Source organism: Notamacropus eugenii, chromosome 5 (assembly GCF_028372415.1).
Source record: "Notamacropus eugenii isolate mMacEug1 chromosome 5, mMacEug1.pri_v2, whole genome shotgun sequence".
Taxonomy (NCBI): Eukaryota; Metazoa; Chordata; class Mammalia; order Diprotodontia; family Macropodidae; genus Notamacropus; species Notamacropus eugenii.
The window spans coordinates 337,409,095-337,545,742 of record NC_092876.1 but is presented as its reverse complement, the minus strand read 5'-3'; the positions used below and the strand labels follow the sequence as shown (position 1 = coordinate 337,545,742).

Below are 136,648 nucleotides of genomic sequence, written 5' to 3'. Positions count from 1 at the left end.
CCCAGAGCTGTAGGTAGGAATTGTTGTGCTGGGACCACAGCAAATCACAAGGAAAGCGACAGGATAAATAGCCTCCATTAGTCGTGGGGAAGAGAGGAGGAGAAGAGAGAGGAAGCTCACAGTCTCATGAAAGGGGAGAGGATGGAGGGCCATACAGTCACCTCAAGATGCTGGCTTCAGGCCACTGTAGAGGAGGCCTTGGGAGGAGATGGAGCTCTTGCCCAGGATAACATCTGGTAGTTCCTATTTTAAATAATCATTCTTCCTAACTAGCTGATGAGCTCTCTTGTCTCCACATTTCTGGAAGTGCTGCAAATGCTATCAATGGCCTCTAAATTTGGCAATCCCGTTATGGCTCAAGTGTAACTCACATCTGAATTGCATAAAGACAAACTGGGATGGTTGTCAAATATTTTAACCATATACAATGTCTAGGCAGTGTCATGCCCCAACCCTGCCACCCAATTTTCAGTCCCTTTTGCAATCTCAGCTGGTCTTTGATGAGGAAATAGCGCATCAGAGCTGCCCAATAGTCTAGCTATCCTTAATCAGCTGGTGCCACTGAATGACCTTGTTCAACTATAAATCAACCAGGCAAACAATGTCAAAGCTGGAAAAGCCCTTAGGGGTCATCCAGTCTAACACTCTCATTTCATATATGAAGACCCTGAGACCCAGAGAGGAGAGATGATTTGTTCAAGATAATAAGTGTAAGTATTAAAATAACTGCATTGTGCTCCAACCAAAGGGTTAATAACATTCACTCAGTTGGGTCCTTTTCAGGATACCTTGTGCTGATCCACTGACCATGAACTATGAAAATACTGCCCTCTCCAAACCTCATTTTCAAGTAAGACAGACTTACATACCTGGATCCCAATGCTATTTTCCCTTAGACTCTAGGCATTACCACTAATTTAATGCTATCCTATACATAGAGATGTTTTTTTCTCCTTAAAATGGAAAGGAGAGGTGAATAATTGCTCCTTTCCATATAAATTCCTACATTTGTTGCCAGATGCCTTTCCAAATGAGTGCTTTCTTAAGTGAGGAATTAATTAGCAATTTTTGTGGTAAATTAGCATCCACTCTGGGAAAGAAAAGGGAGAGAGCTCACACACCAGTCATATGTGTCCAAAAGAGATTTATTGTAGGACATTTTTACTGTAGATCCAAGTTTCAGTGTTGCTGAAGACAGAGGATACTATAGTTCTTCAGGTCAGCATCCTGACTATGCTATCTCCATTAGCTGTCTGGGCAGCTGTCCATGGTGTCAGATCAGCTGATTGGGGGGAGAGAGAAAGGAGCTAGTAAAGATGAAATCCCAGCATTCATTCATTCTCTCTCTCTCTCTCTCTCTCTCTCTCTCTCTCTCTCTCTCTCTCTCTCTCTCTCTCTCTCTCTCTCTCTCTCTCTATCTCTATCTCTGTCTCCCTCTGTCTCTCTCTGTCTCTCTCTCAAATATGGAAAGGTCCCATCTTTGATATGTTTGAGTGGTGTTTCACCCATTTTCCTCGCTGTTCAAGAAACTCAAGATGAGGAAGCAAGATGTTATGTCACCTCTACTTCTACATCTATATTTCAGGTTCTTAGAGTATTATATTGTTGGTTAAAGGGGTCAAGAAGTGAGGAAAGGTAGTGAAGAGTCTGACTCATGTTGATGACTAACTATTGGCTCTGTTCTCATAGATAGGGGCCTGTTCTTACAGTTTGGGCTGGATATCAGGAAACTTTCCAAGAGCTCTGGGCCCCACTCCTTTGAACAGGTGCTCAGGAGCTCCTAAGAGTCTGGATAACAAAACAGAAAACAAAGGTGGCAAAGGTTGTTCATGGCCTGAATTTCTGATTTAACTCTTAACTATTCTGAAGTAGTTTCCAAATGTTAAACCATCCATTTCAAATGGACCTTTGACCTCTTCATTTGAAATATTTCCCCCACAATGCCTGTCATGACCATCTACATCTTCCTATGCAATTCTTGTGGATCTTGTACTATAAGTTAATTACACAGAGAGAGTTCATCCAATATTTGGGAGTAGAAAAGTGTTGCTCAATTTTTTATGATTTTATGAGGACATTAGTGGAGTGCCCAGGCTATCCACATGTTTGTGGCACCTAGCTCTTATCATATAACATGCCCGTCTCCTTTTCCAATCCTACATATCCCTGATTACATCCTTGCTCCAGTTCTCCTTCATAGTTTCTCATTGGTTATAAGTATCAGTTCATCCATTATATATACCTCCATTGTCCTCTGTTTGGGTCTCATCTTTATTAGTGGTAGAATAGAATAGCCATAGTGTTCCAAGTAGCCTTGCAACTATATGATAATATTGATAGAACTCTAGTATTAAAAAGGTACAGTAAACTGGTTAGCATTTGCTCGGTCTTTTTTTCCAGTAATTTCTACATTGGGGCATCTTGCATTTATGAGATGGGCCAGCAGGTAAATGTGTTCCTGCATCAATATATTAAAAAACAACTATCAAGCAATATCCTTTCATTTACATTCACAAAGGAAGGATAGCACTTGCAGTTACAAAAATCCTAAATAGCAAATATAGCCCTATATACACAATGGGAAAATTCGTAACAGACATAGATCAGTTATTATGAAGCAAATTGTCACATAGCTTAGCAGGCTCTGCTCTTTCAACCTTCATCTGAAAATCTCCATGTTATAGTCTTTGGGTGCTGCTCTTTCTCCTGCCTCAACCCAGGCTCTCTAGTCTACCTAAAACAGATTGCACTAGTCATCTTTTCCTGGCTAGTTCCTATCATGAGAGGGAACTGCCTCTTTCACCTAAATGCTAATGTAAGGGGCATGTCTGTGCATGGACCCCTGTGCTCCTACAGTACTTGAAGATTAGTCATTTGAGGAAATTCTCCTTGAACTACACCTCAGCATTGGTTCATAGTATGGCAAATCTATTGGGTGGATGTAATGCTAGGGTTTGCAATTTTTAAGTCGAGGGAGTATTGTGAGGTAATGCTAGAGAAGATGGAGATGAGGTAGACAAGGGAAAATAGCAATCATATCTAGATCATGCCAAAGCTAGCAGAGCCAACAAAAGGGACTGCAGTGCTGGGAGAAGGCAGTGCACCCCAGAGCACAGGTCTGAGAAAAGGCAGAATACCTCAGATGATTTCTGTGCCCAGAGAAGTCAACAAAGATCTCTGCAATGCTGTCTGGTTGCCATGCTGGAAGGCTAGTGCTCTCAAGACTGCCAATACAGCAAGTTTCCCTAGCATCTTTCTGTGAGTAAATGGATAAGACCTTCTTAAATGTTGGGGAGAAAGAATTAAGTGGTGTTCCCAGGAGATATGCAGAAATTTGTGTCAGATTTTCTGTCTTCTTATTACACTACCATCTTGTTCTAATTAAATGTCTTTTATTGTGAATTCATGTTTCATCTGAGTTGGGCTACCCTCATCTAGGCAAGCAACCCCTGTGAGGAAAGAGCCAGTCATTCCCAACTGCAACCCAGAGGACATGCATGGCAACCTAGCATCCCAAGAGCAGCCAGGTATCTGGAGGAAAAGAAAGGAGGCAGTACATTTTAGGAGAGTCAAATTGCCTTGACTACCCCAATCCCTGACAAAGATAGCCTAGGACCTTGAGATTCATAGCCATGGAATAGCACTTAACCCTTCCACCCTTACCATCCTTCCACCCCTAACTACCACTGGCCCTGCTTCCATCCCAACCCCACAACCATCATCCAGAGATACAAGCCTTGTGGAGAAAGGGCCTAGCATCTACTTCTGAGTGGCCACAGCTACTGAAGACCCAAAAAAGAAAATCCTCAGCATCAGAGTTCTTGGCACTGTCAAGCGTTCAACATCAGAGATGGATATGGATTTATCAGTGGAAATGACATTAAAAAGGAAGTATTACCATCTGTTTTGCTGCTATGCCCTAAGGACCATGAGACCTGTCCATCTGACTGTAGGCTGAAACCACTGATATGCATTGTTTCTCCTGTTAAAAGTGAATTCCCAAAAACAAGAATTGCTTCCAGTTTCTCTTTGTATCTGCAGCAGATCACATAGTATTCAGAATACAGTAAGTGCTTAATAAAGACTTTTTCATTCATTGATTAATATAAATACATTAGTGAAGGCTTTGAGCTATAAAATTGAGTACAGGACTATCCCAACCATACCATGAACCTAAGTGTACCTTACTGTAGCAGGCAGGGAGAACATACTCTAAGACAGGCATCAGATCCCGTGGCCCAAGTTATCAGACTCCCCCTGGGCTTTGGTCATTACACTCTTCAGAGCATGGCCTCCTTCCATTTCTGATCTTACACCCCTTAGTACTCCTCATTGCCCCACTTAATGGCAGAGGTCAGATGACAGACACGTCTTGGGACCAATATATGCTAACTACCTTTCTTATTCTCAGCTAGGGATCAATCACTTCCCCCTCAGAGTCACTGGCTCATACTTGAGGCCCTCCCCCAGGGATGAATCACAAAGAATACACACTTTTATAATCTACAAATATAGTAGGTACAAGACAATATCTACAACGGTGTATACAATACGTATATTATCCCACTTGATCCTCATAAAAATCCTTGAAGGAAATACAATAATTATTAGCCACATTTTACAGATGAGGAAACTGAGAGTCAGAGAGGTCAAGGGGTTTGCCCAGGGTCAGAAAACAGGGAAATGTCAGAAAGATTCTTATGAGGATCAAATGAGATAATATATGTAATATGCTTTGCCAATATTAATGCTATTAAAATGTCAGCTGTCATTAAAGCTATAAAAATGTCAGTTCTGCCAGAGCTTTGCCTCACTGACATAACCTTTGAAAATCCAGGGTCACCTCCCCACCACCACCACAATGAGGCATCAAGGGAGGCCTTTAGGGAAGGTACTATTTAGAGAAACATGAATAATATTATAAGACTACAAATAACCACAGCGCCCACAGGGATCCTGTAAATCAAAGGCTCCGGGGTCACACAGGTGCGGCACCACATGGCATGTCAGCAGACTCTGGATCAGGTGTTGCTTCTGAAACGACAAAAGAATGTTTTGCTCTCTTGGAGAGGGAGGTTCATCCTGTGGCTTCTATGAATAAGGGGTGGGATTCCACATCATTTAAACTGATCTATAAGCCCATCTGCCTTTGGTCTCATTCCTACATTAGAACATGGAAAGTTCTTCAATATCAAGAGGCAGCCTTTGATTTGCAACACATTCTGAATCTCTTCAGAACATAATTTTTAAAAGGCTCCATTTCTAAATGGAATGCCTGACCATTAACTGTAAAAGGACCCCTTTCTTTGTAGGATATTGTTACTTCAAACTGCAGCCAAGATTATGGTATATGAATGTATGAGGAACCTAGGTGGGACAGTGGATATAATACTGGACCTGGAGTCAGAAAGACCTGAGTTCTAATCTGGCCTTAGATACTTACTAGCTATGTGACCTTGGGCAAGTCACTTAACCTTAGTTTCCTCAACTATTAAATGTGAAAAATAATAGCACCTACCTCCCTGGGTTACTATGTAGATCCAAGGAGATAATACTATAAAGTGCTTAGCACTCCTGACACATGGTAGGTGCTTTATAAATGCTAGTTATTGTTTTTATGTCGTGGAATATCATTGCTACATAAGAAATAATGATTGTTGAAACAATGAAGAATTCAGAATTCAAAGAAACCTGGGGAGAATAGTATGAACTAATACTGAGAGAAGTAAGCAGAGCCAGGAGAAAAATTTACAAGTGACTGCAGTGGTGTAATGGAAAACACCAAAGGACATTAGCATTCTGGCCAATGCAGTGACCAGTTTCTCTGAGAGAAACTGAATAAAACAGAGAGGAAAGAAAGCAATAAAAGAGAAAGAGACAAAGGGAAAGATTTAAAGAAGTAATCATGAAAAGATAAAAAGAAAGAGTAAAAATGAAACAAAGAGAAAAGGCTAAAATGGAAAGAGAAATAATTAGAGAAACAGAAAAAGGAAGTGAGAGAACCTCTCTGTGCCTTTGTCTCTCTGAGTCTGTCTCTCTCTCAGTTCTTTCTTTCCTATAAGAAACAAGACTGTGGGAGGAGGGCGTCTACAGTAGGCCTTTGGTCAGCTGACAGCAAGTTGGCAAATGAACTCATCGGGAGAGTTCTGAAATACTGAGGGAGGGGATGTTAACAGTCTTTAGAGGATGCTGTCTGATCCATGTTTTCCAATGGGTTCTGTTTTTGTCTAGATTTGTCTAGATTTGAATTCAGGTCTTCCTGACTCCAGGCCCAGAGCTCTATCCACGGTACCATTGAGTTACCCATATATTTCTGGCTATATATGTAGCAATATATCTCTTGCTATTTTCAGCCATTTCCATTTTTACAATGAAGTCACTGTTTCAAAATACATGTTGATTTATCTTGGAAGGTCTTATGAGGTTCTTCTTACAATCTCTTTACTTATTTATCATCTGAAACAGATATCAGTATATAAACAACAATTATTTTCATGATGATCTTTTTGCAATTATTTACTGGGAACATTTCCATATAGGGTGGCCAAATTTCCCAGGAAATGATGTCTCTTACTGCCTTTGAGAGCAAAATAAAACCAGTTCTTCCACCTCCTTATTTTCAAGGAAAACCTGTGTCTCCCCTATCAGTTTTTCTTCTTGTTTCACATATAGCAAGAATGTTAAGACTGACACGGTTACTCAGTTCTATGTCTATTAATCAGACCGTGGACAAGGATTTCAACTCTGTAACTTTTCACTGGAATGTTCTCCCTCTTCACTCCCTCCTCCTGGCTAGTTCCTTCAAGACTCAGCAAAAGGCCTTTCCTCACCTGTTCTCTCTTCCTCTTCCCCTCCCCCCACTGTGAGTGCCTACCCTCCAAGATTATAGGATGTTCAGGAGAACTAGCACCTCAGGTATGAGGTCTGCCAATCCCTTTTGAAGGTTGCCCGTCTCTTGGCACGTACCTGATTACTCAACTCTCACTTGTGGCTCCAAGAAGCTGTAGCATGGGCAGCAGCCACACTCCAGTAAGTCACCTTGGCAGACATGCTAACCCAAGCTGAGGGCAATTGACAGTCCTCAGACCTGTCAGTGATTTAGGGGACTGTCTATCCCAAGTATATGAAGACTTCCCTGGGCAGAATGGGATGATGAGAACAATTTTCCCCAATGGCCATGAAGAAGGCTAAAGCAGGTGCTGTGGGATGCTTAGATCTTGTTCAGACAGGGAAGATGTCACAGTCATCCACTGCATCCCATCCACTGTCAGTGGTCCTGACTCTTGTCATGCCATTTGACTTTGATGCTCTGCAAGAGTTGTTGCATTTGTCCTTCATTCTTGAAGAAGACCATGACATTAAGATGATGACATGACTTGCCATTGACTTTGATTTGAGTGAAGGAAAGTTGTGCAAGGTCACCAATCTCACCATCTTCTCCTGAGCCACCTGGGTCCAGTGGCCAGATATTTATCAGGATTACTGGAGATGATCCAAGATGCCTGGGTCATTTTAGGCTAAGGTCTTATCAGATTCTCACTTTGAGTGAGATACCCACATTCAATGAATAGGCCTCTTTAAGTAATGATTCAAGGAATGGCCCCTTTAATAATAAAAAAAAAATCAAACAGGGAGGGGAAGACCCTAACAATTCCTGGGTAAAAGAGAAGCAGTTACTATTTGGTATTTATATTCACTCTGTGCCAGGTGGGTGGGGATCTGATGTCCAGTCTATGAGCTCTAGAGTGAATTGGGTTTAAGGCTTGGTCTTTGAGAAGAAATTTAGGCAGTAAACCCAAAGGAAAAAAGGCAGCTTTTGGTCATCCAAATGTAGGGCAGACCACTCCAGGCAAAGAGGAAGAGAAGAGAGGAGAGGAGAGGAGAAAAGAGGGAAGGGGAGGGGAAGGGAGGAGAGCGACTTTGTGCAGTTCTGCCTCACAAATACAATTTATGTGCAAATTAAGATGTCACCCCATAATGTCACTGGTCCTCTTTGAAAACAAAGAACCAAACAGCATCTTCCATTTCCACTCTACATCTTGTATGAGCTGCTTGAAGGCAGAAATCATGCTTTTGCTTGATATCCCCAACACTTAGCACAGTGCCTCACAAATAATCAGCACTTGATAAATGCTTGTTGGCTCTTGGATGACTGTTTGACTCACACTTAGAAAATGAGCAGCCCCATTAAAGTTTATAGACAGTCTCAAGACAGAGCGATTCTTTGCATCCTCTGCTCCACCTTTTCTATCACTGGGTCATCAACATGACTGAAATAGAAAAGAAGCATGCAGAACTGAGAATCATTTCATAGTTTCCTTTGTTTCATAGGTTGGGATGGCCAGAGTTCATCAGCAAATAAACATATTACTGGTGATGAGTCTTTCCATACTTAGCTAGGTTGGTGCTCAGAATGTAACATCATTTTGCTGCCAGGGCCATCCTGAAGCCTCCCTGGCATGTCTACATTCTCCAGAGCTTGCGCTGCACTCACATGGCCTTTGAGAAGCCAGCGTCACCTACACACTATGAAGAGGCATTAGAAGACTTAATGGAGGAAAGGACAGTGATATAAAAGAAAAAAGCCCCAATAATTTATTTTTCAATTGCAGTCAATAATATCAAGAGGTCTTTTTCTCAGTCCTACTCATTCTCTTGGACTACCCTGCATGAGATTTCTTTTATGAGACAGTTGTCTATCCATTCTCCTAATTCAGAAGATGGGAGATGGTATGGGATAAGTCCCTTACAATCAACTTCAGAACATTGTTTTCATGACCTCCCCTGTAAAGTAAGGTCCCTCAATTATAATCCAGTTCCTGGAAAGGGAGTGGGGAAGAAGTTGAACAGATTTGCTTGCCCGCATCCTGTACCTAAATAAAAATTATCTAAACCAAATCTTGACTACAGGACATTTTATGGAAAATCTTCCACTTAGCCTGGTGGATAACAATAACATATATAAGAACAGCAATAATGACAAAAACATCAATAAGAATTACTGACATTCATATAGCATATATAAGTGAGGAAGTATGGAACAATGAATAGAGGACTGGCCATAAAATCGGGAAGACTAGGGTTCAGATTCTGTCTCTGACATTCTGACACTCCCTAGCTGTGACAACGGGCAAATCACTTGAATTTGATGTGCCTTGGCCAACTCTGGAGGATTTATCTACTAAGTTATAGAAGGATCATAGGTTCAGAGATAGAAGGGACCTTAGAGGTCATGGAGTTCAACTGTCTCATTCAACAGATGATAAAGAAAGAAGTTCAGTGACTTGCTCTGGATTATGTAGCTAGCAAGAGTCTGAGATACCCGAGGCCAAGCCAAGTGCTCTATTCACTGCACCACCTATGTACTTAAGGTTCTGATCTCCATTGGTAGAAGGAGTTTCCACACCAGGATGGTCCTTCATGTATTCATAGATATAGGTTCTCTGACTTTAGCTAGTTCCCTTTCCACTGCATTGCCATGGTGTGCAGGAATTCCCTCCGTTGCATTGCGGAGAGAGAGAATGGAGCTATATGACTTTCAGGGACATTTTGGACAAATTATACCATCTGAGTTTGTTTTACAGTAATAGAAACAGGTTTAGAATTTGAAGAGACTTTAGTCCCTACATGGATCATCTAGTCCAAACCTGCTATTTTACTAACTGAGACACTGAGGCCTAAAGACATGAAAAGAATTACCTAAGGTCACATAGGTAGGTATATACATATACATATATATATGTACATATATACATACATATATACACATATGTGTATCTATTTATCAGTATCTATATCTATATATAGTAGAGCTGAAATTTCAATTTACCTCCACTGACTCTAAATCCAGAATTCCTTTTTTATATAATTATACTTTATTTATTTTGATATTCATTTAAAAAATGTTTTAGTTCCAAACTCTCTCTCTCCCTCCAGTCCCTCCCCCACCCATTGAGAAAATAATACGATACCCATTATACATGTGAAGTCATGCTAAACATATTTAACCATGTTGCAAAAAAAAAGCAAGAAAAATAAAGTAAGTTTTAAAAGTATGTTTTATCAGAGTTCATCAGTTCTCTCTCTGGCAATAGACAGCATTTGTCATCATGGGTCCTTCGGGGTTGTCTTAGATCATTGCCTTGATCAGAAGAGTTGTCTTTCACAGCTGATCGTTATAGTTTTTTCCAGTTACAGCTCCAGTGTTCTCCTGGTTCTGCTCACTTCACTTTGCATCAGTTCATAAGTCTTCCCAGATGTTTTTTGCAAGCATTCCTTTTGTTATTCATTTAGAACAATAACATGACTTTATCATCATATACCACAACTTTTTCAGTCATTTCTCAGTTGATGGGTATCTCCCCAGTTTCCATTTCCTTGTCATTATTTTAAAAAGCTGCTATAAATTCAATTCAGCATTCTCTCTTCCATACAACATTGCCTCACAACTCAGAGATGTTGCCAAGGGTGTTGCCTAGCAAGTTTAATTGCAGTCTGCGTGTGATGGTTCTGATGGGCCTCAGGGAATGATAACAGTATAACTGGTAATTTTTTATTGAATTGAGCAGCATGGATTGAATATTCTATTTTTATGTTTTCCACCTTTCTATTCCATAGAGGCTGAACTCTCAAACCCCCACACTGAATAGAATCATGTGTAGCCCTCTCTGGAAAGGCCCATCTGTAATCTCTGAAATCTGGTGTAACATAAAGCTCCCATAAGCTCTTAGAGGTAACCAGATGGAGTAGTAGGTAGAAGAGGAAGACCTGAGTTCAAATCCAGCCTGAGACTCTTACTAACTTTGTGACTCTGGGCAAGTTACTTAACCACTTTGCCTCAGTTTCCTTGACTGTAAAAATAGGGATAATAACAGCACCTACTTTGCAGGATTGTTGTGAGGATCGAGTGATGAAATATTTCTAAAATTAAATTTAGCACAGTGCCTGATACATAGTAGGCTATATATAAATGCTTCTCCATAATATACTAATGATCCAACATACAAGTGATTTCTTTTCCATCTCTACAAATGAGGTCACCAAATAAATATTTTCTTTCCCGCAGCAGAACATTTTGAACCAGAATTCACACAGCACAATTGAAAACAATGCATTTAATCAGTTCTGGGTTGAACAAAATTAGTCCTGAAAGAAATGCAAATAGATTTAAAGCCTATAAGGCAAAGTCAAACATGGTAGATCTTGTAAAACTGGATGATAGTAACATGACTATTTCCCAATCAGAAGCATAGTCCAAATATCACCTAATTCATATAATGTTAGAGCTGAAAAGAGTTTTATGAATCATCAAGTACAAACCCAGAATTCCTGTAAAGAAAGGAACTGAGGCCCCTGGAAAAAGTGAGACTTGCCTCAAATCACCCAGCTAGCTTTGGACAGAGCAAGACCTGGAATTCAGGCCCTCCAGAGCAACAAGTCCAACTTAACTCTTTTTTTATGGGAAGAGTGAGTCTATCACTTGACATCAGTATTTGTATGGAGCAGAAAGCACTAGCTTGGTCATCAGACATCCTCTGAATCCTTCAGGCTCACAAACTAGGAGTCATCTTGACCCTTCCCTCCGTCTCATCCCTCATATCCAGACTGTTGGCAAGGTCTGTCAGTTTCACCTCTGTAAAATCTCTTGAATATGGCGCCTTCTGTCCTCTAACACTAACACCACCTTGGTGCAGATCCTTACCTCCTTATGCCTGGACTATTGCAATAGCCTTCTGTTTGCTCTCTCTGCCTCAGATCCCTCATCACTTGAGTCCATTCTTTGCTCAGGCATCAAAATTATTTTCCTAAAGTGCAAGTCTGATCATGCTATCACCCTACTCTAATAAAATCCAGTGGCTTCCTATCATTTGCAGGATCCCACATGAAATTCTTGTTTTGGCGTTGAAAGTCCTTCATAACCTGCCCACCTCTACCCCGCCCCTCGCCTTTCCAGTCTTTTTACACCTTACATCTTCTCACACACAGCACTCCTCCACTCCCCACCCCAAACACACAAATACTATGTACCCTCTTCAATCCAGTGCCACTGGTCTCCTTGCTGCTTCTCAAAAAAGACTCCATCTCCTGACTCTAAGCATTTTCACTGCCTCTCCCTATGCCTGGAATGCTCTCCCTTTTCACCTCTGCCTCCTTAGTCCTTGTTTCTTTCAAATCTTAGCTAAAATCTCACCTTCAGGCAGGTTTTCTCAGTGCCCCTTAATTCTAGTACCTTCTCTCTGTTGAGTATTTCTAATTTATCCTGTATATAGTTAATTTGTACAGATTTGCTTGCATGTTGTCTCCTCCACTGTTCTATAAACTCCTTGAGCTCATAGACTATATTTTGCCTTTCCCATTTCCCAGCACAGGGCCTGTCATAAATTAACTAAAATTTATTGACTGACTCAATAAATGAACACAGAAACTTGATGTTCAATAAGCCCAGAGATTCCCATCTAGTAGTATTTAACAAAAACTTCTGGGAAAGCTAAAAAGCAGTCTGACAAAACTGAGGTAAGGACCAGGGGTGGGGAACCTATGGCCTCAAGGCCACATGTAGCCCTCTAGGCCCTCAAGTGTAGCCCTTTGACTGAATCTGAACTTCACAAAACAAATCCCCTTAGTAAAAGGATTTGTTCTGTAAAACAAAATGCCACACCAAGTCTCTGGAAGGCCACATGTGACCTCGAGGCCACAGGCTCCCCATCCCTCATGTAGACCAACACCTCACATGTATGCCAAATAAGCTCCAGATTAATACCATATAAAAGGTCATATGTAATGCTAATGAGATACCCATAGCAGCTGCTATGAATATGCAGATGTATTCCCAGGGTTTGTAAGCAAAATATAATAAACTCTCCTCCAAGACAAAACCAAATATTTATTTGGAACATTGCTATTAGGATACAAGAAGGCAAGATTTAGTAAACTACCCATTACCAATCCAGGGAGTGCCAACATGGCAAGCAAGTTCCCTTAAGGCAAGTTCTTCCCTCTGCCTGTTTCTCCCTCCTCCCAGGCCTTTCTGTCCAAGTGATACAGTGTATACTATTTCCAATCAAAGTCTTAGCACTTGATTGGCTTAGTTCGGAGAAGCTTAGAAATCAGCATTCAATTGGGAAGTTGTAGGAATCACTGTAGACCAGATCCTACTTGGCTCTGTGCCAAGGTTCCATGTGAGACCCATTAAGGGGCAGGGAAGCTCTTATATCCCATTAACATTACATCACATCATAACCAAATTAGAGGAGCTAAAAAAAATTATCTTTGAGATCCGTGAATAGGGAAAAAGATAATTACCAAAGAAGGGATAGAGAAGATCAGAAAGATAAATTAAACAACTTTGATCAACTTCAAAAGTTTTTGCACAAACAAAACCAACATAGTTAAAATCAAAAGGGAAATAGGTAACTAGGGGAAAACATTTGCAGCAAGTTTGCTGATGAAGGTCTTATATCTAAAATATATAAGGAATTAATTTGAATTTTTAAGAGAAAGAAGGATTTCCCAATATAGAAATAGTCAAAAGATATGAATATAGTTCTCAAAGAAAGAAATCTAAGCTATCAATATCCATAATGAAAAAATATTTCAAATAACTAATAATTGGAGAAATTAAAATTAAAGCAATTCTGAAATTTCACTTCACACCTATCGAATTAGCAAAGGTGACAGGAAAGGAAAATCATAAATGCTTGAGGGGTTAAGGGGAAACAATCACTTTGATGTACTATTGAGAGAGCTGTGAATTGATCCAGTTATTCTGAAAAGCAGTTTAGAACTATACCCCGACCCATTACTAAATTGTGCATTAGTGATTTCACTACTATGTTTATACCCTACAAAAGATCAAGGAAAGAGGAAAAGGAATCATATGTACAAGAATATTTGTATCAGTGGGTTTTGCTGCAGTAGAGTCAGAGGACGGGGGAATACCCATCTATTGGGTGATGAATTAAGAATACAAATGTAATAAACTATTATTAAGCCATAAAAAATGACAAAATGGATGGCTTCACAGAAGCCTGAGAAGACTTGTATGAATCAAAGTAGAACAAGTTGATCAGAATCATCAATTTATTCTAACAACATAAAAAAAGCCTCTTTGAATATCTTGAGAATTCTGATCAATGCAATGATCAGCTACAATTCCAGAGGGCTGATAATGAAGCACATTATTCATTTCTAGACAAAGAGGAAATGAACTCAAGATTGAAGATAAGATATTTTGGGACACGGCCAATGTGGAAATTTACTTTACTCAGCTGTGCATATTTTTTTTTCTTTTTAAAAAAAATTTTAATCTTTTTTTTCTTCTAGTAAAAGGTGAATAAGTGTGAGAGAGATAGAGAAAAAGCTAAGGATAGGAGGGAAGAGGGGAAGAGAGGAGAGGAGGGTAAAGGAAAGGAAAGAAAAGAAAAAAAGATAAAGAAAGGAATGCAAAGGAACAGAAAGGAAAGGAAAGGGAAGGAATGGAAAGGAAAGGAAAGGAAAAGAGAAGGAAATAAAGTGAAGTGAAGGAAAGGAAAGTTAAGTAAAGTAGAGGAGAGGACAGGGGAGGAGAGGAGAGAAAAGGAGAGGAGTGGAGTGAGGAAGAGAGAAAAAGAAAAGAAAGGAAAGGTAAGGAAGGGAAAGGAAAGGAAAGAAGAAGGAAATGAAGTGAAGTGAGAGAAAGGAAAGTTAAGTAAAGTAGAGGAGAGGACAGAAGAGGAGAGGAGAGAAAGTGAGAGGAGTGGAGTGAAGAAGAGAGAAAAAGAGAGGACAGGAAAGGAAAGGAAGGGGAAAGGAAAGGAAAGGAAAGGAAAGGAAAGGAAAGGAAAGGAAAGGAAAGGAAAGGAAAGGAAAGGAAAGGAAAGGAAAGGAAAGGAAAGGAAAGGAAAGGAAAGGAAAGGAAAGGAAAGGCAAGGCAAGGCAAGGCAAGGCAAGGCAAGGAAAGGAAGGGAAAGGAAAGGAAAGGAAAGGAAAGGAAAGGAAAGGAAAGGAAAGGAAAGGAAAGGAAAGGAAAGGAAAGGAAAGGAAAGGAAAGGAAAGGAAAGGGGAAGGGGAAGGGGAAGGGGAATAGGTATCTTTTCTTTTTTTAATGCACAAAAGAGACTAGAAGGAAGATAAAAAAAGAAACACAGACAAGTAGGATAGTTATGAAAACTCTAATCAATGCAATAATAAACCACAATTCCAGAGAAGTGAGCATATCATCTACCTCCTGACAGAGAAGTGATGGATTCAAAGTGTAGAATAATTGATTTTTAAACAGTGAAAATAGGAATTTGTTTTCCTTGACTATGCATATTTATTATAAGGTTTTTGCTTTTTTAAAGAAGGGGTACCACATAAAAGGGTGAAGGTGGATAGTGATAGAGGAACAAAGCAAAAATAAAAAGAAATAGCAGGTGTCTTTTTTAAATGCAGAGAATAGAACATAAGGAAGGACAGAGAGAAGCAGACCCCAAGACAGAATAGCTATGAAACCTAAATGATGATTTGATGTTATAATTGTTTAGTTGTATCCAACTCTTCATGACCCCATTTGGGGTTTTCTTGGCAATGATACTGGAGTGGTTTGCCATTTCCTTCTTCAGCTCATTTTACAGATGAGGAAACTGAGGCAAACAGGGCTAAGTGACTTGCCCAGAGTCACACAGCTGATAAGTGTCTGAAGCTAGACCTGGCCCTCCATCCACTGCACCACTTTGTTGAACTTATCATATTTAAAAGAAAATCAAGCTGTTCATAATAGAGACCTGCCATTTTATTTATAGTCTTCCTCTTCTTTGCTAATATATATGTATATATATATGCATATATATGTATGTATATATGCAAATGCCCATTCTATTTAGTGTTAATTTCAAAATGAAAATTAATACTCCTTCCTTCCCAAAAAACTTCTGATCCTTCTTGACTTTGTTACAGTATTCAACACTATTGAACCCTTTTTCTCCTGTATACTCTCAACTCTGAGATGTTGTTGACACTGCTTTACTATTGACAAGACGATATACAAGATATATACAAGACGATTCCAAAGGACTCATGATGAAAAATAAGAAAGAAGAGAAAAAAATCCAGTCCCATCAGCACATTGAAAAAAATCTAACATTTTATGTTCCACACCTTTTTTTTTCTCAATTTTTTTTATTATTTTTTTATTTATTATTTATTTTTTTATTTTTTAATGTTTAACAATCACTGCCATACAATTGTGATTTTATCCCCCCCACCTACCCCCCACTCCCCCCTTCCCTCCCCACGACTGCATACAATTCTGTATAGATTCTACATATACTTTCCTATTGAGTATATTTTCACTATAGTCATGCTATGTAGTCAGACTAAGATAAATGAAAGAAATCGTATAACAAATCAGAACATGATACACAAACACATACACATACACAAACATGATCTGTTACATTATGTGAGTGACTTCCATATTTCTCTCTCTGAGTGTGTTCCACACCTCTTAACTCTGACCTCTGCAAAGGAGCAGGGATCAAACTAGTTCTTTATAATTTCACAATATTTTGGTTTTTTATATTGCAGTTCTTATTCTTTCCATTTCCAGTTTTGTAATCATTATGTGTATTGCTTTCCCGTCTCTGATTATTTCACTTTTCATCTCTTCCTATAAAACTTTCCACACTTCTCTTCATGTATCATGATCATTATTTCTTACCTCACAATAATATTTTATTCCATTCATATACCACAACTTGTTTAGCTATTCCCCAATTGATGGGCATCCACTTTGTTACCACTTCTTTGCTATCACAAAAACACTTTTATAAATATTTTATTGTATATGAGACCTTTATTTTTGTAATGATTTCCTTGGAGTATATTCCTACTAGTGGAATTTCTGATTCAAAGGGTACGAACATTTTTATCACTTTATTTGCGTAATTTGAAATTGCTTTCTGAAATGGTTGTTCCAATTCACAGCTGCAACAACAATGCATTACTGTGCTTATCTATCCATAACCTATCCAACTTTTAATCTACCCATCTCTTCTTATCTTTGCCAATTTTGTCAGTCAATAAACATTTATTAAGCCAAGCAGTATGTTAAGTGCTGGGGAAACAAAAAGATGCAAAAGACAGTTACTGCCCTCATGGAGCTTATGATCTAATGATGGAGATGTGCAAACAAGGTATAAGCAGGAAAAATAGTAAATATTTAGAAGAGGGAAGACACTAGAATTAAGATAGTCTTCCTGTAGAAGATAAGCTTTTAGTTGACACTTGAAGGAACACAGGCAAGTCAATAGGAAGAGATTAGGAGAGAGAGCATTCGAGGCATAGGAGACAGCTAGAGAAAATGCCTGGAGCTAAGAGATGGAGTATCTTGTTCATGGAGGCCAGGACCACTGGATTGAAGTGTATGTGTAGGAGAGGAAGGTGTAAGTAGACTGGAAAAGTTGGAGGGTGGGGTATTAGGTTAAGAAGGGCTTTGAACATCAAATAGATGATTTTGTATTTGATTCTGGAGATAACAGGGAACTACTAGAGTTTATTGAGTCAAGGAGTAACATGGTCAGAGTTGAGCTTTAGGAAAATCAAATGGAGGATTTATTAGAGTGGGGAGAAACTTGAGACAAGAAGACCTGCCATCAACCTATTGCACTAATCCAGGAGTGAGTTGATAAGGGCCTATACCGGGGTGGTACAGTGTCATAGGACAGAAGGAAGCATTCTTGGGAGATGTTTCAAAGGTGAAATCAATAGGCCTGGACCACAGATTAGTTATGGAGGAGAGGGGAGAGGTAGTGAGGAGTTGAGATATGAGAACTTGGTTGGGAGCCTAAAGGACTGGGGCAATGGTGATGCTCTCAATAGTGATAGGAAAGTTGGGACTATGGGGAGGGTTTTCAGTCTATAAGATGAAACCTTGTATTTGTTTTGAGGTACATTTCTCTTCTTGTTACTGATTTGGAGAATTCTTTCATATGTTTGTCGATTGTTCTCAATTCTTCTTTTTAGAACTCATGTCCTTTGACTACTTCTCTTCCGGCGAATGACTTCCAGTCATATATTTCTGTTAGTTGTTTATATGTCTTGGACATCAAATCCTTACTTGAAATACAGAAATATATGATATAAATATTTTCCCAGTTCACCTCTTCCCTTCTCATCCTAGCTGCATTAGTTTTATTTGTGCAAAAACTTCTCAATTTCATTTAATCAAAATTATTCAGAATTATCCATACAACAAAGACAAAGTAAATGTTTAAAACCAAGGCAGGAAAATGGTCTTTCCCTGAGGACAGAGTAAAAGATTTCCATGTTGGAACCAAAGAGGAAAGAGGAGTTATAGAATTACTGCAGTTATAGAATCTGTAGTCTGGGGTATGTGGGTAGAGCAACTAACAACATAACATTTGCCTCAACTCTCTTCATGCCTGATTAGCCCACTCAGTCTTGCTCCTGGCATCCTTCCCCTGCTACTTATGGCTGCTGCCTCCACCCATACTTCTCTTCTACCAAATCTATGCAGGATCTTTCTGCCTCCCCTTTTCCAGGTCCATACGTCTTCTACACATCTGATTGGAAGGTAGGTTCCTCCTTGAGTCTGACTTCTTCCTAGACTCAGTCAAAATGACTGACTCTAGAAATTCCCAACTGTCTTTGAAAGGTCAACCAAAGTGTATGGCCAATCACAAATGTCCAATGGCATAATTTTCTTTTTGATTTACTCAAGAGACTTATTTCCACTTTGTAAACAAATCTTGACTACATTTCTACAATTAGTTGAACACTTTCTTACCAACATTTTTTTTTAAAATAATTAAATCCTGGGCTTTTAATAACCAGCTCCCTCATACTAAAATAATAGATTTAGAACTGCAAGGTACTTCACAGGCCGTCTAGCCAACAATCCATTTTACAGGTAAAGTTGGGGAAGTCAAAGGACTTGCTGAAGTTCATACAGGCAGGGCTTGAACCCAGGCCCTATGACTCCAGGCCCTTTGCACTGTGCCACAAGGTACCTCCTATTTAGGTAGTCAATTTAAAATCCAAGTGTAGAAGTTTATATTTATCGTCTCACTTATCATGGTTTTCAATTCTTGATAAATTAAGTTTTGTTTTATTTTCCTTGTTTGAAGATTATGCTACTTAGTAAAGAAAACATAAGCACCATCCATTGTCATCATCACATTCACTTTGAGTAGCAGTATTCTAGCCCCTTGGATTTTCCCCATCCCAAATATAGATGACATCATTATTGTTGTGTTCATCCTTCATTTTTGAAGAGGACCAGTGACATCAGGTTGAAGTCTTGACTTGCCTGTGAATTGGATGCCTCTGGGAGGCAGAGTTGCCCAAAGTCATGAGCCTCACTCTCTTCTCCTAAGTCATCGAAGTCCAGTGGCAGGGCAAAGGTCAACATGATTGTCAATGGCCCAGGATGCAGCAGATGACCTTAGCATCATCAATGTCTGATCGAGCTCTAAGCGCTCAACAGTGTCTGTTTCAGCCACATCATGGCTTTTGGAACAAATTATTCTCCTCTTTCCATTCCACCCAGGGAGGTCTTCACATGCTTGGGGTAGATGTCCCCCTATGTCACCGATGGTTTGAGGCCTATCCGCTACCTTCAACTCGGTTTAGCCTGTCTACTTGGATGTTGTATGGGGTATTTCTAACAATTCTGGAATGAAGGATTGCCAAGCCCTTTTTAGAGCTTCTCATCCCCTTTGGCATCCACCTGTCACCCAACTCTCACCTCTGGCTCCAAGAGCAGCCACTGCCAGGTAAAAAGCTGATATGACAGGAGCATATAAAATATGCCAGGAGGCAAAGGACTACATTTCCAATTAGGTTCCAGTCTTAACAGGGGAGAAGATTTGTGTTCTCAAGACTTAGATTCTTTGGAGACTCTACAGGGAGACTTCTGAGGAGAAAGATGAAATGAGACAGGTATGATGGAACTCCATGTTGAAAGGTAACAGAAGTAGTGGAGTCCGCTTACCAGTTACCAAGAACAAGCTGAGGGCAGTAGAAAGAGGCTCATCTTACAAAAGAGTCAATGAAAAGTACCAAACACTCTAAACTCTAAATCCAGATCCTTCAAGAATGTATCTTCCTAACCTTTAGTTTCGCCGGACAGGAGAAATCTGGTGCTCCTGCTGCATATTAGGCCATAGGTCTTAGAGGAAATTGTTTTCTCTACTATTTGTACAATGATCAACCTTAATTCCTGGGATATGTGTGTTTTCCTATTCCTTTAATAAAATTGTTTCAGTCCTGATTAAGTGTTTTACTTTAGAAATGAAGGTTCCATGGAAATGGAAAAGGGAGGGGAAATGAAACACTGTATAACTATAATGAACAAGCTTGGCCTTGGAGAAGTAAAGGATAAAAATAATTATGGCTAACAGAAAAATAATGGCTAAGGATTTGCTAAACACTATACAAGGTTGTTACAAGGGGATAGGACACATATTCCCCAATGCAGGTTGGTGGCTCAGTGGCTAGAGCGCTGGGCCTGGAGTCAGGAAGACCTAAGCTCAAATGTGATCTCAGACACTTATTAACTGTGGGGTTCTTTGACCTCCTTCACTCTAGGTATCCAATCAGTTGCCAAGTCTTGTTGTTTCTACATATTCCACATCTTTTACATATGACCTGTCTTTTTATTTACACAGCTACCACCTTAGTTGAGGCTCTTATCACTTCCTCCCCACATTATTCCAGCTGCTTCCTAATTGGTATCCCTGCCTCAAGTCTCCAGTCTGTTTTTTTACACATGATTACAAAAATGATTTAAATTTTTAAAAAAATTTTTCCCCAATTACATGTAAAAACAATTTTTAATGTTAGGTTTTTTTTTTCATTTTTGAGTTCCAAATTCTCTCCCTCTCTCCTCTCCAATCTTATTCAGAAGGCAAGCAATTTGATGTGGGTCATACAGGTACAGTCATGCAACACATATTTCTGTGTTAGTCCTATTGTGAAAGAAAATACAGACAAAAACAAACAAGAAAAAGAAAGTGAAGAAAAAGTATGCTTGGATCTGCATTCAGATTCTATCAGTTCTTTCTATGAAGATGGATAGCATTTTTCATCATGAGTCCATCAGAATTGTCTGGGATCACCACATTGTTGCTGAAAATAGCAAAGTCATTCACAGTTGACTACCAGACAATTACTGTTACTTTGTACGATGTTCTCCTGGTTCTGCTCATTTCTCTTTGCATCACTTCATGTAAGTCTTTCCAGGTTTTTCTGAGACAATCCTGCTTGTCATAAGATGGTTTTTCCTTTCTTTTCTTTTTAAAATTTTCTCTATTTTTAGTTTCCAACATTTACTTTTATATGATTTTGCATCTCAAATTTTCTCCCCATCTCTCTCCTCCCCCTACCCCAAGATAGTGTGTAATTTTTATATAGGTTCTACATATACATTCATATTAAACCCATTTTCACATTAGTCGTGTTGTAAAATGATTTCTCTTAACTGCAGACCTCACCAATGTCACTTTTCTGATCTATAACTCAAGTGGCTTCATGTCCTATGTCAGAAATAAATTCCTGTTTGGCTTTTGAAGATTTTCACAACCTGGCTCTGAACTATCTTTCCAGCCGGGTTATACATGATATACAGCCCCTAAATTCGCTGGCCTCTCCTCCATCCCTCAGACAAATAGTATTCCATCCTCCCTCTAACTTTTTCATTGGCCATCTAGGATGTATTTTCTCCTCACCTCCATCTCACAGGATCCCTCTCTTCCTTCAATAAATAGCTCAAGCACCACCTGTACCCACAGCCTTTCCTGATGTCCTCCAATTGCTAGCATGCTGCTTCCCTGATTACTCCCATTTACCTACTTTGTATTCATTTGCATTCATTCTGGACATAGTTGTATTGATATTTATGGTGTTCCTTTCCCCCTCACCTTCATTAGAATTAATGCTCTTTGAGAGTAGAGACCTAATAATAATATAATTAAATAATTAAAAATAATTACTATAAATAATAGTATTCGCATCTGTATGTTGTTGTGCAGTCATTTCAATGGTGTCTGACTCTCTGTGATCCCATATGGGGTTTTCTTGACACAGATACTGAAGTGGTCTGCCATTTCCTTCTCCAGCTCATTTTGCAGATGAGGAAACTGAGGTAAAGAGGATTAAGTGACTTGCCCAGGTCACATAGTTAGTAAGTGTCTGAGGCCAGATTTGAGTTCCAGTCTTCCTCACTCTAGGCCCAGCACTCTACCCACTGAGCCACCCAGCTGTTCTTGCATTTGTAGCCCCAGTGCATGGCACTGTAGATGCTTAATAAATATTGGATTTGTTCTAAGTAAAAAACTAAACTTTTTATTATAGATGGATGAAGCAGATACTGAAAATGAAAACAGCTGAGAGCTGCCACCATTTTCTTCCTTTAAAAAATATTTTTCAATTAAAAAGCATTTATTTTTTCTCCCTTCCATTTCTTCTCCCCCTCCCTGAGACAGAGAGAGAGAGGAGAGAGAGAGAAAGAGAGAGAGAGAGAGAGAGAGAGAGAGAGAGAGAGAGAGAGAGAGAGAGAGAGAAGTCTAACTCTCATAATAAATATGCATGATCTACATTGGTCATGCCCCTAAAACCTCATTCTACTTCTTCAGTCCAACACTTCTCTGGTGGGCAGCTTTCACAATGTTTGGTCCTTTGGAATTGTGGTTTGTTACTATGTTGATTATAGGTTTCATGGCTGTCCTTATCTGTTCTTTTTGACCCTCTGTTTTCTTCTGTATATTAAAAAAAAAGATGCCTCAATGACCCTCTTTTCCATTTATGTCCCTATCCCCCCTCCCCATATTTCCACAGCAATTCCCCCTTGGGAAAAAAATATCAAAGAAAAATAAAACACTTGTAACAAACACACAGTCAAGCAAAACAAATGACCACATTGAATGTACGTCATATTCTGTATTGTAAATCCCTTCACCTCCCTTCCTGGAGGTGAGTTACAAGCTTCATCATCAAAGGGCTCTTTGGAATTATATTTTGTCATGTCATTGATCAGAGTTCTAGAGTAATCCAAAGTTGTTTTTCTTCATAATGGTGATGCTGTACTAAGAGTTTTCCTGGCTCTCCTCATTTCATTCCACATCACTTCATACACGTCTTTCTGGTTTTCTCCAAATCTGTCCATTTTTTCCTTTCTTATGGTACAGTAACAGTCCATTACATTCATATGCCAGTCAGTCCCCAACAGGTGGACACTTCACCATTTCTTTTCTACAACAAAAAAGAACTGTTATAACTATTTTTGTACATATGGGTCTTTTCCTTTATATGATGTTTATGGTAGTAATATTGCTAGTGTATGCACGGTTTAGTGATTTTTATTTCCACAGTGCCACCAACAGTGCATTGACACTCCCGTTTTCCTGTAGTTCCTCTGAAATGCCATCTTCCTTTTTCTGTCCACTTTCCCAGTCTGATGGGTGTTAGAGAGATAGCACCATTTTCTCACATCCCCAAGGTGTGATGTCACAGACTTTTCCATCACTGATAAGTATGATGAAACTGTCATGTCTCGTACTGTGATGACCTACGTAACAGATTCTTCCACTCCTTCACTGTTGTAGTAGAAAGAGTTGGATACAGACTCAGGGAGGCCTGCATTACACCCTTTTTTCTAATTGTTACTAGCTCTGTGACCCTAAGTAGAGTCACTTATGTACTGAAGTCTCCATTCCCTCATCTGTAAAATGGGAATAATACAAATTTGTAGGATCCTGCCTCACAGGATTGTTATGAGGAACAAATAAGATGATGGTATATAAAGAACTTTGCAAGGTTTCTAAATGTCACTTATTAACTATAATTAATATGCTATATATTATATATTACGAATAATTACATAATATCTATCACATTATGTATTATAATTAATAATAACAATGAATAATGAAGGCATTTTTTTTCCTGATTTGATGGCATTGCATCCTTCACAACTTTAGGGATCTGTGATTTTGTTGGTGCAAGTATATCCCCCACTGATAAACAGAGAGCAAACCTTCAATGTTTGAGTAGATCAGTCAATTAATCAACAAGCTTTGATTAAGCACTTGCTATATGCATCAGGCTCTGTGTTAAGTGCTGAGGACACAAGAGCAAAGACTGAAATAGATCCTGATCTCAGTAGTTATTACTATGGCTGAAAAAGTTCACCTGCTGGCTAACTTTCTGGTGAGGAATCTTTCTGAACACAGAAAGGTCCTCGGGCCACACACACAACATCCACACCTTTGTTCATACTACAAGTCCTTCCAGCTTTGTAAATTAAAAAAAAAAATCCTATGCAAATGGAATGCAAATTATTTATATTAATAAATGGGACCCATCAACAGTGTTTACCTCTAATTCTTCATGATGGGTTTTAGATTTTATTTATTTTTAAAATATTTTCTAAATGATGTGGTACACTTTGGTGACCTTTAACTTTTCTAACTCATTGCCTGCTATCCGGATGACCTGAAAATGAGGCAATATATGTAAAATACTTTGTAAACTTTAATACATTATTGCTATCTCGGAGTCAGTAAGGTTAGCTAACAACTCCACACATAAGCATTCAGGTTCACAAACACTTAAAATAGGATTGTATTATAACATAGACACACAGAAAGGGCTTAACATTCAAACCTATAAAGAGTTGAGACACCATTCACAGGGGCAATGCAGCCACTAGAGAGAGACCTGAATCTTTGACTTACTGTACTGCCATGGGTGAGGCTCAATCCAGAGAGGGAGTTGGGGTTTGCTCCTCCACGTTAATTCATCACTCTGAGGCCCATCTGGTGCCATGTGACTTTCTCCTCAGCAGATCTCAGTTCAGACACTGCTCATCATCCTCTGTAGCTCCACTGTCTGAGACTTCGCTCCCAGAACCAGACTTCTGCAACTTTATTTCCTGTTATAGCTCAGGTTCTTCACAATCTTCTGATGTTTTGACATGTTCCAGAAGATCTTCTATAATCACCTTTCCCAGGAGACTCTCAATGACTTGGCCCATGTGGAATAAGCTGGATGTTTATAACTCAAGGCACCTCCACATCAGAGAGTGCCTCTTTCCACACTTTTGAAATTGAAAGTCTTTCGCATATTTGAGTCCTGTAATCCCTGCCCACTTTGCCAAAGGGCTCTCAGGGACTAGACTTCATGCTTGCATTCAGATAAACCCCCACATTCCACTCTTTGCCAGCTCAGAGTGAATCAGCACTCTATGCCCCTTCTCCTCTATTGCCCAGGTGGTATATATCCTGCTTGTGTCAGCTTGTCCTAAGCTGGCACTTGTAAAAGCTTCTAGCTCCCTCTGTCTTCCTAAGCATAAAACAAGGCCAGCCCCAACTATCTTGGGCCATTTGGGGAGCAGAAATGGTTTTTCCTGAATTGTTCCTATCATCCTTCCTAGAAACAGAACCAGCCAAATGGGATCTAGAGTGGTGGGAGATGGCTTAGGCACATCTCCTCAGAATCCTGACACCCAAAAGGGAAGTATATCATGGCTTAACTGGAGACCTTTGGAGTAGGAGGCAGGGACAAGGGTCCCAGGCTGTGTATAGATCCCACTCTTTATATTGAAGCCAAGATTGAAGCAAACTGATGCAATCCATCAGTACTTTCATGGTAGAAATGATTAGTCCAAGCAGGGGTAACTGATCAACCTTCTTCACATTGAGAGCTGAAACTATTCATCAATGAACATTTATTAGGCATTTATATGTTGGGCCCTCTGTGCTAGGTGCTATAGATACAAAAATAAAAGCAAAACAGTTGATACACTCAAGGAACCTCCTTTCTACTACGGGCATACTGTAACATGTAACAAATAAACAAAGACAAAATAAGGGAGGGAAGAGAATAAGCATTTATTAAGTATCTACTTTGTGTCAGGTACTGTGCTAAGCACTTTATGAATATAATTTCATTTAATAGAGAAAAAAATAAACTCAAGGAAATGGGGGAGAGGGAGTAGGTGCAGGTTCTTGCACCTAGGGAGTCAAGAAAAGTTTCAAACAGGCTTTTGAGCTGATGTTTGAAGGAAACTAGGGATTTTAAGAGGCAAAAGTCAGGAGGGAGCGTATTCCAGGTATTGGGGACATCTTTTGCTAACACGAGATGGAGTGTTGTGTAAGGAAATGCAAGAAGACCAGCTTGAATCTGGTCTTCTGGAGAGTGTATGAAAGGAAATAATGTATGATAATTCTTTTTCTTACACGTCCAATCATGTTAAACATTTTCACATTAGTCATGCTGTGGAAGAAGAACCAAAACAAAAGGGAAAAACCACAAGAAAGAAAAAAACAAGAAAAAGTGAAAATAGTCTGCTTCAATCTGCATTCAGACTCTATAACTCTGTCTCTGGATGTGCATAGCATTTTCTGTCACAAGTCTTCTGGAATTGTCTTGGACCATTGAGAAGAGTTACGTCTATCATTGTTGATCATCACAATGTTGCTGTTACCATGCACAATGTTCTCCTGATTCTGTTCATTCTGCATCAGTTCATGTAAGTGCAAATCTTTTCACGTTTTTCTGAAATCTGCCCACTCATCATTTCTTATAGCATAATTGTATTCCATTACATTATATACCACAATGTGTTCAGCCATTTCCCAATTGATGAGCATCCCCTCAATAGCCAATTTTTTGCCACCACAAAAAGAGCTGCTCTAAATATTTTTGTACATGAGTCCTTTCCCTTTTCTTATGATCTCTTTGGGATACATACCTATTAGTTATATTGCTGGATCAAAGGGCATACAGTTTTATAGTCCTTTGGGATGACAATTGATTTATTTATATATTAATTTTAATTTTTAACATTCACTTCCACAAGATTGAGTTCCAAATTTTTTCCCCATCTCTCCCTTCCTCCACCCCAAGACATTCTGCATTCTAATTACCCCTTCCCCCAATCTGCCCTCCCTTCTATCACACACCCCCTTTTCTTATTGCCTTCACTTCTCTTTTCTTGTGGGGGCAAGGTAGATTTTTATACCCCATTGCCTGCATGTCTTATTTCCCAGACGCATGCAAAAACAATTTTTAACATTCGTTCTTAAAACTTTGATTTCCAACTTCTCTCCCTTCCTCTCCACTCACCCCCATTGAGAAGGCAACTGATTCAATATGAGTTACACATGTATAGTCACACAAAACACTTCCACAACAGCATGGAAGACTAACTGTATTTCCCTCCATCCTATCCTGCTCCCCATTTATTCTACTCTCTCTCCTGACCCTGTCCCTCCTCAAAAGTGTTTATTTCCTATTTACCCTCTCCTCCCATTTTGAGATTAATTCTCAAATGTTATGTTGAAGCCAGGTGGTGAAGGTTTTTAACTGACAGAGAAGTTTGTATTTCATCTTAAAGCAGGGATTTTAACCCTTGGTTATGTATATACTTTTAAAAATGTTTTTACAACTATATTTCAATAAAATGGTTTCTTTGTAATCTTATTTTATTTCATCCATTATCCTGAGAAGAGATCCATAGACTTCACCAGAAAGCCAAAGGAGTCCATGACACAAAATAATTTAAGAACCCCTTACCTAGAGATTAAGGGGAGTCACTGGGGTTTACTGAAAAGGAAAATGACACAGTCAGATCTTTGTTTAGGAATACTGTTTTGGCAGTTATATGGAGGACAAACTGGAGAGGTGAGAGACTAGAGGCAGGGAGATTGAGGGTATTCCAAAAGTTCAGATGTGAGGTGATGAGGTCTAGGTACAGAGAAGAGACTAGATGGGACAGATTTTGTGGAACTAGGTAACAGATTGGATATGTTAGGTGAAGAAGAGGGAGGAGTCAAAGATGAAAGAGGTTTCTGAACATTAGTGCCTAAAAGGACCTGTTGACAAAAATAGGGAAGGATGGAAAGGGAGTGAGACTGGGGGCAAAAATATGGAGTTGTTAATGTGAAACTAGAGCTCAGGAGAGAGGATAGGCCTGGATATATACAACTGGAAATCAAACGTATAAAAATGATCATTGAATCCATGAGTACCAATGAGAGGGAGAGGGGGACCAGAAAAGTTACATGGTAGAATACAGACAACTCAGCAAAAAAGACAGAAATGATTGCACAGCAAGAAGGGGCACCAAGACAACAGTATCATGAAAGCTCATAGAGAGAACAACCAGAGGTTGGTTGACAGTGTAAAAGGCTACAGAGGTCAAGAAGGATGAGGACTGAGAAAAGGCCATCTGACTTGACAATTAGAGATCACTGGAGACAATATTATTACCCTAGAAAGACCACTGACTCTGGAGTCAAAGGACCTGGATTCACTTCCTACCTCTCATCTTATGACCTGTATGACACTGGGTAAGGCACCCAATCTTTCCAGGCTTCAATTTCCCTAACTATAAAATGAGAGTTGGACTAGGTCCCTTCTAGCTTATGAATCTAGTCAAAGAAGCAAGCCAGTGCAGTGTCACAGAAGTCAAGGTTGGGAAAGCATTTCAAGAATGGCAATTATCAATAGTGCCAAATGCTGCAGAGAATTCAAAGCTAATCACTGGGGATTTGGCAGTTAGGAGTGAATGGTGATGCCAACTAACGACGCTAAGGAGAGCAGAAAGAGAACAAAACAAAACTAGCAGTGAAAAGGAGAGATATCGCAGTAGCTTGGGTAGGCAAGGGAATGACTTATAGGACAGGGAAAATCTGAACATATTTGGAAGTAGAAGAGGCAGGAGGATGGGAGAGATTAGCTATGCAAGAGATGAGGAGATAAGGAATAGAACAAGGTAAAGTCAGTGAGTCAATAAACATTTCATTAAGCACCTACTATGCACCAGACCATACGCTAAGCATGTGGGGATATAAAGAAAGGCAAAAGATGAAAGATAGTTCCTGTTATCAAGGAGCTCACAGTTTAATGCAGGAGACTATATGTGAAGAACCACATATAAACAAGCTATATACAGGATAAACTGGAAATAATCAATGAGGGAAAATACTATAATTAAGAGGGATTGGGACATGCTCCATGTAGGAAGATGGAATTTTAGCTGGGATTACAGGAAAGCAAGCAAACGAAGGAAAGGGAAAGCCTTCCAGGCATGGAGGTATAGCCAATGAAAATTCCTGGATTCAGAAGTGTTCTTGTCTGAGGAACAATAAGGTGGTCAGTGGGGACAGGGGTGAAAGGGATGTGAAGAATGGAAAGGTAGGGAGGGGGCTAACTGAGGTTGAGAAGAAATTGTGGGGGGGGGGAGGTCAGAGGTATAGCATAAGTGTGGAGGAGGGATGTTTTTTCCTATGAGACAGAGAAAAAAAGATACATTTTGAAGCAGAGAGGTTATAGATTAAGAGTCTATGAAGGATGGCCTTGATCTTAGTAAAATAAAAAGTCATGGGTATCTGCTGACAGTGAAAGGGTCTAGCATGATGCTGAGAGCTTTAAGAGCGGAAAACATCTGAGTAACAAGTAATGTGATGGAATAAAAAGATGAAGGAAACACTGTGCAGTTTAAATTAGATAGCATGAATTTATAGTTGGCCTGTAACTCCTCCTTTTGTAGGTCCTTCACTGGCTTCCTAATGTGGGAAGAAAGAAAGAAAGAAAAGAAAGAAAGGAAGGAAGGAAGAAAAGAAGGAAGGAAGGAAGGAAGGAAGGAAGGAAGGAAGGAAGGAAGGAAGGAAGAAAGAAAGAAAAAGAGAGAAAGAGAGAGGAAGAGAGAAAGAGAAAAAGAGAGAGAGAAAGAAAGAGAGAGAAACGAGAAAGAAAAAGAAAGAAAGGAAGAAAGAAAGGAAACCTGTCCCTATTTTTCTGTTCTCACTACTGTCAACACAGTAAGATCCTCATCTCTACCCAATTACTTAATGCAATATCTTCCCCTAAGAGATTTGTCCCATCTCCACTCTCTAATACTTCTTTCACACCACTCTAGAGGGTTTTTTTTTTTGAGTTTTCTTAATAAACACGTCTAGTCATGTTGCTCTGATCAAAATTTTCTAGTAGTTCCCTAATGCTTACTGAATAAAATTCCAGTGTGTTTCAACAAACATTTATCAAACAAACACTTGCTGTATGCAAAGTAGCACATGCTACAAGCTGGCATTCAATGACATTCACACTTTGGCAACATCCTTCCTGCCCAGCTTTATATCACATTACTTGACTTTGGGTACGTCATTCCCTCTTTATGCCCTGTGTATTGAATTCCCTATCCCCGGCCTATGGAATTTCTAACCTTCCTTTAAAACCCAACCCAAATCTAGTCAAAGTGCTTCCCTGGCTTTTGCCTCTTTGTTGGCAATGATCTCATCCCCTTTAGACCTCACAAAGTACTTTTCCTCCACATCTTTTACATGCTTACGTGTTACAGTTATTTGAGTATATCATATACTCCACCTAGTCCCCACAAGTTCTACAAAGGTTTATCTTATGGCTTCTTATCTTTGTATCTCAACCAGTTGTAGTATCCTGCTCTGTACACAGTGGGTGCTTGATAAGTGTTTCAGTTTGAAACAAACTGAAATGTACAACCAAGGATTCAGTCTGGCAGATACAACTGATGCCAAGAGGAAGTTGACAGCCGGCAGAACAAAGATTGAAGAAAGGGAGGTCTGGATGAGAGAGCAAAGAGCAAGGTCAGCATGACTGATGAGAAGTAGGACAGGAGGGAGTAGCCAGAGAGAGGAATTTCAGAAGATGAAAGGGGGTGGTACTTTATTTGAAGTGTGATGATGCCAGTGTATTGTTGAAATGGAGCAGAGATGAGGTTCACTAACTGAGGTCAAAAAACTCAAGCTAGGCAGTTAAAAGCGTCAGCAAACAATGTTGATCTTGAGATTGACAAAGATGAGCCAGTAAACAGAAAGAGGTGAAGCCTGAGTTAGATTCTGCTAAGGATATTAGATTGCTAAGAGAATGTTTTGGAGGTACTAAAGAGGGGAAGAGGGTGTTTTAAGCATCAGCCTCAAAAGAGGGAAAGGAAGAAGCCTTTATTGAGCACCTAAATATGTGCCACACACCATGCTAAGTGCTTGATCACAACAACCCTGTGAGATAGGTGCTATTATTATTGCCATTTTATCTTCCAGCTGAGGAAACTGAGGCAGAGGTTCAGTAACTTGCCCAGGGTAACACAGCTAGTAAGTGTCTGAGGCAGGATTTGAACTCTGGTCTTCCTGGCTCTAGACCTTGTGCTTTATCTATTGCACCACCAGTTGCCTGGTGAAGAGGTCAACGCTCACAGTGGCCTGGAATCAGTAGAGGTTAAGCAGGAAACAGGGTGAACTCTTCAATTTTCATGGAAATGGGAGGAACAGCTTCAATAGAAGGAAATGGTATCTCAAGGGAAAGGCAAATTTTCATTAATGCAAGGATACAGAAGCACTTACAGGAAAGGGGAGTTTGCTTGTGATAGGAATTTCATGAGAAAACAGAGGGATGAACATAGGAATAAAAAGGGCAGAGCATGTCTAGGGTAGGATAGGGCTGGGCTGGGGAGGGCGGGTGGATCAGGTTTACGTCTAGCTAGAGTGAGAACTGTGTTTCAAAGGGATTAAGGAAGCAGGTGGACAGTTATTAGGCAGCAACAATACATTATAGGAAAGAATTTAGTTATCTGGGTTTATAGAATTAAGCAGTTACTAGGCTCCACTTTGGATAGATCTATGATTGGAAGCCTTAGGAAATTTATTCTGTGGGTACTAGACTTTGTGATGCTTGGTGACTTGTAGCTTTTGGAGATGATGGGGTAGAGAAGCATGATGGGAGACAGGACTCTTACAATTAATTCCCCAGATACTGGACTCTGCCTTTATATCTATCCCCATTCTCTACCCCTTTACATACCAACACACTACATGATGTTAGGACCATATAAAATGAAAATGACTCCTCAGAAAAATGGTCAGTACTAACAAATCCAACACTCACAAGGAATCCTGCTTCAAAGTCTGATAAAAAGCTATGATTTTTCCATATACTCTGCAGAACACTTCAAATCCAACACAACCCTGCCAGATGACTTGCCATAAGTCATCTGCTTTCATCACACCACTTCCCAGGCTCCAATTCTTACCATGGCTCCATCATTCAAGGCCATTTCAATGTCTTACAGAGTAGCTAGGTCGGATTTGGAGTCAGGAAGAACTAGGCTCAAATCTCATCTGGGATATTACTAGCTGTGTGTAAGCAAAGACAGCTGAGTATCTTCCTGATCCTCTTGGGTCTACACTAAGAAACTCAGAAATGAGGAAGACAGTCAAGGGAGGGTGAGCCACATGAAGAGAAATTGTGGTGGGATAAGGAATGGATGGAATAGTTTGGGTGGAGCATAGAGTAGTTGGACTATAGAGGCTGACATTTACATAGTGCCTTAATGTTTCTCCAAAGCTCATTAGATTTTCACAATGCAGGTGTTGTTCTTATCCTTTGTCAGACAAAGAAATTGAACCAGTAAGAAGTCGGACTTTCTCCTGGTCAAACAGGTAGTAAGTATTAAATTGGAATTTAAACCCAGGTCTTCCCACTGCCTCTCATAGCACTTTGTTCTGTCAACCTTCCAATGCATTTATATAATACTATGTATTCCACTTATGTTTCTTAGCACCCTTATCCTTGCCCTTCCCTTATATATGAATTTTAATAAATATCTTATTTAATAAATGTTTACTGACCATTAAGACTATGCGCAAAGTACTGTGCAAAGAGAAATGTTGTTGCTCAGTTGTTTCAGTTGTGTCCAATCTTTCATGATCCCAGTTTTTTGGAAGGGGCATTTCTTGGCAAAGATACTGGAGTGGTATTTCCTGGAAAAAACCAACTGGAGTGGTTTTCCATTTCGTTTTATAGTGGATCCATTTTGTCAGGCAATCAGAGGTTGAGTGACTTGCCCAGGGTCACATAGTTAGGAGGGGTTCCTGACTCTAGACCCACCTCTATCCACTAGGCTATCAGTTGCCTCTAATATAGAGTATACATACTGTGTATTCACACACACAGAACAGTCTACCCTCAAGGTGCTTACAATTTAAGGGAATGTTTTCTTTAATAAATATTTAATTCTTTTAATTTAAACAGCCAATAAATGTAGTGTTGAATTACTGTCTCTAAAAATAATTTTGTAATTGTTTGTCATAGTTTGTGGATCAGGTAGATCAGTCATCCTTTGATAAGAAAAAGGTACTCTTAAAAGTCATGACTAAGAGTTGCAAAAGTACAGTTAACATTAGTACATTTTTCAGGAGTGTTGCAAAAGATTTTTCCAGCAATGAAGCAAATATATATAAGTTATATAAAAAGTCTTAGGGAAGTTTTAAGCTTAAGTGTAGCTTAAAAGTACACTGATTTTGGGATATCCTGTAAAATTAGAGTATATTAATAACTCCTTTTCAATGTCATTCTAATATGGGACTGGGAAGTTGAAATGCCATGTGTTACAGAGATTTCAGATTTAATTGTGAATTCTATATAGCAAAATCCTGACTTTTTTGTTACATACTTTTAAAAAATGGTTGTTTGGTCATTTCAGTTGTGCCCAACTCTCCATGACCCCATTTGGGGTTTTCTTGACAAAGATATTGGAGTGGTTTGTCTTTTCCTTCTTTAACTCATTTTGGAGGTGAGGGAACTGAGGCAAGCAGGGTTAAGTGACTTGCCCAGGGTCATACAGCTAGGAAGTGTTAGAAAGATGAATCTTCCTGACTCCAGGCCCACCACTGTGCCACGAGTTGCCCCCAAATAAGTTTCAGTCAGTCAAGGAAAAAAAAACATTAAGCACCCACTATGTGCCAAGCACTGTGCTAAGCACTAGGTATACAAAAGCAAAAGATAGTCCCTGTCCTCAAGAATCTAATGGGGGTAACAACATATAAACAACTATGTACTAAAGAAGCTGTAAACAGAAACTAATCAACAGAGAGAAACCACTAGAATTAAGATTGGGAAAGGGTTCCTGTAAAAGGTGGAATTTAAGCTGAAACCACAAGGAAGTCAGGGAAGTCAGAAGGCAGAATGAGGAAGGAGACGTAAATATGCCCAGAGCCAAAAGATGGAGGCCAGTGTCTCTGGCCTGAAGAGTACATGGAGGGAATGGAGGTGGTGAGGTTTAAGAGATATAAGACTGGAAAGGCACCTTTGTGGGAGGGTAGTTACCAAGGGCTTTGAACACTTGAAGATTTTCTATTTGTTCCTACAAGTGATAGGGACCCACTTGAGTTTACTGAGTAGGGGGTGGGAGGTGACATGATTCAACCTGCACTTAAAAAAAAAATCACTGTGTCAACTGAATGGAAGTCACTGTAGAAGTCCACATATGAGGAAAGGAAGGTTTGCGCTAGAGTGTGGCAGTTTCAGAGGAGAGAAAAGAGCTTATTCAAGAGAAGCTGTAAGGGTGAAATCAACAGGCATTATCCACTATTTGGATAGAGAGGTTAAGGGATAGCAAAGAGTCAAGGATGACAAGCCATGCTGCCAGCCTGGAGGACTGAGAGGATGATACGCTTTCAGCTGGATCTTGTCCTTTCATACAAAACCAAATGTGTGTCTTTTCCTAAAAACACATGTATTTTAAAAGTTCCTGTTTTGGTGTGTGTTGTGTTGCAATCATTAGTGACTCATACAAACTCACACTGAGACGCAGTGCTGTCTTTGCATTTATTTTTAAAATGAGTTTAAAAGACCTTTAAAATCATTTATTGTTTATATCTGGTTCTTATTTTTAATTCTGAGAATTAAACAAAAAAATTTTAAAAACTAAAGCCTAAAATGAATACTTTTTTTAAAAAATGGAACTTGAAAGAAAGAATTCTGCCTAGTCCATTTATATATTTTTTATCTCTTTTCTGTAATCATGTCAAAATGCTTTCTATCAAAAAATGCTTCTGAAGAGATTTTTAAGGTTAGGAAAAATTTAGCTATTGAATTGCACAATTTTAAAAAGTAAACCAGTCCCCTAAAACATAAAGGGTAACTACTCCATAGCATCTTTTGGTGACAAGCTAAAAAAAGTAAGCAAAAAAGGTCCTAATCAAGACATTCTACTAGATAGGTATATATTTATTTGTAGAAAATTTGAAAAATATTTAAGAATTTTTTATTTTGCTTATTTGGAATGAAGCTAAAAAGAACAGCTTTGTTCTTTTTTTTCAAATGAAAGAAAACCAGACGGGAGTGAGAAAGGTACACTATACATTTGGCCACTGTCAGTTTTTAGTTAGTGTCTATTTGGTTTTTTTAATGTTAAATGGAAAGGTTGTCTTATCTCAGATAAAGATGTTCATTTGTGTTTCTTTTAACAGATGAGCTTTTCTTGCACCAGTTTTACCTTTCATAAAACCCAAGAAAATAATAAACAAGAACATTAAATTACATTTCAGTATAACTCCTCATTTTTTAAAACAAACATTTTGTTTCAAAAAAATTACACACAATGAAATATTGAAACAAACAAAAAAACCATTAGCTGGGGAGGAGGGGGAGAAGAGACCACAAGGTGGAGAATGAAATCTAAGGAACATATTCCAAGATATAGGAAATGAGGCATTAATAGTTATGAATCATGTTGTTAAATTAATGCATCTCATATGAAAATTAGCACAATGCTTCTTTCTTTTATTAAGTCTGGCAATTTCCACAATAATTTGCAACATTTTCAACACGTATAAAAGTCAAATGCTAACTAGTAGTGGATTATTGTTATTTTACATAATTAGAAAGAGCAAGTTCACATTTAAGATTCTGCAAAGCTAGCAAAAAATAAAGATGCCTGGCTTTTGAACAAACTGTATCATGAAAACCAAACAAAAAAAAAATCAATATAATTTATTCATTTTTCTTTACAAAATTACAGCCAAGCAGTATAAAAGAAGGATGCTAATAATGAAGATACCACATACATTGTTCACATATAGATCTTATACACTGAAATGTTACATCTCGTACCCTGAAACACCACATGTCAAGAGATAAGCCAGATTAATTTAGGCTCATCACTCAGATTTGAAAAAATGATTTGGAAACTTTCTTATTATATTTAACATATTCAATTAAAAAGCTTTCTACTAATTCATGACAATGGCTTCCACTACTCATTTAAAGAGTTGTCTTCTTTGTGGCAGTATAAAATTTTTGTCCAATATCAAAATTCTGGTGAAGCACAAAGTTGAAGGCATTTTCTAGTGTATGCATACATTACTCACAGGGGTGCTGAGGAGGTATGGGTGGAATAGCTTAGATTTCACACTAAGTTTCTGCTGAGCTTTAGTCAAAGCAAATAGCTCAGCTATAAGGCAAGTAAAAATCATCCCCACAGCATTCTAGTGAGTTTCCACTTGGCCATCTTTTCTGAGTGAACCTCAAGAATATAATCTTAAGTAAAAACTCTAAATAATTTTATACATTTATAGAGAGAACATGGGCTGAAAGGACATATAAACATGACCTAAAAATGGGACTTTTACATGTTCAGAATCCTCTCAAACAATACCAAATGATTTTGGGGGATCACCATAAATTCTTAATTTCTATGTTAATCTTCATTAAAACATCTCCTTTTTGTGCTATTCTAACAACTACAATCAGCATAAAGAACACTGTATTTACTCAAATGATTAAATTGTAAATGTCTGTGTATACCAGGTAGCAACTTAAATCTCCATTGTGTACTTGTGCTTCTGTTCTGGGGCACTTGATTGAAGAGGAATTCATTTCTATAGGATTACATTTTGCTGAAACATTCTTTAGCATTGGTCCACACTTGAATGCCCTAAAAAAAAAAAATTGAAACATAAATAGATGACTCACAAAGGGTTATGAAAAACTAAGTACTTGATTTTTGGTACATTAGATTTTGCGTTAAGAGCCAAGAGATTATCAAAAAGCAATTCAAATAAACTAGGTAATGTCTAAAGTTTCGCAAAGTCTAACTTCCATACTGTGCGTACTCTACTACATAACATACTCTGTCCATAAGCCAGGAACAAGTGATTAGAAGTATAGTTGTTTTTTTTTAAAGACTCATCATAAAAGTGATGTAACAGACACTATTAAAGACAAGGAGGATTGGAAAATGAGGTAAGTCACTAATTTAGTGAGCATGAGACATAAGTGATGTACAGTCCAAATGCTGTATAAGTATTCAAGAAATGATAAAAGAACCAGAGAAATGTATCAAGGTCAATGAATGAATCCTTTATGGGGGATTTATGGAAAAGAAAATCAATTGTACAGGATGAAAAGGCATGCAAGATAGGAAAGAACTTCCTATTTGAAAAGAATTCCTGGGGAAAGAAGAAAGTTCTCTGGGAAATAGGGGATTTAGAGCAACATCTTACACTATATACTACAATAAATTCAAAATGGATATTTGAATTGAATAAATTAAAGATCATACCACAAAAATTAGAAGATACTTTTCACAGCTACAGCTAAGAAGTCAATTTCCAGTCAAACAAGAATATTAAGTGATTATGTAAGATAAAACAGATCATTTAAAATACATCAAATTAAAAAGGTTTTACATGAACAAAATGAATGCAACTAGGAAAAGAGCTGACTGGGGGAAAAAAGTCTTTGTATTTATCTCTGGATAATGGTCTGATGGTCAAGAATACCAACAATTAACAGAAACACAGACCAAAAGCTATTTCGTAATAGAAAAGTTGTCTAAGGGACTTGAACAGTTCTCACAAGAAGAAATGCAAACTATTAACAATCCTGAGGTTTCTCCTTACACTCAGTACATTGGCAAAAAATGATAAAAATAGCTGAGCTATGAATTTGTCTTCTCTCTCTGAAAAGCAAATTTATATTATTCAAAGAGAATGACAAAATTTCTCTACACTCTGACCAAGAGAGTCCACTGCTAGGCATATACCCCAAAGATCAATGACAAAAAGAAAAGTTCCATATACACCAAAATATTTACAGCAGTACTTTTTTGTAGTAGCAAACAACTGGAAACAAAGTCTATTGATTGGGTAATTACTAAACAAACTGTGGCATGTGAATGCAACATAATATTACTGTGCCATGAGAAACAATGAATGACAAATACAGAAAAGTTGGGGTAGGCATATGAACTGTGATAAAGTAACTAGAAATAGTAAAATTAGATACACAAGGACTATTACAATAGAAATGGAAATAAGAGCAATAATAAAACAACTGAAACTGAATGCTGGGAAATGGTCAAGTTTGGCCCCAAAGAAGGTACCTCAACCTGAATCCATGAAGAATTTCCACATAATTCCCTATAATGATAAAATTACAGGTCAGAAGGGGAGGGTGGAGGCTGTTCTTGTAGATTAAGTTCAATGGATTAATTGCCAAATTCCACCTCACTTAGCACTGATTAGAAAAATGCTAAAGACTTAAGTTCAAATTCAGCTTCAGACACTTGATATTTACTAACTGTGTGACCTTGGGCACTTAACCCCAACTGCGTCACTTCCCCCCTCCAAAAAGAGAAAAGAAAACAAAATGCTAAAGAACAGCTTTGAAAACTGAAACACTTCATGTAAGTTATCATTAAGAAAAAATAATGCAGTGAGTTCAAGATTTTGATCATCCTATTAGTGAAAAAAATTCTTAAATATCTAAAACATACATTTAGAGGTTAATAGTATTATTTGTGAGTACAAGTTTTCAGACAAATTCTCTGCATAAATTTACAAACTCAAAACATTAAAAAAACACCATATATTAGTCTATGAAATTTGATAAATGAGATGAAATTTTAAAAACTTAAAGACTCTGGCACTATGGTCTTTGAAAAGCAAAGAAATTAAATCTTCTGGCATCACAACAGCATTTAGATATAATGGAATTCTAAAATTCTCCCTAAATGTACAGTTACAATTCAGCAGCTTCAGTCTATTGTGGACCTACCTTTTTGCACATACTAATCTGCATAACTGCATAGCTTATGAGAGCCTCCTTTAAATCATGGTTCTTTTGCTCTTTGAAGCGTTCAATATCTGCCCAAGCAGCTTTCACAAACTCTCTGTAATGAAATTAAGGCAGAGTCATCACTGTGCTTACTTACGTGAATTGGACTACTTATGTCAGTTACATTATTCTGGTTTGAACTTCATGAATGTGTATGTATTTCATTCTGTGAAGACACACCTTTTTCTTTAATAACATGGTTTTCCACAGTTCAATTCAACAAATATTCACTGAAGTAACTACAGTATGTGAAGAAAGTCTGTCTGAGGTAGTCTTGGTATGCAAAGCAATGTCAACCTGCACTTTTCAAGAAAGCAAGAGGAAGCTGCTTAAATTGGTTCTCCCAAACTTGATAGATATATTTGCATAAACTTCTTCCCGTGGCCATATGTCAAGGTACAGCTTTTCTGTGAAAAGGAGTATGGCTCACCTTTGTATTCCTACAGCACCAAGCAATTGTATACAAAGAAAACGCTTAAACATTTAATGAGGTGAGCTCATCATGTGCTGTTTGTTTTCATGAATAACTACGGTTTTAAAAATTTTGTGTGAACTGCGTCATTTTTATTCTAACAGTAAAAGCATCTCTAAATTGACTCTGATTTCTTAGGAACTAGTTTTTGAAGAAATGAAAAATGCAAACAGAATTACTGCTGTCAAGGTCTGTTAGTTCATTACCTGATGGAAGCAAAATAAAAAAAGCCAGTCAAATGGCAATGAAACGTCACAAACTGCAAAAATGATCACTTCATGTATGGTTCATGGTCAAATTTAATCTAAACTTATCCTTGAAGACATCAAAATATAAAGCATGGAAGTTGGTACATAAATTCAGGTACATAAATTACACTAAACTTTTAGGAGACCCTCAACTATTATACCTTCTAATTCCCACTGCTATAAGGATTCCCCTTTGAATAAGGTATCTCAGTAGAAAGCTAATTACCTCCATGGTGAGTAATATTTCATGCCTTCTAAAATGAAGTTCTGTTAAGTTTCTTTGCACTTTTACCTGCCTTCCAGATTTTTAGACTTCAGTTGTTCTTCTCCTTCATTTATTTGTTCCTCTAGCACCTTTATTCTGGCTTCTCTTTGCTCTGGAGTTTCTTGACCGAACAGCTTACTAGTCATTCCTTTCAGGGAGAATGTCCTCACAGTCTAAGAGTAATTAAGTCGGTAAATAAATAAAAAGCTACTTTCTTCCCTAACTCTCCGTCCCCCAAAGAAGTAAAAATCTTGTACCAGGGTATACTCTCAAAATGTTTCTTTTTGATTTACAGTTACCAAAGAAGATTTTTGTAACATAAAAGCAGATATAATTTAAAAGCCAACTATGAAAACAAACTAAAAAGGTAAAAACTTGTTAAAATTTGCTTACCTCAGGCTGAAAAATGTCATCTACTCACAAGCCAAGAAAATTAAGCTTTTGCAACAGGTGCATAAGGAGAGAATCCTAAATTCATACTTCATTACTCTCCTTTTCCCCATTCTTTGGAGATTAGTGAGGGAATAACCTCTCCTTTTACATAGTAGAAGGATGAATAAACCTACTCAAAAATGGCCTGAAATTTTTCCAAAGTTTAAAGAAAAAATCAAACCAAACTACCTATTTCACACATATCACTACAAACTACTCTCTTAACTACAGTTAACTATGTCACACACTTATCACAAGAAAAAGTAGATAAGAATATACCTAGGGCTCACTGTATCCCATCACCACTACAGGTAAAAACTGAGTGCCTGGCCCATTCACACGGGTTGTTACCTCCTTTAATGAAGGGCAGCATGGCCTGGTGGAAAGAACAACAGTCCAGTAGGTAGAAGAAATGGGTTCTAATCGTAGCTTTCTAGGTAAATACATTCTAGGTAATACTCTAAGCTGAGTAGTGGGGTATGGCAGAAAGAGAACTCCAGTTCTCTGTCACTTTCACCTGTCTGGGACTTGGTGGGGGTTGGACTGGATGACAAAGTCTCATCTTGCTTTGACATTCTTGGATTCTGAATAATGTTAAACACAAAATTGTATAATGTGATATAGACCAAAATATAATGGGGCTACAGATAATACTACTTGCCCTGCTCACGTCTGACAAAGCTAATGCAAAAATCAAATTAAAGCACTCTGTAAACTTTAAAAATAATTTACCAACATAAAGCACTATTACAGAACTCCATTATTATGAAGTTGTATAAAGCATAGCAAAGATTCTTCTCACAATGTCTACTTTAATCCCATGAATTAGTTTAATAACAATTCAATTAATTAACAATTCAAGTAATACTATCTACAGAATATTGGTTAACCCTAGGGTAATATAAATAGGATATGGTCACTGCCTTCATGAAGTTTAAAAGAATTTTCATCACAAATACTCACAGAAAAAAATTTTAAAATATGCAGAAAACTCCTCTTTTAAAGTAATTAACTGAATCCTTTCAAGATGAACTAAAAATGAATTCCTATAAAATTGGCACAGGCGACTAAGACTATAAATTGCAAAACAACTGCCAATCTGCTTCAAAGAGGGAGTTTCTTCACCAGAAGCATTTCCTACACTGTTAAAATGACAGGTCTGGCTCAGTGTCTTCCTGCCACCCCCCCTAAATACATAAACAAACCTGATATCAGTTACCACTGTAATATACAAAAACAACATCTAGAGAGTTCTCTTCAATATCACATTAAGCAACAGTACCAATTGTTTAGGTTTTTTTAAATAAAAAAGTCACAAATTATATACAAGTGAAGATGTCTTTTTGAACCAGAACCTCTTATAATTAGATGCAATGCAGTTGTATATTGATAACTATATATAATGCTTTAAAAAAAAAAAACCCATAAAGCTTAGTGCCTAAACTTAAGTCTTATAAAGCATAAATTAAATGAAATACACTTACCCCTGTTGCAAGTTCCTCACACTGTTGCTTTTTGGATGCCAGATCCTGAGCAGCCATCTCCAAGTCATACTGCATTAGTTCATGTTTCCGACAAACTGCTCTGAGAGGTAAAAGAAACGGTGTCATTTAATTTTCTAATCATTCTTATACAGAGAAGAAGAAAATGGAATACTTATATAGTGCCAACAGTGTGCCAAGCACTGTACTAAGCACTTTACAGATATTATCTCATTTGATCCTCACAACAACCTTTTGAGGTGTTTTTATTGTTCCCATTTACAGCTGAGGAAACTGAAACAGAGGTTCAGTGACTTGCCCAAGGTCACATATCTAAGGGTCATATCTGAACACAGGTCTTTCTGATCCCAGGCCCAGGGTTCTATCCACTGTGCCACCAGCTACCTATATGTATAATATTAAAAAAAAAAATTTAACAGTCCAATATTAACAAATACAACTAACTTCATAATTTAATCAACAGCAGAACACAGGACAGTAACATACCAAAAAGTTTGGCTTTGTCCTTGAATATATGTAGATATAAACACATCTTAATAATTTTTAAGTGTATGTGTAATTTTACATACAAGAAGGGGCATGTATGGAAAGAGACCTTTGATTCCATTGTTAGAGGGAACTCCAAGAAGCTTCTTCTAGCAATGCAGGTCAGCACCTTCTCTGCAACTCATAGTCTCAGACAGCTGCCTAGAGCACTGAGAGGTTTAGTCACTTGTCCAGAGTCAGGCAGCCAGTGTGGGTCAAAGGGTAGGATTTAAACCTTGGTCAGCTTCCAGATCCATTCTCAATCTGCTACACCAAGAAATGGATTAAAACTACAACAGAAATAACTGTGGAAATGTTATGTTTAAGACCTTTTAAAAAAAATACAGGTTTTGTTTAATTTTTAAAAATTTTATTGAAGAGTTATGATGAATATTTCATATGTGCTTAGGTGAGAATACTACTTAAACACAAAACAGTCTGTTATAAAACACTTCACAATTATACAGTCCCTAAAACATAACCCCTCTTAATTAAAAATGCAATATGCCATAGTGAGAATGTGAGACGAGTGCTGTTTGTTTTCTCTGACACTACTGGGGTTCTATTCCATTAAAATAAAACCTCACAGGGCTAAATTTTATAATGTGATACATTAACGACCTATATGAGTTCAATGATATCTAAGATCTCATCCACCATAATTAGTGTAGAGACCAACACAGACCATCACCTCCGTATGATTTAGTAAATGGTCTCAGAGTTTCTTCGGCTCAAAAACTCATCACCTGTAGCCAGCTCAATTAGAATGTATTTCTGGTTACAGAAGTATGGTCTATCACAAAGCTCATATTCAAAGCCTTTACTACAGAGGTTCTTAACATGGAATCCATGAAGTTGGTTTTTAAATTCTTGGATCAATACTCCAATATCACTGGACATCTTTATAATCACATGCATTTCATTTATTTTATGTATTTAAAAATATTATGCTAAGAATATTATTCTAAAAATAGTATCCATAGCCTTCACCAGACCCAAAGTCCATAATACAAAAACGGTTAAGAATCTTTCAAGGTTAGTAACTTACGAGCTGCCAGACCTGTGCTCCACTGGCACAGCATTTAAGAACTCAAGACACTGGAGCAAGGCTTTTTTTTTTAAAAAAATACATGGTAGAATTTTTTTAAAATAAGTGGTAGAATTGAATTAAGATACCTAAAAACAATGCCATCATTTTATGTTCATGCTTAATATGTACTTTACCATTAATTTTAAAAAATGTTAAGCTGCAAATCTTTTCTTTATACTGAACACAGCATTTATCAGTGCCTTATACATAACAAGTGTTCAGTTGGGTGCAGAATGGCTGTCTCTTAAAATTTCTACATGTAAATGAAGTGAACATGAAACTGGTAAGTCATAAGATGAATATTACAGGATGTTTAAAATGAAACTGGTATCTTTTCTTCTAGCTTTACTATTTTTGTTGAGGAACGACTAAGTTAAGTCACCCAGAATCAAGAGCCTCAAATATCCTCAACTCTTCTTCTTCCCTCATTCCTTCCATATCCAAATATCTGCCAGGAATTTTGACTCCATCTCCTATATATCTCTTCCACCCCTCCCCGTCTTTCTGCTCACACACTTGCCATTCTAGTTTAGGCCCTCGTCACCTCTCACCAGGACTATGGCAATAGCCTCTTTTTTTAAAAAGTTAAAAAAATAAAATAAAATCTGTCTTTTCCTATCAGTCTGGAATTTAGTCTGGTACATTTATTACAAGTGTTTACAAAAGTATGCGGGTGAAGGAGGTAGCTCACTATAATTCTTCCGGCTATTCTGCCATCTTGGATTTGCCCACAATAACCTTTAAATTGGGCTTCTTCCCTCAAGTTTCCCTCCTTTTCAATTCATCCACCACACAGCTGCCAGAATTATCTTCCTAAAGCACAGTTCTAGACATGTCATTAACCAACTCAACAAACCTCAATGACTCTCTATTTCCGCTAGGAGAAAATGCAAACTCTTGTAACATAAAAAGCCCTTTACAATCTGGCTCCAGCCCATCTTTTCAGACTTATTTTACATTATTCCCCCTGACATATTTTATAGTCCACCAAAACCAGTTGCCACATATAGTGTGCTATTCCCTGGTGTACAGTCTCTCCAGAGAATCTGTGACTACGTTCAAAGCTCAGCCCAGGTCTCTAACATGAGGCTTTTCAGGATTCTTTTAATTGTTAGCACGTTTTCCTCAGTTATTTGTATTTACACAGGAGGCAGTGTGGCAGAATGGATAAAATGGCAGACTTTAAGGAGACCTAGATTCAAATTCCACCTGTAATACACTTATTAACTATGTGATTATGGGCAAATCTGCACAGTTTACTCACCTACTGCATAGATAACTTAAGGACACTATGGGAATGAAATAATCTACAGAAAATATGTTTCAAAGCTTCAAATACATTATAAATGACAGCTACCATGACTGTTTCTTTTCACTGTCACTACAAGTACCTTTTATTTTTCCTTTCCTTTTTTCAAGGCTCACCCATCCACCCTTGTGTCTTCCCTAGTCCCTAAAATTATTTCTGTTTTCAACAGTGGAGCCCTCCCCTCTATCACCAAACATATACAGGTCTATTCATCTTGCAAAAAGTTACTTGACTCTGTTGTCTCAGTTATAGATCTATTTCTCTCCCTTATTTCACTTTCAAAGTTCTTGGATGAGTGACTTGTAACTGGTTTCACTTCCTCATCACTTATTCTTCCTTGTTTTTTTTGAAGTCTTCACAATAGTGATTTTATTAAATGTTGTTTTATAAAAGCAGATGTCACAATTGTTAATTTAATAATTTACCAAACTGCAGAAACTGCTGTAGTCTGCTAAGCATGTTTTGTAAGAGAAAGGAAATGCCAAAACCCAATGAAAGTTATCTTAATACAATCTAGGAGAACAAAGGAAGTTTTGTTTCTCAGATATTTAAAATCGAGTATATAAAACAGGTTAAGAATTCCTCCTTCCTCCCTTACAAGCCACATCAATAGAAATACTCTGGTAAATATGAATTAGACTATTTATACATTTGGAATACCACAAGTTGGGTTTTTCAAATACCATGATGGAGACATTGTTTCTTCAAATGGCTTCAAGGTTGGTGGGTTTTGGCCATTTAAATTTTTTGTCAAACTGGTAACCATTTCAGGCACTGTATCCTTAAATAAGTAATCTTCTTTGCAATATATTTTTAAAATCCTTAGGCTATACCTTAAGACAAAGCAATTTTAATACTAAATGCAGCTCACATGCCCTTGTTGCACACTGCTTTTGTTGACAAGATATGAAACGGTTCAAGCAGATATGGTTAAGGCTGGCTTACTGAATGCTGCTGGTAATACTGCAGAATATTTTTGGGTTTTTTGTCTTGCTGCACCTAGTGTGTCCAATTTAGTGACTCTACTGCCCTGCAACCAGAGAGCAACAATGACATTACTAGGATTTCTTTTACAATGATTCAACAGCAACCAAGTTTCCTGAAATTTAACCTTTTGTCAGCAAAAACCAAGTTCCTTATTGCATTAGCACCTAAGTGGCAAGGGATTGTTAATCAACACAAAAAAGATTTTGTGCTGGTTATTTTTTCACTGTAGCTTTTGGCAGAACTGAAAGGAAAAGGAAGTTGTGCTGCATGCAGAATGGGTAACAGAAGACAATGGAGAGAAGATGAAATGTCACACCAAGTCTTCAAAGTCTTACAAATGTCCTCCATGGCAACCAACACATTGCAAGATCATCTTAATCCCCACTCCGGGAAGCACAACATTCTTTTTGGCTTTGCTATTATTGTTTGTTTTTCACTGCATAATGAGCTGGTCATCCTTTTCAAGCCATCAACTCCCAATGTAATATAAACATATCAAACTAATGCTTCCAAGAGACTGACATGATATAGAGATGGTTCATATTGTGTAATTTTCATCTTTTAGTAACCTTCCAAACTCTGTGAAATCATCTCTTGAAAATGAATACGTTTAACACCTCACACTGTTCTATGTCTGTTTGTTCATAAATTATTCATTTATCCTTCAAGTTTGATAGTTCATATATTCCATGTTCTTCAAATTTTCTTGTAATATCTCTTCTGGTATCTAGGTCATGTATCCATTTTGATCTTATTTTGGTAAATAGTGTAAGATATTGGTCTTAAAAAAAGATAAACTTGCATGAAATAATGAAAAGTGAAATGAGCAGAAGTAAGAGAACATTGTATACAGCAGCAACAACGTTGTTTTAAGAAGAATTTTGAGCTAATAAATCATTTTGACTATTATAAATACCCAAACTAATTACAAAGGACATATGAAGGAAGACCCATGGACATCCAAAGAAAAAACTGATAAACAGAATACTTTTATACATAGATACGTATTTGTGCCTAATGGTAGCCATGGTGGAGGGGGGTTGAGGGAGTAGTCAGAAAGAGAAAAGGGAGAAAAAGGAAAGTTACATGATAACTCTATCATAAATTTAAAAGGAATAATAGTAAGTTGTACTATTTAATAGATTTGCAGTATATTTGCATGTACAATCACCTTTTTTTCCCATTTTATGTTATGAAATGCTTGTTTTATTTCTTAAGTGCAGAATAAAATAAAATTTTAAAAAAGAAAATGGATTCATAGCTTCTATACCATATATGGGTTATTAACAGCAAAGATTTCTTGGGTTAATTCAGGTCTGCTTCTTCCTGTAATTTCTAAGACATCATTTATCTGCTAGTTTTTCTTCTGGTTTAAGTTCTTCAGGCTTTTCAAACCTTTTCTTAATTTTTTCCTTTTCTTTCATTGCTATTCTTTCTCTTTGATTTTTTTTGTTTTTTTTCATTTCTGAAACTTGTTTGTTACCTTCTTTCCTCTTTGTTTTCTTCACCATCATCATACTGCTTGTCCTTGATTATCCTCACCCTTGCCTTCTTAATGGGCCCCACTGGCTGCTCCTCTCTCCTGCCTCTTTCTTCTGCCCCAGCCTCTCCATTAGAATATTTCCTGAATTCCCATCTCAAGAGGGAAGAGTGAGGAAGCCTCTCTGTGAAGCCTCCGAAGCCCTCCCAAATTCCTCTCCAAGCAACTAGAAAACCACCTCAGAAATGGTCTAGGAGCAAGGAAGCAGCTTGCAAGCATGGTAGGAAAGGTCTGTCTCACCGGGGTGGGAGGGGAGTGATGCCTAGAATAGCAGCAGCCAGCCTCTTAGCAGGGGCCTACAGCAAGGCTCCAGGCCCTGGGAAATCTCCCAGCCAAGCCCCTCTAGGAACCCCCTAGACAAAGGGGAGCAGTCTCTGCAGGTCAGCAAGGTCCCATCCCAGCAACCTCACCCCAACACAAGTCACCAACCAGGTCTTGACCTTACTGCTGACCAGGAGTAAAGCCCTGACACAGGGCAGGCCAAATGCAAGACCCTGCCCCTGGGGCCTGCCAGCATTAAGACCCTGTTTCTACAGTACCACAGCCACAGGGTCCAACTCCTGGGACAGACTAGCAACAAGATTACTCCTCCAGGGTCTACTAGCAAAGAGGTCCTGTTTCCATAACAACCAAGCAGAAGGGCCCCACCCCCAGCCAACCAACAACAAGATCCCTCCTCTAGGGTCAGTCACCAAAAAGGCTATTAACATGAACCAACTACCCAGCAAAACAGAATATAACCTTTGAACTATTGCTAATTAAAAGACAAGAGCTCAATAAAAAATATGACTTCCAAATACAAGACTCAAGGGAAACATAAAAAGGTAAAGAAGAAACAAGCAAGAGAAAACAAGAAATTCAATAAGGTTAAACTTTTTATATTTCTATATGGCAAAATAATATTTCTAACTCTTAAGAACTTTATTACTCTAAGAGCAATTAGAAGGTATATATGTACACAGAGGGTGTGAATAAAATGTGACTTTGATGGGATGATACCCCAAAAAATAAAATAAAAGAGTGAGAAAGAAAACTGTACTGGAAGAAGAGGGAGGGAGACTGAATGGGGAAAATTATCGCACATAAAAGAGTCATGAAAAAACTACAATAATAGAAGGGAAGATGGGGGGAGTGGCGAGTAAAGCTTAAACCTTTCTCTCATCAAAATTGGCTCAAAGAGAGAATAACATATACCTATACTCAGCTGAATATAGAAATCTATCCTACCCTATAGGGAAATAAAAAAGAGATGGGATAATAGAAGGGGCAGGGGGAAATGATAAAAGGGAGGGTAGATTGAGGAAGGCAGTGACCAGAAGTAAAACACTTATGAGAAAAGAAAGGGTAGGAGGTAAAGAGGGGGTAATAAACAAGGGAAAAATAGCATGGAGGGAAATACAGTTATCATAACCATAAATGTAAATGAGATGAACTCACACATAAAATAGAAATGGGTAGCAGAATGGATTAAAAAACAGAATCCTACAATATGCTGTTTATAAGAAGCACATTTGAAGCAAAGGGATACACACAGGGTAAAGGGGCTGGAGTAGAATCTATTATGCTTCAGCTAAAGCAAACAAAGCAGGGATAGGAATCATGATCTCTAAGAAAGCAAAAGCAAACAGATCTAATTAAAAGAGTTAAGGGAGGAAACTACATCTTGCTGTCATAGATAATGAGGTCATATTAATACTAAACATATATGCACCAAAAGGTACAGCACTTAAATTTTTGAAGAAGTTAAATGAGTTACAGAAGGAAATGGATAAAAAACTATACTAGTAGGAGAACTCAACTTTCCCCTCTCAGAACTAGATAAATCTAACCAAAAAAATAAACAAGAAAGAAGTTAAGGAGATGAATGAAATTCTGGAAAAGCAAAATATGATAGATCTCTGGAGAAAACTGAATGGGAATAGAAAGGAATATAACTTTTTCTCAGTGGTACATGGCATCTACACAAAAAATGACTGTATTAGGACATAAAAACCTCACAAACAAATGTAGAAGAGCAGAAATAGTAAATGTATCCTTTTCGGATCACAATGCAATAAAAATTACATTCAATAATGGACAATGAAAAAAGATTAAAATTTAACTGGAAATTAGTCTAATCCTAAAAAATAAATGGGTCAAAGTACAAGTCATAGAAACAATTGATAATTTCATTAAAGAAAATGACACAATGAGACAACAAACCAAAATTTATGGAATGCAGTCAAAGTGGTACTTAGGGGGAAATTTATACCTCTAATTGCTTACATCAATAAAACAGAGAAAAAACAAATCAATGAATTGGGCATGCAACTAAAAAACCTAGAAGAATGAATTAAAAATCCCCAAATAATTATCTGTCCTACAAGAAAATAGAGGAGAAGAGGATAAGAGAAGGGGGTATGTGTGACCGAATGAAGGGCAGATTAGGGGAAGGGGTAATCAGAATGCACACTGTCTTGGGTTGGGGGGAAGAGACGGGGAGAAAATTTGGAACTCAAAAATCTTGTGGAAGTGAATGTTGAAAACTAAAAATTAATTAGAAAAAAAAATTTCAAATGAAGAACCAAATGGAAGTCCTGAAAATTAGAGGAGACTAATAAAAGTGAAAGTAAGAAAACCACTGAATTACTAATAAATAAAATTAGCAGCTGGTTTTATGAAAAAAGCCAATAAAATAGATAAACCACTGGTTAATTTGATTTAAAAAAGGAAAGAAGAAAGCCAAATTACTAGTATAAAAAATGAAAGATGTGAATTCATCATCAGTGAAGAGGAATTAAAACAACTGTTAGGAGCTATTTTGCCCAATTATAAGCCAATAAATTTGACAATCTAAATTAAATGGATAAATATCTACAAAAATATAAATTACCCAGATTAACAGAAGAAATAAAATACCTAACCCAATATTAGAAAAAGAATTTAAACAACTCATCAATGAACCTCCTAAGAAAAAAATCTCCAGGACCAGATAGATTCACAAGCAAATTCTACCAAGTATTTAAAGAACAATTAATCAAAATACAATATAAACTATTTGGAAAAATAGGCAAAGGAGTCCTACCCAAATTTCTTCTATGACACAAATATGGTGCTGATACCTAAATTAGGAAGAGTCAAACAGAGAAGGAAAATTATAAACTGATTTCCCTAACAAATATTGATAGAAAAGCTTTAAGTAAAAAATCTGCCAGATTTACAGATAAGGGAAGAATTTAGGACACAAGAAGATAAAGAGAGCATTACAAAATGTAAAATAGATAATTCAGATTATATAAAATTAAAAAGGTTTTGCACAAACAAAACCAATGCAATCAATAAAAGGAATGCAGAAAATGGGAAATTTTGCAACAAGTATCTCTGATAAAGACCTCATTTCTCAACTATATAGAGAACTGAGGCTAATTTATAAAAATATAAGTCATTCTTCAGTTGATAAATGGTCAAAGGATATGAACAGGCAGTTTTCAAAGAAGTCAAATCTATCTATAGTCATGAAAAAATGCTCTTCAATACTGATTAGAGAAATGCAAATTAAAACAACTCTTAGGTACCACCTCATACCTATCAGACTGACTAATGTGACAAAAAAGGAAAATGTTGGATTTTGGAGGGGATGTGGGAAAACTGGGACAGTATTGCACTGTTGGTAGAGTTATGAACTGATTCAACCATTCTGGGGAGCAAGTTGGAACTATGTCCAAAAGTTATAAAACTGTCCATTTGACTCAGCGATACCATTTCTGGGTCTATATCCCAAAGACATCCAAAAAAAGGGAAAAGAACCTACTTGTACAAAAATATTTACAGCAGCTCTTTTTGTAGTAACTAAGAACTGGAAGCTGAAGGGATGCCGTTCAACTGGGGAATGGCTAAACAAAATGTGGTATGGCTGAAATAGAATATTATTGTGCTATAAGAAATAACAAGCAGGATGATTTCAGAAAAACCTAGAAAAATTTATATGAACTGATATAGTGAAGTAAGAAGAATCAGGAGAGCATTGTATACAGTAACAGCAATACTGTTCAATGAAGAACTGTAATTTAGTTGTTCTCAGCAATACAATGATCCAAGAAAATCCCAAAGGACTAAAGATGAAGCATACTATCTACTTCCAGAGAAAGAATGGATATTATTTTAATACAGACTGAAGCAGGCTATTTTTCCTTTTCTTTCATTTTTTTCTTTTATTCAAGTCTTCTTGTTCAAGATGACTAATATAGCAATGTTTTGCATAATTGCACGTGTAAGCTATATCTGATTGCTCACCGTCTCAGGGACAGGAGTGCAGAGAGGACAGAATCTGGAACTCAAAACTTTAAATAAAAATGTTAAAAACAAAAACGTGTCCTCGTGCGAATCTCGCACTGCTGCCACCTTGGGTCGTGTATGTGTGAGCATTACACGGAGGGAGAAAGAGCTACTATTTTTCTCCAGCGACAAATGTAGTTTTCACTCTCTAGTGAAAGTACATTTTCAAAGGTCAAGAATGATTTACCAAATTCAGCAATGCTTTTCTAAGCCCTTATTGTCCTTAAACTGCAGCACTGAATACCGTTGAAGACAGCCTCCCCTTGAAAATCTTTCCCTTGGCTTCCATGGATCATATGCTATCTGGATTTTCTTCCCACTTCTCTATTTCTCTGACTCTTTCATTAGACCCTGACATATGAATATCCCTCAAGTTTCCATCTTTAGCCTTTTGTTTTTCTCTATATACCTTCCTCCTCAAATATTTCACTGACTCTTCTGACTTCAATTTATCACTTCTCAAATGGGATCTCAAAAACTGCAAACTCTCTTTCAAGTTCAAGTCCTATTTCCAATGTTTATTAGATATTCCCACTTGGATATTTTTCTAGTCTAAAATTTAGATTAAATATGCCAGATTCGTTTTCTTCCCAACACCAGTTCCTTCATTAGTCTTCCCTATTTTGACAATAAAACAAACATTTATTGAGCACCTACTATAAGCCAAGCATTGGGCTGTGCTGCTTTCTCCACAAGCTTGTAAACTCCTTGAGGGCTAGGACTGTTTTTTTCTTTCTTTTGTATACTTAGCACAAGGCCTGGCACATAATAGGTACTTAATGAATGTTTAATGGTTGATTAATTGCTGCAGATACAAAGACAAAAATGACATAATAATGGTACCAAAACTCTCTTAAACATCAAGCTCCAAAACCTGGGAGTTTTCTAATCATGAATAAGAGAGGTATAAATTAGAACACCAATTATACTGATAAAGATAACAGAAGATGAAAATGGTGAATGGCAAAAGGATTTGGGAAGATAGGTATTTTACTGCATTAAGTACTGAAGACACAAAAAGAATCAAAAGACAGACCCTGACCTCAAGGACCTTACAATCTAGTGGGAGAAACAACATACAATCAAATACATACAAATCAAGCTACATACAGGATAAAGAGGAAATAATTTACAGAGGGGAAGCACTGGAATTAAAAGGGATTGGAGAAATCTTCCTGCAGAACATGAGATTTTAGTTGGGACTTAAAGGAAGCCAGGGAGTTCAACAGTTGGAGTGGAGAAGGCAAAGTGTTCCAGGCACAGAGAATAGACAGAGAGAATGCCTGGAGCTGAGAGATGGGAGTTATTCGTGGAACAGTCAGCAAACCAGTATCACTGGATCAGAGTATGTGTCAGGGAGTAAGGTGTAATAAAACTTGAAATGTAGGAGGGGGTTAGATTATGAAGGGCTTTGAAAGCCAAACGGAACATTTTTTATTTGATCCTGGAAGCAAAAGGGAGTCACTGTAATGTACTGAGTAGCAGGATGAGATAAGACATGTTTTAAGAAAATCATTTTAGTGGCTGAATGAAGAATGGATTGGAGTGAGGAAAGACTTGAGGCAAGCAGAACCACCAGGAAGTTATCATCATAGTCCAGATGTAGGTAACGAGGATTTATATTAGAGTGGGACTGGTATTAAAAAGAAGAAGGCATATTTGAGAGATGTTGCAAAGGTGAAATCCATCAGATTGGATATTAGGGGTGAGAGATTTCAAAGAAACTAGGATGACTACTAAGTTCTGAGTCTGAGGATCAGGAGGATGGTGTTGCCCTTGACAGTAAAAGGGAAGGGAGGAGGTGGGAGAAAGTTCAAGAAGAAAGATAAAGAGTTCTGTTTTGGGCATAATGAGTTTAAGATGTCTACTGGACATCCAATTTGAGATGTCTGAAAGAAGGTTGGACATGTGAGATTGGAGGCTGATAGAAAAGTTGGGGCAGGATAAGTAGGTTTGAGAATCATCAGTATAAAGATGGGAATTAAAGAGATCACCAAATGAAGTAGAACAGAGGGGGAACAGAAGAGGTTTCAGGCCAAAATCCTGAGGGACACCTATGGTTAGAGGGTATGATTTGGAAAGAGATCCAGTAAAGGAGACAGAGAAAAAGTGGTCAGACTGGTAGAAGAAGAAGGAGGAGAAAGTGGTGTCCTGAAAACCTAGAGAGAAGAGAGTATCAAGAAAGAGAAAGTGATCAACAGTGTCAAAGGTTATAGAGAGGTCAAGGAAAATAAGGCTTGAGAAAAGGTCACTGGATATGGCAAATATGAGATGATTAGTGACTTTGGAGAGAGTAGTTTTGGTGGAATGATAAGGCTGGAAGCCAGACTATAAAGTGGTTAAGAAAACAGTGAAAGAAAGTAGAGGCACCAATTATAGATAGCCTTTTTCAGAAGGTTAGCTACAAAAGGCAGAAGAGAAATAGGATGATAGTTAGCAGAGATAGAAGGATCAAATGAGGGGTTTTTTTCAGGATTGGGGAGATAGGAGTATGATTGTAGGTAGTAGGAAATGAACTAATAGAAACGAAGAGACTGAAAATAAGTGAAAAAGTGGGAGTGGCCAAGGAGGCAATCTAATGGAGGTGGTGGGATGGAGCGGGATCACTTGAACAGGTAAATGTGTTAGCTTTGGTAAGGAGTTGGGCCACTTCATCATGTGAGATAGGGGAGCAGGAGATCTGAGTGATGTGAGATGAGGAAAATGGGAGAAGGAACTCATGGCAAAAGGCCTCAATTTTTTCTGTAAAATATGAGGCAAGGTTCTCAGGGAGAGAGTGAGGGAGAGTCACAAGAAGTCCGAGGAGGGATGAAAAGGTTTTGAAGAGCCACCATAGAGAGAGTGATAGTGAGTGGATATGGAATTGCCTGTAGCAATGAGGGCTCAGTTGAGGTTGTGTAACATAAATCTGTAGAGGACCTAGTCAGAAAAGCTGCATGATTTTCTTCACCTTCATTCAGGAGCAACTGGGTAAAAGTGAAGGCAGTGAATGGTAGAAGTGATCCAGGGCTAAGGCTAGGCTGGGCAGAACTGGCAATATATGTTAAGGGGGCTGAAAATTCAAGAGAAGAGAATAGTGTAATTGAATTGGTTCACCTAAGGGGCAAGACAAGGAGAAGAGAGAGTAGCTAGTGCAAGGGAGATGACCTAGGAGAGAAACGAGGGGATCAAGGAATCTGAAGTCAAAGTGTAGATTCACTCTTTGGAGTGGGATACTTCACTCTTTGGAGAACAAAAGTTATGTAAGAGAAGGCAAAGGGAGAAGTGAAAAGTCAAGAGATCGGATAAGGGGATTTTCAGATTTCTTGAACATTTGTGGGTGATGGTAAGGTCTAGGGTATGGTTAAGGTAGCTCACGGAAGTGAATTCATTGAGATATTGAATAGTTAGGGTATTTGAGGGAAAGCCAATATGTAAAATGAACAAACTGTGAAGTATGAATGTAATAGAATACTATTATTGACCATGAGGATTGATAAATAAAAAATAAATTCAGGTAAATTTGAATATAAATATACATGTATAATGTTTAAAATGTATATGTACAATGTATAAATGATATAGAGTTAAATGAACAGAATCAAGAAAACAATTTACACAAATATCACAAAAAGGAAAACAACAGTGAAAAATATCAGACCTAAGCAATCCAGCGACTAGTTGTGACTTCACTGAACTGTGAGTGAAACATAATTACCCTTTCTTGGCAGTGAACATGGATACTGAATGAAGCGTGAATTGCCAGACATCACTAATATGTTGATTTATTTAGTTGTATTTATTTGTGGTGAAGATTGTACTAGGGAAGGAGTCAATTGGAAGTGATAGCAATATAAAAGGAAAATTAATAAAGTATCTTTTTAAGATTTGGAGTTATCTGATACTCTCTTCTTCTTGATCCCCATATCCAGTGAGTCACCAAATCACGTCAACTGAAAGACTGATAATGTTTTTTACAAGTAACTCTTCCTTTTCACTCCCACTACCATCACCCTAGTTCAAATCCCTGTTATTTCAAACCCTTTTCATTCAAACAGCCTAAGTGAATTCAATGTCTTCAGATTCCTTCAATATATCTTGCAACACTGTTGCCGGATTATCTTAAAACATTGTTTTCATTATTTTATCCATCAGCTCATTCAACGGTATCCACTAGTTCACAGAACAAAGTACAATCCATACTATTCACCTTTACTTATCTTACATGTTTTCTCCTTTTTAGGGGAATAAAAAGTGTTTCAATTCATCAAGGTGAGTGAAGGTCTTGATACAACACTGCCCCCACAAGGAACTAAAAGGTTTAAATTAGTCTGCAACCTTCTAATAATGTTTAACAAAAAGATACATAACATCTCCAAATATTTACTAATGAAATGAATGAAAAATCATAGTATCTATACTCTGTTGAAGCATATGGACTCAATTCTGAATAATCAAGAGGCAAGAAACTTGGAATTTTAACTATACTTACCTTAATGCTTCTGCATAGAAAAGATATTCCTTTAGTTGATCTGCATAATGCTCCTCTTCTTCTAAAATATCATCAATAGAAGCAGCATATCTGTTTTTTAAAACATAAAAATGTATATATGTACGTACACATACAAATTCTTCTCTAGGCTAGATATCCAGCTGGATTTATTGTTGATGCTGAGATGGTTCAGGAAAAGATAGTGAGGCTGGTGACCTGCACAACCCTCCCTCACTCAAATCAAAGCCAACTGCAAGTCATGTCATCATCTTGACATCATGGTCTTCTTCGAGACTGAGGGACAAACACATCAGCAACAACAATGTACAAATTAAACAACTTTCTTAGAGTACAAATTATTAATGTTCTTATGCCTGAATCAAGCATCCAAATTATTTTTCTAAATTTAGTAAGGAAAAGCAATGAAACCTATGGAAAATAATGCATTTCAGCAATATTGGGAAATGCCTATCCCTCTTAACAAAGTGCTTATATGTGTGTGTGTGTGTGTATACATCACATGTATAATATATTACATATGTAACATATATAATATAAAATAAGTAGAGTCAAAATATGAAAACATGTAGTGCTGTTTTCCAGCACTTAGCACACAGCCTGGCACATTATAATAAGTGCTTAACAACTGCTTCCTGACTACTATCCTCTCCTGTGATCAAGTCATTCTCATTATCACGCTATGATTTGTCTCTTTGTTCAGGCTGTTTCTCTTCTCTAGAATGAGCTCCCCACTGTTTATCCAAATCTTACCCCTCTTGAATGCTCTCTCAAGGACCTCCATCTCAAGTCTTATCTCCTTCATGAAGTTTTCTCTGACTGCTCTGTAACTTCACTGATTTCCCTACTTATAGTTTTCACCCTACAACTTAGCACAATGGTCTTATAATCGAGTGGTTGTAATTTCATATGTATTAAGTCTTATCTCCTAGATTTGAATTAACATTTCAAAGACAGAGACCATGTTTTGCATTTCTTTGTGTCCCCTGGAATGCTTTGCACAGAACTGAGGGCAGTAGGCACCAAATAAACACTTTCTGAAATGACTAAAAAAATAGAAAAAAAAATCAGAATTTATCTATTATTTATTCCCTATTCTGCTAAAAGGAATAGGGCAACAAAAATTACTGAAAAAGACAATTTGCAAATATAAAATTTATGTGTCATTTTAAATACAGAGTGTCCCAGAAGTCTGGGTGCAGTCTTAAACTTAAGTGAAAATAAGTAAAAGAGTGGGGTTGACAGTAGGGGGCAATCTATTGGAGGAAATGGGATGGAATGGGACTGCGTGAACAGGTAATGAGGCTAGCTGTCATAAGGAGTTAGGCACCCCCAAAAATTGGTACAGTCCGAAACTTAAAGTTGCACCAAGACTTTTGGGAACTTTTGAGACATCCTATAAAATGTGTACAATAGGAAGACACAAAAATATATACTGAAATTACAGGTTAGGAAACTGCAATGTTTGTTTGGAGGAACTTTTTTCTACATACAGATCAAATTCTTAGAAGTCACTGTTGAGAATAATAAAAGCTCCTCCTAGCTTTAAAAAAATTATGACTGTGGACAATAAGTTAATGTCAACAAAAAGGTTTCTGAACAACAACCAGATTGATAGCAGTGGATAGGACACAGAGACAGGGAAAAGGGGAGGGATAAACAAACAGTTTTTAGGATAAAGATGTATAAACAATTGCTAAGGTTGATGTTATTTAATACTTTAATAAATTATCTGGAAGATTCCACACTATAAAATTTCTAAGTATGCAAATTACATCAATTCTTCCAAGTGAAATACCAAACTGAGATGAATATCTTTTGATTCTTTGTGGGTTACCTAAAAAACTTTAGTTTTAGTACAGGCAATTCCAAGATAATGAACACATTTAGGGAAAAAAATAAAAATTTCCCACATAGGCTTTTGAGGTATCAGTTATGTCCCAGGAAAAGGACCTTAGAGTTACTGTAGACTGTACTATGATGACAGAGTCCCAAAGTACTGGAAACAAAAAAGGTTTTATACTTCTGTATGGTCATGGTGTGTCCATTTCCAGAGTACTGTGTTTAAATATGGCAACTCCACCAGAAGAAAGAGAAAGCAGAGTTAGAGAACATTAGGAAAAGCATTAATGATATGATCAAGGGGATGGATGGGCTACTACATCAGACAAGATTAACATTTAAGTAGCTCAATTTAGAGAAAAAAAAACTGAGAGATAATTATATCAAAATGTATAAAATCCACTAAGAATAATAGGGCAAAAACATTGTTTATCGAAATGCAATTTGGAGGCAAAATGATATGATGGAAAGTACTAGATCTGAAATGAGGACTGCATTTGGATCCCAGCTCTACAACCATGGACAAGTCACTCTGTGCCTTGGATTCCTCATCTATAAAATGAAGGGACTAGACCCCTAAGATCCTTCCACTTAAAAATTCACTTTTGTATGAACTTGTTTAATGATTCTTAACTGTTTCCAATCAGTATTTAAATATCTAACACTATTTTTTTTCTCCCTCAGGCTTAAATGAAACACTTTCCCCTACTAATTCCCCCTGAATTTCTTGGTGTTTCTCAGTTCCGGATGGTTTGCAATTTTATCAGGTGTCAAAACTTCAATATATGAGCTTTATTTTTCTTCTTCTGCTTACAGTAACCTGAGTTCTGGGGCAAAGAACCAATTTCTGCCAGAATGAGAAAGCAGAGGAAGAAGAGGGATGTTTTTTCCTTTCCTATCCCATCTGCTCCCAACCCCCAATGAGTTTTCCCAAGTTGTTCCTTTTCATAGCTTTTTCATTTTTTCCTTTATTCCTAACCTTGTTTCTCTAAAAATTTCCTGGTAACACTGTCTTCTCTGGGTATGTCTTCAATACAATTATATTTCAAGTTCCCCTGGGCCCAGGCTGACACAGAAGTTCCTGATCTAAAATAACTGTAGGGCAGAGGACATTATTATAAGTCTAAAAAACCTTAGATTAGAAAAAAATAAATGAAGACATGGCAGACCACATATGAAAGACTGCTTAACTATTAAGAAGATGGTCCTTTATCTCTACTATTTCCTATCCTCAATGGAACAAAGCAGGACTACGTTGATAAGGACACTTTAATCAATCTATTCTTTGCATCCATATTTAATGATTCAACAAAGAACTCCAAAACTGGGGTTAGAATTTCTTCGCAGATATTTGGAAATTCTTCCAATTAACCAGGCTCAAAAGCTCCATCAGAAGTTACAGCTATTCAGGAATTGTTTTATACAGACAAATTTGCATTTGAAGAACACTTTTAAAAGATGCAAAATTATCACGGACTACTTCACAGAACCAGTATAGAAGTATGTGTACTGTCAAATACCAGCCAACACCATGGAAACCTTACACATTACCTAATATTTTCAAAGAAAATAGGTTGCTGGAAGCTTTCAATAAATTCTTCTATTATTTACAAATGTCATGAAAGCAATGAACATGAGTTTGGACAGACTCCAGAAGATAGCGAAAGACAGAAGAGACTGGTATGGTCATAAAGAGTCATATGGGACTTGAACAACTGAACAACATTATTTTAAAATGCAGGTTAAAAAAACAACCATAAAACAAACTCAAGGTCAGAAAAATACTTGGGAGGCTAAGTGTTAGGTTAAAATTAAAAAGTGCTCAAGCAACCTTGAGAGAAGGGGTGGAGCCAAGATGGTGGATTACAGCCAACCCAGCCGAACTCTTTCAACATTCCTCTCCAAATAACTTTAAAATAACATATTCTATCAAGTTTGGAGTGGCAGAGTCAATATGAGGGCAAGTAAGATATTTTTCTACTAGGAAAACTTGGAAAGTTGATAGGAGAAAGTTCTGACTGGGGTGGGAGTCCACACACACTGCAGGGATAAGAGCAGCTGAGAAAAGCTTTGAGAGTGGAGAAGAAAGGGAGAGAAGAGGGTAGGTGAGTGAACTTTACTCTCATCAGAACTGGCTCAGAGGGAATAACATACATACTCAACTGGACATAGAAATCTATTTTACCCTACAGGAAGGAAAATAGGAGGGGCAGGGGTAATAGAAAGGAAGGCAGATTGGGGGAGGGATGGTCAGAAGCTAAACACTTTTGAGGAGGGACAGGGTAAAAAGAGAGAAAGAACAGAATAAATGGGGGTGAGGAATAGGGTAAAGAGAAATGCAGTTAGCAATAGCAACTGTGACAAAAATTTTGAAGCAAGTTTCTCTGATAAAGGCCTCATTTCTCACACATATAGAGAACTGGGTCAAATTTTAAAAAATAAGAGCTATTCCCCAATTGATAAATGATCTAAAGATATAATCAGTTTTTAGATGAAGGAATCAAAGCTATCTATAGCCATATGAAAAAATACTCTAACTCACTAATGATTGGAGAAATGCAAATTAAAACAATTCTGAGGTATTACCTCATACCTATCTGATTGGCTAATAGAACAGAAAAGGCATATGACAAATATTGGAGGAGATATAGGAAAAATGAGACTTTAATGCACTGGTGGTGGAGTTGTGAACTGATTCAAGCACTCTGTAGAACTATTTGGAAGTATGCCCAAAGGGCTATAAAACCATGCACACCCTTTGACCTAGCAATACCACTACTAGGTCTGTATCCCAAAAGATATTTAAAAAAAAGGAAAAGGACCTATAGCAGCTCTTTTCTGGAGGTAAAGAATTAGAAGTTGAAGGGATGCCCATCAATTGAGGAATGGCAATTGAGGAATGGTTTGTGATAATGATGCAATACTATTGCACTATAAGAAATTATGAAAAACCTGGAAAGACTTGCATGGGCTGATGCAAAGTGAAATGTACTGTGTACAAAGTAACAGGAATACTATATGTAAGATGATCAGCTGTGAATGACTTAGATATTCTCAGTAATATAATGATTCAAGACAAATCTGAAGGACTTATGTTGAAAAATGCTATCCATTCCAGAGAAAGAACTGCTGATTTCTGAACAGATTGAAGCATACTTTTTTTTAGCCTTCTTTATTTTTCTTGAGTTTTTTTCCTTGTCTATGTTTTCTTTCACAACATGACTATTACGAATATGTACTGCATGACTACATATGGCTAACCTATATCAAATTGCTTGCCTTCTCAATAGAGGGGGAGGAGTGAGGAAGGGAGAGAATTTAGGGCAAAGTTTTAAAAACGAATGTTAAAAATTGTTTTCACATGTAACTGGGAAAAAATAAAACACTAAATGAAAGCTTAAAAAAAGGCAGCTGAGGCTGCAGTTCAGAGATGATCAGGGGATCAGACAAGTAGACAGAAAGTGATTACGAAGGACTCTTGCTGGCACTGGGAGCTGCTGGCACTGTCTGGTAACTCTCTTGCCCATCCACAGTTTTGGGTTGCAATTTCATGGAAGAAAGGAGTGCTGAAGGTCAGTCACAGGAGAACAGAGGCCCTGGTCACAGTTCCAAGGCAAGAGAGCACTTCCATTTGTGGTTGCAGAGGAGCAAGGAATCATTTTGGGTAAAGACCAGAGTACAGATCAAGAGAGCAATAACCACTGCACTCCCAAGATCACGCTACCATGGGAGCACCAAAAACTTGCAGAAGCCCTGAAAATAGCAGCACAAAAAGGCCTGAAGCTTGGGAGATTGCCTTCCCACCCCCCAGAGAGCAGAATCCAATTTTAACATAAAGTTCAAAGTCAAGAAATAGGCAGGGGAAGTGAGTACACAACAAAAAAGAATTTGACTATAAAAAGCTACTGTGGTAGTAGGGAAGATACAAACCAAGAAGACAATGCTGTCAAAGCAGCTATAAACAAAACCTCAAAGAAAAGTGCTAACTGGACCCAAGGCCAGCAAGAATTGATGGAAGAAATAAAGGAAAAGAAGAGTAGTAGAGGAAAACCTGGGAAAAGAAATAGTGATACAAGAAAATTATGAAAAGAGAACTTAGTAAAAAAGACACAAAAAATACTAAAGAAAATAACAATTTAATAAAACACAATTGGTCTAATGGTAACAGAGGCACAAAAATTCACTGAGGAAAAGAATTCCTTAAAAAACAAAACTGATCAAATGGAAAAAGTTATAAAATCTCACTGAAGAAAATAATTCCTTAAAAATTAGAATTGGGCAAGTAGAAACTAATAAGTCCATGACATACTAACAGTAAAACAAAGTAAAAAGAATGACACAAATAAAAGAAAATATGAAAAAATCTCATTGGAAAAACAAATTGAGGAGAGGTAATCTAAGAAATACTGGATTATGTGAAAGTTATGATCAAAGGAAGATCCTAGACATTACATTTCAAGAAATTATCAAGGAAAACAATCCCAGAATCTTAGATTCAGAGGGTAAAATAGAAATCAAAAGAATCCATCATTCAATTTCTAAAAGAGATCCTAAAATGAAAATTCCCAGGCATATTATAGCCAAATTCCAGAGCTCCCAGGTCTAAGAAAAAATAGTTCAAACATTGTGGGGCCACAGTCAGGATCACTAAAGATTTAGCAGCTTCCAGAAAATAAAGGAAAAAAGGATCTGGAATATGATATTCTAAAAGGCAAATGAGTTCAGATTACAACAGAGAATAATTTACCCAGCAAAAATGAATACAATCCTTCCAGAAAAGAAAAATGTATATTTAATGAAATAGAGGACTTTCAAGCATTCCTAATGAAAAGACCAGAGTTGATTCTCAGAAGTACGATGATCCAGGACAACTCTGAAGGACTTATGATGAAATATGCTCTGCATCCCAGAGAAAGAAGTGATAGTGTCTGAATACAGATTGAAGCATACTTTTCTTAATTTATTTTTCCTGAGGTTTTTTTTGACTATATTTTTTTTGTCTATATAATATGACTATTATGAAAATGTTTTGCATGGCTACACATGTATAACCTATATCGAACTGCTTGCCTTCTCAATGAGGGGCAGGTAGAGAAGAAGGGAGAGAATTTGTAACTCAAAAGTTCTAAAAAAGGGATGTTAAAAATTATTTTTATATTCAAAATATTCATTCAAACACAAGATTCAAGAGAACCACAAAAAAGTACACATGAAAGAATAATTACAAAGGTCTTCAAAAATTAAACTGTTTACATTTCTTCATGTGAAGATGATACATATAATTCCTAAGAACTTTATCATTATTAGGCAGTTAAAAGGAGTTTATATACAGACAGAGGGTATGGATGAAAGTAGATAATGTTGGAATGATCTAAAAAAATGACCCCAGTTTCTGGGATAAGAACTCACTGTCTGACAAAAATTGCTGGAAAAATTGGTAACAGTGTGGCAGAAACTGGGCATAGACCAATGCCTGACACTGTACACAAGAATAAAGTCCAAATGGATACATGATCTAAGTATAAAGACTGAGACTATAAACAATGCAGGGGAGCAAGGAATAGTATATTTGTCAGATTTATGGAGAATGGAGAAATTTTTGACCAAGCAAGATATAGAGAACATTATGAAGTGAAAAATGGGGTAATTTTGATTACATTAAATTGAAAAGTTTTTGCACAAACAAAGCCAATGCAACCAAGATTAGGAGGGAAGTAGAAAACTGGGAAAGCATTTTTGCAACTAATGTCTGTGATACAGGCCTCATTTTGAAAATATGTAGAGAACTGAGTGAGTCAAATGTACAAGAATACAAATTGTTCCCCAATTGATAAATGGTCAAAGGATATGAACAGGAAGCTTTCAGAGGAAGAAATTAAAGCTACCTATATAGTCACATGAAAAAATGCTCTAAATCACTATTGATTAGAGAGACACAAATCAAAACAACTCTGAGGTACCACATCACATCTAGTAGACTGGTTAACATGACAAAACAGGAAGATGATAAATGTTGGAGAAGATGTGGGAGAGGTGGAACACCAATTCATTGTTGGTGAATTGGTGAACCTGTGACCTGATTCAACCATTCTGGAGAGCAATTTGGAACTATGGCCAAAAGGCTACAAAAATGTGCATACCCTTTGATCCAGCAATATCGCTTCTAGGACTGTATCCCCAAGAGATCATAAAAATGAGAAAGGATCCCACACGTACAAAAATATTTATAGCAGCTCTCTCTGTGGTGGCCAAAAACTGGAAATCAAGGGGATATCCATCAACTGGGAAAGGGCTGAACAAGTTGTGGTATATGAACGTAATGGAATGCTATTGTGCTATAAGAAATGATGAACAAGAAGGCTTCAGAGAGGCCTGGAAGGACTTATATGAACTGATGCTGAGTAAAAGGAGCAGAACCAGGAGAACTTTGTACACAGCAACAACCAGTGTGTAAGGAATTTTTCTGGTAGACTTAGTCCTTCACAGCAATGCAAGGACCTAAAAATTTCCAATGGACTTCTGAGGCAAAACAACTTCCACATCCAGAGAAAGAAATATGGAATTGGAGTACAGAATGAAGCAGACTATTTTCTTTTTATTATGTTTTGTTTTGTTTTATGGTTTCTCCCATTCATTTTAATTCTTCTATTCAACATGACTAAGGTGAAAATGTAAAGAAAAAAAATGAAGGAGCAAGAAAGAAGGATTCACTGGGAAGAAGGGGGAAGGGAGAGGGAGAATGGGGAAATTTTTCTCACATAGAAAAGTCATGCAAGGATAAGCTTTTACCATAGAGGGTAAAATGGGGGATAGGTGGCAATTCTTGAACCTCACTCTCACTGGAATTGGTTCAAAGAAGGAAGACACACTCACCTGTGTACAGAAATGTAATTTATACAACTGAGAAACAAGAGACAGGGTTGGGGGGAAGGGAATAAAGAGGAATGATAAAAGGGAGGACAGATTAAAGGACACGGTGATTAGAAGCAAAACAGATTTTTAAGGAGGGATAAAATAAAAGAAAAAGAGAAAAGAAAGAAGAAAATGGGATGGAAGGAAAAACACAGTAATCATAACTGTGAATGGAAACAGGATGAGCTTACCCATCAAATGGAAGTGAATAGCAGAATGGATTAGAAATCAGAATCCAATTATAGGTTGTTTACAAGAGATGTACTTGGAACAGAAAGACATATGTAGAGTTAAAATAAAGGGCTGGAGCAGAATCTAATAAGCTTCAGATGAACTAAAAAAAAGAAAGTACAGGGTTAGCAATCAATATCAGACAAAGTAAAAGCAAAAATAGACCTAATTAAAAGGGATAATCAGGGAAACTACATTTTGCTAAAAGATATCATAAACAATGAACATAAAAAAATTTTACAGTGTCTGATAAAAGTTACACTTTGCAAATATATAATGAGTATAGAACTAAGTCAAACTGATTTAAAAAAAGCACTCCCCAATTGATAAATGGTCAAAAGATATAAACAGGAAGTTTTCAGAAGTAATCAAAGCTATCTACAGTCATATGAAAAAGTCCTCTAAATCATTACTGATTAGAGAAAGGCAAATTAAAACAACTCTGAACTGCTACTCACACCTATCATAAATGACAAATGCTTGAGGGGATGAGAGAAAAATATGTACACTAATAAACTGCTGGAGGAGTTGTCAGCTGATTCAACTATTCTGAAGAGCAGCTGGAACTATGCCCAAAGGGCTATAAAATCATGCATACTCTTTGACCCAGCAATACCATTACTAGGTACCAAATAAGTCAAAGAAAAAGGAAATGCACCTATATATACAAAAATATTGATAGTGGCTCTTTTTGTGGTGGCAAAGAATTGGAAATCAATGGGATGCTTGCCAACTTGGGAATGGTTGCGCAAACTGTGGCATATGATTGTGATGGAGGACTACTATGCTATGGGAAATGATGATTCGGTGGTTTCAGAAAAACATGGCAAGACCATATGAACTGATGCAAAGTGAAGTGAGAAGAACCATTGTGCAACAGCAATGTCGTAATGATGACCAAACGTGAAAGACTTGGCTACTCTGATCAATACAAATATCCAAGAAAATTCCAAAGAACTCAAGACGAAAAAATGCTATCCACCTACAGAGAGAGAACTGTTGAATTCTAAATGCAATTAAAGTATAATTTTCTCACTTTAGTTTTCTTGCTTTTTTTTTTAATGAGGCTAATATGGAAACATATTTTGCAGGATTTCACAGGTATAACTGATATACTGCTTGCCTTCCCAGTGGGTAGAAGAGGGAGCAGGGAAGAGAGTGAATTTAGAACTCAAAGTTTAAAAAGAAAACAATGTTAAAAATAAATAATAAATTTGAGGAAAAAAAAGTACTCAAGCACTTAGCAAGTTTTGAAATCAAGGTGCTGGTCTGAGATTAGGATTACAAACCCTAAAGATTATGGCTGGAGTCATAAGGCTTAAAGAGATCTAAAGTTTAGTACAACAATCTAATCTGGTTTTCCAAGAAAACAGATAAGCAGCAAATGCTAGTTTTCTTGTTGGTCTTTCTACAGTTTTTCTTCTTTTTTTTTTCTTTTTACACTTTATTGATACTTTTAAGGATAAATGCATTTTCGCACAGGAATCCAACTTTTAAAATAGGAAGCCAGGAACTGAAGTATGAAAAGGGAATGTTTGTGTGTCCTTAAGGATAGTGTTGGTAAGTAAGGATACTTACATAGGTCCCTGAAAAACAAATTTCAGTTAAGTTTGGGCATATGCATTGGAAGAAGCCTCAGTGAATTCCAAATAATGAATAAAGCTATATACCAACGGCTTGTATCATGAAGTATCTGAGTTATTACGAAACACTCTGAAGGCCACAACTATGAGAATATGTATGTGAAAGGGGAAGGAAAGGAGCAATAAGTCAGTAAGAGGTTTCACTGACAGTCAGAATGTGCCAAACTCCAGGTCTACAAAAGTGGTAGACACTTTTACTATTTGATTCCGAAAACTAAATTTCCAAAGATGTCATCTCAGGTAGTTTCAACGTTCTAATTCATAAATTTACTAAAAATCACATGGTAGGATAAGATCCCCCAAAGTTAAGTCCGAGTACATAGCTATCACTGGTTCAACAAAATAATGACAATGGTGATGATTCATATTGATATGGCACTCCGGGGTTTATAAAGCACCTTCCTCACAAAAGCCCCATGAGATATATGGTGTAAATATTAACATTAAATATTTAACTACAATAAGTGATCTGACCCCTGTGGGACTGAATTGTGCTCACTCGTAAAAGAAAAAAGCCAACTTTAGATGACCTCAAGTTTTTTTTCCCTAACAAACATTCTAAGATTCAATGACAAATACCCATATATGCTCAATGTAGAAGCAACTACTGTACACCACAGACAATACAGACAGAGAACACAATAAGCATTTGTTAATGTGAACTTAAAATTATTCATCTTCAAAAGAAAGACAAAAATAGTGACAAGTTCCGTCATTAGGACACATCAAAACTTTTACATCTAATTATCCAACATTGAGACTTGGGACTTACACATCCATATGATGTCCTGCACTCTGTAGTCCATCTCCCATTTCTTTTTCTATGGCACTCCATTCACTAAGAAAAAAACAGATAAAATTATAAATATTATATAAATGAAGGATGTGGCAAATTAACAGGCTAATCTTCCATATTATTTCTTTTTAGATGACATTTAAAGAGTCTATGTGCATGTATGTATTTGATACCCAAACAAACTGCTCTGTTCAAGCAAAAAAAAAAAAAATCCAACTCAAATCACACTTTAAAATGTTTTATCTCCCATTCACTTTAATTCTTCTATGCAACATGACTAATACAAAAATGTCTATAGTAAGAATGGATGTGTAGAACCCATATAAGATTGTATGCCGTCTTCGGGAGGGAGGGGGAGAAAATCTAAGACTTATGGAGGTGATTATAGAAAACTGAAAACAAATTAATTAAAAAAAAGAAAGAAAACTCCAAATGAGGTCACGATAAGTGACTCAACAACAAACAACAAGGATATAGGTAGAATTTGTTGACACCTGAGGTTCCTCTGAGTCCTATGATTCTATTAAAATTAAAACAATACATTGACCCAGAGATCCCACCAGTAGGCATATACTTTGAAGACACTAAAGAGAGAAAAAAAAAATCCCATATACAGGTGTCCTAAGAGTCTTAGAGCAGTTTTAATCCCTTCCTATGCTAGTAAAGAATAAATAACTGGAAGGAAAAAAAAGCGTCCTATCCTGCCTCCCATTTCTTCTATTCTCTCTTTTGACCTTGTCCCTGCCCAAGAGTGTTGACTTTTAATTGCTCCCTCCTTCTATTGCCCTCCCTTACATCATCCTCCCCACCCTGCTTATCCCCTTCTCCTCCACCTTCCTGTATTGTAAGATAGGTTTTCATACCAAAATGAGTGTGCATTTTATTCCTTCCTTGAGTCACATGTGATGAGAGTAAGCGTCACATTTTCCCTTTCACCTCCCTCCTTTTTACTTCCATTGAAAAGTCTTTTTCTTGCCTCTTTTATGAGAGAATTTTCCCCATTCCATTTCTTCCTTTCTCCTCCCAATATATTCCTCTCTCACCCCTTAATTTTATTTTTTTAGATATGATCCCTTCCTATTCAACTCACCCTGTGCTGTCTATGTGTGTGTGTGTCTGTGTGTGTTTGAAAGTCAAATTTTCTTTTCAGCTCTGATCTTTTTCATCAAGAATGCTTGAAAGTCCTCTATTTCGTTGAATGAACATTTTTCCCCCTGAAGTATTCTGGGCACAGAAGTTTCTTGTTGCTCCCAGACCAGTGTACATGCTTGATTGTGCCACCATGGAAGAACTGAGATCTTACAGACACCCAGGGTATACCCTACTCTTGACAAAGGACCCAAAGTCAAGTAACTGGTTGGGAAAGTGCCCAAAAAAGGGGAAAAAAGTAGGACTATAGAAGGTTACTTTCTTGTTGAAGAGATATCTTCTCCCATTCTTTTGGATAAGGAACAACAATGCTTACCATCAGGGAAAGACATAAAAGTCAAGGCTTCTGTATCCCAAATATCCAAAATAAATATTCAATGGTCTCAGGCCATGGAAGAGCTCAAACAGGATTTTAAAAATCAAGTAAGAGAGGTGGAGGAAAACTTGGGAATCATGAAAGGAGACCCAAAAAAGTGCTGAAGAAAATAACACCTTTAAAAATAGGCTAACTCAATTGGCAAGAGAGGTCCAAAAAGTCAAATGAATGTTTTAAAAAGCAAAATTAGCCAAATGGAAAAGGAGGTTCAAAAGCTCACCAAAGAAAAGTTCTTTAAAAATTAGAACAGAACAAATAGAGGCTAATGACTTTATGAGAAACCAAGAAATCATAAAACAAAACCAAAAGAATGAAAAAATGGAAGATCATGTGAAATATCTCATTGGAAAAACAACTGACCTGGAAAAGAGATCCAGGAGAGACTATTTAAAAATTATGAGACCACCTGAAAGCCATGATCAAAAAAAGACCCTAGACATCATCTTTCATGAAATTATCAAGGAAAACTGCCCTAAGATTCTAGAACCAGAGGGCAAAATAAATATTCAAGGAATCCACAGAACACCGCATGAAAGAGATCCAAAAACAGAAACTCCTAGGAACATTGTGGCCAAATTCCAGAGTTCCCAGGTCAAGGAGAAAATATTGCAAGCAGCTAAAAAGAAACAATTCAAGTATTATGGAAATACAATCAGGATAACACAAGATCTAGCAGCTTCTACATTAAGGGATCGAAGGGCATGGAATAGGATATTCCAGAACTCAAAGGAACTAGGACTAAAACCAAGAATCACCTACCCAGCAAAACTGAGTGTAGTACTTCAGGGGAAAAAATGGTCTTTCAATGAAATAGAGGACTTTCAAGCATTCTTGATGAAAAGACCAGAGCTGAATAAAAAATATGACTTTCAAACACAAGAATCAAGATGTAAACAGGAAAGATAAATCATCAGGGACTTAGTAAAGTTGAACTGTTTACATTGCTACATGGAAAGATAATATTTGTAACTTGAAACTTTTCTCAGTATTTGGGTAGTTGGAGGGATTATACACACACAAATATATATAGACAGAGCACAGGGTGAGTTGAATAGAAAGGGATCATATCTAAAAAAATAAAATTAAGGAGACAGGAATACGTTGGAAGGAGAAAGGGAGAAATGGAATGGGGCAGATCATCTCTCATAAAAAAGGCAAGAAAAAGACTTTTCAATGGAGGGAAAAAGAGGGGAGGTGACAGAGAAAATGTGATGCTTACTCTCATCACATGTGACTCAAAGAAGGAATAAAATGCACACTCATTTTGGTATGAAAACCTATCTTGCAATACAGGAAAGTGGAGGAGAAGGGGATAAGCAAGGTGGGGAAGATGATGGAAGGGAGGTCAATAGAAGGAGGAAGCAATTAAAAGTCAACACTCTTGGGCAGGGACAAGGTCAAAAGAGAGAACAGAAGAAATGGGGGGCAGGATAGGATGGAGGGAAATATAGTTAGTCTTAAACATGACTATTATGGAAGTCATTTGCAAAACTACACATATATAGCCTATATTGAACTGCTTGCCTTCCCAAAGGGGATGGGTGGGGAGGGAGGAAGGAAGAGAAGTTGGAATTCAAAGTTTCTGGAACAAGTGTTGAGTATTGTTCTTGCATACAACTGGGAAATAAGAAATAAAGGTAATAGGATAGAGAAATTTATCTTACCATACAAGACAAAAGAGAAGATGGGGATAAGGGAAGGGAGGGATGTTGGAAGGAAGGGCAGATTGGTGTTAGGGGTAATTAGAATGCTCAGCGTTTTGGGGTGGGGAGAGGGGAGGGATGGGGAGAAAATATGGAACTCAAAATTTTGTGGAAATGAATGTTGAAAACTTAAAATAAATAAATAAATTAAAAAAAAAATAAAAGTTCATTCTCCCCAGCGAGCTTTTTTTTTTTTTTAAAAAAAGGCAACACAACTGGTCCAATTAATATGTCAGACATTTTGATAATTACAATAAATATTTTGTCTTGAAAACATTTGATTTCTCTCCATCTTTTGTGAACAAGCTTTTTGTGAAAGGTTCTCCTTTCAGTGTTCTCTTGGGCAATAGATATGTCCCATTTGAGAGGTCTATAATAAAAGCAAATTTTAAATATCAAACAACAGACTTAATAAAAACAACCCAAATTCATTCAATTTAATCTTCCTGTTCATTCACAGGAATGTTGTTGGTGAATATTTGCCACAGATGTGTTTGAATTAGTTTATTCTGTTGATATGAATATTATTTAAAAATAGATTGGTTAGGAAACAGATTAGAGAAAGATAAGTAGTAAGTATGATTGTGATTTTTTTCAGACCAAATTCAAATACTGAAAGTCTAATTTCTAACAATTGCTTAAAGAGATACAGCAATTAATATTGGGGATTACATTCTGAAATTCAACATAATACGTTATTGTAACTGCAAACTATATAATTTTTTTAGAAAATTACTTCAATAATCTTTTTTGGGGGTGATTTTCATCTACTCAGAACAGTATCCATTATTTATTCCACAGAATATAAAAAGCATTCAACTCTGTATTACACATATTAGTAACAATCTTAATAGTGCTCTGAAATACATCTAAATTTAACCACAAATACATTGGTAACATGCAAAAAAGTGACACACTGAAAAGTTAACATCCTTAAATAACTACAGACAAGAAACCTATGCAGCTACCACAAATTTTTAAAAAAGATAATTGAACCAAAAGAGTACTATAATAAAGGACTAGCAAGAAATTCAGAATGACACTCAAAAACATTAGGAACAACAAGAGCTAAACTTTTAAATTTAGAAAAAGAGAACTGTACAGGAACAAATGATTTATACAGAAAAAACTCGGTTAAACATACAAATCTTTTTAAATATCACGAATTCTGATTATTACTAATAAAAATAGAGAGCATTAGTTCACATCTGTATGGTGCTTTGCATTTCACAAAGAACTTTCTCTGAAAAAGACACCTGTGAAGTAGATAATATAGGTACTATTTTCATTTTATAAAAATGGACACTGAGGTTAAGAGATGAACAATTTGCCCAAAATCCCATGACAACTAAATGATGGAACCAGAAGTTAAGCCAGCCTCTTTGGACTTTTAATTTCAATGCTCTTTTTACAATGGCATAAACATCACAAGTTCTACTGTCCAGAACCACACATTTGCAAAGACACATAATTTCCCACATATAAGGCAAACTGACTAGAAACAAGAGGAATGCTTTAGAATGATAATACTTACCTGAAAACTCTTCCATAATTTCCATGAACTTTATAGACACCATACAGTCGGTCTGCTACTCTCTAAAATAAATGTTTACAGAAGATGATTTAGGTTGACTTATCTTATAATTCAGTTTATTACAAAATTATTTTTATTACAAGATAAAAAATTTTCCATCTGCCCAAAACAGTTTAGCATTTTAAAACCAAAAGTAAATATATTCAAAAAGAAAAACTATATTCTAAAAATAGCACAAAAGCTCAGTATAATCCTTTAACCACAAATATTAAGTAAAAACTTATGTTAGTATTGCATTATGTGCTGTTTTGACTAGTTAAGCCTCACTAAAATTTCCCAAATATCATAGATCCCACCTGAAGGTATAAACCAAAGAGTACAGCATTGGTCAACACAAACCACAAGTGTCCAACTAGTCCTTCTCTGTCTTAAGGATGCACCATATCCATGACATTATTAACATAACATGAAAATTTGGCTCCCAAACCAACCTATAAGAATCCTCAGGGCTAGTAAAGCTTCCACTTAAAGAAGACACTAGTACTTTAAATATGTGAGGCAATGACTGCAAGAGATAGATCATATATATTAAAAAGCTTTCAAAATTACCCTAGGCAGAACTCAGTCCTCATTCCATTTGAAACTTCCCAAAGTTTCTTTCCTTTAATTTCTGGACCCAAGTTTTTCAGAATGCTGACTTGCTCTGTCACCCCAAAAATCCTACCTTCTGTCCCAGATTCCTAGACCTTACCTACCAGTCCCATGTCACACAACCTTTCTTATTCCTAGTCTATCTCCATGTGATGACATGATCTAGAATTCTGCCCCAAAATAGTACAGACAAGAGAACAGAGGAGAGTTGAAATGAGCAGTAAGGAATCGCAATCTTAAGTTCAACGTATCCACCATACTTGCCTCCAAAAGAAATGTCTGACACAAATTTGTATTGAAAATCACTATTTACCAGTAAGTGTGATTCTTTAAAGCTATCCACCCTTACAGCTAACATAACCCTACCATGGAATTCAGAATTCTAGAAAAAAATTTTAGCCCAACAGGGTTTTACAGAATCCAACCTAAATGGGGAAAGGCATGCACTTCATTCCTTGCCATGTTTGGTCGGTTAATTCTTCAGTTTCTGATCCTGCCCATAACATATGTAAGGAAGCTAACTAATCTCTGATTAATACTAATGAAGATGGGTGTAAGAAAAGCAGCAAATCCAACCCTGAAAAGTAATAAATACATAATCTCCAGTGAATCCAAGAACAGGTTTGAAGAAAGGTTGCTTTTTTAGGATTAATCACACTCTAATCTGTCATGCCCTGGGAGAGGTATAGAGGAATGGTTAATGTTTTTTTCTCGAGTTGTAAGGTTTATTCTTCCAGGAAAAAGAATGAGAGCAATAACAACAGAAAAGAATAGTCCTGACAGCTGGGGAAAATTAAGAGCTCTGTAAAGATCTGATCAAAAGGAAAAGAAAACTTGAACCCCTGTCAGGAGACGCTGAGCAACAAACATTCAGGAACATGACTTAAAGGTGACTAATATTTGGGTTAAATGGTAAAAGGGGTGAGTGTTTCATGCAGTTTTCATTTGCAAAGAATGAGTTTGAGATGGCCAAAGAAAGTATAAACAGATAAAATGGGCATCTCCTTTTCTCACTCAATATCCTCAGTACCAGAGGTAAAAGATATGGAATCCTCCAGCTGTGATGGTAGAAAAGGAAAACTGGAAAAAGTCTCATGAGAACGCTAGTCAGCTTAGGGAGCAGAGCATATGCAACTCCCTAATTCAGTCATATCCTACAGAAATCCACTGGGTCAAAAATTTTTTCCAAAATTCTAAACAAGGTGATAGACAATTACTGTGCCAATCAGTAAAGCAATTCAAAGAAAAAATTACTATAGACCTGTTACAGCAACACTAATACAGGAAAAGGGAAGATAGAGGGAGAATTTTAGAAGGGAGTAAAAGGGAAGCCTAACTGTCAAAGTAAGCCCATGACTGGTAAGACGCTGATAGTAAGTTTTAGGGCAAGGATACTTAATCTTTTCTGTATCATGGACCCTTCTGGTAGTCTGGAGAAGAGGAATAAGGTTTTAAATGAACATAATACATAGGATTACAAAGGAACCAGTTATACTGAAATATAATTATGAAAAATACATTTTTTAAAACCCAACAAGTTCATGGATCCCAAGTTAAGAACTTCTGTTTTAGGGTCTTTTTTCCCTATCTATAAAAGGAAACCTCTTGCACAAACAAAGTCAATGCAACAAAGATTATGAGGGAAGCACAGAACAGGAAAAGAATTTTTACAACTAGTATCTCTGATAAAGGCCTCATTTCTAAAACATAGAGAACTGAGTCAAATTTACAAGAATACAAGTCATTCTCCAATTGATAAATGGTCAAAGGATATGAACAGACAGCTTTCAGAGGAAGAAATTAACGCTATTTATAGTTACATGAAAAAAACTCTCTAAATCACCAGTGATTAGAGAGATGAAAATGAAAACAACTCTGAGGTACCACATTACACCTATCAGATTGGTTAACATGACAAAACAGGAAGATAATAAATTCTGGAGAAGATATGGGAGAGTTGGAACATTAATTCATTGATGGTGGAGCTGTGAGCTGATCCAATCATTCTGGAGAGTAATTTACAACTATGCTCAAGAGCATAAAATATATGCATAAATTATGTGCATATGCACATAAAATGTGCATACCTTTTGACCCAGCAATATCACTTCTAGGGCTGTATTTCAAAGAGACCATAAGAATGGGAAAAGGTACCACATGTACAAAAATAATTATAGTAGCACTTTTTGTGGTTGTCAAGAGCTGAAAATCAAGGGAATGTCCATCAATTGGGGAATGGCTAAACAAGTTGTGATATATGAATGTAATGGAATACTATTGTGCTTATAAGAAATGATGAGCAGGCCGACTTTAGAAAAACCTGGAAAAATTTATATGAACTGGTACTGAGTGAAGTGAGCAGAACCAGGAGAACATTATACACAGTAACAGCCACAGTGTACAAAGATTGCAAGGACCTAAAACATTCTCAAAAGACTCTTGATGCAAAATGCTAACCACCACATCCAAAGAAAGAACTATGGAATAGGAACTCAGAATGAAACAGTCTATTTTCTCTTGTATTGTCTTGTTTCAGTTTGTTTTTTCTCATGGTTTCTCCCATTCGTTTAATTCTTGAATGCAACACGACTAATGCAAAAATGTGTTTAGTAAGAACATATGTGTAGAACCCATATAAGATTGCATGCCATCTTGGGGATGGAGGGAGGAGTGAGGGGGAGAAAAACGTAAAACTTATGGAAGTAACTGTTGAAAACTGAAAACAAACCAATAAAATAAGTAAATAAATAGGAAACCTCAGCACCTGAATAAGAATAAATCCTTCAGATCACAGGAGTTAGTCCTAGTTACAGTAATTAGAACAAGTAAAACTTTTGACACCCAGGGTAATAAGCATTTTAAACTCTGACAAACAGAGCTCACATGAGTCCTTTCCTGATTCTTGCCCCACTCCTCTGCTGTCAGTACTGTCTGCTTTCAATAAAATTACTTTGAATTTACTAAGTATATATTTTAGACCTGCAAATGTAGTTTCCCCTCATTAGACTGTAATCTTCTTAGGGGCAAGAACTGTTTCATTTTGGTCTTTGTTGTTAATGTGAAATTGACTCAGTCTGGTAGAAAGAAGTAGAAATGAGTCAGTAAGGAGGAGCTCCAGACAGACAAGACTTTAGCAAAAGGTAAAGGATTAGCAGGGATTGATGTCTAAAGTTTAAAGTAGAGAAAGGCCCAAGGTGTGACAAAAGGTATTTGTCCCTCTTCAAAAACTACTGTGTTATTATTGCAATAAAACCTATTTTATAGAAAAATCCATAATGGCTAGATCACATGCCCAGTCATCCACATCTCCTGATTCTATAAGATCAGGGTCACCCTAAGTGATGAGACTAGCCCAGATAAAGGCTGGCCCCATCAGGCATTTGGTGAAAGCACCCAGAGATAGCAGGTCTGGAAGAGGAGGACAAGCATCTGCAAAACTATAAGTAAGAGCCAACACTACTCTATCATAATTGTTCTTTTTAAATATCTCACTCGATAGGTGTTAGGTTTAAAGCTTAATGAAAAGCCTGAGAATCAAGAACAAATGGAAAAAAAGGAAAATGAGCACTGCTGGAGGGGGGGGGGAATTTGTTAAACTGAAGAGTAACAATAATAGTCTAGACAGATCTCATTTTCCTAATCTAGGGATGAGGAAATGAGGATAATAACAACATCTATCTCTCAGGGTTCTTATAAGGCTCAAATGAGACAATAATCTTAAGTACTTAGCACAGTGCCTGGCATATAGTACCTGCTATATAGTCCTTAGTTATTACTATTATTAATCCTAGGGTATTTCAATTTCATAGAATAATCTGTAACAATCCATCCTTGTAGCAGTATCTACTGCTATGACAACAACATGCTTCTCTTATGAAACAGGCTGAAAACTAATCTTCTGTAATTTCAATTTTTCTTTTATTCAACTTTTCAACCTATCTTACAGTAAGACGATCAAGCTTTCAAAGCATGACACAACTGATTTAACTGCCATAAAAATCATAACTGCTTCAAGGCTATGCTATCTTACATTAAGGAAGAACAGCATAATGCATTCAATTCCCCTGTGAACTAGGTAGTACTTTATTACCTATTATTCTAGAATAGCATCCTTCTGTGGTCCCACTCAATCTGTACAAAATCTTACTAATGACACCATCTCCCTTTCCATCAGCTTCTTTATAGCATTTTTGGTGGGGTACAAAAGAAGTAAGTTAGGACCTGAGATTTCATCACTGTATGAAACTGTAAATAAGGAAATTTCATCCAGAGATGCAGATCAGCAGTTTTATAACTTTTGGTCTTAAAATTTCTTAAGGCACTGAGGTTAAATAACTTGCCCACAGTCGTATGGCTAATATGTTTCAGAGGTAAGACTTGAACGCAGGTCTTCTTGACTCCCAAGCCAACCCTCTATTTGCTATGGTATGTTTCTTCTCTCATTATAATTTATATCACATTTGTACTGCAAGCTGTTTTGGGGACAAATAAACGTGTTCCTCAACACACACACACACACACACATATACACACACACACACACACACACGTATTTGGCAGAGGATATATCTTACGTATATTTATGAAATACAGCTATCTTATATAAAAGTTATTTTATAAATGTAAGATCATAATGAATAAGAGATGCTGATGAGCAGGGAATACAATAAGGAGATGAAGAGTAAGATATTAACTGGCTTCTTTAGTTGCATATTAGTAAAATGCAAATGTTTATATAAAAAAATTAAAGATGTTAAGAAAGAGACATTGGGGTAGGAGGACAGTAGAAATTAGGTTGATCATGAATGGGAACTCAAAGAACAGTTTTTATAATCTAATCTAATCCTGGTGCCTATTCTGGGCATGGGATCCAAAGAATTAAATAACCAACAAACAATGAATAAGCATATACTATGTGTCAGGTACTGTACTAAACGTTAGGTATAGAAAGATATAAACAAAACAGTCCCTTAATTCCGGTACTTTATAGTTTATCAGAGGAAACAAGTATGCCTATTAAGTATATAAAAAGTAAACAGAAGGTAATTTATGATATCAGGTGACACAGTAGAGAGAATGCTGGGCCTTGAGTCAGGAAGACTCATCTTCCTGAGTTCAAATCTGGCCTCAGACACCTATTAGCTGTGTGATCCTGGGCAAGTCACTTAACCCTGTTTGCCTCAGTTTCCTCATCTATAAAATGAGTTAGAGAAGGAAATGACAAACCACTTCAATATCTTTGCCAAGGAAACATCAAATGGGATGATAGAGTCAGGCATGGCTGAAACGAATGAACAACAACAACTTATGAGAAGGGAGACACTGGTAATTGAGGTAAACTGGAAAGGTCTCATAGAAAAGGAGCCTGAACTGGGTTCTGAAGAAAGCTAAGACTTCTTTTTTTTAATGAATGTGTGGAGAGAGTACATTTTAGGCAGAAGAGGTAGCCTGTAAAAAGACACTGAGGTAGAAGATGGAATGCTATTATGTGAGGAATAACAAAGTCAGTTTGGAAGGAACATAAAAGTGTATGAGGGGAAGTAATATGAAATAAGTCTGGAAACTTATTTCCAGAGTGAGATTGTGAATACTTTAAATACAAAACAGAGGAGTTTATATCTCATCCTAGAAGAAAGGGGGAGTCACATTAGAGCTTTTCAGACAAGGAAATGAACAGCATGGTTAGACTTTCGATTCAACAATATCCCTCTGGCCTCAGGGTAGAGAATAGGTGAGAGAAAGACCTGAGGTAAACAAAACAATTAGATCATTGAAACAGTCCAGGCAAGAAGCAATAAGGACCTAAAATAGGCTGGTGAGTGGAGATACATTATGGAAGTAGAACTGACAAGACTTGACAACTGATCAGATATAAGGGATGAAAGGGAAAAAGGAGTCAAAGGTGACTCTGAGCTTGTGAAACTGGTTGTCTGGAGGGTTGACAGCACCCTTGACAGAAATTGTAAAGTTAAGAAAAGGGATAAATTTTGGGGTTGAGAAAATGAGTTCTATTTTGAAGATGTTAAGCTTGAGATGTCCTATGAAACATCCAGTGGGAAATGTCTAATTTGTAGTTGGTGATCCAGGGCAGGAGCTCAGAAAGACATCAACCAGTACAGTATCATGAAATCTCACAGTACACTTTCACAATCAACCCAAGGAGCAGGTGGTAGCTACAATGTTCCTGAAATCTATCCGAAAAGCTGTATAACTCTCCCACTATAGGGACTGGAATGAACATAAGGCAGTATGGATTAAACTGGTCCTCTTCGAGAACAAAGGACAACCACCAATGGAACAAATAAGAAAAAAAATACACATTAAGTTAGGCAAACCCAGACGCTATACTATGAAAAAAAATCTGTTCTGTACCTGAAACTTAACTATCATTATATGCAGTATTCACTTAATATTAAATGATTCCATGAAAACATGTTAAACTAAATGGTCCCCTGGAATCAATATTATGTAAATAGTCAAAGAAATGACGTGCAGAAGGATTTTACAACTTTGGGATAAGATTTGGTTAAAAAATATCAAATTTGTCATGTCAAGAAAACCTTATGCAAGAATTATACGTCGTGATGAAAAATGTTATCTACATCTAGAAGACAGAACTGAAGAACTCTGAATGATGACGGAAGCCTACTTTTGTCACTTTACCTTTCTTACCTTTTGGGTGGGTGGGGAAGTGCAACATGACTAACATGGAAGTAAGTTTTCCACGACTTTACATGTACAACTGATATCACAGCGCTTGCTTTTTCAATGGCAAGGGGAAGGGCTGAAGGAAAGGAAGGAGAGAATCTGGAACTCAACATTTTAAAAAACGAATGTTAAAGTAAAGTATAATTTTAAAAAAGAATATGCCTATAGCTTGCACTTCAAGATAAAAGGTCATAGAAACAAAGGATTTAAGAGCTAAGAGAATGACAGCAAGCATCTAGTCCAACAAATTCATTCAAAAGATGAATAAACTGAGATCCAGAAGTAAAGTCACTTATTCATGGCGGCAAAGGGGGGAAATACAACAAGGCTTCAAATCCAGTGCTTTGGAAATTATATCACAGCCTGGCTCCTTCCTACCAAACTGCTATGGTAATGCTTTTTATGGTATTATCATTGTTATTGTTACTGTTGTTAAGGAAACGATGAAGTTCAAAATAGTATTATTCAGATCTAGAGTAGAGAAGAGGAAGCAAAAAGGAAAAGAGTCTAAAAAATATAGGTCAAAAAGAATTGCTGAACCAGTCAGGAACACAGAAGAAGTCAGGTTTGCTAAACCCAGATGATTATTTTTAATTATTTTCAAGCTTAAGAGTGAGGAGAAGTAGTTTTAGGCTCAAACACTTGAATTCTTAGCTATTACCTGGTAACAATCCCACTTGTATTTGACACTGGCATGCTATTAACCCAGGCTACCAGTTTCCCTGAATGATCTTCGACACAGAGAACAAAATCCATGATGGACATGGAAAGCCTCTTTCTCCATTTTTAATTCTGCCACTTGTACATTGTTATTATCCCAATATCTTAATTTCTTATTTCTGGCTATTTAATTTAATGGTTTTACAGGATATCCACGCTTTATAAACATCATTTAATATGCACTTATGTGCTTACTATGTGCAAATACAGTGCTAAGTACTGAATACAAAGGAAAAGCAAAAGCAGCTCCTGTCCTCCAGGAATTTACGTTCAGATACCAGTTATATGTACATCTACTGCCACTTTTTTTAAAATGAAAGATAAATCCTGTTGTTAGTGATGTTCTCTTAATATTTAAGTGAAGAACCTCCCCATTCCTTCTAGTACGTCTAAGTTTTCTTAACTCCAGGGACATGTTGGTCTCCACCCATATGACAGTTTTATTCAAATTTAACCAGGTAAACCTCAATTATTCCACTGAGCATTAAGCAATGTGTACAAGTATTAGCTGAAATCAGCTACCAATATTAAAGTCATGATTTTCCAAGGAGAAATACACACACACACACACACACACACACACACGTCTATGTAAAAACATTAAGTATCTATTTTATATAAGATGCCCGAAGAAGTCTTAGTTCAGTTTTAAGCTTTAATAACTTCAGCCGTAAAAATGTTACAAACTTTCAAAAACATCATCTGAAAGACTGTTTAAATTTCTTTTGGACTTCTGTTTGTGAATTCTTAAGTGTAATAAGATGTGGCACCATTTCATCACTCTTTACACCAGCAGAGGAGATACTCTTGCTTGGTCATCTGGTTCATCAGCTCTATTAGATACTTTCTTGTAGGGTCACATCAAAACTGTCAAGAAAGTACCAAAATTTTTGAATAAGCATCAAAACCTAATTCTTTGGATGATCTTAAGGCTAGGATGACAAACGTCATACTTTCGATCACTGAGCAGCAGCTAATGAGTTTTTTACAAAGTTTGAAAATCAGAATGATGTGTAGCACAACATGGTGATCATGTTGAATCTTAATTAGAAACCTCACTATTTTTAAAACTTAACCATTCAAAGGTTATTTTTTGTAAGTTTATAACATTTATACTTGTGAAGTTATTAAAACTTAAAACTGCATGAAGACTTGGGACACTATAAATACATATGCATATGCAAGGACATACATATGAATATGTATGCACATATATACACACAGACACACATATATGCATCATAATTTGTAAAAATGTCTTCTACATTCAAGTACATTTTCTTTACATTTGGCTATGGCAATTATGTTGGCAACTTAATTATACCTTAAGAGGTCAAGTAATTCATCCTAAATTATGTGAAAAAATGTCACTCAATGAAATTCAATACCTACTATGGATAAGGTGTTAGCACATAAAATAGTTTATTAATTGGATCCTAATGGAACAAAGACATGTCCCTCAGAATTGTGTCAAGGATATAGATCATTCAGCAAGTTATATGTTAAGAAACTGAATGTTACAGATAATATTCTACAATGGGCTCCTTTTAATACCAAGAGAAGAAGCTGATAGCTGAAGTAAATCAAAACACTTCAGATTCTGTGATCATATGTTTCCTACTCAACTTCTTAAAATATTTACATTTCGAAGGATTAAAAGGATTGCTATTCTTGTATTTGCTTGTACATCTAACATGCTTTAGACTAACAATGACAATTAGACTTGTTCCTGAACTTTCATAGGATAAACTTTACACATATAGGTTGCATTATGTCACTCCTAGGCACTCATTTGTAGGGAAAAATACAGCTATGAGATCTCAGCCCAGAATCAATCTACATCGTCTAGTTTTGAATTTAGTCCCCTCTCTGTTAAGCCATACTATATAGAATCTGAACTTATTTCTGAAAAACAATTCCTATAAGAATGATATTAGAGAGATGCTGTTTTGCCTACTTGTGGATCTAAAGCTCAGTCACCTCTATTCCAGCTTTCAGGTTACACATCTGGATTAAATCAAAACCTCCAGACCCATAGTTAGAAGTAGCACAGCATTAGAGTGAAAATAACATTTGACTGGGAACAGAAAATCTGAGTTCCAGTATGAGCACTTAAGTTAACTAAAATAATATAATCATCCAAGTCAATTTACTTTTGGGGCCTGCTTTCTTAGCTGTAAAATAAGGAAGGTGGATATAATATAAAAGGCTGTGCTCACAGATCATAAAAATACAGGTAGCCAGAAGGCTAGGTCAGTTTGGGAACTTTTCTAGGGATTCGAATGAATGTAGGGTTGACGCAAGATACCCTAGACTTTCCCCGGACTTGCCACAACTTCCTCTTATGAAGACTAAGTTCTCAGTCTTTAGAATTTTTGAAGGAGTGAGAATGAATGAGGCATCAATTTCCAGGCCCATCCACTCACCCAAAAGCATTTGGCTATTATTAGAGTAAAATTGTATTGATATGTATAAATCACCCCTGAAATTATAGCACTAATTTTCCTACACTTTTTATGTCTGTTTTTAGAGGTTTCAAGAGTACTGAAATAAGACCTCTTATAATAAGTGAAACACTACAAAGTCTTTTTTTTAAATTTTCTTGTTTTTTTTTATTTTTATTTTTTTATTTTTAGCACAGTTTACAACAGATAAAGCAATTCAAACTTTTGGTCAGGTGATACTTCTTTTTAAAGCATTTACAATATGGACCACAAAAGAATTTTTTTTTAAACATTAACCAACTGAGACACAAATAATATTTATGTTGCTAACTTCACAAGCTCTTGACCTAATTGTCTCCACAGTATTAACAAGAATTAAAGGACCCCAACTTATTGTTGTTGGTCTAAAGTCCTATGGCTAATAGCTTAATTTTAGACAACCTCAGATGTTCCCCTACCAATAATCTATAATTGAATAGATCTGGTATTAAGCTTACAAATCTTTTGACTATAGGAAATTGCCACCAAGAGTAGGGACATTGCAGGGAAACAATATCTCCCCAACTTCATGTCAATTCCAGGCAGGATTAGATTATCCACTTGCATCAGTCAGGCTTAAAGTCTGCCAGGTGTCAGTGGGGAAATTGAGTCAGGAGAATCCCACCTCAGCCCATGCTGAACAGCCACTCTCCACCTTTCCCTTGAGATCACCTTATGCAGTTCATACCAGCATCTCATCAGCTTACTGATGGACTGGATCACGGATTGGAGGCTCAGATCGCCTTTCTTGCTACCCATACCTGGAGTTAGACTCAGAAGAACAGTCACTTAGTAGTCCCATAGCATCTAAAAATGGCAAGTTCCAATAATCATGTTTCAAATATGATTATAGTTTCACTTTGGCTAAGGAACATCTTTTGAGGCAAGTCTTAAGTGGCTTACATGCCTTTCTATACATGTTCTAGTTCCTGATTAAATGGCAATCATAAAATCAAATTTACCATTAAAACCTTGACTTTTCCATCAATGCCAAATTTTACCCGAGGTTATCTTCCTCTAGGAAATTTAGACTGAAATTCTTTTCTCCAAACTAAAGATGTCATTGATTTATTCTCAGTAATTAATTCAGTCTACTGTTTTAATACTAATTGCTTTGACCTCACTTTGGAACATGTCCAATTTTTTCTCCCCATCACTCCCTTTCCCCCACTTCCTAATACCTTGCATTCTGATTACTTCTTCCCTCAATGTACCCTCCCCTCCATCACACCCCACTCCTCTCCTATCCCCATCTTCTCTTTTCTTGCAGGGCAAGATAAATTTCCATACCCCATTCCCTGTAGCTCTTATTTCCCCAACTATATGCAATAAAAATTCTCAACATTCGTTTCTAATACTTTGAATTCCAACTTCTCTCCCTCCCCCCCTCCCCAGCCCCACTAAGAAGGGAAGCTATTTAATACAGACTAAATATGTGTTCTTTTGCAAAAGACTTCCATAATAACTATGTTGTGTAACAATAATTATATTGCCCTCTGTCCCACCCTATCCCCCCTTATTTTTCCCTCCTGCAATTGACCTTGTCCCTTCTCGAAAGTGTTTATTTCTAGTGACTCCCTTCTCCCATTTGCCCTCCCTTCTAACATTCCCCTTGCTCCACTTGTCACCTCCTCTCTTACTGTGGTGTGATATAAATTTTCATATCAAATTTAGTGAGCATGCCATTCCCTCCTTCAGCCACATGTGGGGAGAGTAGCTTTATTTTTTCCCCTTCTCCCTTACCTCCTCCATTGAATAAGATTTTTCTTATCTCTTTTATGAGTTATAGCCTGCCCTGTTCCATTACTCCCTTTCTCTTCCCGGAATTTTCCTCCTTCACCCCTTGATTTTTATTTTATTTATTTTTTTTTTTGTATGTGTGGATATCATCTCTTCTGATATAACACACCCTGTACTCTCTATCTATGTGTATGTGTGTGTGTATGTATGTATGTATGTACCATCTCTCCAACTACCCAAATACTGAGAAAAGATTCAAGAGTTAAAAATATTTTCTTTCCATGTAGTAATGTAAACAGTTCAGCTTTAGAGAGTTTTTTATGATTTTTCTTTTCTGTTTACCTTTTCATGCTTCTCTTGATTCTTGTCTTGGGAAGTCAAATTTTTAAATACAGATCTGGTCTTTTCCTCAACATGAATTCTTCAAAGTCATCTATATCACTGAATGACCATTTTTTCCCTTGAAGTATTATATTCAGATTTGCTGGGTAGGTGATTCTTGGTTTCATCCCAGTTGCTTTGACTTCTGAAATATCTCACAACAAGCCCTTCGATCCCTTAATGTTGAAGCTGCCAGATCCTGTGTTATCCTGATTGTATTTCCACAATACTCAAATTGTTTCTTTCTAGCTGCTTGCAGTATTTTCTCCTTGATCTGGGAACTCTAAAATTTGGCCACAATATTCCTAGGAGTTTCTCTGTTTGGGTTTCTTTCAGGAGGTGATCAGTGAATTCTTTCAATATCTATTGTGCCCTCTGATTCTATAACATCAGGGCAGTTTTCCTTGATAATTTCATGGAAGATAATGTCTAGGCTCTTTTTTTGATCATGGCTTTCAGGTAGTCCAGTAATTTTCTCCTGGATCTATTTTCCAGGTCAGTTATTTTTCCACTGAGTTGTTTCATATTTTTGGTTTCGTTTACTAAATGCTTGGTTTAACTCATAGTCATTTGTTTCCCTGAACTCAATTCTCTCTTTCAACCAATTATTTTGTTAGTGAGCTTTTGAACCTTCTCCTCCATTTTGGGTAATTCTGCTTTTTAAAACCTCCATCTTCTCATTGACTTTTTGGACCTCTTTTGCCAATTGAGTTCATCTCTTTTTAAAGCTGTTATTTTCCTCAACATTTTTTTGGTTCTCCTTTTAGTAAGCTGCTAACTTGTTTTTTAAGGTCTTCTATTGCCTGAGTCCAGTTTAAGTTCCCTCTGGAGGCAGAGGCCTTGACTTCCTCTGACAGCATGCCTTGTTCTTCCTGTTCCCCAAGAAAGTAGCCTTCTATGGTCTTATTTTTTTTTCCCTTTTTTGGGCATTTTCCCAACCAGTTACTTGACTTCTGAGTTCCCTCTCCATAACTTCCTGACATCCAGCTCCACCAAACCAGCACTTGGGGGCCAAGATTCAAATGAGTTGCTCCCAAGACTCAGGGCTTTAGGTGGGGGCAGGGCTGCTATTCAGTGTGAGATTACGATCAGCTGCTCAGGTTGGGGCAGAGCCACCAAACCAGGTTCAGTTCCCTCTGGGGGTTTACACAGCGAGATTCAACAATGGATGCAGACTACTGCCTGCTTTGGCAGCCTAGTGCGTTGCTGCCTCTACTGCTGCCTCCTGAGGAGACCTGAGTTATGGGGACACCCTGTTCCCCTCTCGGCCAGCCAAAAAGACCCTCTCACTGACCTTTGGCCCCTGTGGTTTGAGGGACCTGCGCTGCTGCTGGAGATTCTGTCCCTGAAAGCTGCTCAGATCTTCTCCTCTTGGTGCCACGTGGCCAAGGCAGGGCTGGGCTCTGCACCCCATCCGGTGCAAAACACACCTTTCCCGTTGGTCTTTCAGGTCTCTCTGCAACAGAAATCTCCTCCACTCTGTTGTTCTGTGGCTTCTGCTGCTGCAACAGAATTTGTTGAGAGTTCTTCTTTACAGGTATTTTATGGGCTATGGGTTAGGAGCTAGCATATGTATATCTTTCTACTCCGCCATCTTGGCTCCTCCCCTGCAGTGGACTGTTTCTGATAGCCACTACAAAGTCTTAAAAAAAATTCGGGGGGGGGGGGGCAGAGCCAAGATGATGTAGTAGAAAGACAGACCTGTAGAAGCTCCCCCCCGACAGCCCATAAAATACCTGTAAAAAATGACTCTAAACAAATTCCAGAGCAGCAGAAGTCACAAAATGACAGAATGAAAGAGATTTCCAGTCCAAGACAGTCTGGAAGGGCAACAGGAAAGGTTTATCACACAGGTTCTCAGAGCAGAGTGGAGCACAGCCCAGCCTTGGCCACAGCATGGCAGGGACAGAACCAGAACAGGTTTCAGGGAACCACCAGCAGCAGCAGTTCCTAGACTGCTCAAACACCAAATGCCAAATTTTATACAATATATTTTATATAAGATGCCCAAAGAATTCTTAGTTCAGTTTTAAGCTTTAATAACTTCAGCTGTAAAAATGTTACAAACTTTCAAAAACATCATCTGAAAGATTGTTTAAATTTCTTTTGGACTTTTGTTTGTGAATTTTTAAGTGTAATAAGATATGGCACCGCTTCATTACTCTTTACACCAGCAGAGGTGTAAAAGTGTCAGTGAGAAAGTTCTTTCACCTGGGTGAGAAGGAAACGTGGTCTGGACCTGCCAGCAGCAGCCACTACAGAGGCAGTGCCCATTTTTGGAGCCCTCTGCCAAAAGACCCTCGGGGAATTCAGCGGCTGATCTGGATCTCAGCCTTGAATGGCCGCCCTGGGGTGAGGAGGAGTGCTGGCTGGCATGGTGGAGCTGGTGGAGGCTCTGGAGAGGGAATCCTACTTGCAGATCTTGGGCAGAAGAGTGCTTGTGGTTGCTGCCAGATCATAGCACAGGCCAAGAGAGGAATAAATTCCTCTCCCTTAATTGTGCCACCTTGGAGGTACTGAGAACTTACAGGTACCCAGAGTTTACTCTCCTCTTGAAAAATGACGGAAAAGTCAAGTAAATGGCTGGGAAAATTCCCAGAAAAGGGAAAAAAAATAAGACTACAGAAGGCTACTTTCTTGGTTAACAGGTATTTTCTTCCATCCCTTCAGATGAGGAAGAACAATGCATACCATCAGAGGAAGACCTACAAGTCAAGGCTTCTGCATCTAAAATCTCCAAAATAAATATGCAATAGTCTCAGGTCACAGAAAAGCTTAAAAAGGATTTTGAAAGTCAAGTAAGAGAGGTGGAGGAAAAATTGGGAAGAGAAATGAGAGCCATGCAAGAAAATCATGAAAACCAGACCTACAGCTTGCTAAAGGAAACCCCAAAAAATGCTGAAGAAAATAATACCTTTAAAATATAGGCTAACTCAATTGGCAAAAGAGATCCAAAAAGCCAATAAGGAGAAGAATGCTTTAAAAAGCAGAATTATCCAAATGGAAAAGGAGTTTCAAAAGCTCACTGAAGAAAATAGTTCTTTAAAAATTAGAATGGAGCAGATGGAAGCTAATGACTTTATATGAAACCAAGAAATTACAAAACAAAACCAAAAGAATGAAAAAAATAGAAGATAATGTGAAATATCTCACTGGAAAAACAACTGAACTGGAAAATAGATTCAGAAGAGACAATTTAAACATTATAAGACTACCTGAGAGCCATGATCAAAAAAAGACCCTAGACATCATCTTTCATGAAATTAGCAAGGAAAACTGACCTGATATTCTAGTATCAGAGGGCAAAAAAATATTGAAAGAATCCATCCATCACCTCCTGAAAAAGATTTGAAAAGAGAAACTCGTGGAAATATTGTGGCCAAATTCCAGAGTTCCCAGGTCAAGGAGAAAATACTGCAAGCAGCTAAAAAGAAACAATTTGAGCATTTGGAAATACAATCAGGATAACTCAAGAGCTAGCACCTTCTACATTAAGAGATTGAGGGGCTTGGAATATGATATTCCAGAAGTCAAAGGAACTAGGATTAAAACCAGCAAAACTGAGTACAATACTTCAGGGGAAAAAATGGTCATTCAATGAAATAGAGGATTTTCATGCATTCTTGATGAAAAGACCAGCGCTGAATAAAAAATTTGACTTCCAAAGAAAAGAATCAAGAGAAGCATCAAAAGGTAAATAGGAAAGAGAAATCATAAGGGACTTACTAAAGTTGAACTGTTTACATTCCTACATGGAAAGATAATATTTGCAACTCCTGAAACTGTTCTCAGTATTTGGGTAGTTGGAGGGATTATACACACATGTATATATAGAGAGAGAGAGCTCAGGGTGAGTTGAATAGGAAGGGATGATATAAAAAAATAAAATTAAAGGGTGAGAAAGGAATATATTGGGAGGAAAAAGGGAGAAATGGAATGGGGCAAATTCTCTTTCATAAAAGAAGCAAGAAAAAGCTTCTTCAATGGAGGGGAAAAAAGGGGAGGTGAGAAGAAAAAAGTGAAGCTTACTCTCATCACATTTGGCTTAAGGAGGGGATAACATGCACACTCAATCTGGTATGAAAATCTACCTTACACTACAGAAAAGTGGGGGAGAAGGGGATAAGTGGAGTGGGGGGGGAATGATAGAAGGGAAGGCAAATGGGAGGAGGGAGTAATTAGAAGTAAACACTTTTGGGGAGGGACAAGGTCAAAAGGGAGAATAGAATAAATGGGGGGCAGGTTAAAATGGAGGGAAATATATCTAGTCTTACACAACATGACTTTTATGGAAGTCTTTTGCAAAACTACACATATATAGCCTATATTGAATTGCTTGCCTTCTCAGTGGGGATGGGTGGGGAGAGAAGAAGGGAGAGAAGTTGGAACTCAAAGTTTTAGGAACGAATGTTGAGAATTCTTTTTGCATACAACTGGGAAATAAGAAATACAGGTAATGGGGTACAGAAATCTATCCTGTCCTACAGGAAAAGAGAGAAGACGGGGATAAGTGAAGGGAGGGGTATGATAGAAGGGAGGGCAGACTGGGGAAAGAGGTAATCAGAATGAATGGTGTTTTGGGAGGGGGGAGGGAAAATTTGGAACTCAAAATTTTGTGGAAATGAATGCTGAAAACTAAAAATAAATAAATAAATAAATAAGAAATAAAATTAAAAAATTCAGAGAGGAAAGATTAAGCAGATCTTAAAGCAATCAATTATATTCTCAAAATGAAATGGAAGATTTAACAATGTCAAAACAAACACATATTCTAAATTACAAACTTTAGAAGATGCATGTAGCCAAAGACACTTTCAAAATGGTTAGTGTAGAACACTTTGCATCATTTTTACAAAACATACTGGGAATGACAGAAAAATTCTACATTACTGAACATGAGTATCATTTCCCCCCTCCCTCCACTTAATTGTGGCTAAATAACTGTGGTGCCTTATAAATTCTCTGGCAAAAAAGCATTCTTAGGATTACTTACGGCTCTGACTCGAAGAAGGTGTGAGATGACAGATTGCAGTTCATCACCATAATGTTTTAGCTCAGTAAATCTCCTAGGAACAGGACATAGAGAGTGTATTATTATATATTAAGGAACAAGAATTCACAAAATGAAAGAAAGCACTATGATCTAAAAACTGTTAATGATGATCCTGCTTTCATTTAACACTAAGTTAGCTACTGATTTTTCCTCAACCGATAGAACAAAATTCTGAAAGAACACAACACATGCTTATTCATTTAACATTTTCAAAATAAAATTAGGAGCAAGTCACGTTTACAAATCTTTATTGTATGCTGAGGGTTTTTTTCCAGATAAAAATCATTAAATATGGAAAAACAGACATCTCAAGATTTTTTAAGGGAATATTTTTGAACCTAGTCACTCAACAACAAATTCTATATGAAAGTTTTCAATTACTTCCCTCTCTAGACAGGGAAGAAGAGACCTAAAAGACACAATCCCCTCATTTTACAAATGAAAAAAAATGGAGGACCAGATAGAAGTGACTTGCCTGGGATTACACAACTAATAAGTGTTTAAGTTAAGACACAAAGCTAGTTCTAATTCCAAAGGCAACGTTCTTTCAACTGAAGCTCCTCTCTCTTAAAAGACAGGGACTTTTGGTACACTCTGTATATGGTCTAAGAGTAATAAGTAGAGAAAGTCAGTATGAAGGTTAATTATAAACTAACAGTTAGTGAAGGTTAGTGATTTAAAAGCAAGAAACTATAATTTTTAAAAAGTGCCTTTAGACTCTCTACGGTGCCTTTTACTATCTTAATGCTCTACATGTAGAGTTATCAAAAGTATACTTCATTTACAATTCAAAGTTTCAATGGACTATATTATATAAGAAGACAGGAAGCAAGCAAGGCTGAGAATGTGAGCAATGCTCATTAAGGTATAGCATGTCACAAGGTAAAGACAATCTAAAACTGCTCAATATTTTTTCGCCTCCCCTTTTCACCCTATATCATTTTTCAGTCAATAAACCTTTTGAGAACCTGGTCAGGGGCCATAGGCTTACAAGAGTAGGTGGCCATGATTAGACAACATATCATTAGGATGGCCTCACTTCCTTGCAGTATACTACACAGAACAGGAAAAAATGTATTATCTCAAGTAACTGTGTATGAGAGATCTAAAGACTGTTGATTTTTTTTTTTTTTTTTGCCTCATTCTGGGTCTATTACCTATGAATAAATAGAACTTTCAGAACAGGTTTGAATCCAGGAATTAGGCATGATTAGGCCTTTCAAGGCTTCTTCACAATAGGTTTGACAGATTTCTTGGTCTGGGTTCCCTCTCCTCCAAGGTCAGCCAATAACCTACTGTACTTTAACAAAATTTCTAAGTCTAAAAATTCTGAAATGTTTTTACACCACAGTTGTATAGAATACCAACAGAATTTAAATATTTGATCTCTAATAAGTTTAAATTGAGACAGCAGGTGACTAATGAATGTGAGGAAGGAGAAAGCTTTTATTCCTTCTTCTACAGGAGTCATACTCAGAGAGAAAACGGCAGCTCTATAGGCTACAAAGACTAGTAACATACATTTAAGAAACAGAATATGACCTGAATTCTTTAAGTCAGGTACTGCTCATCTAGCAAAACTAGCAATGCCTGCAGACTTAAATGGAGAAGCCCACCCAGTATCCAATGAAATTAAAAGAAACAAAGTTAGCCTCTACACAATGGTTGGAATTGAGAAGGCTTATTGTAACACAGCATCTCCTTCTTAGATTACAACAGATGGAAGTATATTTTTGCATAAGGAGTATGAATAACTGAGATGTAAATGCAGATTTTTAAGAAAGGTAATATTAAAAAAGGAAAGGTCAATCCTGAGAACAGCATTTTGAGACCAGGAAAAGAACTTGAATGGAAAGAAGGCAAAATATAAGTAGGAAGCTGTTTTGGAGAATGAGAGAAAAGGAAGCATCAGTTGACAGAAGCTGTAAGAGAATGACCACAGATAAAGGCTAGAAAGCCAAAACTTGATGAAAATTTTTCCGACAGTCACAAAGTCAGTTTAGAAGAGTAAGACAGAGGCGTGCTACAATACAAGGGAGATCAAAACTATTAAACTGATATTTCAGTGGCTGTTTCATTTTGAACCCAAGAGGGGGACCTGGTCATCAACAAAGAATCAAGTGACCTTTCAAGGGCTGGGGCTAAAGGAAGGAGTGAGCTAAAAGGAAGCAAAAAATGGAGAATGTGTAATGCCAAATTTATTTAAGGAATTGTAATATCTAAAATTTTCCTTCAGCACAGAGTATCCAGACCAAGATTTCTTCACATTTAGGTATGCAATTTAACTAGTAAGTAGGAGCATTTTGTGGGGATGACAATGCTGAAGAGAAAAACAAGGAGCCAAGGTAAAAGGCTATGTCCCTAACCTTGTGACCTCTAGGGAAACCACCAAGTCCTTTGAGAGCAGAGGCAGAAGGTCACAGGCACAGCAGGCTGCCGCCAATGTGGTGGACTTAGTTCCCACCATCTCTCCAATATTCCCACCACCTCTCCAACATTCCCACCCTTCTCATTTCTTTGCTGTCCTCTGTATAGGCTACCTTCAGCCTTCCCTCCTTTACCCTATTCCTCATGGTCTTGCTCAACCATTTTTCAATCATGTCTGACTCTTCATGACTCCATCTGGGGTTTTCTTGGCAAAGATACTGGAGTTGTTTGTCATTACCTTCTCCACCTCATTTTACAGATGAGGAAACTGAGGCAAACAGGGTGAAGTAACTTGCCCAGGGTCACACAGACAGTGTTTGAGACTGTATTTGAACTCAGGAAGATAAATCTTCCTGACTTCAGGCCCAGCATTTTATCCACTGCACCATCTAGCTGTGCTTCTTCCTCCTTTAAATATTTTACATATCAACAACATGAGTAAGCCTGAAGAAAAAGACTTGCCTTTTCTTCATTTTACTTATTATCATACTAAGTTTTATGTAGAAACTCTAATAAATAGTCAAAGCTGATTTTAAACAACTGATTAAGTTAGAAGGAAATGTTTCTTAAATATATAAAAATGCTAATGAACAGATGAAATAATATATTGCATCTTAGATTTTAAGTACCACAAAGTCTAGGCCTTTTTTTCCCCCTATAAAACTTTTTTTTCAGGATAATAATGGCAATGGATTATTTTTATTTTAAAATTATAGTTATCTACAGTATACTTTCCCCCTTTAAAAGGCACAATGAGGTCAATGTAGTATTGTTAATCTATCAGAGCACATTTTCACATAGCCAGGTCAACTACAAAATATCAATCAAGTTAACTACAAAATTTCAAAAAGAGATGCTCAAATACTATGATTACTTACTAAAAATCAGAAAATTGATAGAGATTTATATTTAGATAACTAGAACTACATCAAGTAAAATAAAGTAGAAGAAAGCTGATAAGAAAGCATGTAAAATTGGGTTGCTATGAAACCATTTACACAAAACACAGACTAACTTCTCCTGAAGTATTAGCTAGAAACATTCTAATAGTTATTACAGCTTTATTCCTCATATCGAGCTAAGGCATTCTCAAGTCAAACACATTTAGAACAAATAATTTCTTGATACAACGAGAACTCCTACACTAGAAGGGATTGCTGAGATCATGTTATTAGGTATCCTCTTTTCTATTTTTTCAATAGCAAAACATATATTTGACAATAAGGTGGTAATAACTGAGAATATTGAATAGAATTACATTCTAGAAGTTTTAGGTAAGTAATACAGTAGCAACAAAAATCATAGATTTTTAGAAGGCCAGGGACCATCCAGTTCTAGTCCAATGCTCTTATTTTATAGTTGAGGAAACTTAGGTTCAAAGAAGTTAAGTGACTTGCTCAAGGTCACATGGTTAAAAAGGAGAGTCAGTATTTGAACCCAAGTCTTCAGGTTCCAAAACAAGCACTCTTTCTACTACAAGATGAGTGTTACCTTTAAAACTATATCAAGAAAATCCAGGGAAAACAAAAAACAACTTTTCCCCTATATGTTATTACTCTGAGTAGTCAAATATTTTACACACACACACACACACACACACACACACACACACACACACACACACACACACACACACCTATTTCAGTGTCTCATTGTGGTATGGAGGTGGCTCTGGAGTAGTAAAGAATTTGGTTTTATTTGTCTGGCTTTTTATACTGCATGAATACAATTCTTTTGTACAACAGTCACTTCTCATCAAACATCCAAAGAAACCTCCCTACAAAGCATATTCTTCTCCCCAAAACAGTTAACCAATTCCAACTCATTTTACAGATAGGAAAATTGAGAAAGAAAGCAGCTATCTTCACTGGTAGTAGTGCTGGGACTAGTACCCACATCTTTTGATTCCCAGTCAAAGGAAAAACCTAACAGAATTAGGCCACAATTCAAAGAGTGTAAAGGACCAAAAAATCTGAAAAGTCCCTAACCCTCATCCCATAAGAAAGCCATTCCTGAACTCAGCAGCTTCCTTTACCACAGCCATACTAATATATGATTCATATTATTTCAGAAATCATCCATAAATACTCTTCTCGTGCAATAAAAGAATCAACATGGAGCCATTTGTGCTAGTATATAAACCTATCAACTTTTCAATCCTATTCTCATAGGGTCTAAGGTCAGTAAACTAAAAGTACAAAACTGGCCCAATTCATTGTGAAGGAGAAAATACTTTCCATCTAGATGAAAAGCAGGAAGTGAGGAAACATTTTAAATAAAATGAAAGGTATTTTGCTCACTATTTTTTTAAAAATCCCTTCAACAATACTTAAGCCTACTGAAAAGAGACAGTGTAGTTTGGTTTTCTAAAAAATTTTCCATCAGCCAAACATACCCTTAAATTGAACACTATCAAGTCCAAATTTCAAAGCCAGATTCAAACTGGTTTAAACGAAATCTTATCAGACTTCAGTCACTACTTAAAATCTTGGGTAAATAAAGCGCATACATTCAGAAATGAAAAAATTAAATAGTTTTTGAAAAGCACAATTCAAAACAACATTGTAATTGTTATTAAAACAAAACCTTACTTGTCTGGGTTTTTCACTCTGAATGTTGCATTAAGAGCTTTTAACCTGGAGTCTGCCTGGAAAAAATAATTTGTTAACTCAATTACAATTATATTTCAGGGTATAAAATCAAACAGTTTTACTTTCCTTCTAGAATTAAGATGCTAAAATAAAATTTTCTTTATATCACAGTGCCAAATACATTTGAACAAGCGAACAAGTCTCACAAAGAAAAGAATTATGTCATTAAACTTTTCAAAAACACCACAAAAACAGAAGCACAAACCAGGTATTTGTAAATGCCAAAGAAATGGTACAGTCCAATAAATTACAGTACTGGGAAATAGCTCTATGTTATTCTCAGGTGATATAACAAAGTACAGGTCACAGAAGCAAAGTAGTTTATTACAGTCCAAAAGGATGTTAGGTTCTTTCATTTTCAGGTTCCAGGATTTTAGGAAATAGAGTAGATAAAAATAATCCTTGCTAGCAAACTCTATGAGGCATCCAATAAAAATTGTTTTTTATCAAGATACAAATTCCTTTCTAACAAATGAAAAGAGCTATGAAGCACCATAAATTATGAACTATATCTACAGTTAGAAGAGATGCATAAAACCAATTCTCCAAATAAGTTTCTTTAACTGAAATATTTACACTCAATAAATTCTCACAAGAAACTACTCTAATGGTTGAGAATTTAATAATGGGTTCAGAAAACAGATAATGAAAACATACCTTCCAACATGGAAGTGTGGGACTCCTTGGGCAGAGTATTATATACACTATCAGACCTGGTCACTATATTCTGTGTTTTTACTTATCTGTTTCCTTGTTACAAGGGAGAATTCAAAAGTAGGGGAAGGGAGAAATGACTGTGATAAAAAAAATTAAAAGCATCAACAAAACTTTTTTTTTAAAAGAAGCAGCTCCTCTGATGGTACCTCCAGAAGAAGCAGGAATCATGAGTACTAAGGTACATTGGTTTACCCATCAATGCCAACAGATTTGTTAAGAGGCAATTATAAAAACAGCAATTGGTATGAAAAATGTTCATTGGCACTACCCACATTTACCAATACCATACTTTTATCCAATTCAACCCTGCCTTATCAGTGTTCCTGAAAAGCATCTCTCTGCAGCAAATATGCTCATTTACAGAGATTCCCAGAAAACCAAACCAAAGGTAGTTAAAAAAAGAGAAATTATCCTCAGGTTCTCACTGATTTTGCTGGGTTCTTCTTCCTCACCTAAGAAATTGAATGGAGCCTTAGTTCAATATTTCAAAAATCTGTGATTTCGTTGGTAAGAACACTACCTTCAATGACATACTGCAAACGTTCTCACTTGAAGGTGAACTTTGAAAGTTGTTATTGCCAAAAAAAAATCACAGTAGCTAGCCTGGTGATGAGGTTCTCAAATCTGGTTAGGTTGAAGCTCAGACAATATACATGTACACACAATTTGGTAACAAATGAAACAAGTGAAAACAAATGAATCAAAGCATGCAAAAATCTCTTACAAATAAAGACTATAAAAAATTTAAGAGAGTTAAGCATTATCCTATGGGCTGTAACAAAATACACAATAAGAACCAAAGGCCTTCACAGGTCGAGACACTGAAGACGTTCACTTTAATTTTTTTTTGTTGGGGGGGAGTGTCTGGGACTATGACTTCATCAATGTACAGAATTCCTAGCTTGGAAACTGTCCAGCAAAGCAGACTGGCAAGAAGTCTGTAACTTAGCTTTATAGAGTTGCCAAGGAGAATGAGAAGTTAAGTACCTTGCTAGTGGTCACATGCATAAGAAGTAAGTTTTGAACCCAGATTTTCCTGAATCTTCTAAAAGTGGTTGGTTGTCTCCCACATCCTCAGACTGAGAGTCAGCGTATGTCAAGAAAAAGGCCGTTCTCTTGTCTGACACTCAACCCACTAGATCATGCTATCTTCATACAAATAGCAGCTTATTAACATGGATAATCCATTAGATAAAAAATTGTGGGGAACAAATATAGTAGATATTTGTAGAGTGACATAGTAAACAGAACTGACCTCAAAGCCAGGAAGACCTAGGTTCAAGTTCTACCTTTGACACAGATTGACTGGCTGTATGACCTGGGTAAGTCATTTGACTTTCTCAGAGCTCTAAATAATTCTCTGAAACTAAGTTGCAAAGAAAGTATTGACCTGAATTGTCAAGGGAGTTTCCTCTACTGGTTAAATCACAGGTCCATCCCTATCCCTATCTTTCTTGAACCTACTATTCTTTGGCATCACCAAATTATTGAGCCTTCTATTAAAGTAAATCACATAAAATATAAAAATCAAACACAACCACTTAATTTTATACATTCTACCTACTCTCTCCCTATCTAGTCCCCTTCCTTTGCCTCTAAAACATCCCTAATACACTCATCACAATACTTTAAATGTCCAAACCTTTATTTATCCTAAAACTTCTTGAGTGGAAATTTTTCTAATTGTATTACATACTTACCTGTTTCTTAAATTGAGCATACTGAATATAACTTAATCTCTCATAATGGTTTAAGAATATGTTCGGCTTTAAATACAGTTAGAACCTCAAAGGCTATTGAGGTATGAAGAGCTACTCTCTCTATATACTAAAAGGCACTAGCCTATGTTATTTTAATTAATATCTATTTTTTATACCTTTTTTGTTTCTTCTCTTGTAATCAAGGCTGTTAGAGGTCATTTCTGTACCTACCTGATTTTACTTCTAATTAACTAACTAAATCAGTAAGCTTCTTAGCAATATGTTTATATGAGCAAAGGGAATCTGAAAGAGTGCTAAGAGGCTATCCCCAAGAGCAAAGTATGCTGTCTTTATGGTGTCTATTTTGACTACACTTTACTTCCTAATTTTTGGTCACATTCGAGATAGCTAAGGCTGCCAAATAAGTGACTAACACTATTATAGACAAATATAGGTACGTTCAGAAAGGACATACTTTCTGCAACAGTAAAATTTTAACATTTTTCTGGGGGAAGAAGAGAGCTAAAACAAAAACAACCAAGAATAAAATCAGGAATACATCAAAATATTTACATTTCTCAATCTTCTAAAGTCTTTGTCACAATCTCACTAAGAAAATAACTTTACAAATTATGCAGTAAATTTACTGCTGCTTTTCCCAACTTTTTTTAAAGTTCAAACTATATTATTACTCTGAGACCTTGCTAAATATCAATATCATATTTAAATAATTTAAATCAAAAATAGTTGCTGCTTTTATAGAATTACTTATTTGGCATTTACAAGATTCCACGTGTATTTTACACACAAATAAAAAAATGTTTTGATAGGATTTTTGTGACAACTTACTAATAGATAGTTAGCTAGAATCAAATCCTAAATACTAACTTCTTAGATGAATCACTAACGGAATACTTTTAAAAGCAAATAAATGTGTACAAAGTATCTTTTACTTATGCCCTTTTTTATTAGTCTCAAACATATTACAAATATTTCCACAGAATCCTTACCAAAATTATATATTTTTTAAAGCTTAAGATTTCTTTAAATCCATCCCTCAATTAAAATGTACTTATTCCAGCATTGTCACAGATGATTTTCATGACACAGTCTAGAAAATGATGGCACAAAGTTAGCAAGATTCCATTTTTTTCAAATGTACTTTGAGAAGGTTAATAATTTATAAATTAGAATCAGTCTAAGTAATAACAGGAAGATTTGGAATTAATCAGTTTTCATCCTTTACACAATTTAAGTCAGATAAGAACATTATATACCAACTCACAATTAAGAAATTGGTATTAAAGTATTGTAATTAAAGTACTGTAGAATTATAACATTATTTACATATAAATTTTTTTCTTATTTCTATCACTTGGCTAAATTTCTGACACACTACTACTCTATATATGAACATTATACCTGTCTGCATTATGGGATCTTTTCCTTTTTTAAAAAATTTAATCAAATCAGCTAATAAAAGACATTAAAATTTTTATCCTTGGATAATAACCAGGATTAGACTAGTTCTACCTATGAAGTAAGGCATTCTCAGGATGGCTAGGGGGATGAAATTTCTAGGCTGAAGAAATAGGAAGATGCTAAAAATCAGTGAAACAACGTGTTTCTTCATTTTCTATAGTTGTGAATTTAGAGTCAGGATGAAGTCAAGTTAGCATCAGGCTACCAAAATTCCCCTCAATTTCTTGCTAGCACAGTCTGACCTGGATGACAACCTAAAATCTCTTTTTAGAAATAACATATACACATGTGTATATGTGTAAATATGTGTATGTGTGCATATAAGTACGTATGTGGGAGGAGGGGCTCATGTGCCATTTATTTCCCTCTCTCCACCTAAGCTGCATTAACAACATGCTCCAAAATATCTATGGGACCATTTCCCTGTCCCAAACACAAATTCTAATGACTAGATGGAAAAATCCAAGAAGGCCTGAATTTGCCTGGGTCACCAAGAAAGTCTTATTTAAAATAGGGGAATGATGGTTTAGGAATCACCTCTTTAAGCTTTCATTATATACAGAAAGTAAAAGCAATGTGCCAGTGGAGAGATGAAATGAGACTAAGGTGACCTATCTGCAGCCTGCTGAGGATGAAAGGCCTAACCAAGCATTACAAAGATTATTTCACCTTCCATGAAGAGTTTGCTACGGACAGGACTTTAATAATTAGAATTCTTTTTAAAAGGACACAATTACTAGATAAAATGTCAATATGTAGTAAAAAGAATGAACTGTAGTGAGAAAAATTCTCCCACTGCTATTTCAACTATTTCCTGATATGGCTAAATTCCAGATATGGTCTTAACACAAACTAGTAATATGCAAATAGGCAAAGAACTTTATTTTTACTTTGAAATTTTTACCAAAATGCTAGGTATATAATCTTCCTCATTATAAAATTAATTCCTAAATTATTACCTTTAGCTGGAACCCTGTTTCATTCACTGTCTCCTTCCAGTTATTTTCCTAAAAAAAAAAAAGCTATATTTTAGTTGTCATAATTATTACAAAACAAACAAAAAACACAGTGCTAATACTTAAATTCTTCCCAGGGAGAGGCAGTAAAAAAAGAAATTCTTGACTTAAAAATTAGACACTCTATCACTATCCAGAATATACAAATATATATGTATGTATGTATGTATATATATATATATATATATATGCTTATCAATGTCTTCAGAAAATAAAAGGATGTGATGTAAATGTGATGTGATGTAAAATAAAATACCTGCGTCAAAAACAAATAGAAGATTTTGTCTTCAGAAAGGACAGAATGTGAAGCCACTCTCAAAAGAAAGTTTTCCAAACCAATTCTTCGTCTTTCCACAAAATCAGGATCCATGTTGTCTGCAGAGAGTTTATGCCAAACAAATTCTGCCTGTGCAAGTAAATCAATTACTAATTAAGATGAGCTTCAAAGCTAAATAACGTTAAAAGCAAAACCAAAAGAATATACACAATTATGACAACTACATAAATGAAGTGCACTTTAAATATCAATAAAACTCAGGCCAAAACACTGGACAGCAACGGCACCAACTTCTGAAGTAAACGTGCACCCTTTCTTTTAATCACGGGAAAACTACTAAAATGTCAAGATGTACATACTATCAGTCAAACTCACTTCTTTATCTTCACTTGCTTTACTGTTTTGGGGGATGCTACATTGTAAGGGGAGCAACTCAGAATATGCTAGGGTTTTAGATATTGTGTAAAGACAAAATTTATCAAAAAGAATTAAATGGAAATATATGTTGCAGAAAAAAACAACTATTAACTTCTTACCCTCTTTTCAGGCAGAGGTGGGACAACAATATGCGGATAGTAAACTAGCAAATAGTTTCTCAGTAATTCAAATTCGCTATACCGTCTCCAAAGAGAGTCTGTAAGAACACTCTGGCCATCACTTGGTTCAACTGATCTAGGAAGGAAATAAAAAAAGGAATGTTAAAAAAGATAACTTCAGAACATACCACAAAAAGCCTATTTGAACTTATGTCAGATAATCCACTCTCCCAAAGAAAAATTAATAAAGCCTCTTTAATAAAGACATTTTAAAATACCCATAAAAACAACTCAGTTAATCTAAAAGAATAGATTTCAGAATATGGTAAAAGCTCAATTATTTAGCATTCTTTCCATGAATATCTTTTTCACTACAGTAATATAACAATAACTGACTTTAATAATGACCAAGATAATTTCAAATTGGGATTTCAAAATCCCAATTCAAATAAACCCAATTCATGAAAATACACAGTTTCAGCAAAGTATTAAAATTAACTTTCAAAAGACAGAATCAAAGTTCAATTCTAACTTTACCTAATATCCAGGTCAAGGTACCATGCATTAGGATGAGGTATTTCAACCTAAGTGAAGCATCAGATGTGTCAGTATTCTTCCAAATTCTCCAAGGAGAAATAATGTTTTAATCTTAAAGAGCTGGCAATCAATGTTTCATCGACGGAAGTTTAAACATGAAGTTAAATAGGCAAAGCAAGACTTATCACATACGTGATTGCAAAAAAAAATAAAATATAGTTTAACAATAATTTTCAATATGGCCAATTGAATACAACTACTTCTGGAAAAATGGCATAATTTTCAACAACAATGATTCTTTCTGAGCTCTGAATGATTAACTCAATATAATAATTAATATAATATACCCCTAAAGGCTTAAATAAGCCATGGAATACAAAGGTAGGTCAAACCAATATTGGATAAATTATAATACTTATTCCAAGTCATACCAATATACCAAAGAATTACTTTATTGAATTAGAAAAATAATCATGAGATTCATCTGGAGAGTGTAGGAAAAAAAAATCAAGAACTGAAATAATGGGGGGAAAAATAGGAAGCGAGGGGGCCTAGCAGTAAATATCAAAATGATTTGGTACTGTAAAATAAGTAGAAAGGTTGATTAATGGAGCAGATTAGACAAAAAAAATACCAAAGCAAATGAACCTAATAATAACCTAATGTTCAATAAATCAAAAGGACTCAGATACTGTAATGGGAACCCACTATTTGACAAAAACTGCTGAGAAAACTGGGCAGGAATCTGGCTAAAATTAAATTTAGACTGACACCTCACACCATACACCAAGATAAACTCCAAATGGATACATAATGTAGATATAAAAGGTCATATCATAAGCAAATCAGAGCAAGGAAGAAATTACCTTTGTCTAAGATAGGGTAAGAACTCATGACTACATAAATGAGTATAAGAAAAATAGATCATTTTGATCACATAAAATTAAACTTTTTGAATAAACAAATCTATTGCAGCTAAGACTAGAAAGTAAATAGTTAACTGGTAGAAAATATTTGGAGCAAGTTTTTTTGACAAAGACCTCACTTACCAGATATATATGAAACTTATATCAGACTTACAGGAATAGGAGCCATTCTCCAGCTGATAATCCAAAGATATCAACAGGCAGTTCTCAAGGGAAGAAAGCCAAGGTATCTAAATACAGCCATATTTTTTTAAAAATGCTACAAATCACTAATCATTAGAAAATTGAAGATTAAAGCAACTCAGAGGCTCCACCCTACAGCCAACATACTGGCAAACTGACAAAAGGAAAACATTGGAGGGGCTGTACTAAAACAGGCTAATTGATGCACTGCCAGTAGAGCTATGAATTAGTACTGCCAAACTGGAAAGCAATTGAGAATTACAACCAAGATGTTACTACAGTGTGCATACCCTTTAACCAAGCAATACACAGTAGGCCTGAACCTCAGAAATCAAAGAAAGAGGAAAAGGTCCTATGTGAAAAAAAATATTTATAGCAACTCTTTTTTGTAATAACAGAGAACTAGAAACTAAGGAGTATACACTAACTGGGGAATGGCTGAACAAATTTTAATGTGTTAGTGGAAAATTACTATGATGTAAGAAATGATGAAAGGGATGGTTTTAGAGAAATCTGGGAAAACTTCTATGAATTCATACAGAGTGAAGTAAGTAGAACCAGGAGAACAACTTATATTATAATAAGACCATAAAAAAATGAACAATTTTGTAGGACTTAAGATGATCAGCCATGATATACCTGTGACGAATAATGCTACCCACCTCCAGAGGTGATGGACTACATATGCAGAATGAGACACACATTTTTATATGTAGCCAATATGGACATTGTTTTGCTTGATTATATATACTTATGAAGGAGAAGGTGGGAGAAAAAAATTAAAAATATATATGTATATGTATATGCACATAAAGATACACATACAAACACACACACATACTAAAAGTAAGCCAGAGAATAAAACAGAAATCTCTAATTATATAAAGGAATATATTACAAGTGTTAAATAATAAAATGGGAAAAATGAACAGTAAATATAGCTTCTGTATTAAAAATGTACAAGAATTCTTAAGATACAACCAGTCTTCAAAAATATTCTTACGAAGTTCAACTGACAGCAGGCTCAAGCTCTGTATACATTTGGGCTAACACCAAGGTCAAATTATTTTATTTCAGTGCCAGAGGATTGCCAATGCACTGACAAATAAATAGTATACATCATGACCCAGGAACATTACAATTGAGATGTAGTATGCCTGCTTTCAAATGCTAATTAAAAACATATAAATTATAACTGATTATCATATGCACCCTATGGGAATCTTTTTTAAATGGAGTCTACACTTAATTGCATTTTATTTAAACTGGTAAGAATGAGTCCTTAGTAAAATGTTCATGTAGCTTCCTACTGCAAAAAATTGTGTACCTGGGGCAGGAGTAGGCAAGTTGAGGTTAGCCACTGGAAATATAAACACAAGAAAAAACTAGTGAAGAAAACTTAGCTACTGGTTACTGTAGTCATTCATTTAACGTTTACTGTACTTTATGTAAGACTCAACCTTTAGTAATTTTAGGATAAGGATTAGTTTTTTTTTTCCTATATAGGATATTGTTAACCTTCTTAAAGTGCTTCCCCCTCCTAATCTGGAGACATAGTACACACATCCGGTTTCTAACAAATTTCAACAGCTTACTCAGTGGAGTAAAGCTCCTATCCCCTATATCCTCCCTATTCCATGCTACTTTAGGAACTTTCCTTATTCTCACACTTACTTAAAAAGAATGCTGGATTTAGAAGTCAAAAAACCTGGATGAAAATGAGACCTCAGTCTATTAACATGAAGTATTTCTATACAAGTACCAATCTATTTCTTAACATCCAACATATAAATTAACATGAACAAAACGTCCTGTACCATGCTGAGATTGAGAAGAAAGAGAACAAAAATGATTCTTCAGACCACTGCATTTCCTTCTTAGTGGGCAAGACATTTCAAGTGCTTTTCAGTGAATCCCTTTCCTATTAAGCCTGTCAACTTAAATGGTATCAAACCTATACATAGGAGGTAGTATGGTACAATGGAAAGGGCACTAGTGCTGGAGTCAGAGGATCTGGATTCAAATCCCAGTACTGACAATTACAGTTGGTATAACCTTGGGAGAGTCATTTAACCTCTGAGGTCCTTTCCACCTCTAAACATAATACTGTATCATAGGCTACATCTCTTTGTAGCTTAGCCAGAAAACCCAATAATTTTGTATTATTACTATAGAAAAAAAATGTGTTAAAAAAAAACGTTTAATTTTTAGAACACATTCTGGGGACCTTTCACTACCAACAAAAGAATAAATTATCCAAGAGTTGTTATTTCCTTCAGGAAACACATTAGCTAAAAAAAGGCTCAGCTGCTTAATCCTTAGAGATTTTCCTTCATTATTTCTTCATTTTTACCTTTTTGTCACAACTAATCTAAGCCCTAATTAATCTCTCTTTGTTTCTACAAATTTCTACCTGACACACTTTAAGACTTCTATTTGTAAGCAGATCCATGCTCCAATTGATGACTAGCACTCTTTCACATATGACTGGAACCAGGTCTGAGCAAAATATGTATATGCTAAGAGATTTTGTCCTCATATAACCCACTCTACACAAATCAAAAAAAAAAAGAAAGAAAATTTTCCCCACAAAACACTAACACTCTGAAAAACATGCTAAAGTATTAAAAACAAATCAAATAGTTAATTGAAATAGTACATCTAAAAGATACTTTTTTGTTAACTGCTAAAAGAGCACAGACTTAGTAGAACTTTTATAACCCACCTTGTCTCAATGAGGTAAGCTGTATAAGTTTCTTGCATGTTCATGGCATTTCTTCCAGTCCTTTTTTCTGCTTCTGAAACAGTAATTTCAATTTTCTTCGACCAAAAACTACCTTCTGTCATCTAATCAAAAACAAGAGGACAAATAAAACTTTCACACTGGTCACAAAGAAAAAATGAAAATAGAAACATAGTAAAGTCATTTTTGAGACTAAGTATAAATAAAAACCTTTCAGATTATAAACATAAATTTTTCAGACCAGTTTGTTTCATCTTTTATAAGAATAACTCTTATGAGTCAACACTCTTGGGGAGGGACAAGATCAAAAGAGAGAATAGAAGCAATGGAGGGCAGGATAGGAAGGAGGGAAATATAGTTAGTCTTATACAACATGACTATTATGGAAGTCATTTGCAAAACTACACAGATTTGGCCTATATTGAATTGCTTGCCTTCCCAAAGGAAATGGGTGGGGAGGGAGGGATGAAGAGAAGTTGGAACTCAAAGTTATAGGAACAACTGTCGAGTACTGTTCTTGCTACTAGGAAATAAGAAATACAGGTAAAGGGGTACAGAAAGTTATCTGGCCCTACAGGACAAAAGAGAAGCTGGGGACAAGGGAAGGGAGGGATGTTAGAAGAGAGGGCAGATTGGTGATAGGGGCAATTAGAATGCTCGGCGTTTTGGGGCGGGGGGAGAGGAGAAATGGGGAGAAAATTTGGAACCCAAAATTTTGTGGAAATCAATGTTAAAAGTTAAATAAATAAATAAATTTAAAAAAAAAAAGAATAACTCTTATGCCCTTGTTTTTGGCTGATAACCTATTAGCTCTTCTCCCCTATCCTCCTCTCTCCTCTCCTGTCCCCACAAGGGGTACCATGCCCTTACCTGAGTGTGTTCTGCCCAAAAGAAGGTAAATTTTGATAGCTGAAACCTACCAAGTTACCTTAGGGTTTACTATCTGGATTTTTTTCTTAAAGATCATGCCTTAATCCAAATTCACTCTGGTTCTCATAAATTGGCCAACAATAGGTCCTTGCCCAAGCACTACTTAATGGTTATTTTGGGGCCCTGGTTGGCTCAGAGTGAAAAGTAAATACTAATTGTTTCTCTTTGGCTAGGAACCCAGGGGGTCTTTCCCTACCAGTTTGACATATTTTTTTTAAAATTAAAGGGGCCATCCCTTCGATCACTTCTTAAATAGGCCTTGCCTCACTCAAAGTGAGAGCTGGGAAAGACCTTAGCTTAAAAAGGGAGACATCTCCCACTACATCCTGGGCCATCTCAGTCCTCCTGATCCACATCTGGCCACCAGACTCAGATGGTTCTGGAGGAGTAAGTGAGGCTAGTGACCATGCGCAGCCCTCCCTCACTTAAATTCAATTCAGTTTCAAGTCATATCATCATCTTCCTGGTGTCATGAGCCTCTTCAAGAATGAAGGACCAACCAGACACACACACACGCATGCATGCACACACCTGTCAGTCATGTTACTATCATAAATGGATTAGATATACAGTAAATTTTTTTGAAGCCTAATTATCACTTACCATGTTTTCAGTTACTAAAATGATTCAAATCACTGACCAAAATTAGAAATTCTCTTTATTGCTATGAAAGTGTACAGAGAAATATATATATCTTCCTGGGCCTAAAGTTGATAAGATTTGTCATACCGTATTTACAAAGGATAAATGATTTTTACAGGTATCCGTTTTAAACTTATTAGAGCAATTTATCTTTCTTCACAACTACAATAAAAATTGGGACTCACAAAAGTTAAGATAAAAACCAGAAAGGAAGGTTTCCTCCTTTCCCCCCAAAATAGCTTAACAATCAGGGTAGTCTTAAATTCCAGTAAGTTTTTGCAGATTGTGCTATAACATTTAACAGGGTTAAGTCACTGAACCCACTCTGGGCATCCTGTCATCTGCTCTCCCCATTCTGAAATTTTGTCCTGGGGCTAAACTGTTCTTACTGGTGAGTACAAATGCAGTCAACCCACTGTTATCTTCCTTGGAAGTCTCCAAAACACGTTCCTTCCCCAGGAAACTCATTATTAGGAAATTTCATTATTCTGTAAGACTGAATACACCTGGTACTCAATATCTCATCAGTACCCTCTGCCCTTCTGATTACACCCTCTGCCTGGAGCGTGGGCTTGGCAATAAATGTGTAATGACTGACTGTTATCCTGTTGCCAGCAGGAAGGACAAAAGGTACAAAGGCATAGTAGTGGGAGATGCAGTATCAAAGATGGCCAATTTGGCTGGACCACAGCATCTGTACAGAGCAATAACGCTTCAACAAGGCTAGAAAGGTATATGGGGTAAGGATGTGAAAGACTTTAAATGCCTAACAGGAATATATTTGATCCTGAAAGTGATCAATGCATGAGTGAAAAAAAATGAATTTATTAAGTGCTCAGTATGTGCCAAGCATTGTACTTAAAACTGAGAATAAAAACAAAAAAACTAGTTAGTCCTTTCTTTCAAAAAGTTCACAACGGGTAGAGACAACACATAAAAGAAAGTTTACTGGCAAGGCAGATGAAAAAGCCCTTAAGTCCTAAGGGTGCAATAGCAGATCAGATGGCAAGGTCCAGGGGTGTTTAGGAAACAGAGGCAGGGCTTGGAGGACTTTAGGAGACAGTGAAAGGCCAAATGGTAAGGCCCAGAAAACCTTCATGTTACCTGAAGGATTACAGTTGGCAACTCCCATCTAATCTAAACCATATGAAGTAAAGGAAGGAGGACTCCCTATCCCTCCAACAGTAGCAGATCTTCTGGACCCCAAGCTGTGCAAGATGGGTTCTGGGAAGTATCCACTAGAATTTACTAAGGGAGTGACATGGTCAGTCTTGCATTTTAGAACAGTTAATCTGGCAACAGTGTGAAGGATGGACTGCAGAGGGAAAGAGACCTGAGATGGAAGATCCATTAGGAGGTTATGAAAAATGCCTAGGATTGTACTCTCCAGAGTAAGATAGGCTGCAATCCAATCTCAAGGAGATAGCTAATCATGTGTTTGTCTCCTACACAACTACACTCTCCCACATATGCCATCACTCAATGCTCCCCCACTTTGCCTGCTCCCACCACAGGTCTCCACTCTAATATAACTAGGATCCAGGCACCTATAACAGGTAAAACTCTTTGGCTCTCAACATCATCTCTATACCCTTCCCTTCAGGTCACCTCATAGCTACAGCTGGCACCACTGAGCAGGCAGACTCTGCTCTGGGGTTTCTGATGGGAGGGCATGATCATTCTTCTAACCTCCCAGCTTTTATTATTCTTGATCCCTGATATTATCCTTGACTCCTCACCCCTACATATTCTATAACTTACCAAATCTTGCCATTTCTACCTTCACGACATCTCTCTCATCTACTCTGTTCTCACTGCTTAAAAACTCACCAGTTCCTCATTACCTCACCTGGATTACTGCAATAGACTCTTAATTGGACTCTCTACCTCAAACAGCTCTCCTTTCCAATCCATCTTCTACAAATCCCCCTGTGTTTTCTTCCTAAAGTGCAAGTCTAAACCACATCCCAGTTCTATTCAAATTCCATTGGCTCTGAATTGACTCTAAGATCAAATGCTGAAATAAGTAATAATAATAATATTTAGCTCATCCTTTAAATGTTTTAATTTAAATGCTTTTTGCAAAAAATTTTATGAGGCCACCATTGGAGAACGCAGAGAGGAGTTACACTGCAGTGGATGATCTACAGAAAGAAATCGAACAAGAAGAAAGAGAATAAACACAGAGCAATTACGAAGACCTAGGGAAGAGAGAGTACATAGAAGAGGGCGACTAACAGTGTCAAATGCTACAAAGAAGTCAAGAAAGATGAAGACTGAGAAAAGACCGTCATATTGTGCAATTAAAAGAACAATCATGACATCAGAAAAGCCGATTTCAGTTGAGTGAGGTCAGATGCCAGACTCCAGAAAGTTTAGAAGAGTGTGAGGGTGTAAAGTCTATCAAAGAGTCTGACTGGGAAAGGAAGAATATATATGGTGAGGGAAAGAAAACAATCTGCTGCAGAAGATGAAAGGGGATGGCATCAAATTGCCATGATGATGGGTTGGACTTGGAAAAGAGAATAAAGGATGATATCAAGGGGTTATGAGACAAAGAGAGGAGAAAGCATATTCAAAGTTCTCTTCGAGTCTCATACCCCAATCCTACATGGACCCTATTAACTTCTCAAGCTCCTACCCATCCCATTTCTCTATCTATTTCTCACTGCCAAACTTCTAAAGATATATTTATAATGCCCTCTAGATCACCACCCATTTACTTCTCAACCCCATTCTCCTAGTCATCCATGTTCAAAACATCAGTTATCTTTGGATATAAGGGATGAAAAGAAATAACCAACTAGTTGCCAAATCCTGTTGATTCACCCTCCAAAATCTCTTAAATCTGTCTTCATCTTTTTATTTTCACTCTCAACATCCTGTTGTGAACTTTGTAAACTTGAGGAAATAATCTTGAGGTTAAGAGTATGGGAAATTAGTGATTATTCCCCAGACCACCAAACCTTCTTCTAGTCAGGTCCCACATAGGTAACATTGAAAGGAACAGCCCTTGTGGAGAAGGAATCTTCCATCCCTGCCATCACCAAGTCAAATGCCACCTACAGGTAAATCCAGAACCCTGTGAATGGTACCATTCTCAGACCATCAGCCCAGCCCCAAAAGCCATTATCCAAGAGAACAATCCTTGTGAAGGGGCTTGATCTCCCCCATTATCACCAATATCAACTGCTAATTACAAGCACTAGTACTCTTCAAAAATGAAGGATAAACAATAAACAAGCAGGTGCTGCAACCCCAACTCCTAAACAGCTACAGTTACTCAAAACCCCCAAAAGAAAGTTTTCATGACCAAAGTCCTCAACACTGTCAAACAGTTCAATATCAGAGCCCAAGATGGTTTTATTAATGTAAATGACAGTAAAGGAAGGTGCCTTACCATTTGCTTCACCACTGAACCCTAAAGACCACTGGCAGGGCCTTTTTATCTGACTTGCAATAGAAACCTCCACATCTGTTATCTCTCCCATTATAAACTTCCTTAAGGACAGACACAGTCATACTTATCTATATCCTTAACTCTGTAAATAAGCATTTAGGGGAGGGGAGGAAGAAAAAAGGAGTATTTATATAGGACCTACTACATGCCAGGTACTACGCAAAGTATTTTACAAATATTATCTCATTTGATCCTCACAACAACCTTGGGAGTTGGGTAGATGGTATGATTACCCCCACCTAAGAGTTGAGGAAACTGAGGTATACAGAGGTTAAGTGACTTGCCCAGGGTCATTAGCTAGTGTGTGAGGCAGGATATATGAATGCAGGTCTTCTTGACTCCAGGACCACTATATCTATCCACTGTACCACCTAGCTGCCTTTAAATAAATGATTCTAAATTAATTCTAAAAGTCATTTTGTATTCTACCTCTAGCACCTAGCACTGTAATACATGTGAGTTTAATAAATGCTTTTTTATTACATCTTGGCTATTAAAATAGCCTCTTTTCTCTTCTTACCCAACCCATACATAGACCTAATTTGCCACTCTCCTGATTACAAACATTCAGTGGCTCCCCACTGCCTAGCTAATAAAATTCCAAACTCCTTGTCTCAGCACTCAAGACCTTCCACACACTCTAACTCACTTTGTCTCACATTATCTGCATTCATTTGCTCTATACTCCAGCTAAAATGAACTACTCAGCCTTCTTCTCCAGCACCATTTAAGCCATTCCCCATCCCTGGAATATCTCAACTCTATACTATTCCTCCTGTAAGACCCAATTAAAATGCAACCCTCAGCACTGGGCCACCTTCTTTGGTACTATCAACAAATCAAAAGTACAAATTTTTTCCCTCTTTGAGCTCTCAGAGATACTTTGAACCTTTCTCTCTCTAGCATTCTACCCTGCATTATATTTCTCAAATTTAATCCCTTCTACTGGACACTGAATTCCTCCAAGTCAGGAAGCAGGCTTATTTTTCAGCCTCCATATATAGGACAGTGCTTAGCATACAAGAGGCACCAAAGTAGTTGTTGAATCCAATTCAACTGGAAAAAAAAATTGAGTACGGAAAATGAGTAAAAATGGAAAAAAGGCAAAACTGAAGCTTTTATTGGCAGACTTTACTTCAGGGGCCCACAAAAGGATGGAATAGAACCAGCTGCAGGAATCTAAACACACTAAAAGTGCTGGAAAATCAGTTTTACCAAAATTAAACTGAAATTTCAAGAAATCAAAGAAATAAACTTATTTTTCTCTTATCAGAGAAATAAGTCAAAACTATTACAGGATCACCATGACCAATTTAGAGTTGGTAGAGATCTTAAAGGTCATCTAATACAACCTTTTTATTTTATAAAGTATCAATCAATCAAAAGGCACTGATAAAGGGAACAATTATATGATAAGCACTTTGCTAAGCCTAGTATGGTCTCGGTATAATTAAATGACTTGCCCAAAGTCTCAAAGATGGTAAGTGAACTCAGTTTCTCTGTTTCCAAATCTAGCATGAGTTTGGTTTTTTTTTTTTTTGGCTAGCTGCAAATAACTGATTTTATCAAATGTACCTAATTACTAAAGAAACCAATCACTCTGCATTCCAGAAACATATGACTGAATGAAGGACTGCAATTATCTATAGGGACAAATAAGGATGAGATATCATTTTACTGTAACATGCCATCCAATTATACTACTGGGGAAAATAGCTAAAATACCTCATTCTAAAAACATTATGGCATGAAAAAACTGCATGTTATAGTAACATTGGCAGTATTAGTGGATGTTATGAACCCCACTTTATGTGATCCTGAAGCATAAAAATCAATATTGAAAGAACATGTAATAATGTCTATGTTGCAAGGAAGACAGAAAAAATTTTGATATGGCACTACCTGCTTCCATAGAATTTACAGTTTTGTGTAACACACATGCATAAGTAACCATATTACCAAATAATGTATGATACATAAAAAAGATGGAAGGGCAAATCTGTGATGTCATAGAAAGGAAATGTAAATATCAATTGTAAATATGGAGGCAGACTTCATCAAGGTGACATTTAAGGTGGGCTTGAAAAAATACATAGAAGAAATAGAGAAGGTACATCACCTACTTCTTCACAAAAGTTACGTCTTATGAATCTTCATATAATGCTTGACTGTTAAGGTATCAGATTGCTAAACTTTTTTTCTATTTTTTTTTATTCTTTATTATAAAGTATGGCTCTCAGGGGAGAGGAATATATTGGGAAATACAGCTGATGTAAAAACAAAAGCTATCAATAAAAATTTACTTTAAAAAGAAAAAGGGAAAAAAGTTCTGCAAATTAAAAAAAGAATAGGTAAAACTTTAAACAGAAAGAGATGGAGGTCATTACAGACTAATGAATGCTGATCAACAGCAAAGAAACGGAAAAGCATCGAGTATATACAGAAGAGAGAATCACATAGTTTAATCTGGCCACAAACTACAGTACATGAAGTGAAGCAGTCTGAGACAAGGCCAGACAAGAAGTATGGTGACAGGTTGAGGAGGACCTCAAAAAAAGATTCTGTGGGGTTCTTTTTGGGGGAGAGTTATAGAGTAATAAGTTTAGTTTTAGGCATACTGACTTTGAAGTTCCAATAAGAAAGAAAGAAAATAGAGTAGATCATTAGAAAAACAAAACTGGATATATGGGAAGAGGTGAAGCTATATATACCTTACTACACCTAAGCAAATATATGTAGTATAGTAGTAGTAAGGATAGAAGAAACTAAGAAAGTACAGTGTAACAGAAGTCAAGGTATACATGAGTGTCAAAACTACAGTGGCAAAAGAAGATGAAGACTAAAAAGCGTAATAAGGAGGTGAGTAGATTTGGTAATAAAGAGGGCATTATGTTTAACATTATGGATAGGTCAAGGAGAATGAAGACTTTTAAAGAAAGTATTAATGGCTTTTAAGAGAACAGTTTCAGTAGAGTGATGGTGACAGAAGTAAGTGTGAAGGAGACTGAGAAGAAATATAGGCAGTAATTACAGGCTGTTCTTCCTGGTAATACAGCAATGAAGTCAGAATTGAGAAATGAGATGTCAGCTAGAGAAAGGTATAGAACTATCAAGGGAAGAACTTTTAGAATAGGAGAAACTTGAACATGTTTGTAGGCAATAGGGAAAGAACCAGCAGTAATGAACACATTTTAAAGTTTCCTCATCTATAGAATAAGGAGGTTGGATCAGGTAATCTCTTAGGATTAAGCAGCTCTCCTACATCTTCCAGCTCTAGGGCCTAAAATGAAGGAATGAATAATGAGCAAGGTCAAAGAGAAAATGAAAATATAAGGAATCAAGAGCAGTGGGAGAGTGAGCCTCGAAAAGAAGGGAAGCCACACCATCCTCTGCAATCAAAAGGAATCAAGTTTCAATGAGGCCAGTTTAAATGGTTCAGGTTAAAAAGTCAGGAAGTTCACGGATCTCAGATCAAGTGGCTTGGATCCCATCTCAGTAATGCTGGAGGTAAGGCTGTCAGCTGAGAATCAAGAGAAAAGGATGAGAAAGGTAGAGTGCTGACAAAAATGTTTACAATAGTTGCTACAGGGAAGTATGCTTGGGAGTGCATATGAGATGAACTGCTTTGTGTCACTTACTGTCCAACTGAATGAGTGAAAAGCAATTATTAAAGCATTAGTTAATTATAATGAATTTAAGTTCCTGTCAGAAAGTAAGCTCCTTGAAAGCAGCGTCATTCTTTGTATTTGTATCCCTCAGTTTATCAGCACCATGCCAGGAAACTGAATTGCTTCCACTTAAACTGTCTTAGGAATTAGGAAGATTCTGAGGATCACCTGGAAGGAGAAGGTATCAGACACTGAAGTCCTTGCTCAAGCTGAACTGCCAAGCATTCAAACTATGCTTCAGAGAGCACAACTTCCATGGGCTGGCCACATTGTTCGAATGCAAAATATATGCTTGCCAAAAAGACTATTTTATGGAGCAGGCGATCACATGGTGGTCAGAAGACGCGATAGAAGGACACTCCCAAGAACTTTAGATTTGACTGTGCAACACGGGAGACACTGGCATAGGACCACGCTTCATGGGGTACCCACATCAGAAAGGGTACTGTGCTCCATGAGCAAAGCAGAACTGAGACAGCACAAAGTAAACAGAGGATGTGCAAATTTGGAGTATTCACCCCAAATATTCACACAGACTATCTGTATCCAACCTGTGGTAGAGCATTCCAAGCTCATATCAGTCTGATCAGCCACAGTCAGACACAATGAAACTTCACTTTATCATGGTGATGTCATTTTTGTCTTCTTCAAAAATGAAGGACAACAACGAACCAACCATCCCTACAGCATACAATGGTACCTGGCATAGCACAGGTGGTTAATAAATATTTGATTGTTACTTGATTTGTCAGGCTCTTTTTTCTATTCAAGGTACATCGTCAAGAGCTGGGAATACAAACACAAAAGTGAGAGGGCACCTGCTCCCCATGAGCTAACAGTCTACAATGGAGACGACATACATATATATAACAGTGATAATCTGGGAGGGGAATGTCTGAGAAGTCATAGCAATAACTTGAAGTATAAGTAAAGATCATATTAGATATGGATATTTCCTGTTCACTTTCCACTCTCTACTTAACCTCCACAGTTAAACAGATTCCTAGATTTGAGTTCATCCTACAACCTCTCTTCTTTCTGGAATGTGTGGCATTCCTCTAAGTCATCTTATGTAAACCTATCATTTCTGCTGCTTGTTCTTAACGTCTTTTAAACTAGAAGTTACCTAATCTCTCTGGGCCTCAGTTTCTATCTCTACAAAATGAGAAACTTCTTTGTCTGTAAAAAGTTACAGTTGGATAGCATAAATTGGCAGCAGATTCAGTCTGTTTCATGATTTTTGTCAACAGCATTCTGCTGTTCACAAATAAGAATGAATGAGGAACGTGACAGGAGTTCCTCTGGATTTGAGGTTAGTATGAAAGGAATGGTGGATGACCATTTTTATCACTACCTTCTGCCCATCTGAGGCAGAGGACATGGAGGGTGAGGCCATGAATGCCCAAATCCTTCACTGCAGGAGGAAATTAAGCTAAAAAATTGCCTCATTTCTCACCTGGCTACACTACTTTGATACTTCTTTGACTTCTCCACCTCCCAGTTGAGTCAAGCACCTCCACCACATTCTCAGCTTCCTTTTGTGTGTTTAGATTGTAAGCTCCTTGAGGGCAAGGACTTTTTCTTATTTACATCCCCAGTACCTAAGAGTGTCTGGCACATAATGGAAATAGTCTATATGGGGAAAAAAAACAAGAACATAACAAAGATGAAGGACCAGGAGAATAGAGATGGAAAGAGGGTCTGAAGATCATGATGAAAGTAAAGAAGACATGTGGGAAAAGTAGAAAATAAGCTAAGTGGGAAGGCAGGAAATTGTGGTCAGGAAAGAGAGTTTCAGACTTCAAGGTTTTAAGCAGTATTGTTTCAAGTGACAGTAAGACAGTAAGAATGACTGAAGAAGGATAGTGATGAAGGTCACAGGAACTGAATACAAGAAACTGATTACAGAGTATTAAAAGGGTTATCAATTCAAACACTGGTGGCTGAATATAGTAGTAAATAAGTTCATTAAAACCACTTAGTGTCTTCATACACAAAATGTCCCTTGACTGAATAACATATTTTACAATAAAAATAACACCTCAGTTTATGAAGTACATGCACATATTGAGAATGAAAACACTTGATGGAAATGAACAGTAAGTCTAAGATAGAAAAACGGATACATAATAGCATAGACACTCTTAAGTGTTTATATTGGGTTGTTTTTGCTAAACACACAGTAAAAGCTTAAAAAGTGTTTCTTTAAACAATACTCCAATTATTAATGAAAAGCTTGCTGCTGTTTGTCCTTTGTTTTTGAAGAGGGCCATGACATCAGGAAGGTGATGAAAAAGTTTATGCCCTTATTGGATGGTGAAATTATGGCAGGAGTGATAACCTAACCCTTCCCCTAAGCAGGTTGGGTTAGGTTTTGTTTTCTTAATAACCATCCTTTGGACCAGATTAGGGCAGTAAATAAAGCTCTAGGCCTGGAGTCAGGAAGACCTGTGTTCAAATGTGGCCTTAGATACTTACTAGCTGTGTGATCCTGGGCAAGTCACTTAACCCTGTTTGCCTCAGTTTCTTCATCTGTAAAATGAGCTGGAGAAGGAAATGACAAACCACTCCAGTATCTTTGCCAAGAAAACCCAAATGGGGTCAAGAAGAGCTGGCCATGACTGAAACGACTAAACAACAGACTAGATTGGCTCAAGGGACTAAAGGCTCAGGCTGCAGACATCCCTTCCTGGCTGGTAGAGTACAACAAGCCAAGAGGAGCTTCAGGCCCTGTCCCTCTAATACTTAGCTGATGGAAAACCACGAAAAGCTCAGCTCAACAAACATAGGCTATTCTTAATGCACATACATATCCTTGCTGAATATCCTTCTACAGCTATCACTAAGTGAATCTCCTTTATGCTGAAACTGCCAGGAGACCTTAAGGTATCCTCATTCTAGTCTCCTGTCTAACATCAGCTATACACTGGGAACTGGCCTGAGCCAGATCCAGTCCAGAAGAGTTGGTATGGTCAGCAGGATTGGAACAGAATGATCTGAATGAAATAGGGGGATATGCAATGTGGCAGAAAGTGAGCCCAGACTGGCTTCATGCTTCAGGAGGTAAGGCTTCTCGAGAAGGCAGTTATTTACAAGAAGCCTCTCCCCATCCCTAGAAGATTAGAGAGTGAACTAACTGCCCACAGCCATTAAGCAAGGGGAGACCAAAGTGAGGAGGCACAGTGTTCTCAAGAACAGAACCTTAAAGATAACTGCAACAAACTGTCTTTTAGAGCCACCAGCTGCATTGCTTCTGGGTCCTTCAGCATGATAATTTAAGCATCCTCCAGGTTCTATGAGAGAATCTCACAGAACTCAGTTTACCTTCAAAGCAACCAGAATGAAATGAATTTGAGGGAATTAAGGATTCTCACACCACCTCCAATCTCAGTAGAAAAGGACAAATGCAGAAGAATGAGGTATGTCCAGCCAAGGCAAGAATAAGAGGCCTCAGTCTCTCCAAATTTTTAATGACTAAAGATCATCATCTAATTGCCTCAGGGAAAGCCAACAGAAACAAGGTCTCCTTAGAACTTTAAGATTTGGATTTGAGTGTGAATGCAGAATATATTACTTAGTTTTGAATGGCTTTTGGCAAACTGAGCAAATATACAGGTCTAGGAATGAGGCTTTGTTGTTTTTTGTATTGCTTTGTATTGTTTCCAAAGCATGGTAGCTAGACATAGAGTTGGATATTCCTTGTCTTGGTGGCAAACACAGTGAGTTCAAAACATCAGGAGTTCCTGGGTTCCAAATAGAAGGAAGAGGAATTTCCTATACTAGTCAGGGTGGCTACTGATAGGTAGGGGAACCCAGAATCTTTTGGAGTTGCCTGAGCCTGTATGAAGCAGATACAAAGATAAAAAACAAAACTATCATGATCCTCAAAGAGCTTATATGTTATTGTGAAAAAGCTGCATAGTTGGGGGTAAACAACACTCAGAGACAAATACAAAATAAATTCATACTAACTTGCAAGGGGTGGGGGAAGCTAGCAGCCAGGGAGTAATCAGAATGGACCTTGTGTAGGAGGGGGAACCTTCAAAGCAGGGGTTCTTAACCTTTTTTTTTAAAGTCATGGACTCCTTTGTCTCTCAGAATAACTTTTTAAATACATAAAATAAAATTCATAGGATTACAAAGAAAATCAAGTATAATAAAACAGAGTTGTTAAAACTTTTTTTCAAAAGCAAGTTCATGAACTCTAGGTTAAGAAGCTCTGCTTAGAGAAAGTAGGAAAGAGTCTAAAAAACAGAGATAAGGAAGAAGGAAATTCCAAATGCAGGTGACAAACTAGAGGAGAGAAATATTGTCATGAATGGGCAATAGCAAATAAGTGAGTTTGGCTGAAACATAAGAGTACAAAGGAGATTAATGTGAAATTAGTCTAGAACAATAGGATGAATCTAGACTGTGAGGGGCTTTAAATGCCAAACAGAGGAGTTAGTATTTTATCTTAGAGCAGGAAACCAATGAAGTAACATTTGTTCAATAAGAATATCAGTTTGGCAGCTATGTGGAGAATGATTGGAAAGGGGAAAGAATGGAGATAACCCAGGAGACAGTTAATAAAAGCCAAAACTAGGGTTTTGCCAGTGGGGAGACAGAGATGGATACAAGAGATGCTGTGGAGATGAAATCAAAAAACTCCCTGAGATGGGGAGAAAATTTGGAACTAAAAATTTTGTGGAAATGAATGTTGTCTAAAGTAAATTAACGCAAATGAAAAATAAAAAATTACTTGGCAAATGATTGGATAAGGAAGATTAAGGAGAGTGAAAAGTCAGGGATTATTCTGAGGTTATAAGCCAAAGAAGTTCTGAAGAGGGAAAGATAATGAGTTCTGCTTTGAACATACTGAATTCAAAGAACACACTTTGAACATACAGAAATGACTACAGGACATGGTATGCAAAGAGGATTTTGTTATCCTTTTAGTTTCTCAGGATCCATGGTCATGGCAATCTCTAGTTTCCAAGTGTTAGATAATAACTCCCAGAATAGTCCCAAGGATTCTAGATAGTAATTCCTAGAATCATAGTGACAAACAGGCCTACTGAGGCTGTGCCATGAGATAAGGGGTGAAATAATGCAATATTTACTACACTTGCACAGAATGATGATATTGCTAAAGGTAACCTGTGAGCTTAATGTTGGCAAGATGCCTTCTTTGTCTGTTGCCCTATAAAGCAAGTGGGCACTGGTCAGTGAGTGGAGAAGCCACGGGGAACCCACAGGAGGAACCACCGGTGACTCATATCGTATGTGCTTTGACCAGCCTCCATTGAGGCTTGAGGGGATTTAGGGGAGTACACAAGCTGTGCCTGTCTCAATTGACCCCATCTAATCTAACTGACACCTGTTGGAGGCTGAAGTCCAAAACCTCCAGTGCCTCCCACGTGTCATCTGTGAAACAAACAGAGATTATAATAGGCAGATGATGATGTAAGCCTGAAACTGTGGAGAAAGCCCCAGTCCTCATGGAGCCCAATTATGTAGAAAAGGGTATGGGGAAACATAAAGGCAAAAATTAAAGTCCCTACTGTCCAAGAGATTTCTATTCAAGTAGCAATAGGACCGGCCCAGACCTCTCTTACCAAAATGTGTAAACCCAGCCCTATCATCAAGTCTGAAATCAGGAAGTAGACTGAAAGAATGGGTAAACAAAAGAAGAACTCCATCATAGCTATTATGGTGGCAAAGTTGCTCAAAATATAACCCAGAAGAAGAAAATGACTCTAAAATATGTAGAAGCAATGCCTCAGAGGGAAAAAAACACATCTTGGGCATATAAACTCAACTAGGGCATGGAAGATATGAAGCAAGAGTTTTTGATTTTTTTATTTTTTTTAACTTAAAAATGTTTTAATAAAAAAAATTAAACACTGAAGGAAATAATTAGAAAAGAAATGAGAGCTATGGAAAAAATAACTGAAAAGGGAATTAACAGTTTGTCACAAGAGGTACAAAACCTTACCCAAGCAAAAAACTCCCTGAAAACTAGAATGGACCAAATAAATAGAAGCCAGAAAATCCTGAGTTCAAGTCTGGCCTCAGATACCTCCTGTGTGACCTTGGGCAAGTCACTTAACCCAATCAGTCTGAGTTTCCTCATCTGTAAAATGAGCTAGACAAGGAAATGGCAAACCACTCCAGTATCTTTGCCAAGAAAACCCAAAACAGGGTCACAAAGAGTCTGACATGACTAAAAATGACTGAACAACAAAACAGAAGTCAATAATTTCATAAAACAAGAAAAAGTAAAACAAAGTCAAAAGAATAAAAAAAAAGAAGAAAATGTGAGGTATCTCATAGCAAAAAAAAAAAGTGTAGAAAACAGATCAAGGAGAAAACAATGTAACAATCACTGGACAATCTGGACACCAGGAACAAAATAAGTATTAAATAAGAACCCATCATATGCCAAGAAATCTGAAAAAAAAAAAAAAAACCTGCCCAGATCTCTGAGAAACAGAGACAAAGAGGAAATAGAAACAATCTACCAATCACCTCCTGATGGAAACCCAAAAATGAAAACTCACAGGAACATCAGAGCCAAAATCCAGAGCTTCAGGTTAAAGAAAAAAATACCGTATGCAGTCAAAAAGATTCAAGTACTTAAGAGCTACAGTTAGGATCACTCACAATGTAGCAGCCACCACTATAATGAAGCAGAGAACTTGCAATATAATAGTTTAGAAAGCAAAGGATATAGGCTTACAACCCATATTTATATGTTTTCTGAAGTGAAAAAGAATAGGAATTTGAGGGGGTGCCCATCAACTGGGGAATGGATGAATAAGCTTTGACATATAAATGTAGTGCCTTCCTGATAGAGGTAAAAGACTCAGAGGACAGAATAAGACAAAACCTTTACAGACATGGCCAATGTGGAAATGTGTTTTGATTGACTACACATGATTGTAATGGATTTTGCTTCTCTGTAGTTCTTAGCTAAGGTTAGGGGTTAGCCTAAGAGGAGGCGCTCAGTTTTGGCTGATTGAAAAAATATAAACAAATGGATGAATGAATGAAAGTCTAAAGAAGTACTTTCTAAAAACCTATAAACTGAATACAAACGAATACAGATCATAGATTTAGAGTTGTTAGAGCTCTTACAGCTTATCAAATCCAATCCTTTCATTTAAAAGATGAAGAAACTGAGGCCCCAAAAAGATAAAGTGACTTGGTTTTGATCAAACAAGAAGTGGCACAGTCAGGATTTGATCCTAGATCTCGGACTCCAAATTCAGCTCTTTTTCCTCTGCATCTTGGTTGATGTAGCACAGTTATAAAATGTCTAAAAAATTTCCTCACAAGACCCAAAATTTCATCAATGAGGGCATTTTCTTTGCTGATAATCAAAGAATTTCAAACATGGTCCACACTTCAGCAAAAAATCTTATTAATTTTTCCCCCTGAACAACTTACTATCTAGTAACCAATCTTTAGGTGACAGAGCTCTCCTAAACTAGCCAAACTAGTCATCAGGTGACAGGTTTCACTAGCCCCACAACTGTTGCCTTTTCAGCTTAGTGAAACCTAACTGAGCTTGTACTCCACTGGCATGGCCTTCAAGAATTCAGGGTCACTTCCACACCATGATGAGGCACTGGAGTAGGAGTTTTGTGTACTTAAAATATTATGTAAACATAATCAACTCAAATACTACATAATTAGAATTCATAGCCTATCATTATCTCTGAGCTTTAAAATATACTAAAATGAAGTGCCACTATACAGTGTCCCCAAGTCCTGCCTTGTATATAGGTAATGATAAAGATGATAGCTAACACTTATATAGTGCTTTAAGGCACAAAGCACTTTACAAATATTGTCTCATTTGATCTTCCCCAAAGCCCTGAGAAGTAGGTGCTATTATCATGCCCATTTTACAGTCAAAGAAAATGAAGCGGACAGAGGTTAAATCTGCCAAAGATCACCCAGCTAACGAGAGTCTGAGGTCTTAGGTTTTCTTGTCACCAGGCCCAGTACTCTATTCACTGCGCCAACTAGCTGACTTTGTAGCTCTAGAGAGCAACTAAGAAAAATTTCAAGTCATTAAAATGCTACTTTTAAAATATTACTAAAATGAATTTTTATATAATTTATATAATTGCATATATATAATTCATATTATTACATATGGTAAATATAATTCTTATATAATTATATGATGTATAAATTAAATAATTACAATGTTTACAATTATATAGTCAATGAAATGGTTCACAATCAAAATGTGCTAACCACCAATTATGTTCTAAATACCACATTTAAGAACACGAAGAAGTCAATAGAAAATAAAAATACATGATTCTTGCCCTCTGGAGGATGATAACGTAAAGTTTAAAGACAAACATATACAATGGCATACAAATGGAAACTAATTTTTTAAATTTTAGAAGCCAAATTTGTAAACCAGCAAATAATTTTATAAAAAGCAAAAGGAAGACATGCTTCTTTCCCACTGTCATTAGATTATCAAGGAATCTTAACCTTTTTTATGTCATGGACCTCTTGTGCAGTCTAGTGAAGCCTATGGACCCCTTCTTAATATAATGCTTTTAATGTATAAAATACTTAGGATTACAAAGCAAACCCAATTACAATGAAGTAAGAATGTAATTGTTCTTCATACAAGCTAACAATATCCCTGAAATCTATCCACTCACCTGTCTACAGACCTCAGCCTAAGAACTTCTGGATTAGACAGTCATCTTATAGACAAACATGAAAAATGCAGAGAAGCAAGGAAAAACACGTATGAAGAAATGCAGAGGGGAAAAAAAAGCAGAGTCCAAAGGGTACATAATGACAGAAACAATATAAATAAAATAACACAAAGTACAATGCTCCAGGCTCACTTGGTCCATAGGGCAGAAGAAAGGGAGATATATTAGAAAATGAATGTGATGTTTCTAAAAACTTTAAAAAAATGAAACTGTCAACTTGTCTCAGTAAAGTAGAGGATTCTGGGTAAAAGACTGTTGAATACCCTGATTTTGCTGAACTGTTTCTTTGTTACAAGGGATGGTTCAACAGGAGGAGGTTGTGCAATATCAGGAAATAAGTCAAATAAGTTAAAAAAACAAAAGGCATTACTAATGCTAAAAAAAATTTTTTTTTGATAATCCAATTTTGGGGGAGAATGTATCCTGAAGGAAGGTTTGTATATTTGTTGCAAAGTATCTTGTATCAAAAAAAAAAAAACCTATGAATAAATTCTATATTAAAAAATACCAATAAAACAAAGATAACCAGAAGATATCCTATCTGAGAATTTTTCTAAACATTTAACATTCTTTTTAACCTCTGAGTAATATTTGCCTACCCTACATATATAATCAGCCACCCTAACTCACTAATTTTCCTAGTAAGCAGACACTATCTTAACTGTTTTAAAAAAATCAGTATCTTAAATTCAAGATTAGCACATCTATAAACAACTCTAAATTTTCTTTATCCCCTTACTATAAATAATGAAAAGTTCTACATCAACAGATTGCATGGATTCCAAGCAAACACAGTGACTTGGAAAACAGAGGAGTGCAACAAGATAAAAGGTAGTTTAATGGTCTCCAAAGTGGGGTCTTGGGGGCTGTGACTTGGATGTGTAACTAGTAAGTGGAAAAATGGGCTGTATGCCACCTTCTACTTGTCTGTATTACAACTACACCACGTTTTTTTTTACCCCTTAACACTCCTCACTTACCTGCCTCCCACTACCAGGGGTGGGGAAGGTTAGGCATTGTGTATTCAGGATGATGATGCCAGAACGGCATCAGCTGTCCCGAGTGAAATCCCTTGCCCTCCTCCCCTAGCATTACTACATACTATTTATTCCTTAGATCACCTCAAAGTGGATAGACACAATGTCTATTCTCATAGCGGATAGCCAGACAACTATCAGCAGACAGTGTCCCTGGAGTAGTTGCCAGTAAAGACTCCCACTCCCTTACTTTTCATTTTCTCACTGGGAAAAAGAGTACTGAGTAGCACAGGAAGGGCAGGAATGGATTGATTTCCTTCCCTGCCCCAACCCACTACTCTTCCAAATGTCCCTATTTTCACTGAGGATACCCACATCCTTCCCAGTCTCCCAAGTTCTCAACCTCTTTGTTATCCCTGAGTCTTTACCCAAAATATACTTCGCCCTTGAAAGTTACCAACGATTTTTTTTAATTGTCACATCTGGTGGGAGACCTTTTTCCAATTCTCATACTTCTTGTGTATATATATATATATATATATATATATATATATATATATATATATATATATATATATATATATATATACATATATATATATATATATATATATATATATATATATAAAATCACTAGTGAGACCTCTCTGCAGCATTCGATGCTGATGGCCACCCCACTTCTCCTGAATACTTATTCACTCATCTCTAAACTGCTGAAAATCATGTCATTAATAAAAATTCTCATAAAAAAAAGTTGGGAGACTTTTCCACCCTATTTTAAAAACAATTGAAGTTCTAACTGAAGAATTGCAGTAGGTTTTGAACCCATTTATTTAAAATATATATATTTTTTAAACTTTCCCAACAGTTTGCAAAAACAATTTCCATAAGGGAAGATAGAAATTTATTAGCCAAATTTCAACAAAAACCTTTGCCTAAGTGGTAGACTGGACTGGAAAAAGTTGCCCCAAAGACAAACCCCAAGTAGACTACGAAGAAAGGGAGGGTAGGATATGATTCATTTTCCCAACCTTTCAATGACTGATCACACACTTGGAGCCAAGTCACCCATGATCCCCACTATGGAGACTCCTACTATAAAGGGTCAGCTATACTGACCAATTTTCTCCTAAACCATCCCCTCCATCATTCTTATATCTCCTACACATCTTCACATGGATATTCTATAAGCATCTCAAACTCAGCATATAAAAACAGAATTTTCCCCTTAAACCTGGCTTTCCTCCTCCTATCTTCCCTATTGTCAAGAGTATCAATATTCTCCCAATCACTCACGTTCACGACCTGGGAATTGCTTGTCAATCCACTCTCCTTCACCCCACATATCCAATTAGTTGTCAAGTCTAGTCTCATCCCCCTCCACAACAATTCTTAGCCTAGCTTCCTTCAAGGCTCAGAACCAAGTGCCACCTGCCCTCATACAAAGGCCTTTTCTCAATCACCCTGTTAGTACTGCTCCCCCGCAAAAACTACTCTGTGTGTATGTGAGCACACACACACATACACACACATTTCTATATTTATCTATGAGCATGTTGTATCCTCCTACTACAAGAGCTAATAACCCAGGGACCATGTTATTTTATTTTGATAACTGTATTTCAATGTAAATTATTTCTTTATTATATTTGCATTGTAAATTATTTCCTTATGTATTTTTTGCGTGCATTTAAAAATATTCTGAGAAGAGGTCCAAAGACTTTCGTCTGTTAACACACAAAAAAAGTTAGAATGTGAATGCTCTTAGGTGAGAGACTGCATTTAGCAGTGTCCAAACCTATGATATATGTTTAATAAAGGCATCTTGATAGATTTCCTAACCATAACTAACCTGAACTACATCAACAGCTTCCTAACTGGACTTCCTGCTACCACATTCTCTCCCCTCTCCACAGAGCTGCCAAGGTGGTATCACTAAGGTCTGTTCATCTCACACCTCTATTTCCAAAATCTTCAGTGGCTCCCTAAATTTACCTCTAAAATAAAATACAGAGGCACTTAAATGCCATCCTAATGTAGCATTCATCTATTTTTCCTGAATTAGTGTGCTAAAGAGGAAAAAGCACCAGGGGGCCCTGGAGTCAGAGGACCCAAATTCAAGTCCCTGCCCTGCCAGCTACTAGCTGTGCAACCTTGGGCAAGTCACTTACACATTTCCTTCCTGGCCTCAAATGAGAGGGTTGAACTAAATGACATTTGAGGTTTTTCCTCTTCTCTAAATATATGATCCTATGATTCTTCACATAATACATTTCATCTAAACTGACCAACCAGCTGTTCCCTGAACTGAATATGCCATGTCCCTGTCAGTGCTTTTACAAAGACTGCCCCCTCTAAGCCTGAAATGTTCTCTTTTCTCACCTCTAAGTCCTAGCTTTCTTCTAGATACAGCCAAGTACCATCCTTAGTCTTTCTCTATTTCTCACACACACCCCATCCCAGTTGTTACTGCTTTTTGCTTCCCAAAATTACTTTGTATTTACTTTGTTATGCACATACTGTATCTCTCAGTGAAATGTAAGCTCCTTAAGCAAGGGCCATGTTTCATTTTTTGTTCTTGCATCTCCAACCCCTAACTTAGTGCCTGGTACAAAGTCATCACTTAATAAATGTTCAATTGACTTGTTGAACTTAAAAAGAGAGACCAAAGAACTTTTGCAAAGTCAGGAGCTAGAAACACTGACTTCAGTAGGAATTTACTATGTCAGAGTAGTAAGCAGACAAATAAATCACTGTAAGGTTGAAGGAAGGAAAACATTTCAAACCCCGCACTTTTTCAAAGCCATCAATTTACTGGATCTTTGAGACATAGACACAAGCCACATAAAAAGTAAAAACAACCTAACAGTACTCGATTGTACACCCCACCCCACTCCACCCCTATTATCTTGCCCTAAACTCCCATACCAGAAATTTTCCACCTATCTTTCCAGCCTTATCAGACATTACTCCCTTTCCTGCACTCCGTGGTAAGAGTCAAACTAGAATTCTTGCTGTTTTCACAGTTTCATCTACATCTCTGTGCCTTGTACTGACATATCCCCTATGCCTACAATAAGTACTCCCTCCTCACCTGGGCCTCTTAAAAACCCCATTTCCTTTAAAAGTGACCTCAAGTGCCCTGCTGCATATGAAATCCACCCAGCTGCTAGTGCCTTCCCCTAAAAAAATAATAATACCCATATTTATTCTGTACATCCTTATAAATACAAAAGGTAGCGTGGACTAGGGGAGAGGGCTGGCTTCAAGTCAGAGTGGGGCCCTAAGCAAGTTATTTCATCTTTCAGACAAGGTACCTGATCTGAAAGGGTAAAGAAGTTTCTCCCCAGCAGTCCCTTACACTCAAATGTATATGTATGTGCATGTCTCCCTTCTCCTTCCCAAGAATCAAAATTCTATGAGGTCAGGGGCTATTTCATTTTTGTCTCTATAGCCCCAGGGCCTAGGCATAGTGCCTGGTACAAACTAAGTATTTAGTAAATGCTACTGTTTTCACTGAAACCCATTTCAAGCCTATCTCACACAACACTACCATCCCCAACCTTGTCCTCAAAGTTCTACACAGATGGGAGCTGGAGTTACCCAAATTCCCAAATTTATTCCCTTACCAATTCCAACCCCCTTCCAAACCTCCTATATTTACCCAAACCTAATCTGCACAGGCTACTCTGCGCCCCCCTCCAAATAACAACAGTTAAAATCCCACCCCCACCCCCAATACATTTTCCTTCCTTGTTCTTCACTTCCCTTATTGTTCCCAGTGGTCTATCACTGCACTCCCTGCTTGCTCTCATACACACTCCTACATACATTCACATCCATACACATCATAGATTATCATCATCATCACTTATAGCATTTACACAAATGTATAAATAATATAAGTGTATAAAGTACTTTAAAGCTGGTAAAACATTTTACAAATATTATCTATACTCTCTCATTTGATCCTCCCCACTCTGGAGGGCAGGTGCTACTATCCTCATTTTACAGAGAGGAGACTGAAGCAGAGAGAGGATCACCTAGTTATTAAGTATCTGAGGCAGAACTGGAACTGAACTCTTCTCGAGTCTATCCACTGCAGCACCTCAACTGCTCAATCACACACCCACACATTCACACCCATTCAACCATTCCCACTCACAGGGACTCGCGCGCACACACACTGAAACACTGGAATTCACACACTCCCGTGGACACCCCTTGACAGACGTTCTTCCTCACAAGGACGTACACACCGACACACGGATGCACACGGACAATCAGACACACGTCCGTTCACACTCACTCACCCGGGGCTGCCGGGCACCCATCTACAATCCCAGCCTCGGACTGACGGTCACACCCATCCAGCCACACGCTCAGACGGACACTGATTCACTCGCACCCGCTCCCGCTCCCGGGGTCACACCCATCCAGTCACACGCTCACACAGACACACGCACACACTCCCGCTCCCACTTGGCCCTCCCCGTCTCCCCTGCGCCCCCGCCTCCCGCCGGCCCAGCCGAGCCCAGACGCGGCAGCCGCCGCCTCCTCCGCCAGCTCAGGCCCGAGTCCGGCCCGGGTCTCCTCCGCTCCTCACCGTGGCATCCCCGGAGCCTGCGAGCCGGCCCTCGGCCCCGCATCCGATCCCGGCCGCTTGCTCATCCCCGGCCGCCACCGGGTCGGCGCCCAGGCCCCCCAGGGGCTCGGCTAGAAGCCCCGGTGGCAGCTCGGGTGCTCCCTGCTCCATGGCGACGGGCTCAGCTCGCCCAGTGCGCCTGCGCAGCCTCCACCCCGCCTCCGCCTCCCAGTGCCTCGGTTGGCGGTCACCTGGGGGCGGGGCAGGACGGGGGAGGAGGAGGCCGGCCAAGGGCGGGGCTGGGGCTGGAGGGGCGATGGGGGAGGGGCGAAGAGGAGGCCGGCCAAGGGCGGGGCAGGGGGCCGGAGTGGGTAACGTAGGGGACCAAAAGTCAGCCCAGGGGCTTTTTTTAAGCAAGACCCTACTTTGTGTAAAGGGGGGATACCAAGAAAGATAAAAGCCATCCCCGCTCCCCAGGGCCTCCTGGTCTAAGGCAGGGCAAACCCGTGCAAACGTGCGAACAAGCTATTGACGGTCAGCAGAGAGGCCGTTCTGGCATGAAGGAGGTCGGAAAAGGCTTCCTGCAGAAGGTGGGATTTGGGGGGGGGGGGGGGGGCGCGTGGATCTGAAGGAAGCCAGGGAAACCAGGGGGGAGAAGGGAGAGCCAGAGAGGAGGCGGGGTCACTGGATTACAGATTCCACGAGGACCGTGTTATGGAGGATTTTCTCTTGGATCCTGGCAAACCAGGGAAGCCACTGGAGTGGATTGGACGTCAGAGCTGGGAGATGCCTTATTGGTGACCATCTAGGCCAGTGCTCTCATGGACTGAAAGTAGCACAGGGTGGATGAGGAGTTAGAGGGTGATGGTACCTCTCAAGAAAAAATGAAAACAGTAGTCACATAAAAATGCTTTAAATTATCATTGATTATATTAAATTACTATAAATGCAAATTATAACAACTCTGAGGTTCCACATCACACCTATCAGAGTGGCTAGTATGACAGAAAAGGATAATGACAAATACTGGAGGGGATGTGGAAAAATTGAGACATTAATGCACTATTGGTAGAGTTGTGAACTGGTCCAGCCATTCTGGAGAACAATTTGGAAATATACTCCAAAGCCTACAAAATTGCTTCTGACTCAGCAATACCACCACTAGGTATGTTTTCTAAGGTAATCAGGGAAAAAGGAAAAGAACCTGTATGTTATTAATTATAGCAGCTTTCTTTGTGGTAGCAAAGAACTGGAAATTCCCCATTAATTGGGGAATGGCTAAACAAGTTTTGGTATATGATTGTGATGGAATGCTATTGTGCTATAAGAAATGGCAAGCAAAATAATTTCAGAAAAACCTGGAAAGACAAATGAACTGATGCAAAATGAAATGAGCAGAACTAGGAGAGTGTTATACAAAGTAGCAGCAACAATGTAGCATGAAGAATGGTGAATGATGTAGCTATTCTCAGCAATAAGATGATCCAAGACAAACCTCAAAGGATTCATGATGAAACATAATATCTGCCTCCAGAAGAAGAATTGATACTGTCTGAATACACTGATGCATGCTATTTTTCTCTTTCTTTTTTTCTTCCTTTTTTTCAAGTCTTCTTCTACAAAATGAATAATACGGAAATACTTTACATGATGGCATGTATATAAATATACACATATATATAAAATCTGTATTGGATTTCTTACTGTCTGAAGAAGAGGGGTGGGAAGGAAGGGGGAATAGAATTTGGAACTAAAACTTTTTTTTTAAATGTTTAAAAATTGTTTTAATGTAATTGGGGAAAATTGAAATATTACATAAAAATAAAAATTATAAACTGTTGGGGGTGGAAGCTCAATTCCATGTGGACAGTCTCGGGCGGGTAAAGGTGGGAACTTCTAAATCTTACAGTTCTCATGAGGCCCCGCAGAAAACAGCAGGGAATCGAGGAGTGAGACCGAGCTATCTCGTGTATTTCCGCCTCTTCCCGTGAGAAACGTGATGGGAGGAGCATCCCCGCCCTCGAGACTGACCCGGATCTGGGCACACCTATTGTTATCTAACAGGTACGGTATTCAGGTGCAAACTACGTGGCTGGAGAGCTTAATTAGGGTCAGGAAAGCCTGAAGGCGCTCTTAGTGAGGGAGGGGCCCTTACAGGACAGAAGGCGCCTCTTCCCTTTTCCTCTCTTCGCTCTCCCTTCCCCCTCTCTCCCCACTTCCACTTCTGCTTCCAATCTCTTACTGTAAGATCTTTGCCTCCTTGGGAGATTTCTCTCTCCCTCCTAAGGAAGAGTTCCTCCTGCACATGTAACCAGGACCCTGAATAAAGCCTAACCCTTGTTCGACTCCGGAAAGTCTCTTCTCTCATACGTTTATCCGGTTTGGCCAACCGAAGACCTGGGACAGGTAAGGTAAGACTCGGGTAGCCCTCAGGCCTCTAGGCCTGGCAATAAACCACACTTAAAAATTGCACACTGAAAAAAATGAAATGAACTGTTTCTAGAAAAACATGGAAAGATTTGCATGAAATAATGAAGAGCAAAATGAGTAAAACCAAGAGAACATTATATATAGTAACTGGGATATTGTTCAAAGAACAACTGAAAATGGCTAGGTTATTCTAAGTATAAATACTGAAATCAACTCCAAAGGACCTATTTTCTTTTTTTTTTTTTTTTTTTGACATTTTTTTTTTATTTAGCTTTTAACATTCATTTTCACAAAATTTTGGGTTACAAATTTTCTCCCCTTTTCTCCCCTCCCCCCCCAAACGCCAAGCATTCTAATTGCCCCTATGACCAATCTGCTCTCTCTTCTATCATCCCTCTCTGCCCTTGTCTCTGTCTTCTCTTTTGTCCTATAAGGCCAAATAACTTTCTATACCCCTTTACCTGTATTTCTTATTTCCTAGTGGCAAGAGCAGTACTCGACAGTTGTTCCTAAAACTTTGAGTTCCAACTTCTCCCCATCCCTCCCTCTCCACCCATTCCCTTTGGGAAGGCAAGCAATTCAATATAGGCCATTTCTGTGCAGTTTTGCAAATGACTTCCATGATAGTTGTGTTCTGTAAGACTAACTATATTTCCCTCCATCCTATCCTGCCCCCCATTGCTTCTATTCTCTCTTTTGATCCTGCCCCTCCCCAAGATTGTTGACTTCAAATTGTTCCCTCCTCCCATTGCCCTCCCTTCCATCATCTCCCCCACCCTGCTTATCCCCTTATCCTCCACTTTCCTGTATTGTAAGATAGGTTTTCATACCAAAATGAGTAGGCATTTTATTCTTTCCTTTAGTGGAATGTGATGAGAGTAGACTTCATGTTTTTCTCTCACCTCCCCTTTTTATCCCTCCACTAATGAGTCTTTTGCTTGCCTCTTTTATGAGAGATAATTTGCCCCATTCAATTCTCCCTTTCTCCTCCCAATATCTTTCTCTCTCACTGCTTGATTTCATTTTTTTTAAGATATGATCCCATCCTCTTCAATTCACTCTGTGCACTCTGTCTCTATGTGTGTGTGCGTGTGTGCATGTGTGTGTGTGTAATCCCACCCAGTACCCAGATACTGAAATGTTTCAAGAGTTACAAATATTGTCTTTCCATGTAGGAATGTAAACAGTTCAACTTTAGTAAGTCCCTTATGACTTCTCTTTGCTGTTCACCTTTTCATGGTTCTCTTCATTCTTGTGTTTGGAAGTCAAATTTTCTTTTCAGCTCTGGTCTTTTCATCAAGAATGCTTGAAAATCCTCTATTTCATTGAAAGACCAATTTTTCCCCTGAAGTATTATACTCAGTTTTGCTGGGTAGGTGATTCTTGGTTTTAGTCCTAGTTCCTTTGACTTCTGGAATATCCTATTCCATGCCCTTCGATCCCTTAATGTAGAAGCTGCTAGATCTTGTGTTATCCTGATTGTATTTCCACAATACTTGAATTGTTTCTTTCTAGCTGCTTGCAATATTTTCTCTTTCACCTGGGAGTTCTGGAATTTGGCCACAATGTTCCTAGGAGTTTCTCTTTTTGGATCTCTTTCATGCGGTGTTCTGTGGATTCCTTGAATATTTATTTTGCCCTCTGGTTCTAGAATCTCAGGGCAGTTTTCCTTGATAATTTCATGGAAGATGATGTCTAGGCTCTTCTTTTGATCATGGCTTTCAGGTAGTCCTATAATTTTTAAATTGTCTCTCCTGGATCTATTTTCAAGGTCAGTTGTTTTTCCAATGAGATATTTCACATTATCTTCCATTTTTCCATTCCTCTGACTTTGTTCTGTGATTTCTTGCTTTCTCATAAAGTCATTAGCCTCCATCTGTGCCATTCTAATTTTGAAAGAACTATTTTCTTCAGTGAGCTTTTGAATCTCCTTTTCCATTTGGCTAATTCTGCTTTTGAAAGCATTCTTCTCCTCATTGGCTTTTTGAACCTCTTTTGCCAATTGAGTTAGGCTAGTTTTCAAGGTGTTATTTTCTTCAACATTTTTTTGGGTCTCCTTTAGCAGGGAGCTGATTTGCTGTTCATGCTTTGACTTCATGTCTCTCATTTCTCTTCCCAGCTTTTCCTCCACCTCTCTAACTTGATTTTCAAAATTCTTTTTGAGCTCTTCCATGGCCTGAGCCCATTGAGTGGGCTGAGACACAGAAGCCTTGATTTCTGTGTCTTTGCCTGATGGTAAGCATTGTTCTTCCTCATCAGAAAGGAAGGGAGGAAATGCCTGTTCACCAAGAAAGTAACCTTCTATAGTCTTATTTCTTTTCCCTTTTCTGGGCATTTTCCCAGCCAGTGACTTGACCTCTGAATATTTTCCTCACACCCACCTCACCTCCTGATCCTCCCAGCCAGTGTTTGGGGTCTGAGATTCAAATGCTGCTTCCAGCCTCAGGGCTTTGGGCGGGGGCAGGGCTGCTATTCAGTGTGAGATTAAATTCAGATGCTCAGGTGAGGGCAGGGCTGCCTCTCAGGCTCAGTTCCCTCAGGGAGTTTATGCACAGACCTTCAACAATGCATCCAGGCTCCTGCCTGCTTGGGGAGCCCTGGTCTGCCGCTGCCCCTCAGCTTCTGTCTCCCGAGGGGGCCCGAGCCATGGGGGCACCCCACTCCCCCCTCGACCCGCCAAAGGGACTCTCTCACCGACCCCCGTCACCTGTGGGTGGAGGTACTTGTGCGGCCGCTGGAGATCCCGTCCCTGAAGCCCACTCGGATCTGTTCCTCTTGGTGCCGCGGCCACGGCAGGGCTGTACTCAGCTCCCAGTCCCGGCGCCCAGTCCGCAGCACGAAGGACCTTTTACGAGAGATTTGCAGGTCTCTCCGGAACAGAAATCTCCCTCGCTCCAATGTTCTGTGGCCTCTGGGTGCAGAATTCGCCGTGAGTTACTTCTTTGTAGTTGTTTTATGGGTTGTGGGTTCGGAGCTATGTGTATGTGCGTCTTTCTACTACGCCATCTTGGCTCCACCCCCCAAGGACCTATTTTCAAAACAATAACTAACATATAGAAGTGTGCATGGGATGGTTGTACACACACACAGAGCACATATCTGTGTCAAATGGTGGTGTTCTCTACTAGGGGATGGTGAAGGAGGGAGGAAGACATTTTGGAACTTAAAATATAGCCAAAAAAATTAAATTAGCAATATATCCACAAAGTTCTATTGGGTCTCTTTAGGACTCTGATTATTCATTTGTTTAGGTAGTTTTAATAGTCATTCCAAATAGTAAATATTCAATAAACATTATTAAACCCTTGCTATGAGCCCGGCAAAGTGCTAAAAAGCTTAGGATACAAATGAGAAAAAGAAAGACAGTCCTTATTCTCAAGTAACTTACAATGGAATGTGGAAAGAATCCACAAAGGGAACCTTGTTTTTAGAGAAGAGGAGGCTGCTGCAAAAGAGGGTACCCAGGGTGGATGCAGAGGCAGAGTTGAAACCGAGTAGAGCAACTGATGGGAAATGAATATCATATAGCACTTTTTTACTGGAAATTACTTACCTCTATGAAGGTTGCCCTGCCTTACTAAATGAACTAATTACAGAAACCCAGACAACGGAAGAGTTGGGGAAGAGGTAGTATGTAGTATTGATTACATGTACCGTATTTCACCACATAATCATCACAGATTTAATGCCAAAATTTTTGCAAAAAAAAATGGAGTGTGACCATTATGGAAAGCTTTTTTTAAATTTTAAATTGTTCCAGTACTACTTAAAAATAATATATTACTAAACTGTATCACTGTCAGACAACCTGTACAGTTTAGCTAGCTCAAAAAGATGCAAGTCTTACTATATCACATGACTTACACATGACAGCTTTGCCTGCCTGCCTGCTGCCCTTGCACCCACAGCTCATTGAGTTGAGTGACAATACCGTTAGTACTGTAGCATTCTAAATAAGCCATGCAAGTTGACTTGCCAAAATATACTGACGATGCAAGTGAGCTGAGAATTCTAGCACCGCAAGAGATAATGTACATCCGTATGCCACTGGTGAATACATCGCTGCTCTGTTCACCTTTTAAGCAGTTTGATGAACAGAATTATGCCATGTAACGATTACATGTTGAAAGGTTACAAACCAATTTTTGGACTGAAACACAGAGTGCAACGATTATGTGGTGAAGTTATGATATTATATAATCATATTTTTAAAAACCCTTTTTGTATCTTCTACCTTAGTACTTATTCCTTTGTTTCTAATTGTCAGTGTCATACTATCTCCTTTCCCTCCCTAGCCCCAACACACCCCACACACACCCCTAAAAACCCAGAAGTGAATGAAGACTTTTTACAGTCTTCCTGTGAATTCAATAAGATTAGTGCTAGTACCTGGAGAAAGAGAGGAGCTTTATCTATATATATTGACAGAAGTCCAGTGTAAATGGAGTCATTAAACTGTCCATACCCTTTGATCCAGTGATACCACTACTAGACCTAACTCTTCCAAAAAGATCATCTTTCTTTAAAGGAAAGATTTCCTCTTTTTAAGAGGAAAAAGACCCAAGGGAACAGCACAACAACCAACAACACAAATTTACAGTAACTCTTTTTGTTGTAGCAAAGAAATGGAAGCAAAGTGGACACCCCTTACTTGGAGAATGGATGAACAAATCATGATATACGAATGGAATGGAATGTTGTGCCAAGCAAAATGATGGAAAGTTTCAGAAAACCTTGGAAGACTTGCATGGACTGATACATAGTCAAGTGAACAGAATGAAGAAAAAACTTTATACAGTGATAACATTGTAAATAAAAAGAGTTTTGAAAAATGTTAGAACTCTGACCAACGCAGTGATTAACCATGACTCCATAGGTATGATGACAAAGCATGCTACTAAGCACTTATTGGTTGATGGATTCAAGGTGCGGGAGACAACTTTGGATATGGCATATGTGTGGACTTGTCTTGTTTTGCTTGGCTATATTGGTTTGTTACAACTGTTTGGTTGTGTTGTCTGTTTTTCAAGTTAGAGGTAAGGATGGGAGAGGGAAGCTAGTAATAATGTTGCCAAGAAAAGAAAAGGGCTATTGAAGAATTTCAAAGAAAATGAACAAAAGAGAACATAAAGAAGTTCAGAAGGCCAATTATACTTTTGGGTTTTATTTTGTATATGTTTTTGTTTTTGTTGCATATTAAGGACATATTACAAATATTTTAAATATTGTCTACCAAAAGCCTGGAGTATGTTGCAGTCTGCATTGATAGAGGTAAGATTCATCAAATAATTATTCCGTTTGATCCTTCATCCATGTTTGTATGATGTTCATCTTATATACTTCTATTATGTAAGATAGTAAGTTCCCTTTTCTTCCTCCTCTGTTCACTCCTCACTTCCCATATTCCCTTTCTCTCTCTTTTCTTTCTTCTCCTTCTCCATGCATTCCCAACCCCTATTCCTAAGACCATCAAAATGGAACAAAACCAACCCCAGGTCCTCTATCTTATTTAACTTTCTCTGTGATCCTTAAGGTTCTGAGAAGATACTTGTAACCATTTTATCATGGTATAGTCATTCCCAATTAATCAACTGTATGTATCTTTTCTATCTGAGACTTTCTTTTGACTCCTGTGTTTGCATTTCAAATTGTCTACTCAGCTCTGGTCTCTTCGTCAGGAATACTAGGAAGTCCTTCATTTCATTAAAGGAAGTCCTGTGTTTCGTTATTCCCCTGTAAAATTGCACTCAAATTTCTTGAATAAATTATTCTTGGTTTTAAGCTCTCTTTTTTGTCTTTTATAATATCAGACTTGAAGCTCTCCTCTCCATTATCATGCCCGCTGCCAAGTCATGTGTGATGCTAACTATGGTTCCTTGGTATTTGAACTCTTTGTTTCTGGCTGTTTGGAGTATTCCCCCTCCCCCAAAGCTCTGGATTTTGGCTATGATGTTTCTGGATTTTCATTTTGAAATTTCTTTTAAGAGGCAACCAGTGGATTATTTCTGTTTTCACTTT

At 37.4% G+C, this 136,648-nt stretch overlaps 1 protein-coding gene and 2 long non-coding RNA genes across 5 annotated transcripts; 1 reads left to right on the top strand and 2 right to left on the bottom strand.

Annotated features, from left to right (window-relative positions):
- Positions 1–22,902: 22,902 nt before the first annotated feature.
- Positions 22,903–29,618, bottom strand: LOC140506496 (uncharacterized). The gene is made up of 2 exons (XR_011967953.1): positions 24,714–29,618; positions 22,903–23,229 (listed from the first exon to the last, which is right to left on the bottom strand). It is a non-coding gene; the product is annotated as an uncharacterized lncRNA (long non-coding RNA).
- Positions 29,619–35,550: 5,932 nt separating this feature from the next.
- Positions 35,551–128,416, bottom strand: SNX4 (sorting nexin 4). 3 transcript variants are annotated; one of them, XM_072613740.1, is made up of 14 exons: positions 128,222–128,416; positions 105,186–105,307; positions 100,815–100,950; positions 100,258–100,407; positions 99,945–99,992; positions 95,027–95,082; positions 89,949–90,021; positions 72,273–72,334; positions 67,487–67,552; positions 56,069–56,158; positions 41,815–41,914; positions 39,926–40,071; positions 38,854–38,968; positions 35,551–36,730 (listed from the first exon to the last, which is right to left on the bottom strand). In XM_072613740.1, exons 1-14 carry the CDS (start codon positions 128,369–128,371, stop codon positions 36,683–36,685), a joined length of 1,362 nt encoding a protein of 453 aa, XP_072469841.1. In that variant the 5' UTR covers positions 128,372–128,416; the 3' UTR covers positions 35,551–36,682. The 3 variants fall into 3 exon arrangements, with proteins under 3 accessions (XP_072469841.1, XP_072469843.1, XP_072469842.1); XM_072613742.1 differs by lacking the exon at positions 128,222–128,416 and adding an exon at positions 127,929–128,032; XM_072613741.1 differs by lacking the exon at positions 56,069–56,158.
- A 118-nt stretch (positions 128,417–128,534) lies between these two features.
- On the top strand, positions 128,535–136,414 carry LOC140506494 (uncharacterized). Its single transcript, XR_011967952.1, has 3 exons — positions 128,535–128,790; positions 130,110–130,264; positions 135,249–136,414. It is a non-coding gene; the product is annotated as an uncharacterized lncRNA (long non-coding RNA).
- Positions 136,415–136,648: the final 234 nt, after the last annotated feature.

Excerpts from the sequence above, each read along its gene's own strand:
- SNX4 (XM_072613740.1), bottom strand. The coding sequence starts at position 128,371 with ATGGAGCAGGGAGCACCCGAGCTGCCACCGGGGCTTCTAGCCGAGCCC. Across the intron at positions 90,022-95,026 it reads AGAGTGAAAAACCCAGACAA|GAGATTTACTGAGCTAAAAC; the intron begins GTAAGGTTTTGT and ends TCCTGTTCCTAG. Across the intron at positions 67,553-72,272 it reads AATTATGGAAGAGTTTTCAG|TGAATGGAGTGCCATAGAAA; the intron begins GTAAGTATTATC and ends TTTTTTTCTTAG.